This window comes from Anas acuta, chromosome 27 (assembly GCF_963932015.1).
Source record: "Anas acuta chromosome 27, bAnaAcu1.1, whole genome shotgun sequence".
In the NCBI taxonomy this organism is placed as follows: Eukaryota; Metazoa; Chordata; class Aves; order Anseriformes; family Anatidae; genus Anas; species Anas acuta.
The window spans coordinates 2,090,716-2,197,533 of record NC_089005.1 but is presented as its reverse complement, the minus strand read 5'-3'; the positions used below and the strand labels follow the sequence as shown (position 1 = coordinate 2,197,533).

The 106,818-nt window shown below is 51.5% G+C and overlaps 7 protein-coding genes across 14 annotated transcripts in view; 3 read left to right on the top strand and 4 right to left on the bottom strand.

Annotated features, from left to right (window-relative positions):
* Nucleotides 1-7,755: 7,755 nt before the first annotated feature.
* LOXL2 (lysyl oxidase like 2) lies at nucleotides 7,756-51,084 on the top strand. Its single transcript, XM_068662036.1, has 14 exons — nucleotides 7,756-7,915; nucleotides 15,504-15,943; nucleotides 17,722-17,897; nucleotides 28,388-28,599; nucleotides 33,566-33,788; nucleotides 35,159-35,342; nucleotides 37,797-37,948; nucleotides 38,478-38,645; nucleotides 40,868-41,033; nucleotides 41,238-41,481; nucleotides 44,281-44,396; nucleotides 44,878-45,014; nucleotides 45,748-45,859; nucleotides 47,307-51,084. The coding sequence occupies exons 2-14, from the start codon at nucleotides 15,583-15,585 to the stop codon at nucleotides 47,384-47,386; spliced, it is 2,331 nt and encodes a 776-aa protein (XP_068518137.1). The 5' UTR covers nucleotides 7,756-7,915; nucleotides 15,504-15,582; the 3' UTR covers nucleotides 47,387-51,084.
* R3HCC1 (R3H domain and coiled-coil containing 1) lies at nucleotides 49,558-58,207 on the bottom strand. The gene is made up of 8 exons (XM_068662037.1): nucleotides 58,063-58,207; nucleotides 56,919-57,048; nucleotides 56,087-56,224; nucleotides 54,626-55,838; nucleotides 53,719-53,891; nucleotides 52,401-52,471; nucleotides 51,501-51,596; nucleotides 49,558-49,736 (listed from the first exon to the last, which is right to left on the bottom strand). Exons 2-8 carry the CDS (start codon nucleotides 57,011-57,013, stop codon nucleotides 49,585-49,587), a joined length of 1,938 nt encoding a protein of 645 aa, XP_068518138.1. The 5' UTR covers nucleotides 57,014-57,048; nucleotides 58,063-58,207; the 3' UTR covers nucleotides 49,558-49,584.
* Nucleotides 58,208-60,320: 2,113 nt separating this feature from the next.
* LOC137845219 (D(1) dopamine receptor-like) lies at nucleotides 60,321-65,955 on the bottom strand. Its single transcript, XM_068662236.1, has 2 exons — nucleotides 60,753-65,955; nucleotides 60,321-60,644 (listed from the first exon to the last, which is right to left on the bottom strand). Exon 1 carries the CDS (start codon nucleotides 65,064-65,066, stop codon nucleotides 63,729-63,731), a length of 1,338 nt encoding a protein of 445 aa, XP_068518337.1. The 5' UTR covers nucleotides 65,067-65,955; the 3' UTR covers nucleotides 60,321-60,644; nucleotides 60,753-63,728.
* Nucleotides 65,956-68,491: 2,536 nt separating this feature from the next.
* Nucleotides 68,492-78,395, bottom strand: CHMP7 (charged multivesicular body protein 7). The gene is made up of 10 exons (XM_068662235.1): nucleotides 78,026-78,395; nucleotides 76,259-76,433; nucleotides 74,685-74,870; nucleotides 73,865-73,998; nucleotides 73,427-73,475; nucleotides 73,001-73,120; nucleotides 72,618-72,716; nucleotides 71,705-71,765; nucleotides 70,939-71,100; nucleotides 68,492-70,190 (listed from the first exon to the last, which is right to left on the bottom strand). The coding sequence occupies exons 1-10, from the start codon at nucleotides 78,313-78,315 to the stop codon at nucleotides 70,126-70,128; spliced, it is 1,341 nt and encodes a 446-aa protein (XP_068518336.1). The 5' UTR covers nucleotides 78,316-78,395; the 3' UTR covers nucleotides 68,492-70,125.
* A 6,903-nt stretch (nucleotides 78,396-85,298) lies between these two features.
* Nucleotides 85,299-92,432, top strand: LOC137845173 (tumor necrosis factor receptor superfamily member 10A-like). Of its 3 annotated transcripts, none has more exons than XM_068662105.1 (10): nucleotides 85,299-85,583; nucleotides 88,728-88,848; nucleotides 88,990-89,118; nucleotides 89,562-89,676; nucleotides 89,762-89,853; nucleotides 89,935-90,027; nucleotides 90,129-90,169; nucleotides 90,361-90,501; nucleotides 90,874-90,952; nucleotides 91,068-92,432. In XM_068662105.1, exons 1-10 carry the CDS (start codon nucleotides 85,473-85,475, stop codon nucleotides 91,358-91,360), a joined length of 1,215 nt encoding a protein of 404 aa, XP_068518206.1. In that variant the 5' UTR covers nucleotides 85,299-85,472; the 3' UTR covers nucleotides 91,361-92,432. The 3 variants fall into 3 exon arrangements, with proteins under 3 accessions (XP_068518206.1, XP_068518205.1, XP_068518204.1); XM_068662104.1 differs by having other exon boundaries at nucleotides 85,300-85,583; nucleotides 90,129-90,166; nucleotides 90,871-90,952; XM_068662103.1 differs by having other exon boundaries at nucleotides 85,301-85,583; nucleotides 90,871-90,952.
* Nucleotides 92,433-93,648: 1,216 nt separating this feature from the next.
* Nucleotides 93,649-105,923, bottom strand: RHOBTB2 (Rho related BTB domain containing 2). 5 transcript variants are annotated; one of them, XM_068662100.1, is made up of 11 exons: nucleotides 105,847-105,922; nucleotides 103,776-103,853; nucleotides 97,988-98,189; nucleotides 97,728-97,831; nucleotides 97,442-97,627; nucleotides 96,316-97,340; nucleotides 95,389-95,507; nucleotides 95,155-95,305; nucleotides 94,973-95,061; nucleotides 94,728-94,833; nucleotides 93,649-94,640 (listed from the first exon to the last, which is right to left on the bottom strand). In XM_068662100.1, exons 2-11 carry the CDS (start codon nucleotides 103,832-103,834, stop codon nucleotides 94,402-94,404), a joined length of 2,280 nt encoding a protein of 759 aa, XP_068518201.1. In that variant the 5' UTR covers nucleotides 103,835-103,853; nucleotides 105,847-105,922; the 3' UTR covers nucleotides 93,649-94,401. The 5 variants fall into 5 exon arrangements, with proteins under 5 accessions (XP_068518201.1, XP_068518199.1, XP_068518200.1 ...); XM_068662098.1 differs by having other exon boundaries at nucleotides 94,973-95,305; nucleotides 105,847-105,923; XM_068662099.1 differs by lacking the exon at nucleotides 105,847-105,922 and adding an exon at nucleotides 104,104-104,237 and having other exon boundaries at nucleotides 94,973-95,305.
* Nucleotides 105,924-106,564: 641 nt separating this feature from the next.
* The window catches only part of PEBP4 (phosphatidylethanolamine binding protein 4), a 61,440-nt gene continuing 61,186 nt past the window's right edge, over nucleotides 106,565-106,818 (top strand). Inside the window, exon 1 of one of the 2 annotated variants that reach the window (XM_068662109.1) lies at nucleotides 106,565-106,687. In XM_068662109.1, coding sequence (XP_068518210.1) covers nucleotides 106,607-106,687 — 81 coding nt within the window. In that variant the 5' untranslated portion in view covers nucleotides 106,565-106,606. The remainder of the gene's footprint in view (nucleotides 106,688-106,818) is intronic. The other variant, XM_068662106.1, reaches the window with a different exon arrangement.

Here is a 106,818-nt window from a genome sequence, read left to right as displayed (position 1 = left end):
GCGTGCAGGTTTTCTGCTGCATTACATCTCTACGGCTGTAATGTTAACTAAAAAATTGCTGGGGAATTGGCTGAGTTTCTTTAAACCCTGAATCCCAGCAGTTACAACAGTGACCATCCCCAGTTTTATGGACTGACGGGAGTTCAGAGAGCATCAGGTGTAGCACGGAGGCTCTATTTACTCCCAGCAAGCCTGCAGTTAATCCATTGATCTCCCACAGGTGCAGGGGGCATAGTGAGAGGCAGCTGAGTTAATGAGTTAATCAATTTTCCTAAGAGCACCCAGGGGAAAGCCGTTTTGCTCATCAGAAGCAAGAGCATATAAGGACTGGGAGAAGATAGGGCTAAAGGAAAACAGATTTTGCTGTGCTTTGGTGCTCTTCAGCAGTGCTACTGCTTATTTGAGGCATTCTAGCCTCAAAATGAAAGGTTTTGAGTACCAGCCTGGCCATCAGGGCGTGTGTAGGGGATCAAAATGGTGCCAAGTGCTGGGCAGATTCTACATGCACAAGCTCCTGGTGTGGTCAGGGAGCTGTGTCAGTGCAGGAGGTGATGAGAGCACCCTGCAGGTCACCCTGCTCCCGTAGCTGCTGCTGTGTCCCCGAGGCGATGGGACGGGCTGTGGGGTAGGACTGGCGAGCGGTCTGCTCCTCAGGGGCATTGCCTCGGAGGTGCTCCTTGCTGATTAATGGCTAACGAGGATTTGGCAGCCCGGTATATGACATAAAGGGACGGGACACCTAGATCTGCTGTCTGTGCATCATCCTCCTGCAGAAAACAGCAAGATCCCAGCACGCGGGCAGCGTGAGGCCCTTCCCACCAGCGCTCTCCGTGAGTTTGCTGCATCTTAGCGTTTGCTATATCGAGGCTGACAGATATGCGGGTGCCTTTAATTGCTTTAAGAGCTTAAAGCCCAACGGGCACGGGGAGGAGGCACAGATTTTCCAAAGCAATCAGCGAAGTGCCAAGCCTAAACGCCTGGATCTACCGGGCTGCTGTGCTTTTTGGATTATCCTGGGACAAGGGGCTGCAGATTCAGCTCTTACCTTCTTAGGAAATCTGGCCGTCTTGTCCCAGTGCTTAGAATTAATGTGTGATTTATATTTGGTTTTGTTGTTGTGTTTTTTCTTTTTTCCTGTTCATCTGTGGGGATTTGATGGGGCAGGGGCTCTGGAAGAGGATGAAGTTTGCCATGTATTTGTGACATTTCCTGAGATGGAGACTAAAACCACTTTATTCTTGCATCTCTTTTTGCAGCTTCAGATTATTTAGGAGAGAAAAAAAAAGTTTTTCCATCCCACCCCGCCCCCTGGACGAGCCTTCTCCCAAGGGAATACACTAAACAACAACACGAGGGGAAACAAGATTCCTTTGAGACACTTAGGTACTGAGTGAAAACAGGTATTGCTGTCCCTGGGCTCGGATTTCTGAGTCCCAATGGCAATGTTTATCTGTTTGTGTCCCTTTCTGCATTAACATGCTTTGTTTTCTTTCTCCTGCTTCTTCTCTTCACCTTGTCCTTTCTCCAGGTCCATTAAGGACAGGTAAGGCACGCAGAAAAGCACAAAGGAGAGGCGAGGGCGCTGCTCTCTGACCTTCCCCGGTGACCTGGAACGGACAGGAGAGCGATATTGAAGCTTTTGGCTTCACGGCCTCTTAAACGTATCACTCATCTTCTTGTTGCTTTGTTTTTGTGTATGGGAATGTCCAAACACAGGGCCGAGCGTGGCCCCTAATGGAAGAAATGCTTGGGAGACATCGGTGCTGGTGGAGATGGAGAGCCTGGGGAAGGGGAGAGGCACGCAGCTCCTCCGGGAACGCCAACCCTACAACAGGTGAAAACAAAAGGGTTTTCTGCCTCTCCACAGCACCCTGCGAAGGGGACAGTCAACAGCAGTGAGTGGGTGGCGTGCCTGACCGGGGGCACCTTGTTCTTTCTTGTCCCATTGTTTCTGCCATTGTTGCTACTAAATAACGCATGAAGCTCTTTGTAAGCTGGAACGAGCCTCGTGAGGGCTTGCTGTGTCCCTCTCCCCGGGTGCTAGCTGCTGTGGGCGTAGTTTTCGGGGAGCTGGTCCTGGTGGTTGTTTTTCAGGTCACCCTCCCTCTCGTTAAAGGCTGGGAGGATGACAGTGACTTTCTCACCTGCTCGTTTTTGGAGATCTTTGGATGGGTGGGAAGTGCTAGGAGATTGCTAACCCGCTCCCAAGTAATGTTTTCATAGGTGATGAGCGATTTGTGGTGCTGGAGATGCTTTTTAGGGCACTGACCTTTGAAAGGGAGCACTCAGCACACTTGTACCAGGCAACTTACAAATGCGATGCCCTGATTTTCCTAAAATCTAAATGCTTTCCAGGGTCCCATAAATTACCATCTCTATTCTCTGCTACAATTAATGTGTAGAGCAGGATTTGAACCCCCAAATCAAAGACGTTCTCTAATCCTAGGTCTCATGTATGGCATTTTACCAGCATTTCTCTTTGCTGATAATCCCAGTGGTGCCTTGCAAACGGGATTCCAACAGTACCATTTTTTTTTTTCTCATTAAGTGGGCTCTTTTAGGTTGTCGTGGCCAAAACTGGCAGGCAGCAATACACAGAGGTAACTCCTAGTGCATCACCTGCTGTGAAAGCTGGCAGGGCTCAGCTCCTTGCTGATCCACAGGGATGTGAAGGACGTTAAGGAAATGGTGAGATCAGACTCGGGGGTGTGTAACGCATCTCCTGCCTGGATGTTCCCATCTGCAGCCCCTGCAGTGAGCCCTCGTGCAAATTCAGCAGCTGGAGCCTCTGAACTAATTGTTCAGGTTTTCTGCATGAGAGCAGAACTGCTGGTAGAGGCTGACCTTGTTAAGACACGCTCTTTGGCTCGTCAGAGTGAATCAGCACAAAAGACAGTAAACCAGATGTTTCCATAATGGCTTTGAAGGATGTGGAGGGATTTGCTGCGGTTGCCCGGGTGTAATGGAGAGCAGTACATTGTGTTCTTGGTTATCCTCCCCCTCTGACACTCAGAGGGCCTTATTCCGCTCACTTCAGTTCCTCTTCTCTTCTCCTTTTCTCCTGGACACAGCTTTCTCAATCACAACGAAATAAATCTTGCGACAGGCTGCGCTGGAGACTGGCTCTGACTGCTCGGGGCTCTTCAGGGCCAGAAGTCACTTCTCCTCCTCTTGACCCCTGGACACACATCTCTGTGCTGGCAGATGCTCTGCTGTTTGAGGGGGACTCTTGCCATCTAGTGGGAGGGGATGGTAAGCCTCTAGCACCTCTGCCATCCCCCAGGGTAGGGTGACAAAATGCAGTCATCCTTCCTGGGTTTTATTGTGCAAGTCGTTTCACTGCACGCATGGGATTAGCTCACATCACTTTCCCACAGTGTTATCGGTGAAGCTGGATTTCTCATAAACTGCTTTTCTTTCTAGAAATCACTCTATTATTATTTTTTTTTTATCACTTACATTTTTGGGGGCAACGCTCTGCTTATACTCTCCTATGCTTATCTCCTCCTCTATGGCCAAGTTGCACAGAGGGAATCTGACCAGAACCTGTATCAAGGGGAAGGATGTTGGCGTGTGCTGCTCAGATTCTGCATGCCACCTGTGTTTTGCTGGGGATTGCTTGTGGGAAGCTGGCTTTCAGCAGCTGACTCCTTAAATCATTGTTAAAAGGCAGCCAGGATCACCAAGTTTTATCTTGTACGGATAGAGAATGAAAAGTGCTTGCGAAGTGCCTTGTGCTTGAGTCTTCCTTGGCCTAGGAAGACCAGAAACTCATGTTCAGGTTGAGAAATTTCAGTACTAATTGGCCTCAATCCTACACCTTTCTTGACAGGGTTAAGGTTAGAAATGCAAGGAAGATGGACGTGCTTTCTCCATGATGTGCTGCTCTTGTTCAAGCTGCCTGGGACCGAGAAGGAACAGCTGCTGCCTTGTAAGCATCCTCATACAGGAACAGCCTTCATCTCACAGCTCTTCTGAGTATTTCACGGGGCTTCAGGTTTTCACCCTCCTTAGGGTCTAGGAGTCTTTCCTTTGCATGGAAATGGGGGTAGAAAGTGGATGTAGAAGGTGTGTTAATCTCTGGATTGTGCATCGCAGAGGTGAAAAATGTGTCTATAAGAGATCTTGCGTGAGGCTGACCCGTGCTTCTGCTCTGATGTGCTATTTGTTACGAGGCTGGACTTCAGCAGAGCTCTCATTTTGGAGTTTTTGTAGAGCACTGAGGTCATCAGTGGCTTCAGTGAGCTGATCTGAAGAGCAGCACTGAGGAGTTGCGAGGGGTGACTCTGCAAAGCAGGGAAAATCACGTGGAGGAGGGACAGTAAGTGCAATGTGCTCGTTGTCTGCCTTGCACTGACATGTGAACTAGAACACATGCAGAGCGGAAAAAAAAAAAGAGAGATCTCAAAGGATTAAAGCTGCTTCTTACCAAAAATGAATTTCATTTTTTCCAGCTTTGGTGGCTGCAAAAGAGCTCTGTCATGCAAGGGCCCCTCCCAGAATGGCAGCAGCTCTGGCTGACGGTGCTTTGGGTTCCAGTTGCCACATGGCCGTGGGACTGTGCAAACCTTGCCATGGTTCGGGTGGAGCAGCAACCAAATAAAAAGGGTGAGAGGATGAGGTCTGGGAAATCAGTTCAGCCACCACCAAGCTCCTAATGTGCAAGTCATAGAAATTCCGGTAGGGATTAAGCAATTTACATCAATTACATTGGTTTATCCCTCTGTTGAGGGATGCATTAACCTACTTTTCTAGAACCACTGGTGTTTTTTGGCCATCCTGTGAGCCCAAAAGCAGGGATCTAACCCCAATTGCACGTTGCAGGGATATTCCACTGGGGCCAATTGGTGTGAAAGTTGCCACGTGTCGCTAACACCTCGCCGAACAGCCAGGTCCTTCGGTTCTTCAGATATCGCCTGGACCATCTCTGAGCAGAGCAACCTTTACGGAGCTCAGCGTATCCGCTGTGTGTATTCGAGAGGTCAAGGCGACCTGGGTGAGATTTGGACCTGCGGCTCCAGAGAGTCTACAGCGTGAAAGCATAAGGCTCAGCGAGGCAAATTAGCCTTCCCTTTTAAAAAGAACTGAAGATTAGAGGAGATTATAGAACCTAATAGCGCATGGCTAATTTTTGGGAGCACAGACCATGACTGTGGCTGCTTGGTCAAATCCAGTCTTGACTTGTCCATACGGCAAGGTGTGTGCTTCGGGCAGATACAGAAGGAAACACCTCGGGTGCTGGCGTGGGGCTCTTCAGGAGGGTGCTCGGGCACTGGAATGGGCTCCCCAGGGCAGTGGTCACAGCACTGGGCCTGACGGAGTTCAAGAAGCATTTTCAGATGTATGGTTTGATTTTGGGGTGGTCCTGTGTGGAGGCAGACTTGATGATCCTTGTGGGCCCCTTCCAACTCAGGATATCCTAAGTGGTTTCCCTGTTCTCCTCTTTACATGATCAAATGATGCAAACCCAGTCGAAGTAGCATTTTTTTTTCCTGTAGACGGTGTGATTTTGAGAGCCTTTTTCTTATTTATTTGTTAATTTATTTTGCTGGGTGCTTGTCTTTTAGTCCTAACCAGCTGCAATACGAAGGGGGCAGCAAATTGCCCTGAACCCAGCGTGTTACCCTGAAGAACTTTCCTGAATCCTCGCCGAATATTTCTCTTTATGCAACCAGCAAACCCTTCCATCAGCTGGAAGCCTGCATGGCATTTGCTGCTCGTATCCTTACCCGACCCAGGCACTCGGCAAACATTCCTCCAGCAGGCTGTCATGTTTCTCCGTGCCCCGATCGAGCAGACGCTCACACATTCCTCTGGCCAAAACTGCCTTCAGCTTCCTGCTGCTCCGAAATAGTTCCCTGCTCCGTGGAGCTTCTGCTCTGATTCGTTTTTTCCCCTGGTGTCCCCGAGGCTGAGCAAGGCGAATCCAGCCCGGCTGATGACCCACCAGGTGGTGCTCTGCTGGTAGCTGTGCTGCTCATCACAATTTGCAGCTTTTCAATAATTTTATGGGTGTTTGATGCAGGAGAATTAGGGCACTGTGTGTACTGCTGTTGACCACTGCTGCTGATTTCTTGGGAGAAAAAGCAAAGCTTTGTTTCAATGACTTTGTGGGCTCAAGCTCTGACGTCTTGCTATCTCCAGGAATTGCACCAAGAAGCAATTCACTTATTTCTAATGTTTCTTTCCACCTTTAGCATGATTGATGTTTGGGGATTGTCCTGTAGAAGGCTTTGCCAGCCCATGGGAATGTGGTCATCATCTCCCTGCCAATATTTTCCCCTGGCAGAGTCTCCTCGGGGTGGGAGCATCTCATAAACCAGCAAGAAATGGCACCTTTCTCCTGTTGGGCCAAACCCTTGGTTCTGGGAAGTGATGGGAAACCTGGGAAGGGAGAGAAGTCTGGTGGGAGATGTGTTCTTGTAGTTCTGGAAATGTATCCAGAGGTATAGATAAAGCACTTTAATTTTTCAAGATAATTTGGTAATTTTTATGCAAGCAGGCAGGACTGACATGGACAAGTGTGCTACAGCCTTGTGCTAGGGAAGGGTTTGCTAGAAAGCCCTTTACAAATTCAACATTTCATCTATGAATATACTGAAGTAAATGGGGATATTCCTTCTAAAATCAGCCTTTGTGACTACCTGCTCTTCTTTCTGTGCCTATCAATTTTCTGCTAATGTGTTTGAAAATCCCATTAAACATAGATTTCAGTACCCATGGCCAAAGCTGGTGAGAAGATAAATTTCCATTCTTTGGGAAATGCTGACACTTCTGAGTGTGTTGGTGTCCAAAATTGGGTCAGAAATCAAAATTTGAAGGTGTTCTCTGGAACAGAGATTTGAAAACCATTGTGTGTTTTTTGTTTCTTTGTTTTCACTGTTATAAAACTGTTTACTTCTATTTTTTTCTTATGATGCATTAAAAGCATAAAGGGAGGGGAAAAAAAATAAGTTTTAAAACCAAAACCTACTCCATCTGAAAAGATTGCAGAAGTTTACAGTCCTCAGAATAACATCTAATTTAGCTGCTTTTTCTTGATGGAAGAGTTTTTTCAACCATCTCAGTCCAGTGTTTCTGTTTCACTGCTAGCTGCTCGCATCACAGATGCTCTGAATTTTCTGGCCCAGCTGAGGTCAGGATTTTTGGTCTGCTATTGTTTTAAGAATTGTTTTTAGCATCTAGGTAGTCCTCAGGACTGAGGACTACGGAGTAACTCTTGCTGCAGATCTGGATGGTTTTTTAAGTCTGTGCAGCTCGAGCTGCTGTATTTAAGGGTTTTAATATTGAGCAGCTGGAAAAAATCGAGTTGCTGGATGCAGAAGGGTTAAGGCTGGTGATACCCAAGTAGCTGTGGAGATGGCATGCGGTAAAGTCTGTGAAAGGGATCTAAATTTGAAGATGCTGAGCTGTAAGACCACGCAGCCCTTTGTATGGGGAGGGTGCTTGGCACTGAGGCTCTGAACCAACTTGGGCTGCTTAAAAAGTGCTGTGATCAATCACATAGCATTATTTAACATTGATAACAATGTGATTCCAACTATTAGTTCCCTAGGAACTTCCTGAAAAAGCATTCCCATTCCTAACCCACCTCCTTCCTCGCGATCCTGGCGAGGTTTTCCCCCCCGTTTCTGTTCTGTTCGCGGCGCTTCTGCTCAGATTACAAGACAAGCCCATGATATCACCCGCTATGAGCCGAGGCTAAAGGGGCTGGGTCTTGGGAGGGGTTTGCTTGGCTAACTCTAGTGAAATTTGCCAGGAAGCAGCAGCTTCTTGCAGCATATTTCTCTGGCTGCAGGATATTTTCCAGCGCAGAGGGGACCACTCCGGCGGCGCGCGTAGCCCAGAAGAAAAAGCTTCATGAAGCACGCCGGGACAGGGGGCTCCTCCAGCACAGCCTACCACTAACCCCAAGGTAAATGCAAACCCCACAGACTGCAAGCCGGGACGGTGGCATTACTGCTAGGGAATGCAGGGGCTGATGGATTGGGTTAAACATTGCTAACCCTCTCTTGCTTCGGGGCTGAAAGTTTGATCTTGCTTCTTCTGTTTTTCTCTTTGAACTTGTTTTCCTTCTCTCCCGTCAGTTATTAAGCATGATGGTTAGACGTTACAGGGATGAGATGTTTCTTCTAATTCCTGTCTCCTGAGACTTGCTTTGGCAAGGGTGGGATGGCACAGATACTCAGTGTCACTTTGCAAAGATGTTGTGACCAAGTTAAGGATTTTCTCCCCTTGCTTGCTCACAGGCACGCACTAATGAAGTAAAAAAAGACATGTTGCAGGCTGTCTACAAGTTGAGGCAACACGTATTCAGTAAGATGATTAAAATATGTTTGATTTAGACCAGAAAGCTACGTTACATGCCATCAACATTGTGTAAATGTCACCGGCTAAACTTCAGAAGCAGTTTAAGTTCTCCTCTCTGAATAACTGCACTCTTCCAGAGGGAAAGGCTTCAGTGCAGCTGGGCAGAAGGTGTAAAGCAGATAAGTCCTGAGCTGAGAAACTTTTCTGCTGGCATGCTCGGGATTCCCACCCTTTGCAAAGCAGCCTTCAGCCTACCGACAACTTGTATTAATTAGGCTGGTTTATCATGAAGCAATCACAGCAGTTTTCAGGATGCCTGCAGGATAGGCAGTGGCATTCACCTGAAAAGTGAAACGTGGGACTGTGCCTGTCTGCAATGAACACAGCTGGGGCTGGCTGAGTTCTGATTCTTCAGCATGCACACCGGTAACTGCCTTCTTTTCAATTAGTTTTTTGTTGCCTAATTAAAAAAGGTGTTACTGTATGTGGGTAAAAAAAGATCAGTAAGGACCAATGCAGTTTAGTACTTATTATTTTATTTTTATTTATTATTCAGTATTTATTAGTATTATTTATTAGTATTAGTAAGGACCAATACAGTTTAGAAGACCATATACAAAGCTCCTGGTGTAGTTATTTGGGAGCAATAGCAGGAATAGCAGTTAGCAGGTCTATAATTGGCTCGTAATGACAACATTGCTTTCAAATTTGTACTGAATAGGGGCTGAAACTAATTGGCTTTAGGGTTCCTACTTGCCAGTTTCATTTCATCTGTATTGAGCCACCCACAGTGGTGGAATTTTCTTGGTTGGAAGCTAGAGAGCAGTTAGGAAACATGAAATATTAGCATGACCTAATATTTGATGGACCCCAAAACGCATGCTTAGTAATGTTCTCTCGTTATTTCTTCCCTCCTATTTTTATATATATTTATGTATTTTCTCACCTATTTTTTCAATAGGTTGACTCCCAAGGTTATTGTCTTCACCTTACTGCACCACTGACTTTCCTTCTGTGTTTTTTTCTTTTTCTTTCTGTTTCTTGCTTTTTTTGTGTGTTTTTTGTAACCTTTTATCTTTTCTCCTCCTGAATTGTTTCATAACATCAACTCACGGAATGGTTTGGGGTGGAAGGGACCTTAAAGATCACCTAATTCCCATGGGGAGGGGACACCTTCCTCTAGACCAGGTTGCTCAAACCCCCATCCAACCTGGCCTGAACATCTTCGGTGCTGTTTAAAAACCCAGCGATGTCCTTTCTAAGAGATGGCAGCTTCAGTGGAAGGAACTGTTCAGCACATCACCGGTCAGTTGGGCTTGCAAAACATTTTTTTGGGAAAGCTTTTGGAGCGTGTGTGCAGGTACATGTTTACTATGAGTGTCTGCAAATACATTGAGAAAGATCCCACTCCTAATCTGTAGTAATGTTGATGGAAATTTATTATTCAAGGTATAAGAAAATTGGAATGCAGACAGAGATAAGAACATGATGTTCTGAACTCAACCTGTGGTACTAATGGGTTAGGCTCTATTAATTAAGGCAATGTTACACAGGAGCGTGAGGGGAACCTTATTTTCAGAGAATTTGCTGATGCTCTTCAGCCTTAGGGACTACACAAATATGTTCTGGCTCTGTGAATGTGTGTCAGCTGTATTTTAATGCAGTACCTTTTTGTAAGGTCTCTATTCATGTACTAATCATGTACTCCTAACACAAAAAGTTCAATCCTATAGCTCTAGTTGCCACTGCTGCTTTTGCTGAGAGAGATCAGATCACTTGTTCATGGTAATAGCATACACTAGCTGCGAATTAAAGAACTTATACTACTTGTTTTTTTAAAAAAAATGCTTTATTTAACTGTTTTGGAAGTGTCTTTGGGAATAAGTTCTGTTTCCTATTAAGAGCAGAGCACAAGGTCTGTGGAACAGCCAGCTGGTGCTGGCCAGGAGCCTGAGGGTTGTCATGATTCACATCTCTGTTCATCTGTGTTCTTCGACACCAGGCAAAGGGAAGAGATAAGGAAAATAAAGATCTTTTTCCCGAAATGAAGTGTATTTGAATTGCAGCTGTGGCATGGAGAGAAGATGCTGCGTGTGTCCATCAGATCCCTGGGCAAGGCTGTTTGGTTGGTTGTTTGTTTCCTTTTGAGGTAAATGAATGCGTCAAGGGGCTAAAACAAAGCAAATGTGAATTGCTTCAGTTGAAGGAACAGATCTGAGAAGAGCTTGCAGCCTCGCACACAACTTTGGAGAGCGGTTATTTCTAAAGGTTTGGATCTCATGGATCCAACCCAATGATGGTACAGGGGATTAGACAAACACACTAATTTTTTTATTTTATTTTTTTAGTTAGACCTGTAGCAGTCCTTCAAATGAAAACAGCAGCCAAGTGCCTTTTCTGTCCCTATTCTCATAACTTGTGTGTTTGTCTATCAGGACTTCTTTTTTGTGTCTAGCCTCAATACCAAGTGATGGCAAACAAGTCTATGGGTTTGAATTGTGCCAGCTTTACCTCTGGTCCCACAGAATATACTGGGACTTTCTCTCTTTCCCTGCAGCATCCCACCAGGCTGGAAGAAGCAGGTTGCATTTGTTACCTTCCCTGATGTGACTGTTGAATTTGCTCCTGGTTGCACTTGGCCGGTGTGCATTAATGTGAAATTTGCTGTCTTAAGGTAACTTAACGGAGCATTGCTGGATCTACAGTCCCAAATCAACCACTTGAGACTTTCCTTTTGTTGCCTGGAGAAGGAGGGGAGCAGGAAAGCTGGTGTTTCTGTCTCAGTCCGAGCTGATCTATTGTTTTGATGATTTGGCGAAATTAAAAAGGGATTCGTGCTGCTTGGACAGGCTTTAGGTTTGGGGAGATGAATAGCCTATTAGTTTCACCTGGTGGATTCTCTGAAGAAGTAAAAGCTCAACATTTTGAAATGAAATTGCTGCTCTCTTCCCTGTGTGCCTATCTGTTCCTTTTCAGACGGGAGCCCTGAAAAGAGTTGAGTCAGCAGCTTGCAGGAGCATGCCTTAAAGCCTTAAATTACAAGTTAACACAGTGATGGAGAATCATCGTATGGCCTGAAGTACGGGATGGGGAGCCAGGAGACCTGGAGTATTTTCCTGGCTTTTCCACTGCCTTTATTCAAGAAATTTTTTAATGCTCCGTCTTGGATTCTTTTGAATGGGGAGACCAAAATATATGCTTTTAGGATTACATCATTACGAAGTCTGGAGGCTATTAAAGAGAGGATTTGAGGGGAGGAATGAGCCCTAAAGTAGAGGGAATAGCCAGCACAAAGCAAACATCTTGTGGATCTAAGCCTAGGTTTCTTTTTGGGTAGTTCTGCATATGCAGCTCTCTTCGAGACTTGATGAAAAAAAGTGTCCAGATTTTGGTCATAGCAGATGACCAGATTTATCTAAATACTTATTAAATGTTGTTGTTGTGGCTTATGATGCTATGATAAATGCAGGTGCAGTTGGCTCCTATTTAATGCTGTCCTTGTTTTTGTATCTTTTACTGCTCTTAATTGAGTCTATCACCGTGTCATCAGTGTTCTCGTTGAAGAGTGGTGAAAAAATCATTGTGAAATCTTCTGTGCTGCCAAAAATTGCTTTATCAAATCTCTAGACCAGTTTTTACTGCTTGTCTTGCCTCCTGATGAAAGCAGCACGGACATCTCACCCTGATAGATGGATAGACGAATGCCTCCACCAGAAGATGCCCAAACACCCATGGAGATGCCTCCACCAGAAGATGCCCAAATATTTCCTCTCCATAATCCCTATTGTCTTGATGGGAAGCAGGCAGGTTTCTTGTGGAAATACTGCAATATTCCTGTGCTCAGCCTCCCCGGGACTCAGCTTTTCCTGACGTCGTGACTTGGTCTGAATAGTTTCTCTTAAGCGCCTCAATAAACAAGACCGCTGGGTATGCACGGTTTTATTTCTGGGGTGATGCAAGCACTGTGGAAGCTTTGTCTTTTCGTGTTTGAATGTGTGACTGTTTCGAAGCGGACGGTAATATGACCTGAAGGAAAAGCAGGCTGTGGTTGCTAGTACACACTGCAGGGTTGTCTCCCGAAGCGTGTGGAGCTGCTGCTGGGCTGGGCTTACCGAGAATCCCTCTGAGATTCACCTCCACAGGTACAATGGGACTAAAAGGGGGATTTCTGATTTTTTTTATTATTTTTTTTTCCCAATACCTCCTCCTGTAGGAGCCTCAACTGCTCCTCGAGGTATCCCGGTGATGATGGGACACAAAGCTGTACAACCCGAGCACAAAACCTGTGTGCCCTGAGTCATTTTCCTTGGCGAAGGTTCAGGATTAAATTCATACGGGGTTTTTAAAATACCTTTTTGGTAGTCAGACCCCCCTCTGTGGAGCTAGGGGCTCTCAGGCAACCTTATCCTTCCTCCCCAGGCTTTCTCGAGTTCTGTGGTTAATGTTTTTTTCATCGTCTTGCACGACTCTGAAAACCTGTAAGCTTCGAGGGAGCAAAATCAAATTACCCTGCCTTATGGCATCTTAGGGCTCCTGGGGTGCTGAGCCACCAAGATTTGAAAATCGCACCTGCAAGATTTGCTGTAATCTAAGTCGGTACCTCCCTGGGTGATCTTGGTACCCATTAAAATAACCTGGAAGTCTCTTGTGCCATCCCAGCCCCACCAAGCTGCTCGGGGGCCGCGAGGTCTCCTGGCTCTGTGATGTTTTTAAAAGGCTCTGGCACCGTGCAGGGTTCTGTCTGCTTTATTAATTAACGCTTCGGGGAGCGCCGCTCTCAGCTGGTAGCTATTACATCCTGCCTCTTGAATGGCTTCCCCAAATTGTTGTGTCTTTTGGCTGAAATCCTTCAGCAAGACGACCCAGGAGCTTTGGTTTGAATGGGAGGCAGTCCTGGAAAGTGGAGTTGCAGAGTTTTGGGCTATTCCCTGGCCTCCGATCACGAAAGACCCCTATTAGCCGGAGCACGGAGCTGACCGCTGGTCAGTGTTTGCCTTGGCATGAGGAGGGATAAAGCGAAACAAGCTGACCTGCTGGCTACACATCGTTTGTTGGTCCTTTTCTCCTGCAAAATATTCTTCGTTGGGTTACTATTGAGCTTTCTGGTGTGCCATAAACCATGAACTGTAAGCTAGAGGGGAATTTGGCGTCTTGTGTTGATGACGATGACGTGCCTTATCTCCCGAGAGCTTTCTTCAGGACGTGACTCTAAGGCTACACACCACAATTTATTTGCTTTTTCCTTCTCAGATATCCTTCGTGTGGCTGCCTGCTGCACAAAGACCGTGCAGATGCTTCACCAGGTCCCAGCAATATGCAGAGACCCTTCAGTCCCACTTAGTTTCCTCTCAATATTTTCTGAGGCTTCTCAAATCTGATTTATGCAGTAGCAAGAAACAACAGCTACGTCAAATGAAGTATGTCAAAACAGATGTTTAAAGAAGATTAGGAGCAAAAAACAGATTTTCTGAAGACCATCAGGCTTGCAGCTCTGCTGGGCTCGATGTTACCCCCCTCTCCAGTATTTCCACTTATAACTAACATATGTTATTCTTCTCTGTTATGATCTAAGGGGCTTTCTTGATTATTATTTTTATCCTCTTCACAACAATCACGCTGCCCATGTGTTTATCCTCTAGGCTGCAAACCATCTTGTATCCTTGAAAAACATTGCACGAGGTTTCTTTTGAAATCCATACGAGAAGGTATTGAAGTCAGGCGTGTCTGACAAGTACTAATGTGCCTGGACTCGGGAGCCTTTTATTTTTACAGAATATATCTCCTGCCCTGTGACTGCGTTTGCTTTGGGAAATCCCCTTTGTTTGCAGCTGGTGAAGAGCAGCCTTGTGAAAGCAGTTGTGTTTCCTTCCTCTCTGCCCCTTTAGCTCTGATGTGGGGCAGGAATTCATTTTATTCCTCTCTCAGCCCTCCCAACCTGCAAAAATTGGAGAAACACCTTGTTTCCATGCCAGTTTTTCTTCGAATGCCTGGTGAAAATGTACAGGTCTCAGTCTGGTCTCAAAGCTGAGATTTGAACTGAGGTGTCCTGAATTTCGGGCTGTTTCTCTGCTATTACTGATATTCCTCCCTAGCTTGAAATGCTGCTTAAAGAGTTTTGTTGTGTCTTCATGCACGTGTGATCGTCTGGTCATTTTTTGGGGGGGATAGTTGAGACCCAGCAAAAACACCGAAGGATTTTTGCTTCTTGACATCTGGTTTGGGAGCCCAGTCTTTCCCCCTCTCCCTCCCCTTTGCTGGCTGCCAGGAAATAATGGAGCTTTAAAGGGCTGGGGAGCTTTTTCCCACTGCTCTCTGGCATTGCTTCACTTGGAAACTATTCAACCATCAGCCTCCATGTGTGCTACTCGGCCGCTCCGTGTGCCGGGTGGGGAGTACGTGAGTGGGAAGCGGGCAGAAAAATCACCAGCCTTTAAACTTCGCATAGTATCCGGATGAAATTCCTCCAATGAGTCAAAAAAAAATAATTGCTGGTTCATACCATGGCTAGCTTATGCAAGGATTTAGCGGTTGTGGGACCCAATCCAGGCTTAGCAACCAAAAACTGGAGATTATTAATGCCAGTTAGGGCTAGGTGAGATTGCTTTTTCATTGTCTGCCTACGTGAATGAGTGCTGATCCTCTGCAGAGGAAACTGGAGGTATGGCAGCAGAAATAAACCTTCTGTCATCATATTAGGAAAACAGATTTCGGTATAAATACCTCACTTCTGACCACGTTGTATTATATTTCATTACCCTTCTAGTTTTCCATTGTTTAAGTGATGGTTTGAGTTTCTTTTATTTAAAGGTGGTATGGGGAAAAAAATGGTTCAGTTCTGTCCCGGTCTGATTTGCCACCAAAGTTGGCCATCGCTTGCTAGAGGCACTAAACTACTGGATTTGCAGAGGAATAGGAAAATCCTATTTCTAGCATTTGTGACCTGTAGAATTTTGCCTTGGAAAAAAATATTTTCCAGCCAAAATGATTTGGCAATTTAACCTAAACTTGCAAATGCTTTTCGTGGGTTACTTTTAATTTTCTTCTCCCACCTCACAAGAAATAATTTACTTGACTTTGGTTTTGACAGGCAGCGCTGGACGTGGTCTCTCCCATAGGTTTATCCCCTGCTGAAGCAGGAGGTACAAATCCCAACGTCATTCCCGAGCCTTACTCAAACTTTCCTTTTGTTTCAGGACAGCCACACAGCACCTACCTGCACTGATCGGCAGCTGCTAGCAGAGGATTTGGCTCTGAGAACTGTGAGCACTGAAAATGGAAAGATTCCTGGGTTTTAACCATAACCACTGTTTCTTCATGCTGTTCTTCATCTCCCTGAGCCCGCTGGGCCTTGCCCAGTACGAATACTGGCCCTACCTCCCCGGTTACCCCGAGCCACCCCCCCAAGTCTACCAGCCCCCCCAAAGGCCAGCAAACGTCCCCAAAATCCAGCTGCGGCTGGCGGGGCAGAAGAGGAAGCACAACGAAGGCCGAGTGGAGGTGTTTTACAGCGGCGAGTGGGGCACGGTGTGCGACGATGACTTCTCCATCCACGCTGCGCATGTGATCTGCAGGGAGCTGGGCTACGTGGAGGCTGTGTCTTGGCTACCGAGCTCAAAATATGGGAAAGGAGAAGGTAAGGTAACTCAGGAGCAATAGCGGTGTCTCTCCAACCCCGATAACTCTTGACCTGAATTCAAGATGTGGTGATGTTGCCTACAAATGTAACGAGAAACACTTCCTGGTGAAGCAAGGCCTCACCCCCAACCCAAACTGCACATCCTTCCTTTTTTGCTCTGTTAGTTAAATGTTGGCCTACGGAGATTTTTTTCTCAAAATACGAAAGCTTGGCACGCTGTCGATGTAACCCACAGACAGGTTATTTCCACTGCAGCAGGGATAAACGTGCTGTATGGCTGTTACTTAGCGCCACTCGTTAGTGCTCACACCTATAAAATTGCCCATTAAAGAGCCAGCAGGCCTCAACGTTGACTTGAGTGAAACGCGAAACCTTGAATGTTGTCCCAGGCTGTGGATTTTGGCTCTTGGGGTAGAGCAGGAGATTTCTGAGAGAGAAAGAGGCCATGACATCTGAAAACAAACCAGAAATTTGTCGCCACGTGACTTGATGGGAGCGAGCATCCTCTGTGTGGGTTCAATCCTGATGGGGAGCCCGTGCAGAGGGGGTTGTAGCAGATCCTTCATCAACACCCAAACGTGTTAGGGCTGCTGGAAAGCAGCTGGGACAGCCAAGGGAAACAGCTCTGACTGCTCCTGCAGAATCTCCTCCTGGCTCTGGAGGTCAGGCAGTCCTTTCTACCCAAAGGATGTATTATTATTCTTCAGACAGACAAAGTCTTGGGGACCGTAAAATAGGGGAGTATCTTGTTGGCTGTTGCTCCTTGCAATTTAGGGGATAAATTGCAGGGAGCAACGTGTGCCCAGCACGTTTCCAAAGGAAAAGCAAGCACATCATAAAGGTAAATCCCAGAGAAGCTCTTGGTTCTCTGCTCTCAGCTGCTCCTTAGAAAACATGACCTAAAGTTCTCCGAGTGACACCTATTGATTTTTTGTCTGCTTGTTAGTCAATTCTAAAGAATCTGATTTGTTTTAATATAATATACATATGTGCACGTTTTTTGTTGGAGGAGAAGTGGTGATGATAGTCTGGAAACTGGATCTGGCAATGGGTTTTCAAAGAGCACCCAAATAACAGGAGGTTGCAATCAGCAGTGGGCTGTTAAATCTTCTGCCAAAAAAACGCCTTTAAAAAGTGGGGGCATTTAATGAAAACTTGGAGCTCTCTCATAGAAGAGGTTTAACGAGGATTTAGCAAACAAGAAATGATGTACAGAGAAGCCTTAAATACAGAAGGGATGATTTAGTGAGAGTGATTAGAGGGCAGGATCTAAGCAGGCAAACCGAGGGGACCCGATGACAACGCCTGCTCCAAAGTGGCTTATTAGGAGATCGGTTTTCAACATGAGCAAGTTTCCAGCAGTGATCTCCTTCAGGCTGATGACCCTTTGCATGCTAACACAACAGCAAGCAGTGGTGGCATGAGGAGCTTCTGGCTGGGATGTCCCTGGCTAAGCAATCCTTTGGCCACGCTGGTTGCTGTTGGACTGTGGAGGTCCAGAGCCTCCGTGGTCAAGGCTTCACTTGCATCATTCAAGCCTATAGCCTTAAATATTGTATTATATTTACTTATTATATTACATTGAGGGATTAATTTTCTTTTTTTAATACAATGCAGATAAGTGAGAGCAATGGGGAGGAGAAGTTTCCATTTTTGGTGTTCCTTAGCGTTTTTATTCAAGGTTATTTTTAGCAGTAATCTCTTCCCCTGATATATTAAGAACAATTTACCCTCTTTCTGAGTCTCATTTCTGTGTTGTTTTTTTTCCCCTTCAGGGAAAATTTGGATGGACAACGTCCACTGTAATGGCAAGGAAACCACCCTGGCAGCGTGCACGTCAAATGGCTGGGGAGTAACCGACTGCAAACACACCGAGGACGTGGGAGTGGTGTGCAGCGAGAAGAGAATCCCTGGCTTCAAGTTTGACAACTCGCTGCTTAACCAAATAGAGGTAAATGTACTTCAAAATCCCTAGCAGCTAATCAGGAGGTTTCTGTCGACAGGGACCTGTACGTTGTAGGTTATCCCAGCTGTGCCCCATGGTTAAAGCACACTTTTTGTAGTACTTCTAGGTGCTGGCTTCAGGTGCAACTTTCAGAGCTGAATTTCAGCTGTTCAAAGCTTTACATATTTAAGAAGAATTCAAAAGGATTTTTTAATAGCATAATAAGTAAGGAGACACTATTATTCCTCCTGTTTTGCAATCGTTTAATGGAATGGATGGATTTACAGGGAAAGATCTGAAGAGATTTTTGGAGTGCTTAGCTAAGCAATGATGACACGAGTGTGATAATTCTATGGAAATATTTGTGGGAATGGGGAGCCAGCACTAGAAGCGATGAAATGAAAGTGAACAGAGGAAAACGTGGGCTGGTCACTAGGGGAAAGGTTCTGGGTTGTGACTGGATTTGTCTGCTGAGCCGAGGTTGAGACTCCTGGGGAAATGACAGAAGCAAATCTGCTGAAACGCAGCTGAACCAGAATTGATAGATTTCTGCAGAATAGTGGTCTAGGGGGGAATAATCCAGGAGGGAATGCTGAGCTGGAAAGAAGCTGGGCTGAGCTCTTCAAAGGAAAAAAAAACGTATGCTTCTTCAGAATTTCAGGTTGGAAAATATTTGTGGCCACTCAGCTAACATCTCCCTTGTTTCGGATGCTCTGGTGCTGCAGCATGCAGATTCGCTGGTTGCCCTTGGTTAAAATACATCAAAATAAACCCTCCAGTAACCACAGGCAAACCTTATTTTAAGCAGACAGGGAACCCAGGGTGTATCACATACCACAGCGTGGTTTCCATGGCTGAATCTTGGCTCTGTTCGTGGTCTGAAACAAAGGGTACAGCGTTTTTTCTCGCTTTAAAACAAAATTATTCTAGCAGTTCCTTCGCAGCCCCTGATTGAGAGAGCAGGCAGCGTTCAGCACTGATGCAAGGCTCCCACGCAGGGGGCAGATGCAGGATACGAGAAGGGGAACTCTCTTTGTGCCTTGACCTGGCTTTTTTTGGCTAAGGAGAGGAAGGAGGCCTTCCAAAGGGATCCCAAATTGCCTCAGCCGATGGCACGGCTGCTGCTCAGGGAGCGGGGCGAGATCATGGAACATCGGCGATGGCTTTGGCAGGCGCCCACATCCCCAAAGCCACAGCGAATCCTCAAAACGGAGGCCTGGAAGAAAAGAAAGATGCCTTAGTCTAGACGGAGGTCGCATCACTCCGAGATGCTTCAGGTATTAATCATGAAAGCTTTGGAGGGCTCTGCTTTTCCATGAGCTAAGCGCTGCCGTTTGGCTAACGAGCGGAGCACGCTGGGGTGACTGAGGGAGGCTTGAGCTAATGTGTGGGTGTTTGGGCTTCATGCAGGATAAGTAGAATGAATCATGAAACAGTTCTTGTGGTGGAAGACGGGGTCACCAGCAGGAGAAATCAATGCAGGATAAGTGAAATATATGCGGAATAAGTCATATTCCCCACGTCCTGGCAGCTCTTGGGGTCTAGGTATGGGTGAAGGCGTTCACCACGATGACAAGTAGCAGCACTGGTGACTAAAGGCACTGAAATGATGGGAGTGGGGAAAAAAAAAATAAAGGAAAAGCTTTGGTTTTAAGCTCCTGTGCGAAGCTGAGAGCTGTCAGCCTGCCTCCCTGCTGGTGGCAGGGAATAGCGGTGTATTTTCTCACCCCCAGCTCTGCGTGCTGGGTTCCTAATGCTGCTGTTAACCTGTAGCTTGACGTCTGTCAACGGGACAAATTCAAGGATCCAGAACGATTTGTGTGCCCACTTCTCCCTTACACATCACTGCTCGAGTCTTCTGAACAACTCGGGGCCACGCTGTTACTTCTACTCTGCAAAACCAGGCTGATTTTTCTCATACCCCTTTAAAGTCACTGGGAGCCAAGGAGCTCTTTTTTCTGCTTTAATGCAGCAGGAGCAAGGCTAAAGGTGATGTGCTGTAAATTTTCTAAATGCCGTTGTGGAAGTACGTTTCAGTCGCAGCTAGCTGTCAAATGTTTCAACTCCTCTCCCCCCTCTTTTTTTTCAGCTCTCCTTCTCTCAATCTTTGCTTTATCTCGTTAGCAGCTGGCGTGCCACAGTTTGAGTCAGAGCTGCTGAGAAGGGTTACTCATAGGGTCATAAACTCCAAAACGGGGAGGTCAAAAGGCTCGTGTGAATGCACATCCAACGTCTCTGCCCTGCCTAACGTGCATGGGAATTCTGCATGTCATACCTTGCATTCACCAGGGGGAACATCATCGTTTGGTTAGCTGCTGGGTTTTCAGGCTGTCCCACTGATGTCTCCCCGTTGGAATGAGATGGAGGGGATTGAGGAATTTTTTACAGAGCAGCGATGCTGTGCTCGGGTCTCCCCACCAGTCCCACTGGCTGCACCACGATGAAGCTGTTCCTTAACGCATGTGCTCCGTGCATCACCTTGAATTGCACCTTTCCATCCCATTTTCCCACAGTAGTTAGGAACGACTGTAAGAATTCCCAAATTGACCTGGATGTTTGTAAATGGATGATTTTACATCCAGCAGATTAACAGGAGCAGGCTCTGACTGCGGTGTGCATTCATGTGTCAGGGTGTAAGCTGCAGTGAGCAGTGATTTTGTTCTGCCTTCCTGGGGAAATTCGCGCTCTGGGAGCCCATCCCCAAATATTTGCCATCACATTCAGGTTTCTCTCCCCTGCAAAAGGGAGCCCTGTGTGTTCCTGCAGCCGGGGGACGGACAGACTGCCTTAAATTCATCATTTAGAAAGTGTCTTAAAGACCTTCAGTGCTGAGTTCTCCGGGGCTGCCAAGCGCCGCTGAGATTTAACGCGGAAAGCCAGCAGGTATCAGACAACATCTGACTTCATCTTGACGGGGCTCCAGCTCCGAGGGGCTCCGCAAATTGACATTTGCTCAAATCTGGCCTCGCTTCCTAAAATCTGACAGGCAGAGAGTTCACACTCTTTTAAAAGCAACACGATAGCCCTTGAGCTGAGTTTATTTTTATTGGGCAATGTACATACCTCCGTTTCCCAGTTTGGAAATGCTGCAGATAAATAGGATAGGATGAAATTTTCCATCACCATAAACCACTTGGCTTATATATATACGCTCAGCCAGATCTTTTCCCGTCACAGCTCATATTTTGAGGCTTACATCACATCTCTTCCTGTCCCTGAGCCTTTCCATGCCTGCCCCGTGGGGCAGGGGCAGTGCCTGACCCTTGCTTCTATGAGACAAGTTGTCGGTCGCAGGCTGAAGTGTGGGGTGAGGGATGGAAGATCTGAGATAAGCAGATAGGAGACAGGCAGCAAGAGGTTAACTCTTCCACCAGGACCAAGGTTAGGGCAAATCTGAAATCCAATCTTTAAGTTCCATCGTTTTTGCCTGGTATTTTCTGCAGCCACTGCAGCTTTTAGCCTTGGGACTTGTCCGAAGGATTATTCTCCCCTCCTACAGACCCCAGCCCTGCAGCCATGCACCATGAAAGTGTTAAAAAATAAAAAAAAATGCATGGAAGTGCCAAGCTGAGCACCTTTACTGAGCAGTCGTACACAAATTAGGCTGCCCACTGCCTTGGGGATGGTCGGGGACATGGGGAGGAGGATGCTGAACCTGCTTGCTGTGATCCTCTGTGGACACCTCCAAAGTCATTGTTAAAAATCACCGATGTTTGACTCTGGATTTGTCTTAGCTTGCATTTCTTCTTTCTTTTTAGCCAAAGCAGAGCTTGGAGTAAAAGTTCCCAGTTTTGCAGAAGGGGCAGGGGGAGTTCTGGGAGCTGCACACCTCGACAAAAGGTAGAGGGCAGGATAAAAGCAGTGCAGAAGCGCAGTGCTTTGTTGCTTGTTGGGCGTTTTGCAGTTTGCCAGCGTCTGAAAGTGGTCCTGGGACCTGCTGTAGGGTTCCTTTGTAGGGCGCCAGCAGTTTAAGCTTGTACGTGGCACTGCCCAAACACAGCACGAGCCCACCTGTGACTGCCTGGCTGGGTGGAACAGCAATTTTAAGGCCACAGGAATTGCCTCCTAGCCTCAATATATTCCTTTAATAAATGCACGGTAGGAATTTATTATTATTTTTTGGAACCTAGCCCCCAAAACATCCTTAACAAAATATTTGTTGTCCACCTCCTTCCTCTCCATGCACACACGCGGGCTTCAAATAGGACTTGGGCTCTAAATATATCAAATTGCTGCAGCCCTTGGGGTTCACAAATAGCTCTGGTACCTGAGAGCAGACCGAAGCCTTGGCCAGACGGTGGGCAGACAAAGTCTAGTTAAACAGCCCAGGCTGTGCTGCTATTTCTGTCCTCCTTTTCCTATCTGGGCATGTGTGAGGCTGAAAAAAATCTCACTTCAAAGCCTGGTGGCTCAAAGGGTCTGGTTAAAAGCGGGTTGGGTTATATTGTCCGGGTTCCTTCACCAGAGGGAAGGGGCATTGCTGTGTCCCTTTGGGGAGCTTTTGGTTAAATTGGGCTCTGGAGGCTGCACAAAATGCTGCTGTGTGCTGAGCTGGTTTTAAATGGAAGGAGCAAGGAGAGGAGGAGGCCAGGAGCAGTGCCTGGGTCTGGCACTGATATAAATCTTTCTGTTGCCTTTCCCCTCGGTGCAAATATTTATTTCTCTAAACGTAAGCCAACGTGAAACGGGTGCTGATGTTTTGTGAGCCTGGAGGGGTTCAGCATCCCTTCTGGAGCTGCCTCCAGGCAAATAATTAATTAAGCTGCTGTCGTGGCAAGCCACCGTGTCTCTTTATTGCTATAATTTTAAAGGTTTTTTGGGGGTTTCTTACTGCCACAGCTGGCATGGGCTTGCTGCTGCTCCCTGGGGGACAGAGTTAACCCATCTGCATCCTCATCCCGGCTGTGTTCAGGGCCTGAGTAGCTGTCAGGCAGTATTTTGGATGCAGCTAACCATTCCTGCATTACGCAAGACAATAAACTATTTATCTAAGCCTGAGAACAGAGTAAGATCTTGTTCTGTCCTGCGGGGCGAAGGTCAGGTAATAAATTTGACTGGCTTACAGTGCCTGATCCAGATTGTCTTTAAAATAGCTCAGCAGAAAGGAAGCGGAGAATGTAAGAGCTTTGCCCGTTGTGGAAACCTCAGACCGTGATGCTCACAGACCTGAGCATCATCTGTCCTGAGCTGAGCCCTCACCTGTGCCAAAATTCCTCCAGGGTTCAGTGCTCCTGCCTTCTCTTTTGTCGTTTCTAACCTGCCCTGTAATTGCTCCTGGACCTCAATCCCGAGCTGCACTCTGGTCCCTTACCCTTTTGTGCTGCACAAACCCAGAACAAAAAGCGTTTGCAGTCCAATGCAGCGTCACGTTCCCAGGGGACCGCCGTCCCCCCCCCATAGGCAGCCCGTCTCTGTCTTGCAGCATCCCCTCGCCGTGTTTATTTAACAGCTGGGACCTCGGTAGTGACTCAGAGGCACAGCTCCAGATGTTTAAGTCAAAACAGATTCCGCCTGTTCCCATGTATGCGGAGAGACCTTTCCAAAAAGTCATCTCGGGGGGAACAGATTTGGTAGCTGGGAATTCGCTGGAAGTAGGGGCAGGGCTCAGGCAGAGGAGAGGAGACACTTTTAGGGTGAGCGGGGTCTGTACGGAGAGATTTTGTCATGCTCTGAATTGAAAGAAAACACACAGAAGCCAAACTTCATCCCAGTTCTCTTCCGTGCAGCTCGCCCGCTGGTTTCTTAGCGGTGTCGCCGAGCGCGTGGGTGTGTGCTTGAAGTGAGCGTTGCGATGCTCTCCTCCAAATCCCCTCCAAAATCCCAGCTGCTGTGGCTCGCTGTCAGCCAGGAGCCAGCGATGCGAGAAGGAGCAGTCGGGTTTCTAGGAACAGGAGCTCTCCCCTGGCCCAATGCTGTGAATCCCAATGAGAGAGGGGTTATCACCGAGCTCGGGCAGTGCAGGAGCGTGCGTGATATTGTTCTGTCCACGCAAAAGAGACGACAAAATGGGGAAGAAAATGTTATGAAAGCTGCGTCCGTTTTTGCAATCGGATCCGAAGCCGTGGGGATGTGTTTGGTGCAGAGGGTGGAAACAAAAGCAGCCGAGCCTCTTGTGAAAACTTTCTGAGCCAGGAATCCTTTTGTGAAAGCTCAAAACCAAACCCCTTTTCTTTTCCCTGACTCTGGGCAGGCCTCGGAGGCTGAGATTTGCTGGTTTTATAGCAGAGCACAGCTGGCTTGAGGTGGGCTTTGTGTCCAGGACAGCAATTTTAGTTTGGGTCTGATTTTTATATTCTATACGCAGCCAAGTGGCTCCGGTGTAAATCAGGTTGATGTGCAAGCCGCGGTGCTGGATCTAGGAATAAATGCACTATGTGTCTTCCCCCAGCTTTATCTTCTGTTTCTTCACGCCTTTCAAAGCTAAGGAGGCTTAACTCAAGCAGGAGCAAAATGTCTTAGGATTTCCTGCTGCACGTGTGCTTAATCTGTATTGGGGCTCAGCTGTGGGTGTATTGAGCTAGCAGCTGAATCCCAAGTCATGGAGGTTGTGTTTTTGGTTTTTGTGTGTTTTTTTGTTAGTTTGTTTGATAAAAGGGATAAGGGCTGGCACCTACATCTCCATAACTGTTGGCTTAAATAGGTGGAAGCTGGGGAAGGATTGCTGGAGGACCGTCATGCATGAGCCATGGGTGTTCAGAGCATTTTCTAGATCTACCTTGTCTTCAGTGTACGGCTGCAGCATCATAAATAAAGCTTTCAGAGGCAGTTTTCCTTGTTGACATGACAGCTTGTTGCAGGCGTTTGTCTCCACGTGTACAGAAAGTATGGAGAGAGCTATTTAAAAACATCTGCTCCGGCTATTAAATGCTGTTTGCTCCCGATTTTGATGCCGAGTCTGTTTTCACCATTACCCCAGCTGCTCTGTGCGTTGGTGCTGGGAGATAAAATATAGGTCTGGCTGTGCTGGCATTTCTGGATACTCCCAGTGTAACAAAAACTGTGCAGAGAAAGGAAACCGTTCAATATATTTAGTACATATTCTATAATATAAATATATTTAGTTTATTTAATTTGTTCCTTTGTTCTTTAATCTCGCAGCACAAAGCTGAGGTCAGCAGCACGTGGATCTCTTCCCGTGGATGTTTTGCTGTTTGTTCAGGCTCGGTGCAGCCCCACGAGTTGCTGTATCAGGAGTTCTCTGCTCTCAACCCATTTTCTGTGAGCAGAAAGGGGGTTGGATGTAGGTTGGCTTTGCTCTCAGACAGATCATGAAAATGTCACTGTGTGCCGGTCTGCCCTAACTATCTGAAAATCAAAATACCCTGGAGGGAATGAAACGATGGCTTATTTCTTGCTAATGTGCTCACTTTTGTGGTTTTTATTTTCTTCCTTGGCAAATACAGGCAAAAAGGCAGGACAAAAAGGGTTGGATTTGCTAAAAGAGAGTGCCAAGGGGTTTTTTTTGTGTCTATGTCAGCATCTCCTGGGTAAGAGAGATGTGTTTGGGGACCTTGGTATCGGAGCCTGCCGTGCCTGAGGTATCACGCTGGCTCTGACCGTGTTTTTTCAAGCCCATGAGCAAGCCTTTTGAGCTTTGCCCCTTATTTTTCTACTGTAAACTGACCAGCAAGGACAGCCTGGTCTGTTTTTGTTTTTTTTTTTTTTTTTTATTATTCTTTAAACTTTGTGGCTTCCCTCTCCTCCTCTGACAGAGGGAGATGATTTCTTTCTTTGCCCGTTGCTCCAATAGCCTAAACCTCAGCGCATCGCAGCAAGGGATGCTCAAATCCATTCCTGGCCTTTGAACATTTAAAATACACCTTCTGGACACAGATGCTTGGGAGCTGCAGGGGACACAACGGGGAAATATTGCTGCACGTTGCCCTGTTTGGATGCTTCTTCCCCAGCATCTGTCAGAGGCAGGCTGGATGTCTCTGCCCTTGTGCACCACAGCTCCAGCGAAGGTGGCGGAGTGGGAAGGATTAAAAAAGGTAAAATAAAACACAAATATGAGTGCTAGAGGTTTTTCCAATGTTCCCTGGTGCAGGAGGGATCTTTGCGTGGAGGTTGGGGTCGGGACCTCAGGATACTTGGATGCAATTCCTGCCCTTAAGGTCTTTGGAGAAGCAGTTTGATCTCCCTGGGTTTTATTTCTCAATCTGCAAAACGAGGCTGAGAATTTTTTTTTCTCCCACCCTCTGAGCACCCTGCGTATCTTGGAGGCTTTTCAGATGTGTCACCACCCGGACTAAGGGAGCTTCCATCACACCAAATAGGCTCATAACCCCATCCTGCATCTTCCTGGGAAACACAGGCGTCCTTGAGCATCATTCCTGAAGGAGGAATCCCACTTTGGTCTGAATTCTCCTCCTCTCCATCATGCTGGGGACAGGCTGCTGCCTCTGGCCTGCTTAAATCCAGGCAAAATGGAAGTGCCAGACAACTGCAAGCCACAAGTGGATGGTAGCACCTTGCTGTGCCAGCTCTAGGCAAGGAAAATGCCCCCTTTCAATTACTTTATTATGCAGTGAGGCTGATACCAACGTACCCACGTGCAGCAAACATACTGAGGATTTTATATAGGGTGGATATATCCTGCAGTCGCAGACAGAAAAAAAAATCACCCAGGCTGTCTCACCCACTTTCTCAGCTGTCAATGCAAATTTCCTCCGTCGTTACTACCTTTTTCGTGTGCTCGAGTGCAATTTTAAGCTTTGGCATTCTGTCTTTTGGGTTAATCCTCTCCCATAGGCTTCTTACTCCAGGCATTTTTAGATCTTCAGCTGTCAGAGCTATTTCCAAGTGGATTTAAGGCTTTTCTTGCTGCTTGTTTCCTGGTGAAGAGAGCAGGGCGTGATGGAGGGAGCAGGGAAACAAGGTGCTCTCTCAGGCAGCGCTGGCCTCCAGCTGCAGGTAAACACTTTCCCCCTCCACCGAAGGGCTGGAAACATTTTATAATCTGCACCAGGGGAAAAGCGAGTCGCAGGTTTGGAAACCAGCCTGGGGAGGCCTTCAATGCACAGAGGCTCTGCTACTTCCCTGACAGCACGTAGTCAGAAGCTGTGCAGCATTACGGGAGAAAAACTCTTTGTATTGCAAATGGAAATGGACTTTCCAGATTGCACAAGAGGTGCATGAGTTTGCTCTTGCATCAGGCCCTTTGTCTGAACACCTTAAAGTCTCAGATGTAACAAACTTGGATATTATTGTGGGTGTTTCTGTTGGTTTATTGTGTTTTTTTTCTTTTTTTCTTTTTTTTTTTTTTATTTTTTTTTCCCTAAGGGCTATAGGTGTTTTTAAGATCCAAGCCCAAGCTGTCATCCCCATTGCGTTGATTTTCCTGGGTAAAACTCAAGGTCCTGCTGGCCCGGGTCACGGGGGGTGCCTCGTGGATGCTCCAGCTGAAGGTGAACGGAGGAATCAGTCACCCAGTTTGCTGTAAAATCGAGTGTTAAATGTAAAATAAAAGCCTGGAGTGACTTGCCCAGGGCTGTGAACGAGGAGCAGATTTTCCCTGCCCTTGGTTTCCGTGTGCCCTGTGATTTCCATCAGTGCTGGGGCAGTTTCTGGAGGGGGATGCGCCACGTGTAACTCGCAGGACTCTGCGAGTCCCGCTGTGATCTCCCTGACTCGAATACCTCTGTGTGTGCCACTGGTCCGTGTCCCGGAGAAGCCGGCGTCTCTTTAAAGCTCTGGGCACTTTTCTTTTCCAAGCGATTGAATTTGAGCGAGGGGAGGGAAGGATTCCTCAGCTCTGATGTAACCGCGAGCACAACCACGTGGTTTTGTACATTTTTGCGAAGAAAAAAAAAAAAAAAAAAAAAAAAACTCTCCTGGAAGCAAGCTATAAAATTTTCAGTAGCTCTTTTGTAATTGCTTGCCACAGCAGATATTTTCCAGTCGGCCTTTGCTTTTGGTCCCTGCAAGGTTTGTTTGCGCAGCCTTCTCACGTAGGCTCCAAATGTGAAATCCGCGCAACCTCTGAGCCATCTGCTTCAGCCGGGGGGACAAATCCAGCCCATGGACACTGGGGGTGCCCGTGCCAGCAGGTGGGGGTCCTGGCTCCCACAGGCCGGGCCAGGTGGGGAAGGGGTGCCCAGAGAGACCCCCCCCATTTCGGTTCCTCGCCAGGGCTCCCACCTCCCTGATTTCTGCTGGTAAATTGGCCCTACTGAAGTTATGAGGTTAATTCCCATAGTAGCTGAGACCTAATTAAGGTCACCACGCTTCTGAAATGAGCACTTTCAATGAATTCAAATAAAAAATGAGATGATTTTTTTATTTAACATGAGAAAAAGCATCCTCTTTCCCAGGGCCAAGGAAGGACTTGCGCAAGGTTTGTTGCTTCCCTGGTGAGACTTTTCCTAATCCCTCTTATTTTCTGCCTCCCTCTGTCCAGTTGTGATTCCCCTGAGCAGAATCGATTTCTGTTCCCCACCTGGAAGCCAAACAGCAGGTTTCCTTGCATCATTCGTGTATTTTTTTTATATTCACAGAACATGAACATCCAGGTGGAAGACATAAGGATCCGCGCCATCCTCGCCACCTACCGCAAGCGGGTGCCCGTCACGGAGGGTTACGTGGAGGTGAAGGACGAGGGGACCTGGAAGCAGATCTGTGACAAGCACTGGACCATGAAAAACTCACGAGTCGTCTGCGGCATGTTTGGATTTCCGAGCGAGAGGAAATACAACGCCAAGGTCTACAAGTAAGAGCTGAACCTTGTGTGAGTCGCGTGGCCCTGCGAACACTCGGGGCCTTGTTCGGAAATGCAAATGGTCCGACGATGCTGGGGACCTCGAGGGAGGAAAAACCTCCAACTGCTTCATTCCTTCAGATCAGGTTTTCCTTCTGTGCAAATATGTGAAATGTCAAGCATTTCCTTGTGCGGCCAGGGGAATGGTTTGATCCTCACCGTGCTGGCTGGAGGCCTAGGGCCGTATCAGCTTTAGTGTCTGATAGGTCCTGTAGTAGGAGATGTGGATAATCAGCCCAAAACCTTTATTTTTTAATTGTTTCTGGCTATGGGATGATCATTTCCTTCACTAGCAATGGGTTTAGGTCCTGTGTTTCATGCAGGATGGGTGGATGCGAGCGAAGTGATGATACTGTACTGGGAGTAAACCTATTAGCTGCAAGCACACCTAAGCATCCCGAAATAAAACAGGGCTTTTTTTGTGCTTTATTGGCCACGTTCCTCCTTCCTGCTCCTTCCTGCAGCCCTGGTCTCACACCTCTGATGTGTCAACCCGTGTCAACCAGCTGCTTTCACGTTTGGCTTTCTCAGAGGCTCACCATCCATGCCTCGTGGGTGTCCGGCTGCCAAATCCCCCGCAGAGCAGCCGCCTGCCCTGGGGACCATTTCCCATTAATTTCTCGCTGCTGTTAGCCCCGGTTCAGCTCTTTTTGGCACCGGCAGTGGCTCGGGGCTTGGGGTTGGAAGAGCTGCCAGCCGCTTCCAGCTGCGCGCCTTGCTCTGTGCATCGCAGCCTGCTCCGAGCTGCAGGCATGGGTCGTGCGTCCTGCTGCTGCTCCCTGCCTTGCTTCTTTCTGCCTCTGCACCTCCGGTGGTGCTGGTAGGAGGATGCAGTTGTGATTGCAGAGCTGTTTTGAGCTCCTCTGTTTGTAGATGGCTTTAAAAAGAGGGAAGAAAATGGGAGAGCATCGTGTCTTTGAGGGGCTGATCGGTTCAGGATGCCTTCCTCTTGCCTTGAAAGCTGGGAGCTCTGGTCTTTTTTTTGTTGTCGTTGCTTTTTGTCACCAGCCTTCATCGCAGACATGGCTCTTCCTACGCCATTCCCTCGAAATAACACCCCGAAGCAGATGCAAAACAGTTTAAGCTAAATCCTGTCTCGCTTCTTTCCTATCATATGTGACCTGTGGAGTGGGAAAGCCTCGGTCGGTGGGGGAAGAGCTGATTTCTGCAGCAGGAGCTGTGGTTTTCCTGCCTGCTCCTTTCGGCCTGTGCAGTTGGTGTTTCTGAAGGCTCCCTCTGGGGCCAGCTGGCCACGTTTCATTTCTCTCGGTAGTAAGATCGTGATCAATCGAAGAGGTCCTTGGGCTGGAAGAGCGAAAAGCTGCACGGCAGCGCAAAGAATATAAAATAAATAACCCAAGTGGAAATCTTTTTGGGCTTCCCAGGGAGACGAGCAGTGACTTAATAATTGCTACCAGGCGGTTTCGTGTTCTGCTCCTGTTAAAGGCACTTTTCCTCCCATCAGTGCAGGGTTTCTCCCCCAAACTCAGCCCTGAGATTCCCACTGCCTGCATCAGAGCAGGAGGGCAGGATGCTTCTAGTAAGACAAAGCAGATTTTTTTCCTTTTTTTTTTTTTTTTTTTTTTTTTTTTGCTTGTGGCATTTCCAAGAAAAGCATTAACCTTAGCAGCTGGAACCATCTGCCTTAAATAAAAGGGCGCTCGGTAATTGTTCTGCCTCTTGCAACAGCGCCTGTAAGGATGGAAAAACCGAGGCACGGCTGTTCAGCAATGTTGAAAATCCCATTCACTGGAGGAGTTATGAATATGCAGTGCTTACAAATACCAGGCATGTGCATCTCTGCTACTGAACCAGACAAATTGCTTGGGTAGTGCCCTAATTCCTCCCTCACCTCTGCTCGCTCTCAGCAGGCGGTGATGGTTTGCTTGCTCCTGCACCCACGGAAAGATGTTTTGGAAAATATGATGAATATTATGTTGGGTTAGAAGAAGATGGCATGCTGTTTCATTAGAGGAAGACTTGTAAAACTTTGTCAGAAAGGCAGTTTTGTTTGGTTAGCATAGTTTAAAAGCTGTTTTCTTTCCTGGGGCATCTGCCCTTTATGCTTCGTGTTACCAGAGACCCGAACCACACGTTAGCAGGGCAGCGTGTGTCTGCTGGCTCTCTGAGCAAAGGGCTGGCTGATGCATTGCTGGTAAGGGAAACGTCCCAGGTCTGGGCTGAGGATTTCAATTAAGAGGTCCTCGCCTCTTAATTGAGATACCGGAGTGAAAACTGTTGAGATCTGCTCTGTGCGCTGCCCCCCACGCCTTCTGGTCATATCCTGTTTTTTGGGTTCATCTCCTGATCACTCCAACTAAACCCTAATCTCCACATGAGTGTGAAGCCTCAGAAATATTTTTCCTTGTTTCTCAGGCTCTGCTCTGCCTCGTTTGTAAACACCCTTCTCCCAGGATCCTTTCCCAATGGGGTTGGGTTTCAGAGGGGCTGGGGGCAGCGTCCACGCCGGTCCCAGTGCCCACAAAGTGCAGCTTTGCAGGCTGAGCGAATGGGTCCTGGGCTCTTCTGCACAGTGGTGGGAGGTGAAATGATTTGCAGATGGATCTTGCTTGAAAGAAAACAACTTAGTTCATCGCTGTCCCCGTGCCAGGGTTTTATTCCTGAATGTAACTTAGGCTCTGCAGCTGACAGCGCGATTTATGGTAGGAAACGAAACAAATCTCAGCGTTGTTTCCATGTTCTTGTTCGTGCTTCAAAGTGGTTTTATATAAGTGCTGCTTAACTCCTCCTCCGAGCCTTGCTGGGGCTGAGGGAGGAGGATTAAATGCTTTTTGTTGATGGGGACAGCAAGAGCTTATGACCCAAAATGCAGAGAGATGGACCTGATGCCTTCTTACAGCTTCATGATTTGTCAAGGAGAGGATGCTCAGCACCTATAGGACATGGTTTTTTCTGCATTCAGTGCACCAGGGGTGAATTTTCCCAGCACGTGTGAATTTTCCCAGCACTTTTTGCTCTCCTCAAGGTCTCTCAGACACACTCTTCCAAAGCAGGGTTGCTTTGGCTACACCCTGAGATGCTTCCTGCAGCCCTTGGGCTTAACCTATGCCTTTTTTTAAAGCTTAAGTGATGAAGACCAACCTCTCCTGACCGGTAGAAATCCTTTGGGTTCCAGCTTTGGCTGAACTCACAGCACAACTGTTCACTCACCATGATCCAAGCTGCATTGCCCTTGGCTTACAGCAAGGCCAGGGAGAGGTGGGCTGCACCCTCTGTGTGCTAAATAACAGGAATGCCCCGAGTTTCTGTCTGCAGACATCATCACTATTCCACTTTTTAATATATATCCACATCTATTTGGTCTGGGGAAGTGAGGTGGGGCTTTCTCTGGCTGTTTCTCCCCAGCTTGCTAATATCCACCAGATGTTAATGCCTCATCGAGTTTCCAGGCTGAGGTCATTGTTTGCTATTATAAGGCATCCCCGTAATTACTTCCCTAAGACAGGCTGGGTTTCTGCTGCGTCTGCTCTGGAGCTCGTGGAACTCTCTGCACGTGTGTGTGTCAGGATTTTGGTGTAAACTCTCCTTCAGGTTCTCACTTCCCAAATGAGAGCCCAGAATGGAAGGGGGATGAATGAAGCAGAGCTGGCTCCTGCTAGGGGAGTATGGAGTAAAATCACTCGAGAAGGCTTCCAGATGCTTCCCAGGGGTAACGTGTAATTAAGCTGTAGCACAGCTTAATTAGAAGTAAGAAAAGTCTTCAAGGCCTGGTCCAAAATTGATTGAGATATTCTAGCTGTGATGTGACTGGCACTTTCTTCTTGCCCACATCCCCTCTGTTCTTATGTTTCTTATTTTTAATTTTTCCTCTTCCTATCCCCATTCATTTTGTTGATTCAGGGCCCCTCACAGCCCTGTTTTGATGGGTTTTACCCCCAGGATGGGCAGGTTGCCTGTGCTGCTCCATCCTCAGCCCTTTCCAGCAGAGCATTTACTCCCCGTCGTGTGATTCATTTGCATCTCCATCTCGGCTGTATTTCACCCTAGCATCAACCTGGAGAAATCTGGTTTCAGAAAAAGCTGAGCTGGTGGCTGTGAGCCATGTGAGCTTGGACGAGCTTGTCAGCAAATCTTAGCGAGCGGAAGGGGAGAAGATCCTCTCCAGCATCCAGGACAGAACAAACCAGCCCACACAGGACCACTGAAGGGTAGCACCTGGGAAAAAACCTTGCAGTCACCACCTGCCTGGTTGAATTTCAACCCAACACCCTCTACAGGTTCCTTTGTTCCTCCACCAGGTCCTGTTCAGGTGCTGTGGTTGATCAGAATTGGTGCTCCCCTTAGCAGCCCCTGGAGCGGCTCCAAGCGAGCACAAAGGTTTGGGAGCAAGAAGCAGAAGCTGCTGCCAACCTCCTCTGCCGTGAACATGTCATCAAGGGAATTGCTTCTGCTGGTGGAAATTGCTTTCAGGCTTGCAGTTGTTAACGCCGCAGCTGGGAGAGAAGCTGGAGGGCCGTAGCTCTCTGCCATCTCCTCGCAGCTGAGAGGTGATGGCAAGCAAAGAGAGCAGCTCGGTTACAGGAGAGGTCTTTTTGGGGCCCTTTTGGCCTTTTTGGTTAACTGCCTTGGCTCTGCTCTCTGACCCCTGCAGCGTGGGATCTCTGTTAAGTGTCTCTCCTTAAGTGCGTAGTTGTTGCTCCAGCCACGCCGTTGATTCACACTCTGCTCTTTAGCTTAAATAGACACTTAAATTAATTTAATACTAATTTCAGCTATTAATTTAGTAGCTTAAATTTATTCCTAAGCACCTGAACGGAGGGGTATTGTGAGTATGAATGGGTCACCCTTCAAATAACGCTGGTCATTCCTCATTTAATCCCAAGGTGTTCTTGTCTCAGTGACATCGGCGCGGCTCTTTTGGGTTCCAAATTCTCATTTTCCTCTTTCTTCCTGCCAGGATGTTTGCCAGCAGAAGGAAGCAGCATTACTGGGCTTACTCGATGGACTGCAGCGGGAACGAGGCTCACATCTCCAGCTGCAAGCTGGGCAACCACCTCAACGTGGACGCGGAGAAGAACGCGACGTGCGAGAACGGGATGCCGGCGGTGGTCAGCTGCGTCCCGGGACGTGCCTTTGCCCCTAGCAGCCACAGCGGCTTCCGAAAAGCCTTCAGGCAGGAGGTGAGCAAGGGACAAGGCACAACTTTGAGTGGAAGAAGCCAACGGAGTGTAATTAGTCATGTTAATGAGGCCGTGGTACCAGGCTTGGAAGGGTGGGAGCCTCGCTCACCGCCGCAGCTGGCAAGGCTGAGAGCGAGTAGTAAGAAAGCTCAGCCCTCACGTTCCTGTTTGAGCTTTTCCGTGCAAGCCAGTTGAATCCGTGCCCGGTTGCTGCTGGGCTTTGCTGTTTCGCAGTCACTTAAATCCTGCCGGGTTCTCTCTCCCGTAGAGATGGGATGGAAATAAGCTGGTATTTCCGCCGCCCCGGGGTCCTCTGCAGAGAAATGCCCCGAGAGGCAGGGAAAACACGGCCCGCAGGAAAGGTTGGGAGGGCTGTGTTTGTTTAGTCTAGCGAAGAGCGGGCTGAGCGTAGCACAAAGGTCCTCAGATATGCAGAAGGCTGCTAGGAAACGTGCCTGGAGTCGGCTGCTCGCAGCATCAGCGGGGCGGCCAGATGGGAAGGGATGCAGCAAACGTGGTTTAGGCTGATGCTGGGGGAATGCAAGGTCACTTCCCACCTTTAAAGGATGTGCAGCCTTAGGATATGGGGGTGATTGAAGGGTCTGGGGGTTTTTAACCTGGGGTTCGAGTTCTTTTGCAGGGTGCATTAGGTGTTGTAGGCTTTGGCTGTAGCCTGCCCTCCGCAGCCCTATATCTCTGTGGCTATAGCAGTGGGCTTTTTCTTGGCACCTCAGCAGACCCCAAACAATCCCGCCCCATATTGCTGTAGTAGAAACTCTAAGTAATGGGAATAACGGAGCTGAACCTGCCTCTCAGCTGTGTGTGTAGGACTGCTGTCTGACTTCAAGGGGAGTCATACAAGGGGATGCGTTTGTTCTGTTCCTAATAGCTCCCTAATCTGTAATATTTGGATAGGGAAGATTTCTGCAGCTGTCAGTGATGGTGAGCACAGTGTAGTCTTAGGCCACATTGTGTGTGTTTTAAAATACTTCTTATAGATCTTAGAAAAACCGATGTTCCTACTGGAATTTGGGCTGCTGCACATCCAGCTGTGCCATCCCTCTGCTGCAGAACGGCTCTGTGAAACAGGCTCCTTGATCCAAGCACCAAAACGGCCGAGAATTAAGATGTCTCTTTACATTTCACACATAGGGGTGTAAAAAAAGAAAAAGTCTCTGAATACCCTAAGCCTTGTTAAACAAAGATCTCCTTTCTCCCAGCACTTCCAGCCTCTTGTACTATGTGATGGGGGTTTTTAGGTGCCTGGGGGTGGCACATTTTGAGCACACAACCCCCGTAAATCAGAGCCATAGAGGAAGGATGCTCTGCTCGCGGGCAGTGGTGACCCTGCTCCTGTCTGTGTCTTGCAGCAGCCCCTGGTGAGGCTGAAAGGGGGAGCCAACACTGGCGAAGGACGAGTGGAAGTGCTGAAAAACGGGGAGTGGGGGACGGTTTGCGACGATAACTGGAACCTGGTGTCAGCCAGCGTGGTGTGCCGCGAGCTGGGCTTCGGCAGCGCCAAGGAAGCGATAACAGGCGCGAGGCTGGGGCAAGGTAAGGGCAAAAAGAGCTCCAGGGACCGTTCCTCTCATCCACCTCTGAGAAACCCTTTCACAATCCAGGGCAGCGAGTGTTTTTACTGGGATGTTTGCTTTGGGGACCAAGAATTTCTTCGCTGCTCTTAATAAGTCCCTCGAGGCTGTGCCTTAGAGGGATATTCAGGATTCCTTGAAAGACGCCTGGTGATGATGAGTTTAACCTTCCCCTCCAGCAGCTGCTCCAGTAATTATTTCTTCGTTATCACACCCGTTGCTCTCCAATTCTCTTTGCAAGCTCTCTAGATGCACGTGGTGCAAGGCATTACTAGAAGGTTCCTGGCAAAAATGGGCCCTGGGTCTAGACTTCAAACGCTCTCCAATTTAAGCCCAGAATATTAATTTAGCCCGTTATAAATAGAAGGGCTATTTGTACAGCTCAGAGCCAGCTTTGGGTTTGGATTTCCTGTATTTGGGAGCTGGTTTAAATTCCGAAGCCTGGTAAACGGCAACTCAGAGCCTCACATTTGCCCTCGCAAACCACTTTCTGATTCACTTCCATAGCGTTAACCCTCAAGAAAATGACACCAAACCCTGTATCGTGAGACTAAATGAAAGGGTGGCGTTTCTTCAGCCTGGAAGCTCCCAGCAATGCCTGGAATTTCCACATATTTTCCTTTTTTTTTTCCATGTTAAACACTGGCAATCAGTCAATGCGCCCTGCTGGAGCTGTCCTCTGGGACACCGAGCGCTCGGTTCAACAACTCGGTTGTTGAACTCTGCGTCCCTTTATTTGTTTAGGCTTTGCTTTGTCACATCTCCATCTTGGTGAATTTGTGTTTTCAAATATAAATTGGAGTGACCATTCTTTTCGTCACCGTGTTGGAGATGTAGTTTCACAAGGTAAAAACCACTCACTTTCTAGAGCCACGAGTGATGTGCAGTGATTGTCTAGGAATCCTAATTAAGATAAAAGGGACCTGTGGGAGAAAACCGTCTCCCACAAAGATTTCAGGATCTGTAGATAATGATTTATTCCCCCCTTTTCTAGATAAATGAGACCCAGAATAAACAGCTTACCCTTATTCAGATAGAGTTTGTTGAAAGGAAGGTCTGAGTCTGAGTCTCCTGAACATGTTGTGTCCCTGCAGTGCCCTTGGAGGGAAAATATAAAAATAAACCCCCAAGCAGCAGGTGAATGTGTGTTGGACATACAGCCCTAATCCTATTCTTCTGCTAAAGGGAATGGCATAGGAGGAAATACAAATTTTATCATCCCTACAGCAATGACATTTGGCTGCGTTTCAGTGCCCAGGGCTGCAGATACCTCATTTCCAGAGGCAGCTACAAAGAGGATCTGAGTCACAGGTGTGCTGGTTGTCCCGGGGAGTCAGACAGGCTCCAGATGGCAGCAGAAAAAGGTTTTTAAGCAAAAAGAGCCCCCTACCATTAACAAACCCATCACCTTTTCCCACCTTCCAGTCAGCCCTTTGCTTTGAGGTGCAGCCTCGAAGTTGGGTAACATTTTCCTTTCCAGAGAGGTAAGCACAAAAATGGCTCAAAATTCAGATATATATTTTTTTTTCCCAAGATTTCTCCATCTCCAAAATCTTCCTAAAACTACTGGAGAGCAGAGGTTCTCCAGCTGCTGCTTGCAGGGATCTCCTGACCGCGCTGTCTGCTGTGAGCCCAGCAGCAGTGATGGATGGGGTCGCATGGGCTCTGGTTGTTCTTCTGTGGTGAAGAAAATCTGCCAAAATCTCGGGTACTTTCCCAAAAATCTTCTTGCTAAACAGTTTGGAGCTCAGTTTGGAAACAGGACGTGGGAGCTTTATGGGATTATGGCCTTCTCTTATGTAGGTCTCTGGTGGAAATGACAATTGTGTGTTGTCCGGGGAAGGAACCAAATTTCTCAATTCTTCTCCCAGTTCCTTGGGACCTTTCTGTGCCGTGACAAAAGACGTTTGCTCTCTTGCTGCCTTGCTTTTATCAGCGGTGTTGGAGTCTGTGCCACGCACCTGCCCCACAATTTTTGGCTGATTTCTTGCACCTCCCTGCGTTGCTCTGCTCTGCTGTCCCAGTGAGCGTGTAGATGTTTGCATTTAAATGTCAGCCCTTGACTGAGACCAGATTCCTGTCGTATGGATGCAGCCAAAAGGTCAAAATTTGTGAATTCCTCCAGCTGAAGTTTGTAAATTATGTAACAGCGGAAACTTGGCCTCTGCTGCGGCGCTTGACTCCCAGAGACTACTGGAAAGAATGTAATGGTAAAATTAATAATAATAATAATAATCTTGCAGATTTTTGGTTTATTTTTTTTTTTACAAGAAATCGCTGGAGTTATTTCAGGATTGTGTTTTGAATGCTAGAGTCCAACGCGACGTCTGCAAAGTATTAATAAAGTGTTATTGGATATTTCTTCACAGTAGCACGGGCAGGAGATAAGACTTTTTCTTTCTCGCCCCTCTCAAAGGCATGGGTCCAATTCATCTCAACGAAATCGACTGCACGGGCTTTGAGAAATCCATCACGGACTGCAAGTTCAACATGGAGTCGCAGGGCTGCAACCACGAGGAGGATGCTGCTGTGAGGTGCAACGTTCCTGCCATGGGTTTCCAGAACCAGGTGAGAAGCCAAAGGGCTGGGATATGGGTGATGTGGCGAGGTGTTTTCATCCCAGAGCATCGTCTGCCCTCTTTGTGATGCATTTTGGGGCATCTGAGTAGGAATTGTTTCACCAAGCCCTGCCTAAAAATTCAGATTTTTAACATCTGCCATGTGACGGGACCCGGTCGGTTTCTCCCCACGGTGGCACCCAGGTCTTGGTGCTGCTGTCCCGTTTGCCACGTGGAGCTTAAAATCTCCAACTGGATGAACCAGACACGGCTTTCTACGAGCAAATCCTCTTGCCAAAGGCCATAAACAGCCTCTAACACAGAGAAAGGCGGAGCGTGTTGCTCTCTTGCAGCTGGCACGGGCTGCTTTCAGATGCTGGGCTTGGGTACCCACAGTGGGAGACGAAGAACCAAACTGCACCAACTGCTCTGCAAGGAGCAGAACCGAAATCTCCAGCCTCCAAATCACCCCGAGCACTGCTTGGCCAACCATTGCCTCTTCCATGCTTGACATTTATTGACTTTTTTCTGCCTTGCAGCTGCGCCTGAGCGGCGGCCGCAACCCTTACGAGGGCCGGGTGGAGGTGCTGGCGGAGCGCAACGGCACGCTGCGGTGGGGCACCGTCTGCAGCGAGAACTGGGGCACCGTGGAGGCCATGGTGGTGTGTCGGCAACTGGGCTTGGGTTTTGCCAGCCATGCCTTCCAGGTAGGTCCCCTGCGCCCTCCCGTGCCCGCCGTGGCCACGGTGGCACCCCTGCGATGGGTAGGGGGTGGTGGAGGATGAGGTGGGGTTATAAAAAAATCAGATTTTGGCATCGAGGTGTTGTCCGGAGAGACCCTGAAGGTTAAATGTTGACGCACAGCAGATATTTGGGGGATATTCGGAGCAGAAAGTGCTGCTCTGGGCAAACCTCGTGTTTTCGTGCTGCTCAGGGATCGGATTTCCCAGTCTGGCCCCGTTGGGCTGGTGGTTTTGTGCGGTTTCTTGTCCCTCCCTCGGTCAGGCTGGGGACTTGAACTCCTCAGGCTGGGTGAAGCTCGAAGCCAAGTTTAACGTGGTGTCAGATGGCTTGAAAAGGGATAAAGGAATAAAGTGTTCATCCCTCCAGGATCACAGAGAGGGACAGGCAGATCTGGGCATGTAACAGCAGCTTTTGTAGGGAAATATTTAACTTCTGGGCCTTTATTGCAGTTTTGGGCACAAAATGGGTATTGGGGCTCCCCAAAAAAATACAAAACAGCTCTCCGTGCAAGCTGGTTCCTCCAGCTGACTGGACAGCCACGTCCCTTGAACACTGCTGGCCTTTCCAGCTGCCCTGCTCTGTTGACACAGCTCCGAGAGTCCAGCGAGCAACAAGCCATTTTTTCCTTTAGCTGAGGCTGCTGGTATTTAGAACAGAAAAGGCCCTTATGCACCTCCCGGCTGCACCAGCACGGCGAGGATAAAGCCACACTGTGTGGAACAGGGCAGCCCTGTGTGCACAGAGCATTGCTAGCAGGGCTAACACACAGCCTGCTGCAAGGGAGCCGTGCTGGGGTCTCTTCTCCTGGAAACGTGCTCCTGGTTTTGATGCTCACGCATGGAAATCAGGATTTTTGGTCTTCTTCTTTCCCCTCCCTCCCTTCTCCCAGCAGCTGGCAACTTTCTATTGCTCCTACAAATTCTGTAAGCCTGGGTGATGAAGACGGGGAGCAGGCAGGGTTTGAATATCCGAAAATCCCCCTCTGAGCCAGGAGATGCAGACCCTGGGTTAGCATCCCAGTTAGTCCCAGTCCCCTCGAGGGCTGTGTGTCCCCTGGCCATTAATTTCGCCTCCTCTTGTTGCCCTCCCCCTTGGGCATCACAAGGCAGGTGTGGTTTAATTGCTGGGCATCCCTCCCAGAGGCACAGCCTGTGTGAGCTAAAACGGTCCAGGGATGAATTCATCAGCTGGACGGGCACAACAGGGTGGAAAACTGAGCTTACAGCTGGACTGAAAACAAGGAGAGACTTAAAGCAGCTCAGAAACAGGGGCAGAGATGTGCTTACACAGGTCAGATGTATGTGGAACCTGGTTGAGCTGGGTTTTAATCCCAGTCCAAGCCTTCAGCTTAGGCTGGGTCTGATTCCCCAGGTTACTCTTCTCTGTTCCCAGTCCGTTCTGTCCCTGCAGAATTTAGCAGGTAACTTTTTTCGTCTCTTCCCCAGTATTTCCTCATTTCTTCCCCACTATTTAGAGTGAGAAGGGAGCGGAGTGGGCCAGGAGTTAAGGAGGGTGGGTGGCACATTCATGCACGCAGACCTCTGCAAGACAGTTTCACGCTGTTCTGTTTCAGCATCTCATCTTTTAATTTTAATCTTTATTTTTTAATCAAGGGCTAAGCATAGTTCAGGTGCAGAGAGCTTTAAAAGAAGGCCAAATGGTCCTTATCAGAGGCCAGTGCAGCTCCCTGGCCTCCCTCCCTCCTAGCAGAGAGACCAAAATTGTGTTTTTCTTTCCCACATCAGAGCTAAGATGTATGGAGTGAAGCGAGGTGAGAGATGGGGGATGCTGCCTGGAGCAGGGGCAGCGCACTGCTGATCAGCAGCCTCCTGCCTCTGTTCCTCTGCTTGGACAAATACCAAGCACGGCGCTCCATCTGGAACCCTAATCCCCAAAAAAGTAGGCAACAAACGAATCCTTCCTCTCTTTTTGAAACTCTGGAAGTGTTAGTTTATAGGAGTAGCTCGCTCCATGACTAGATTCACTCCAGTGGGAGTTTTATGGCTGGTTTTATGGCTCAGATACCAGCACCATTTGGCAAGATTTGTCTCCATGATGGTGTGGGCTCGTGCGTTGGTGACCCTGGAGGGAGAACACAAGTTAGGTAGGGACAAATATTCCCCCAGCAGTCCCCCAAAAATGACTGAACAGTGTGCAAAATGCCTCTTTGTGTCTTTTTACCAAGGAAACCTGGTACTGGCACGGAGACGTCAGCGCTGACAGCGTGGTCATGAGCGGGGTCAAGTGCTCGGGGACGGAGATGTCCCTGGCCCACTGCCGGCACGACGGGGCCGACGTCTCCTGCCCCAGAGGAGGTGGTCGCTTTGGTGCTGGTGTGTCCTGCTCAGAGAGTGAGTAACTCAAGACTTTATTTCCTTTTAGCACATTGCCCTGGGATATACAGGAGGAACGAGCGGCCTGTGCCATGCGTCGGGTGTGCCAAATGGCTGCTGGTGGTGCTGAGCGCGGTGCGAGGAGCCGGGCCTACCTCTCCCAGATCTCCACGGGTGTTTTTAGTTAGGCCGTGAGTTCAAATCTTCCTTCCTTCCTTCCAGCTGCCCCTGACCTGGTGCTGAACGCCGAGCTGGTGGAGCAGACAGCCTACCTGGAGGACCGCCCCATGTTCATGCTGCAGTGCGCCCTGGAGGAGAACTGCCTGGCCAGCTCGGCCGCCAACACCTCCATCACCTCCGGCTACCGGCGCCTGCTGCGCTTCTCCTCGCAGATCCACAACAACGGGCAGTCCGACTTCAGGCCCAAAAACGGCCGCCACGCCTGGGTCTGGCACGACTGCCACCGGTGAGTGCTGTGGGGATGGGGCCTCCTTCGTGCCCTGATCCTACGGAAAGGAGGCAGAGCGCAGCCGGGGACTGGGCCGGACTGGTTTTACTGGGGGAGGTTGAGGTGCTTGGGGCTGGAGAACTCTGCTAGGTGTTAGGGCAGCTGGGATAATCTCACAGCAGCACGATTTATAAATGGTGGTATGAGAACAAGACGGATGCAGAGCTCTCATCAGGAGAGATGCGTGTGCAAGGGCAGCATCCGTGTGTTGTGCAAGGAAAGCGTGTGCTGCTGGACCCACTTTATCTAGAAAGATGCAGCCGTCTGATCGCCTCAGGAAGGGACTCAAAACCACGCTCATTCTGCATTTTATTTTATTTACGATTCCCGACTCCGCTTAGATGGCGCACAGCTGGGAGATTGTTTGGTTTTGGCACTTTTTGGTAAACAGTAAACTTTCCCCCCCCAAAGTGCATCGTTTTTCAGGGGGACGCTGACAGCTTCAGCCAAAAAAAAAACAGGGAGAGGAAAGGGAGCTGGAACCGAGCCGTGCAGCTGCTTTGGTTCTGGAATGATGGCTTGTTATAAGGTTGATTAGTCTATAATTTGGGATAAAAGGGAAAGCTTGTGCCTTCCGAAAACACGTAGAGCAATAAATTCCCAACTAATACAGTCCTGAATAGCCTTTGCTAAGTCTGAGCGAGGTGAAGCTGTGGTATGGGGCAGGTGCTGGCTGCTTTTACCTTGCAGACAGGTTGGTTTTGTGACGGCTGCATTCAGAGGCACGAGCAGAGCTAAAACCTCAGCGGCACAGAACCGGAGGTAAATAGGAAAGGGGAGGCGCAGGGGAGGAGGAAGCCTGGACCAGAGCAGCGTCTGCCTGCCCTTCTGGATGGGAAGGGGCTGGAGGAATTTGTGGGTGCCACAGGGATTCGAGCACGTCGCAGGCTGGGTAAAAAGGAGGCACTTGGAGCTCTTGGGGAGAGGCTGCCCAAGTGAGGTGAGACTGGGAAAGGCTCGGGAAGAGGCCAAGAGCCATCTGTGCGCTCAGAACTGGATTCTGTTTACACGGAGGAGGGATGAACTCAATCCCTCTTCAATCTTTCCAGCCTGTAAACACCAGAATGTAAACACCTCTCTGAATGATTCAGACATATTTCAGAAACTGAGTCAGACTCGAGACCTCAAACTTATCCAGGAGGCAGCCAAATGAGACAGCTTCAAAGTCAACAGCTTGGCCGCTGCAGAAGGTCTCTCCTTTCCTCCTTGCCTCCCTCCATCACTGGGAGCTTCTGTTCAGTAGCCTCTCGATGTGGAAGCAGAACAAAAATGGGAAAAATCCTAGCAGGGGACTCAGAAGTGATTAATTTCTGGCATGTTGTGATTTATTTGTTTGGTTTTGGTTAGAGGGGAGGTGGGAGAAAGTGAAGAGAGAGCCAATCTCTAGAGGGAAGATTTCTTCCCTTCCCTCCTTGACCCCTTTTTTCTGTAAAAACTTGAGCAGAGCGGGGCTGCAATACTTGTGGCTGTAAGTTTTTATGCTGTGATTATTTTTACAGCTGGAAAGGAGACGAGCTGTGCCTTGTGCTTTTTATTTATTTATGTATTTAACTCATAAGCATCAGGTTTTGAATCGGGGGTCCGTGTCGTTGCCTCAGTCCCGGGTCAGGCTGGTGCCTGAGGATTTGGGGACCAGCTCTGCTCTCAGCACCCGTGGCTGCACTCCTGTTCCCAACATCGTGCTTGTGCTGTGGGTTTTTTTTCCCCGATTCCAAGGCTGGGATCAAATTCAGCGTGTTACATCAGCATGACCACGTTTGTGCTCCCAGCCCTGGCCACGTGGAGCTCTACTTGGGCACTTCCACCTCCTCCCTGGCCCGAGGAACTGACTGCACTTAGGCACAGGTTGATTTTTTTTTGTGCCGAAGCAGCATTTTAGAATAAAAGAGGACAAAGTTACGAGGTCAGCACCACCCAAACCCTGCAGTGGCCTCGCTTTGCTGGTTGCAGGTTTACAGCACAGCTTCCGTGCTCTCTCCTGAGCCTTGCTGTGTTCGACAGCAGCTTGGGACAGCAGCACAGCCCCGGCTGAGTTGACACCAACACTTCCCCGTTTAAAAATGATGAAACGCGGCGTGCGCGAAGCCAGCTGTCACCTTGTTTAGATCAGAGCGAAGCGAGTGCTGGGAGAAGCTGGTTCCATCTGTTGTTCGTTTTCTGCCAATAAATTTACATTCCGGTTCCTTTTTAAAAATAAAAAAAGGGGAAAAATAAGAAAGAGAAAAAAAGAAATAGCCAGGTTGCTAGTTTGGGTATGTCCTGCTCTGTTTGCAGCCTGTTAGGGACAGGTGAAATAGGTTTTTTTTGGTCAACAGGGCACTAGAAATGATAACCTGGTGCTGCTGGCTTTGATTTTTCCCACCCTATAAACCACTGGGGCAAGGCTCTCCCCTGGCACAGCTTTAGCACTTGATATATAAACAAATCCCCGGGCTGGGAGCCAGGCTGGAGGCAGCCCGAGTGCTGGTGCCACGTAGGAGCGTGCCGAGGGGAACGTCTCCTGCCTGGGGTTCCTCTCTCCCTCTCCTCCTGTTGCACCTTTTGGTTCCCAGCACTTTGTGCATCGTCATTTATTTCCTCCCCCGCCGCTGTGGGAGGAGAAATTCCTGCCCGAGGGATGGAGCAGCACTAAGGTTGGGCTCTTCCCATCCACGTTGTCCCGCTGCTGGGGGCACGGCGCAGCCTTCGGAGGTGGTAATTAAATTAAAGGGGTGTCTGCTCGCCCTAACGATGGCTCTCCCCGTCTGTGTCTTGCAGGCACTACCACAGCATGGAGGTTTTCACCCACTACGACCTCCTGAACCTCAACGGGACCAAGGTAGCTGAGGGACACAAGGCCAGTTTCTGTCTGGAAGACACGGAGTGTGAAGCAGGTGTGTTTGCCAGCGCCCCTCGTGCTCTCTGCTGTCCCCGTACACGTTACAGGACTCAAAGATGCTAGGAAATTCCTGAGCTGGGCTTGACAGGACCTGGAAACCAGTCCTGAGGATGTGTTTGGGTGGAATAATGGTCTCTATGGGTTTAAGAGCATCCCAACAGACCCCTGTATGTCGAGGTTTCCAGACCTCAGCTTCTTACATATTTATTCTGAGCTGCTCTGATTCCCAAAAAGCACGAAACTCCGAGACTTGCCCCTGGGTGATAACACAGGAAAGGTGGCAACTCCTCCCAGGCATTTAATTAGTACATGTATTTCCGTAGAGGACTTTAAGCGAGGTAATACTGCGTTGTCTCATCCAAAATATCGTGCCCAAAGCTTATCGCTGGCTATGGGAGCTGGAGAGCAACCAGCCCTTCATCGAACACGGTCTGTGAATCCAACACTGCATGGTTTTAACTCCTCTCCTCCTTTAGATGTGCAAAAACAGTACGAATGTGCCAATTTTGGTGAACAAGGGATCACGGTCGGATGCTGGGACGTGTACCGACATGACATCGACTGCCAGTGGATCGATATCACCGACGTCCCGCCGGGTGACTACCTCTTCCAGGTACATGGAGGGGAAAAAGGGTTGGAGACACTGCCATTGCCCTTACCTTATCCATTGGGGATGTCAGGAATGTACCTACCTGGTTGGTTTACACATCTACAACACTATGAACGACTGGTTATAGTGATTTTATTCCCAGAATAGCTAAAAAATTAGCTAACAGAACAGCAAATTTACCAGCTCCCATATTAAACCCGATTAAAAAGTCAGGGATGATAACCACAGCTTCGAGATAAGCCCTAATGAATCCAGGTGCAGCTCATGTTGATATCCTACACAACCCACGTGCTACCACCACATTTCATCCCACTCTTGTCTCGTACCAAGCCTCTGAGCTGTTTGTAAGCAACGCTTGCTTCGCTTGGGGAATTAAATCGCGGTGTTTGCATGAGAAGTTGCGGCTGCCTACAGTCGGTTTTGTGCAATTGGGGGAATTCTTCGGCTCTAAAAACAGCCACTTAAACTGTAGAGGAGCGAAGGGAATTATTTTTGTCTCCCCTGCTCTCGTGTGAAATGTGGAGAAGGTGTTTTGAGGGTGTATTTTGGTGCACGGGGGAAGGTGTGAGCTTGATCTGGGTTTAATCAAGCATTTTCTGGCTGCTTTGGAAAAGTGAGTTACTTTTTTTTCCTAAAACAAAATTAAAAAAAATGATGCTGTAGTGAAAAAGCTGACTCCACCTCGAGTCCAGCCCCTCCTCAGGTAGCTTCATGCTGTTTCTCCCTTGCTCCCCAGGTTGTCATCAACCCAAACTACGAAGTGGCCGAGTCGGATTACTCCAACAACGTGATGAAATGCCGGAGCCGCTACGATGGGCAGCGCATCTGGATGTACAACTGCCACATAGGTGAGAGGAGCTGACCCCTCTGCGCTTCCTCTGTGTTGTGTGCTTACTTACGTGCTCGATGAGATGAGCTGTCGAGTCCAGGCTGGACCCTGGTACCACTTCCATGGTCGGTTGAGCAGGGGAATGGTTTGTTTCGTGCTCATTACCGGGGCAGCGAGCACAATACGGGTCAGAGAGCTTCCTGACCGAGATCCAGGAGAAATCCCTCTTTTTTGTGCTCGGTGGAGCATCGATAGCAGATGTTCCAGCTGCGCCTCTTCTGCAGGGGAAGGAGCATTTCCCGCTCCCCCCTAGAGGCTGTCAGGCAGGAGGAGTGCAATCTGAGGAGTTGTTCAGAGTGCTCGAGTGGGTCCGGGCAAATACCTACAAATTCCTTCCTAAACTGAATTATTACCAGCCTGGGACTGACCTCTTAAGACCCCAAAGCTGCTCTTTTCTTGAAAAGCAAACGAGGAGGGTGATGTGTGAAACAGGGCACTGAGAGCCATCCACTCGAGCCAGAAATGAAAACGCTCTGCTGTCACGTTGGTCCGAGGGAGAACAGCTGCATTATTAATTTATTTTTTTTTTTGAATGCACATAAAATATCATCTGGAATTTTTAAGGCTTGGAAATATCAAAGCCAAGTGAGCTTAAATTTGTTTTTGCTTCAACAGTCAATTGTCAGGTCCATTTAAAAAGGGAATCAAGTTGCAGGGTAAGACAGAACTCTGTCTTTTAACACAGAAAGCAAATTAATAGCAACTGCCTGTCAACTTCCAAGTAAAGCCTACGGTGAAGACAATATCCAGAGCTGGCTGAAGTTCTTGAAGGAATATTTTTCCTGATTTTTTTTTCCCTCATTAGTTTGTTGCTTTTCTGAAGAAAATACTCATCTCATGTGTCATACTACAGCTTGTGACCTAGTTCAGAAAAGCCAAACCCACTTCAGTCGGATGAACAGGCACTTAAGTGTTAGATGAGCTCTCCAGCTGAGCTTGAAAATATTTCTGCTTAAAAATAAATGCGTTTAGGCTTTTATTGTCTCTCAGCTAGCAAAAGTAAGGGCACGGCCCTATTTAAGAACAGAGTAAACAGAACCCACTCACCATCAGCCTCGAGGAAGAGACCATCCCACAGGTCCTGCTAGTCATCACGTAAGTAACGTCGTTAAACAACCAAGGTTAGCAGTAAAATTGAGGATGGTTTGTAGTCTGGTCTCCTCAAGGTGTTAAAGATTAGACCCAGCACTCCTGGGGACTCCTGGTTGTTCCAATTAGGGCAATATTTAATTAATGCTTAAATTAATGAAAATCCTCCTCTTCTAGAACTTGTTTAGCCCTTCAATTTTACAGCATCTTACATGGATTACGCGCAACCCCGATGTTGTTCTCTGCCTTGTGCTGGTTGTAAGCTTCCTTTGCTACCTCCTGCTTCACCCCGTGTTCTTTCTGTCACCCCCCCCCAGGTGGCTCCTTCAGTGACGAAACGGAACAGAAGTTTGATCACTTCAGCGGACTCACAAATAACAAGGTGTCCACCCGATAAACCAGCATCGCCTCCCCCCCCACTATTTAAAGAAGCGAGGCTTCCTGCTTCGGTGATTTCCCTAACCACTGCACACACCAAAAAAGAGAATCAAGCAAACAATCAAACTCTAAATTAGCAAGGTAAATTATTTCCTAAAGATGCCTTCCTTCCCAATTTAGGTGCTTGGACCACCGTGTGTCTCTTGTAATTCCAATCCCTACGACTTGAGGTAGTTAGGAGCAGGCTTTTGAACTCTACGGGGCTCCCTATCTTCACCATCCCAACCTACTCCATCAAGACTTCTCCCTCCACTTTGCAGCGCCACCTTTATTCATAGACGTAGGTCCAGGCTGCAGCGAGCACAGTTTGCCTTTGTTTGGGTTCCAACAGCCTAAATCTGTCTTTACCGATCGTTTTCTTGGTATTTTTAAGCTCTTTGACTCAAGCTTGAACGCACCGTTGATGCAAACGCCTCCGTTTGTGACGCTGCTTCTCGAACGCAGCTAATCCTCAGCACCACCGTGTGTTTACTCCATTTTAGCAAGGAAATGCAGGAAAGAAAAAAAAATGAAGCTTTTTTCTGAGCAGAACAGTCTAAAGCGTAATTTAATACTGCAGTCAAAACTCTTTTGTGTTCAACAATCAACTCCCAGCACAATCTCTTGAACGGAGCAGCTAATGCAGAACTGTTTTCTACAAATGCATCAGAGCTCCACGAAGCTACACCGCCACTGAAACACCTCGAAGACTTGGCAGATCTCCTGATGATGAGTCCACTGGATTGTGAATTTCCATTACACAGTAAGCTATTCACCCCACCGCTTCTACGTACACCTAAGTAGTACCTTTTAAGCTGGATATTCACTCCATCTCTTCTTTAAAAGATGAGTTTAGTTAAGGCATTTTTATCATCACTGTACGTTACAGAGGTAACTTCATGGCTTTTCATCATCAGGGATCTGGACCTATGCTGTCACAGACCGCCTGTGTAAGTTGTCTTTAAAAGGATTTTTACACTTGGTAAATTCATAATGGTGCTAAGAGTGTTCCTCTGTTTGTTTGAGGACACGTTGCTACAGCTTTTCAGACACAGCTACTTGAATAAAAACGTTTTACCCAGAAAAAAAATGTTTTATTTTTTCCTAAATCCTATTTGTGTATTTCTACTCCAGGAAAGTTTAGGGCCTTGGTCACAATTCCTAGTACTGAAGTTTGTTTTTTTTTTATCCCTCTGTGTTTGTACAGAAGACTTCTACAAGCAGCTAAAATTAACTCAATAATTGTAACTGACCATTTTGGTCCATGGGGGGGTTGAAAACATCTGTACCTGTCTCGCGCTCTCCACAGCCTACCTCACAGGGATGTTGTGAGGCTTAAAGAATGCAGAAGTCTTTTGCTAATGCCTGTCAGAATATTTCTGTCCTTTATCCAGTGACCCAGATGGTGACATCTAGCAAAGGTTTTTAGCCTACTGTAAGTTGGAAAGCTCTAATTTGTTCTCAAGATCCAGGACTGTGTAGCTAAAGCAGAGTCTGAGCTGTGTTGGATGCTCTGTTGCTGCTGCTGCTATCACAACAAGGTGTCTCACGTTATCCCTCAACACCAGGCTCTGTGCAAATCAAGCAACTGTCAAGTTCTGGTTTTCTTTTCCTCATCAGTGGATAACAACTTTGCTTGCTAACAGTGCAACAAAGCAAGTCAGGCTCTTTTAAACAATATAAGTAAGAAGAAAAAAACCCGAAACTCACTTGCATTCAATGCTTGTCAGTATTGTGGGATATTTTAACAATAACATTACAACAAGGTAAACATTGAACAGATTTTTTTTTGACTCCTGCAGATGCTCTGCTCTGTTACAGCTCAATTTTGGCCAACAAGATACAATTTGCTCACCCTGGTGCACTCTAAAAATGAATAAGGTAGGCTTTTCTGTCAGCAGCCTTACTTTTTTCTGCAAGTGCCCCCAGTGAGCGACAGATGCTTTGAAACAGAGCAGGGCAGGATGTGAAGAGCTAACTGCAAAGCCCACTGGGCCTGGCTCTTGAGCTCAACATCTCATTAAGAGTAAACTTTTTCCCTTCCCAACTTCATAAAGACAAAACCGGTGCTAAATCCATAAGAGAACATCCCTGTGGTAACTCACTGTTCTGCATGCAGTTTAATATCACAGCTGTGCTCATCTACACATCTTTTTTTTTTTTTTTAGCTGAGATGGTTTATTCCTCCTGGTCCAAGCTTTCTGGCAGGAGCCCTTCGGTGCCTGAGCTGCACTGTTGCTGCTTGTGCTTCAGTCCCAAAGCCCGGGTCACCAGCCTCCTCGCCACCGCTGTGTCAGTTTGGGGTCTCTCTTTTGCAGCCTGAAGGAGTTCTAGGTAAAAAGGGGTGAAAAGGATTCAGTTGGAGCTTATTCAGTCTCGTGGCTACACCGCAGGACTGTGAGACGGAAGGGCTGAGTTCTATTTTCTTAGATCTTTTACAGAATTAGCCCAGGAGTATAAGCAAATCATCGTACCCCTGCAGAGTATTTTGCCTTTTCTTTTAGAAAGCTGTGCCTCCAGATTTTGCACTTAAGATTTTTCAGGTAAGGTGCAATAATGCCAATTCAAAAGATATTTGGATATGATGAAACCCCAGGCCACTTCTGCAGTGGTAGAGAGATTTGTTCCCCATGAGCTTTCAGGAACAGCTTCATAACTCCTGGCAAAATTCAGCCAGTCCCATCTCTGAGAACAAAATGAAGGCACACAGTCCGACCAATTTATCCACAGAGAGAAAAGTCTGATCGCAATTTCAACTAATCAAAGACAACAGCCTAAATCCTCAAAAAGCAGCAACAGAAAAAAATATCTGCATTTAAAAAAAAATAATAGCTAAATGTATCAGATGCTTTTGGAAAGCCCTTTGGCCAGGAGTGACCAAGAACCTCCAGTTTCTGGTAAGCATCTGGCTTGCTACAGTTTCATCTTACAAGAAAGCAATATACCAAAACTCTACCAAGTCCAAAATAGTCTGCATTTGGCAATTATCTAATCATTTATCAGCAAGTGTTTGCAAATTTATTATCCAGTTAGCAATGTGGGCTTTGCTTGCTTTTTCAGATTTTTTATTAATAAAGGCAGCCCATCAGCAGCTTAAAGGAAAAGGGTCAGGCTCAGAGCATCCACAGCTTGGAAAATAAGCTCTTTTTTTAAAAAAAAAAAGAGACACTGTCAGCTAATTAAGAAAATTTGGAAGAAATTGCTATTGAAACTGAATACAAAGTTCCCCAGAAGGAGTTTATAACCTGATTCAGAAGCGTGGCAATAGGCTACAGCAAAGAGAATCAGGCAGTGAGCGTGAATGAAAGCAGATGAAGCGGAGAGTGTGAAAGCAAACCTAATTCTTTGGCATTTCATTCAAATCTAGCAGTCTTAAAAACTACAAAATCTAGCAGTCTTAAAAACTCAGGAACTTCTAACTGTGACAGTGTCCCTTTCAATCATTCATACTGAAATCTGTTTCAACTGCAATGTACTGGAGCACTAACAGCATAGTTGTATGTTCAGCAACGTCTCTACTGCTACAAGATTCATGGCATTTCTTTACTGTGGCAAGTATAACTGATTACAATATGATTTTAAAAGGCAATAAAACAAATAAAACAATGTTAATGGCTAAGCTTAACAATTTTGTCTTCACCTGATACCGAATAAAACTATGCCAACCACAAAACGTAACCGCTATCAGTTTTGTCTATTTATTGTCTTTAATTGTGCAGAGTAAGAGGGCAGAAAAACTTACTGGGCAAGCCTATGGCATTTGACATGTTCACATTCACCTGTGCCTCCATTCATGCCTGCTGCAGTTATTTTGGCTGTCAGAGCAAAAACCAGCATTACTGACGCAGTAAGTTTTAACATCCCAGTGATAACAGGTTGGATGAAAATAGTGTAAGAATGCAGCAGCAGGCTGTTACTGAGAACTCTACGCAACAGCTTGCTGGCCTGCCATTGCCAATAAAGCTATTAAAAAAATTTAAAAGGAATATTGGTACTTAATAGGTATTTCCCCATTTAACTTGTCATCATGACACCACCCAGGATACAGAAGACAGGCAAAGAGAGAAAAAAAAGTTAAAAATAGATCGTCTTACTTGGTCGCTGAAGTGCCTTAATTTTAGACTGCCTTGTTGCGTGGATCAGTGGTCGGATCTTTAAAGAAGGATAACGCCGCCCCAGGGCTTGAGATGCTTAAAAGAACAAAGATTAAAAGAACAAAGATTGCTCAGCTTAGCAGGCTAAATTGCAGTGGCTTTAATCATAACATAAAAATCAATACATGTTGTAACAACACTCCATATGTTGAGCTTCACCAGCTAGTGAATTATCTCAAGACTCACACTAAAACAACTGAATTCAGCCTGATCACCTCAGGCTTACACCACACGTTCCTTGCACAGGAAGAGTCCCAAGAAAATAGAAACAAATTTTAACGACACCTCTGATGATTAGAATACAGCCCAAGAGCACGAGTGTTCAGACTACATGTGCTGCTGGATGGAAACTTCTCTTGGCATAGGCATGATCTGAGCTTGGAGCTTTTGCACCCCAAAAAAGTCACTTTACTAGGAGGCTTGGTGGCCAACCCCATGCCATTGTGCTCACAGGGTCCCCAAAAGGACACGAGCACCCTTTGCTGCACACGTGCAGGAATTTTGCCTAGCTTTGGCAGAAAAACTGACGTGGCAGAACAGAGTAAGCTCTAGCAATGTACCATACAAAAGGTGTCCTGCCTATTACCCAAGCCAATTAAAAACCTGCTGATCTTGCCAAGCAGAGTTTCCACACAGCACACAGTGATGCCAAGGATTAAAAGCGTTTCAAGTTTGAGGTGTGCAGGAAGAGAGACACGATGAACCATCACTAATTCTGGCCCGAGCATGTGAAGCACCGCTGCAAACTGCTGTGTCAGGACAGGCCCTGGTGCAAGAGCTGTGAAAACCCAGGGGCTCTGCAGGATCCTCAGCTACAGCCAGGAGTGAGGGCACCCTTACCTGCAGACAGACTGGAGAAGATTCCCAGGGCATGCGTATCGTCAACCCACTGAATTTTGAAGCCACTCTCGCTAAAATGAAAAGACAACAGAAGAATGTTCACTAATAGGGAAAAAAAAGCCACAGTAAAACTCATCATCTTCCTCAAGTTATGAAGAGTACTTAGTATTGTCACCCATAGCCAGCTGGTGCTTGTCAAAAGCATTATATTCATTTTACAAGAAGGGAAAGGAAGGAACAGATAAAAATTAAATGTGTCCCTGTCAAGGCCACAGTCAGCTGCCCCCAAAAATGCTCTTCTTCCACCTAAAGAAGCTCTTGGCCAAAAATCAACCTCCATTTCAGGGAGCGTCTTGCAACACATAAATATTGTCATTTGCACAATGCTTTACAAACACTACCTGGTTGCTCAGTCACTTACAAGGAACAGCAAGTGATTTATAAACGTGGTTTACAAAGCTTAGGAGCAAGAGACCAAAGCAAAAAAAATCTAATAACGTGTCAGGGGAAAATGTGAGCTGGGGAGCAGGGACTTCAAAGATGTTTCCCGCAGCACAGGAAATACAAATACAATTGACTGCTCAAATTAGATCTGTCAATTTTCAGCTCAGTTTCACTGTCAGAGCAAGTGGAAAAAAATATACGAGAGAAAACACACGCAGCAGACAGCAGCTTATTAAGAATGTAAATAACGCTGTTCGATTTAGAGGGACGGGTGGAGGTGAAGCGCTCACAGCTAATCCATCAGGTGTATCAGGAGGGAAGGTGGCAGACAGGGAGATGTGCCTGCACACACCACGCCTGAGCTCCCCAGCAGAAGCAACACTAATTCAGAGCTGCACCGAGCACCATTTACCACAAAGACAGGGCTGAACTTTGCCCTGATCCTGCTGCTAATCCAATGTCACCCTCTCAGGCACAATGCTGTTTGTTCCCTGTATTGACATAATAAATCTTATCTCCACCAGCAGGATTGGGCCCTTTTTTTTTTTCCAAACACTTATGTAAGCATGCAATTTCAACTTAGGCACTGGGATGCAATAGCAGAGAGGCTCCTACGAAGCACATGAAGGCTCCTCGCTGAAGCTGGAGCAGAAGGAATAAGCCTGCACGTAGGCAACAACATGCCTGACAGAGCCCCGAAGAACCAGGCGTGTTTTAAATCATGCATAAACTGCAGGAAAATGTCCTTTAAAGGACAGAGAGTGTAAGACGTGGCAGCATGAAGGCAAAACTAAAATTCAGTGTAGCATTAGCACTCTGCTGTGCATTCAAGTCTGGATACTGCTCACCTTACACCCCTCAGATGGGTACTTACTGGAAATCTGAGAAGACCTCTAAGATGTGCTCCGTTTTCAGCGATGGGGAGAAGTCGTAGATTTCAGTTACGTGTCCAAAATCCCCCTCGTTGAGCTGTGCATCTCCATAGCTGGAATAATCAAACCTGATCTTCTCGATGCTTATGTCCTTCACGGTTAAATGGCCCACAATCTGGGAATAAAAATACATGAATAAATAAAAACGAAGTGGTTTATAAAAGCTGCATTTCTAAAAAGCTCCCTAAGTGTAGGAACAGGCACAGGTAGCTGATCCTTTGAAGGCACATTATGGAAAACAAAGATCAGACCAGCACGGGACAAAGCTGCTTCTGCTACTACCACTCCTGCACTGCCTCAAGAAAGCAATTTGGTTCCCAATTTGGGCTAACCACTTCCCTGTGTTACGGGGAGAAGGTGGGAAATTATCACAACAAAGACATGAAAGACCAAGAGGCGTGTGGTGAAAGCAGGGAGGACTGCACAACCACCAGGGCAGCTGCGGCCGCTCCATCACCTTTTGCACATCGCCTTCGGTGCTTCTCAGCTCTGCCCTGGCTTAGTCCTGGTCCAGAAACACCCAAATGGTTCAAATCTGGGTGAAACGCTGCAAAAAAATGGACCAAGAGCTCATTTCTAAGAGCAGTCGGGCATCCACCAGACAAGATTTCATTTCAAAGAGCAACCCTGCTGGGTCTTGCCTTGGTGCCTCCAAACCATCTCACAGACTGGCTGGGGTTGAAAAGGGACCCTAAAAATAATCTAATTCCACCCCAAAGGCCACGCTCCTGCCGACAGCTTCAGCAAACACCTGCGAAGCCCCGGCACGAGCTCTGGCCTCCTGTTGTTGAGGGACAACTCCTGAGCCACCCTTCTTTCCTCAAAACAATTCCCTGGGGCAAACGCTACCTCTTTCAGGAGCTCTGCAGAACAGTCGTCCTCGAGGCTGCTCTCCCGCCCCGGGGTGGCCGCGCTCTCCTCTTTATCACCTGCAGGCAGCCGCAGCTCGCGCCACAACGCGTTGGCCAAGCCCGAAGACTCCTTGTCATGCTCTGGCACCTCCACCCAGCGCTTCTGGTCGTCGTGGCCCGATGGCTTGGCACCACCCATGGGCTCAGGTGCAGCCAAGGGCTCATCTTGGGCTCTGGGGGGGCTCTGGTGCTGGCTCTGCTCCCCCTGAGCACCACCGGGGCACTCCTGAGGCTCAGAGGAACTTTTATCCAGCTCCGACGCGCCGGCACTCGCAAAGTCCCTGCCCTGTTCTTCCAGTGGTGGCACGTTTCCGCCGCTCTCCAGGCTCTTGGCATCAGCACAGCTCTTATCTCGGTCGTTCAGCACCAGCGACGTTGCAGCAGGCTCTGCTGCAGGCAGGTCTGTGCAGGAGTCAGTGCCACGGCTTCCCGACAGGGAGGAGTTTGTGCTGCTCTCCACCACTCCGGCACCCTGGCCCTTTTGGTCTGGAGCGTGGCACAGGGTCTTGCTACCTTCTGCTACGACAGCGTCGTCACGGCTCTGCTCTTGCTCTTCTGCTTCAGCTCGGTTTTCGTTGTGTATGGAAGGAAGGGAATCGGAACAGTCTTTATCCTGACTTTCCTGCCCAGAGAAATTATTATTTTCTAACAAGGGGACATCCGTACGGCACGGAGGATGGTCATCGCTTGCATCGTCGTTACTTTTTCCTGAAACACTCTCTTCTCCAGGGTCTTGTTGCTTTTCAAGGGCCAAGGAGACACCACTGGCTGCTGTGCTCGATTCAGGGCCACCTTCAGGCTTACCCAGCCCATCCTGGGCATCCCCAGCTGCAGCCTCAGGGCAGATCTCCCCTTCTCGTGCCGCATCCACACCCGACTCGGTGCCAGCCGCCCCCGGGCTCTCGTGCTCCCCCCATTCTGTCTTCTTGCGCATCGCTTTGGGGACGTACAGGGCTTTATCCGGCTTCTTTCGGGGCGGCCTTTTAATCCTGCCAGACCCCACGCAAGCTCGAGACGTGTCATCGTGCCTGTCCCCACCGTGCCGAAGCCTGGCACCCCCCCGGCCACCGCCGCGGCCCCAGGGCTGGGGAGGTCGGTGAGGTCTTGGTGCGTTGGCGCTGGGGTTTTGGTCGCCGGTTTCACCGGGCAGCCTACGAGCAAGAGAAGAGGCATGAGGAGCCCGAGGAAAAAAGAGAGAAAGCAGGAAAATGATCGGATCTGCACATAAAAGTCTGCAGACGGGGGAAAAAAAAGAGCTTCCACTTCCCTAGTGACCAAAAGATGCTATTAATAGGACACCCTCCTCTTTGCTGAGAAGCACCGCGCAAGTTTCAGGCGTCGAAGCTGGAATAAAAACCTCACGGCCAGAGAAATCGCTGTCACATCCACCGCCCAGTACCTTATGGCTGAGTGGCAGATGACCGTCCTCCTCCTCCATCCTTCTCCAACCGAAAAGCTGCTCAGCAAATCCACGTTCTCCACGGTCCTGTGGATCAGGTACCGGAGGCGACTGGACAGAGGGGGGAACAGGAGCACCCTGGAAAAGACAGAGGGGTCGAGGGCATCAGCAGCTTGCAGGAAGAAAAAGGACAGGGATACAGCAATGAATTTACTTAACTGTAATTTGTTTTATAATTGCACTCTCTAACAAACATTTAAAAGTTATAAAATAAGTATTTAAGGTCATTACAAGCCAGTGGGATAGCTGAACTAAGAATTCCCTCCCCTGCTCCTTCCTGAACCCCTTTTTTTGGGGGACTTCTCAAGGGTTTCACAGGTCACTGGATCAGGAAGGACACCCAGTTTAAAGCCAGCCTGGACAAAGAAAAATGACGCAGCAAGCGCAAGGCGACGAGGTTGCTGCCAGGGGAGGATCCGCTGCACAGGAAGCCCTCAGCAGAGCGGGGAACTGAACTATTTGATTACAAAACTATTAATTATAACTCCGCCAGGCCGACTACAGCGAGCCCAGCCAGACTGGAGCTGGTGTAAAAGCCACCAGCGTCCAAAATAATTCTGCTCGAAGGCACCTTAAAGGCAAAGCAGGCAAGGCAGAAACTCCAAGCTGGCTCTTGTCCCGTGGGGAAGCCCCGAGCTCCGCGTCCAGGCAGATCTTGCAGCTCCCAAAGGCTGCCACGCAAACCCAGCTGCTGCTTTCACACCCCGGAGGACTGATTCAAAGCAGAAAGGTCTCGCAGCAAGTGAGACCCCAAGACGCCAAGCGCCCCTACCTGTGGTGCTGCCCCTGGAGCATGAAGTGCTCCAGCTCCTCCGCGATCCTGCCCACGAAGTCATCCTCGTTGGGCGAGAGGAAAACGCCATCCATGCAGCGCAGCGCCAGGGTGGCAGCGGATGGGAGGCCTGGGGAGGGACGGGGACGCATGGGGACCCCCTGCACCCACTGCCATTTCTGCGCACCCCCATACCATGTGCACCCCACCGCACCCCAAACCTTCCCTCTGCACCCCCAGTACCCCAAACCTTCCCTGCACACCCCCAGCACCCCACTGCACCTCGTCCCTTCCCTGTGCACCCCCAGCACCCCAAACCTTCCCTCTAGAGCCCCAGCATCCTGCTATACCCCAAACCTTCCTTCCACATCCACAGCACCCCAAACTTTCCCTCCACACCCCCAGCACCCCAAAGCTTCCCCATGCACCCCCAGCACCCCACTATACCCAACCCCTTCCCTCCACACCCCCAGTGCCCCAAACCTTCCCTCCAGACCCCCAGCACCCAGTTACACCCCAAACCTTCCCTCCAGACCCCCAGCACCCAGCTAAACCCCAAACCTTCCCCCTGCACCCTCAGCACCCTAAACCTTCCCTCCACACCCCCAGTGCCCCAAACCTTCCCTCCATAGCCCCAGAGCCCCACTGCACCCCAAACCTTCCCTGTGGACCCCCAGCACCCCAAACTTTCCCTCTAGAGCCCCAGCACCCAGTTACACCCCAAACCTTCCCCGTGCACCCCCAGCTCCCCACTACTTCCCAAACCTTCCCTCTAGACCCCTAGCACCCAATTATACCCTAAACCTTTCCTCCACACCCCCAATGCCCCAAACCTTCCCTGCACACCCCCAGCACCCAGTTACACCCCAAACCTTCCCTGCACACCCCCAGCACCCCAAACCTTCCCCCTGCACCCCCAGCACCCCAAACCTTCCCTCCACAGCCCCAGTGCCCTACTATACCCCAAACCTTCCCTCTGGACCCCCAGCGCCCCAAACCTTCCCCGCACGCCCCCGGCCACCCCCCTACCCCTTTCCCTTCACCCCCAGGCACCCCCATTCCCTCCCCACACCCCTTTATCCCCTCACACAGCCCAAAGGGGGCTCCCCGGACCTCCGGCCGGGCCTCCCCGCGCCTCCCCTACCTCCAGGCCCGGCCGAGCGCCGCTTCCCGGTGCGGCGCCTGCGCCCGGCCCCGGCCCCGGCTCCTCCCGCCGGGCAGCACCGCCCCCGGGCCCGGGGGGAGCGGGGCGGGGGTTCCGTGAGGGGAAAGGGGGGCCAAGGAAGCCCTTTAAGGCCCTAAATGGGTTTAGGGGTCCAGTGTCCCGCTCCTGGGTGGGGAAACGGTGGAAATATGAGGGAATTGTGGAATATCCTGAGGTGGGAGGGGCTCGCAAAGGTCGCCAAGTCCTGGTTCCACGCGGTTTTACCCCAAAGTTCAGAGCATACGGCTAAAGGCACAGCCCAAATGCTTCTTAAAGTCCCACAGGCTTGGTGCTGTGACTACATCCCCAGGGAGCCTGTCCCAGTGTGTGACCACCCTCTCAGTGAAAGACCTCTTCCAGCCTGAACCTCCCCGTCCCAGCCCCATGATGTTCCCTCAGGTCCTGTCACTGTCCCCTTGGTCCTGTCACAGTCCCCAGAGAGAAAAGTTCAGCACCTGCCCCTCCGTTCCCCCTCGTGAGGAGGCTGTAGGTTGCCATGAGGCCTCTCCTCAGCCTCCTCTTTTCCAGGCTGAACAAAGTCACCTCAGCTGCTCCTCATATGTCCTCCCCTCTAGGTCCTTCGCCATCCTTGGAGCCCTAAACCCAAACCCAGGCTCTACGTAGGACTAGGGGATGAAAGGCTGGAGAGCAGCCCCGCAGAGAGGGACCTGAGGGTTGTGGTTGACAACAAGCTGAAGATGAGCCAGAAAAGATGTGAAATTATTGGCCAGAGAAGGGCTACAAAGATGGCGAAGATGCGTAAATGCTAGGGAAAACATTTTCCGCAGGCAGCAGGAGGAAAGGTTTCAAGAACTGCTGCACAGAAGAGCAGCAAGGCTCTCCTTGGCCAGCTCAGGGCAGCATTTGGTGTCTCCCTGGGGTGTCATCGGCCCCCCAGGTCACTGAAAGCATCCCTGCTGCTCCAGGCAGGAGCAGAGAGGGGCACTGCCTGCTCCCTGCTGGGAAATCGCTGCTGGTCAGCATGGGAGAGAGGTGGATGAAAACGAAACACACAATTCATTAGTGATGTGCTCAAAGTAACTGATGACCCTCATTTCTTTTGGGGGGAGCAGTAAAGAGCCACACCAGAGCTCCTGTAGATGCTCCACACCCTGTAACAGGCTTGCCTTGGCATCACAAAATCCTCCTCTCAGGGTTAATGTCTCCTGCTCTCCCCCTCAGCTGATTGCCCAGAATTACCATATAGATTGGCAAAGCCAGGCCTGTGATTGCACAAGAGGCTTCTGCCAGGCTCCTTCAAACACCCTGAGCCCCTCGTCCTGCCTCTCACCTGCAGCCTGCTCTGGCCTCTGCCTGATGAGGAGCAGCTGATGTTTGGAAACAAAGCCAAGCAAGGCAGCAACATAAACCACCATCCTCCCGTTCCCCATCCCTGCACTATCATCCCCTTCCCTGCTAAATCCGTTCCTCCTAAACCTGAAAAAAATCACTTTGAGGGCAGCAGCACCCCCTGCCCCACGTTATCCACCCAGACAGGCTCCTGCAGCAACCACAGCCACCACCTGCACGCTTAATTCCTGCCTGCCCCAGGCCTTTGTAATAAAATGTGCTTGATTTTGTGACTGCACAGGGCAGGACAGTGCCCTTTTCCCAGCCTCAGAGCATCCTTTCTAGCCCAGATGGATACAAGCAGGGTGGCACAATTCCTAGCCTGGGTTTGAGAGGTGAGAGCCAGCCTGGGATGCCGAGCCCTCGATGCAGGGTGAGGTTTCCCCTTGCACCCCTCTGGTATTTACCCCTGAGCAGAGATGGACAACAGACCTTTCCTCCCCAAAAACATGCTGGTCCATCTGCCCTGCACTTGCCTGAGCTCTCAGAGAAGGCTGCCAGCTGCTGTGCGTGCCTTCTCTCTGGGGTGCAGCCCCCAATTTCCATTTAAATTGAGATTTTTACATTCCTTTTCCCTTAGTCCCAATGTGCCCAGGTTTACTGAGTGCCTTTGGACACTTGAATTGCGTCTGATGGGACCTGGACACCTCTCCCTGGTTAATGATGTCTCTTTGCACATAATCAGGCACCAAATGAGATAATGTTGGGGCCCTGGTACCTCCACAGCAGCTGCTGCGGCAGCAAATTGGGGCACTCAGAGTACTGAAGTCACCAGTTTGTTATCTTATCCCACAATCCAGCTTGCATTAGACTAGAGCACCTATTTATTCATTTTACTCCTACCTAGACTGCTCAGCAGTGACAGCCACGCTCATCCTGACAGCCCCACAAGCACCCATTTCCCAACCTGTCTGCAGGGCAAGCCAGCTCTGCTGCTCTCATCTCACCCATGGCAAAACCAGAGCTCCAAAAACCCAAATGACTTACCTGGGATTACAGGGCAGGACGGGAGCAGTGCTTACAACAGCACGCAGAAGTCCTGACCCCCAGTTTCTGCTCCGGGACCAGCCCCGGGTAGGAATTCATTTCACTCACCTCTGAAATACAGCCAGGGACGTAGCAGCACGCTGCACAACCTCAGGGTGGAAGGAGGAGGATGCTTCCCAGCAGGACTGTGGGGCAAAATTCAGAGAAGCAGAAAGCAATCAGTGGAAAACCAAACAGGTCTGGGCTTCCAAGGACTGTCGGAGACACTAAATAAGAAGAGCTTCCCACCTCACCTCAAAGGGCTGTGTTCCAGGCCAGCAGATGACGTGAGAACAAGCAAGGTGATGACACATGGGAATAATTCAGGCTAGTGGTCTGGCTTTCTTCTCTGAGAAATGAGCCTTAGCTCACGTTCTGCCTCGGTGCCTCCTGTCCCTGTGTCACTGGACCCTGGTGCTTTTTCTCTTTTTCCCCTCGACCTGCAGCATCTCCTCTATCCTCACTCCTGTCCCTCACAGCACTGTGCTTCGTTCCTGGTGCTAGCAAACCTCAGGAGCCAGAAAAGCACCGCAAGGCACAGCCCTGGTGGTGTGCAGCTATGAAAGGCTGAGTGATTGCAGAGGGAGAGGAGTTTCTGGATCAGGAGATGCCCAATTTGCCCTCACCCAGGTGCGAGGCAGCACCAAAAACTGTGTTATCCCAGCTGACCTGAGACTTGCACAAGTCAGGTTTCCTAAGGCTGTGGTTGAGGTGTCAGAGGATGAGAAGCATCTGCTCTCTGCCCCATCTCCGTGGCAGCAAAATAAAGAAAAATAAAAGAAAAAAAAAATAAAATAAAAATAAAGAAAAATAAAGAAGCCCCTTCTGAAGCAAAGTTAGACAAGGCATGTTTTTTTGCCAAACAAAGCCCAAGTCACACACCTTTTTGGAGCTGTTACCCATTTCCCCGATGTGCAGAGGCCTGCTCCACAGCCTGGAAGCTTTTGGTTTAGCTCAGTGTCACCACCTTGGATCTTCTGGTGCAGATGCCAGGAAGGAAACAGCCCTGGCACGTAGCAGGTGGAGTCAGAGGGAGCTGGGGCACTGCACCCTCGGTAGGAGAGAGCCCCAGCCGGCTGGAGCAGGGGATTGAGAGGAACAAGGGATCTCCTGCAGCACTCCCAAACTCCACACAAGTTAAAAGCAGACAGTAACCTTACAAAAAAGAAGCCCCACCTCTATCAGAGGTTCACATCATTGTCTCTGTTTTGTTTCTTTTGCAGGTTTACCCTGCAGCTCAACGTAGATACCCGAGGTACACTGAAGCACTAGATTTTTTCCAATCTCTTTATATAAAGTCATGGATTAAAGCCCAGCACCTCACGACAAGATGATCTTATTAAATTGTTCCAAAGCAGGGAGACCAGGACAGTACCTTCACAGGCTGGGTATTATATATAGTCCCAAATAAAGCACAACACACGTGCTACAACCCAGTTTTTAGTGGAGAAATCACTGTGTGTCCTGCAGTAACGTCCACATGAAGTCATTCGTGTTGGGCCTCCTAAAAAACGCTAGGAAATATCATCTGAGAACAATTCCTTCTGTAAGTTAGGCTGCCCTGTCCTCTCAGAGCTGAAAAGCCCCGAGACTGTCTCAGGTTTAGACCTTTGCTGCTGTGCAGGGAACCAGCTACAAATGAAGCTGAGGTTTATCAGCACTTCCACAGAGAAATCCGAGCATCGACCTTGGAAGTACGGCAAGCTCTGCTCCCCTCCCACACCGATTATGCTGAAACTTGACGATAATTGGGCTCTATTTAATAATTACCGTTCCTCTATAATTATCACTTGCTGATTTTTCTCTTTGTTAATGTTTGCAGGGAGCGGGGGGGAGGCTCTTCTGCTGTGCCAGAGAGCTAAAGATGTCTCGGAGTCGAGGCGACACGGGTGTGCTGCTCGCTGCCGCAGTGTTTAAGCGAGCACCGATCAAAACACGCTCCCAAAATCACTCGTGTCACAGTCGACAGCGAAATGCTGGGGCTGCTCGCTTGCCATTTCTACCCCGAGCAAGCCAGACACAAGCTCCAAGGTGCACAGGAGAGGCTAATTAAAGAGTACAGGTGAGCAAGGAGCGCTTCTGAAGAAGCCATTATTATTGAAATGAGACAGCAAGGCAGGAAGGATCCTTAATGAAATGGGGGAGGAAGGGAATTAGAGGGAGAACAAAGTGAAAGGGGGAAGAGGCAGACTGTAAAAAGGAAGGGGGCATGACTGATGGAAGATGTGGCACAGGGATGAAGCCAAATCTGCAATGTTCTTGCTCCCAATTTGTCCTCTCGAGGCTGAAGGGCTCAGGCACCCTCGTTACCAAAGGCCCCCAGCAAAAGGTTCAGTGTCCTGGGGCTAAAACGTGCTCCTTGTTCATCCCAGACTGCCCTCAGCTGTGCATGTCCCAGCTTAGAGAGAGCCTGGCCCTGCTTCAGGGGCCAGGGCAGACCTTTAGCAGGCAGAATCCTTTGCTAATGAGCAAATGCCCTGCAGGATGCTCCAAACGAGCTGCTGCCAAGCACAGCCCCAGGGCTCCAGGAAAGGTGGCTGCTCGCTTGTCTGGCCTGCAGGATAACCTGCCTGAACAACAGGGAGGCAGTCAGAGGTGAGCCTAATCATCTCCCAGACAAATTTATCCCCGCAAGGACACTGCCACCTTCCTGCACAGCCCCCCAGAAAAGTGTTTTTCCCCATCTATGCAGCTCAGCGCTGTTCCACCAAGCACAAGGCAGCACTACGGAGTGCTGAATTCAGCTTGTGCCCATGGAGCAGCCTCGGGCTGATGGCTTTTTGGACACAGCCCCTCTCCCTACAAGCACAGCTGCAATTTTACTTCGTGGACTAAGTAGGAGAGGCTCAGCAGACCACATCAGCCCCTGCTTTGTCAGCTGAAGTCACAACGAAGGTGGAATTCAAGCCCTTGCATTTCTGTCTTTTGCAGAAAGCATTTTCCCTTGGGTCAGCTGGAGAGAGCAGCCACACAGATTTCTCCTGGCCACCTGGGCTGGGCCTGAAACTGCAAGTTACAAAAAAAAAAATTAAAATAAACAAATAATATATATATATATATGAATCCCTTAAGCCATCTGGAAAATCACTCTGGCTATTCCAAACTTTTTAATGCAAACTCCTGCCCAGGATCCACGTTATCTTCAAAAATCCATAAAATAGGCAATAGCTGATCCATCTGAGACCCTGTTCCACCTGAGACCATTGCACCACCCTGCTCCCAAGCCTGTCTCAATCCATGGCATTGCTGGTGAAAGGTGTAATCTTCTCCAGCGAGACGGCCACTTCGTGCTCCACGTGCATCGCTGCAGGGCAGGTGCTGTGAGAGGAGAGCTGAGAAACCTTGTCGAAGGACACCTCATTGTTTTCCAGCTGCGGAGCAGTGTTGGGGAGAAGCTGGGGGGAGCTAAGGGTCACCATTTCCTTCTGATAGGTGCTGTCGTGGTGGTAGGAGACCAGCTCGTTGCTGAAGTTCACCGTCTCCACCGTGTTGCTGGGGCAAAGGTAGGCACAGCCCAGGAGGGTTGCGAAGGCTCGCCGAAAATCTGCATTGAAGGCGTAGATGATGGGATTGAGGGAAGAGTTGGCCCAGCCAAACCAGGCAAAGATGCTGAAGACGGTCTCACTGACGCAAGGCAGCTCTCCTGGCTCGTGGAGGTCGAGATCACAAAAGGGCACCATGCAGTTGAGCACGAAAAAAGGCAGCCAGCAGAAGACAAAGACACCCATGATGATGGAGAGGGTCTTGAGGACCTTGGTCTCCTTCTTGAAGGAGTTCTTCAGGGAGGCTCCGTGAGGGCAGTCGCTGCTGCGGCAGCTTTGGGCATGTTCCACCGCTCTCTCCAGGGAGGAGATCCTGCGGATCTGCCGCCGGGCAATGCAGAAGATGCGGGTGTACGTCACGATCATGATGGCAACGGGGATGTAGAAGCTAACGAGAGAAGACGAGATGGCATAAGTCCTGCTGAGGCTGGAATCACAGCTCTCCTCCTCCCCGGTGCTGTTCACACCCAGCTCCTGCTCCCCATGGAGCTCACGGTCCTTGTGCCACTTCAGCTGCACGGGGATGAAGGAAATCAAGAGGGAGAGCAGCCAAGCCACCGCGATCATGACGAAAGCCACGCGCTGTGTCATCCTCCTCTCGTAACGAAAGGGGCTGGAGATGGCCCAGTAGCGATCCACGCTGATGATGCACAAATGAAGGATGGAGGCCGTGGAGCACATGATATCAAAAGCCACCCAAACATCACAGAAAGCCCCGAAGGGCCAGAACCCCACCACCTCGGTGGCGGCCTTCCAAGGCATCACCAGGACAGCCACGAAGAGGTCGGACACCGCCAAGGAGATCACAAAGAAGTTGGTGACCTTAGAGCGCAAGTGGCTGAACCTGACGATGGCCACGCACACCAGGGTGTTGCCCAGGAGCGTGGAGAGGATGAGAAGGAGAAGCAAGGCAGCTGTCACCCCGCGGAAGGACAACGTGCAGTTGCCTTCCTCTGCCCAGCTCTTCTTACTCCTGGTGTCGTTGTTCACAGCCTCCCTTTCCACGGAGGAATAAAAACCATCCATGGGCTTCCTGTTCCAGTCCTTTGAGGGATTTCACAGCTGTTTGAGTCCCCGTCAGCATCCCAAACGCTGTTTCTCCTGCTCTGCTGATGGCTCAGAAGCACCAACTGCAATCCTCCCAGCTCTCACAGCCAGCCAGATGACCCAGCACAAGGAAAAGCACTTGAAGTCCTCACTCTTTTCCAAGCCTCCTGCTGACAGCGCGGTATTTAATTTTTAATCTTGCCTCCCACCCCACTTCTCTTCCTTTGCAGCCCGCCGTTCACAAAGAGCTGGCACTCACCTCTGGCGGTTGAGCAAGCTGGGAGGGCTTTGCTGCAAAACCCTTCTCCCTCTCCTCTCTCAGAAGCTCTTCAGCTGTTGATGAGCTCTTGCCTGCTGCAGAATCCCAGTCAATCCCTTTTTGTACTGGCCAGGCTGGGACTTGCTGCCAGGCACAAGAGGGAGTTGGGCTCTCGCTGCTCTTGCGGACGGATGCTCTCTGCTCTAAACCAGGCTGCTCTGCTCTCTGCTCTTCCCTCTCCTGCTGATTGCCTCTGGATTCCACACAGGTGAGAGCTGGCTCTGCCCACGCTGGGTCCCCTGCTCACCAGTTCAGCCCTCTGCAAGCTAAGAATTTGGGCATTGGGGTCCCTCAGCAGGCAGGGTAAATTGCTTGGGAATTGGGGGTAAAAGAAACATTCAAGTGGGATTTGAGCTACAAAAAATCCTTCAGGAGAAAAAGAAAACAACAAATAAAACAGAACAAAACAAAACGTCTGTATAAAACTAACTTTTTTTTTTCCTTCTGAAAGTATCAGACAAAGCAGTTTTTGGACAGTCTTCTGGTAGAGGTTCCTTATAGGATCAAAGAGGGTATTGAACATTACTTTTTTTGAAAATCCTGAATAAATGAGAATACTTTCAGAAAAAGCAATATAAGGTAGTTTCCCCTCCAAGCTCAGCATTCTTTCTTTAAATTTGATTCCTAAATAGCTCCATGTTAGCTACCACCTCAGCAATCAACTGTCAGCTGAAAACATTACCCTGAAAATCACGATGCCTTTCCAGCAGAGCCACTAACCCCGTCAGTTAATAGTGCTCATCCCCAAGAGGTCTGCTCGCCAACATTGAGGGGAGAAATGTTGTGGTATTCCGACCTACTAATAAATAATTTAGTCTTGGAAGCAAGCAGACCCCATCCCTCGCTTTATAACTGAAACCACTTTAAGCTAAAGGGCTCCCCTGATAAAGAAACCTCAGAAAACTCCTTCAAGGAGGCAGGTTTCCTCGAGAGCCAGCTCTGGAAGTTGCTTAAATGGGGCCTGCTTTTGAGAAACACTTTGCTAGTAAGCTGGCCAAGATACAAAAGGGCAGCAAAAGCTCTCCAAATCAAACTGGAAAAAAAAAGAAAAAAAAAAAAACGCAACTGAGGCAGCTCAGCGTTGATTCATTCATTGCATCGATAGCTGTGGTCGTGTATCACAAGGACCTCTGCCACTGCTGCCACTTCAGAAGAAAGCAGCAGCCAATCCATACAGCTTCAGCTCAGCTTCACCGAGATTTAATTACCCTGACCCCATAACCCAGACTTTGCATAATCCCTGGCAGAGCAGGAACTGCCCAAGAACAACTTCGCAACAAGAGCGCAATTATCCTCTGGAAGATGCAGCACCGAGCAGCTTACTCCTAAAATAAACAGCACGCTTGCTCCGTGACAGGTTAAAGCAACTCGCTGCCTGCATGCCACAGAGTTTACTTCTGAAGGCTTTGTTTAATTAAGCCTCATTAGTTCCGCAGGCTTCCAGCGGGCTCCTGCCAAGTGCCTATGCCGAGCAAGGCAGCTAGATGGCACCAAGAGCCGGCTCACGGCTCAGCCTCGCTCGGCTCTTTTGTGGCAGGCCAGCTCCCTGCCTCCTGCCCAAAATTTCATCATTCAGAGGAAAAGGAGAGCCCTCGAATTGCCCAGACACCCCAGGGCTCTGGCCGGGTCCCTGTCAGATTTAATTCATGCATGGAGATGTGCCCCACCTGTGCCCCAAAGGGCGTTTATTTTTCTCACATTCCCTACACAGGGCATGAAGATTTTGGAGATGTAGGGTACAAGGTGCAGGCAGTGGGATGCTTTCACTGCTCCCCAAGGCAGGGGATCTGTCGTGCAGCGTTTGGTCACAGCAGAGGCTGGGCTGGGAGCTCACAGCTCTTCGGTCACACGTGCTAAGCCAGACGGCGTTCCAGGAAACTATTCCTTGAGGTACAAGGAAGGCTTCCTCCTCCTCTTCCTCCTCCTCCTCAGGAGCTGAAAACCATTGAAAGAAAGTGCAAGTTGTGTGCAAGGGTGAAATTCTCAAACAGGCTGAGCTGGCAAGGGGAAGATGGGATGGGAAGGGATCCAAAACATTACCCAATTTCCGCCCATCTCAGCACATACCTACGGGGGAAAGGACTGTTAACTCCTCTGTCAGAGGCAAACAAAACACAAGCAGTTCGTCTGCTTCACAGCTCTCCTCCTCCTGCCTGCTCGATGCAATCTTCTCTACAAGGAAAACTCTTCTGCTGTGCTATATCCCTCAACAGCGACTACGTTTCCTCGCATAAGCAGCTGCTATTTTTTTTTTTCTGAGAATCAAGTTAAGCACTATTTTATACAGCACTCCAGGATGACAAGATCCCAGCTCAGTGGCAATTCAGCTTTTAGGTTTTTATATTTAATTTCCTCACCCAGCAAGAAGTTGCCCTCTATTTCCCTCCCCTGCCGTCTCACCAAGATATATTTCCAATTTGCTATTCAGCCATCTTGATTACATCCCCCACTTTGCATCAAAGGGAGAAAATTACAAGCCACTTCAAATAAAGCAGCAGCTGCTCGGGTGTTAACTCTTCAACGCCTCTTCCAGCACGGCTGGCTCGGAATTACAGGAGGCTGCCTTATGCCTGCAGGAGTCTCTGCACTTTCTTTCACAAGGTGCAAGTTTTGAAAGGAGAGATCTGAGCCTTCCCGGAGCTGCGCTGTAGGCAGCACACAAGAAGCACAGGAGAAAGAAGCTTCCTTCCTGCAAAAAAAAAGTGTGGCCCTCCAGGGTTGAGCATGCCAGCTTGGAGCAGACCTCTTGCTAGAGTAAACAGGCTTCACTGCCTGCGAATTCAAAGTTTATTTCACGTCTTAGTGTCAGGAAAAAGTTGTTTTGAGTAGTGCTTATGTGCCAGGTGACTTCGTTGATTCATTGTCTTATGACAAAAGGGAAAAAATAGTATTGACGTGCTCAACCGTGCTGCTTAATTGTGATCAGAACAAGGAGTTGGACAAACAACTTCCCCCTCACACAAAAACAAGGGGGCAACCAAACTGACTCAGCAGTTTCTTACACGGCCACAGCAAGGCAGCTTTATGGACGCAGAAGGACGGCGATCGGTGGCACAGGGAAACAGAAGGAGGCACCACAAGAGACTCTGGTTCCTCCTCTCCCCTTTATTACATCTAGGCAGAAAACACAGTGGTTTTTCTCCTGTTTGTTTTACAAAGGAAAGGAATACAGAGCTTCAAGTCATTTCACATCATTCCATGTGCAGCCGGGGTAAACTGCTCGCTGGCCACAGCACACGATCTCTGGCAGCAGTCTGTACTCCCCCACAGAAGTGACAAAGCACCCTAGCTGACACCAGTTAACTCCTTCCGTGGCGCTCTGGGGCTCAAGCTGGTTTGTCAGTAATAAACAGGGCACGGAAACTCCAGCCCCAGTTTTCTGTTCCCCCAAGCTGCCACGCACATGGCTCTAGGAGTAGAGTTTGGCACAGGATGAAGCCAGGAGATGAACGGTGACAGGAATACATTCTGAGGCAGGGAGAGGTGCAGAGAAGACTGGTTACAGATCAACACGTTGCTGCACAGACTCTGCGTGCAGAAAGCCCGTGCCCATTTCCCTTCCTAAAGGAATTCATTTATTTGTGTTAGGTACCAGGCTTTCTGCTTTTTTTTTTTTTTAAGTGCATACACATAATAAAAAAGTGACCTGCAAAAGATGACGGTTTCACTTCCACTGGGTAAAGACAACCTCTAAAAACATCTTCAGTTGCTGTGCTTGGTGGCTTTTTGCTTTGTTTTTGCGTTAGAAACACGCACAGGGTTTTGTTTGGGGGCTTTCTGGTAACCCACAATCTTGTGGGATTGCAACATCAAGACTGAAGGCGAAGATGAGACTGTTACATGAAACCGTCCACTCAGAAAGGGGAAAAAAAATATTTATCCCTTCCCCACCCACCCCAAATCACTCCACGTGAGACCTCAAAGCAGATCATCCTGATGCTGTTTTGCGAACAGGGAAGGTACAAAAATAGCAAACAGCTCAAACTCCAAGTAAGAGCAAGCAGAAAAATTTTTCTCCTAGTGACTGCAAACCTTTGTCACCAAGGGCAGCATAAGGAACTCCTTCATTGAAAAATCTTTTGCAGGTCTCCCTTTTAAGGCCTTAGTGTCATTACAGAAAGAGGAATTATTTTTGTCTTGTGCTTGCGATTGCTGCCCCCTAGTGCAGCAACAAAATCTCCTACAATGTAACAGTTACAGTGTCTAGTTGTCCACAACCGTGCAAAATACAGACAGGGAGGGATAGAACTACCAACAGGTGCTTAAGCTCGTTGCAGATAAGTACCGTCCTTGACGTAAGGTATGTGCCAAGTGTTTTAAACAACCACACAAACAGCCAAATGTTGAGCAACTGCAATACCGCTGCAACTCAGATTCTCAACATCAGCCACAGCAAAGAAAAAAAAAAAAAAAAACAGCACTGTTATGGACATTGAAGAGTTTATCTTCACTGCGTTCCCAGAAGGGAAGACTCGATGTCACGGGTGACTTGGGATAACAAGTCAAATTGAAACCAGTGCAGATGTTGGCACAGAGATGACAAACACCAGCTGGGGCCAGTTCCAGAGTGGATTGTCATGGCAGGAGATCCTGTTGCTTAGCGAAGTGATATTCACGAAGAAGAGGGGACTACTACCCTTCCGTCCCAAAGTTTTAGTCATTAGTTAAGGAACCTTAAGACAACTTCTCAAACTGCGGCAACAGGATGCTGTTGGGTCTTTAGAGATTCAGTCCCAGAGCTGTTTTGGGTTCAGAGGAAGCAGAGGGAGTCTTTTGTGCCAAATCTATAAAGAAAATCGCAAGAGAAAGACGTCAGTTTTCATCAGTATGAGGGACTGGATCAGTCAAGTCCACAACTAACAAACCATTTTGGAGGTTCTCAGTACTGCCAGTATTGCACTGCACTCCCTTGGAAACCCATGATTATATTTCACAGAGGATGCTGAGCTGCCTTGTGCTCTGAAATTTGAGAATATCAGCTGCCCAAAGAGGAAGAAAACTGTATGGACAGTGCTGCGTAATTGCTCTTTAACAGACTGCTGAAAGGAAAACTAAAGTTTCGTTACCCCACCCTGTTAAAGACAGGAGTAGGGAAAACTCCATAAATTCTGATCACTCACTAAATCAATAAAAAGTAGTTTAGTGCTCAGTACAAGCAGACGTAACACCTATCACACAAGACACAGTAAACATTCCAGATACAGAAGAGCACCAACAAGAAGAAACTAACACAAGTTTAGTTAAACAAAGTCCAAGGACGAGATTCCTGATAGGGCCTTCAACTTTCCCTGTGACTCATGGCGGAATGTCCAGGTGCAATCTCTAGCAATGAGGGCAACTCTTTCAAGACTGAACCTGGAAGTCAAAGGCAATGTCACTGAGCTCCTGGCAGGAAAAGCAGGAGAGCTTGCCTCCGATTGCATAACTGGAAGTGGGAAAGATTCTGGCTCAGACTTCAGTTCTGCTTTCATTTTGCAAGGCTGTCATCGATCCTAGTAACAGCTAGCTAACATAGCCGGCTGACATCCATACCTCCATCACAAAGAGAGAGCTTTTCCAATTCAGCTTCGAGCTCAGCATCCGAAATGGCTGGATTCAGCACCTTCTGGGGAACAGGAGGCAGGTCTACGGGCTCCCTAGTCGAGTCCTGGAGGAGACTGTCCAGCTCCTTCTCAAGTTCCTCGGTATCCATCTCTGCCAAGTAAAGAAAACAGTCAGTTGCTAGCAAAAGTATGTACCATCTTCACAGACAGACTGAAGTCTGAGTTTAACAGAGTTATTACTGCCCCCCCCCCCCCCCTTTGTTACTCATAGTAATAATAAGGAACTCCCTGGACTTCTTCCAAAGGTGAAAATTCAGTCTTTATCTCAGAGAAAAGCTATTCCTCTAGACGCCTTTGTGCTGAGACCTCTAAGGGTAAGAAAACATTTCAGCAGAGACAAACAAGCTGCAGCACCACACAGGCCAGAAGAAAAAGAACACCGCTTAGGAAAAAAAAAAAAAAAAGGAAAAACAAAGCAGCAGCCACTCTAAAAATAAATTTACATCAACACTACACAACTCTGAGGTGAAATCCTCCAAGACTGCAGGGATTTGGAGGTGCACAAATGCTGATTCTCCCACAACCCACTGTCAGAGACTGTAACTCCTTGTCAGTCACCATTCCCTCTGAATGCACCGGTAGCAACATCCTTGGTATTTTAGTAACAGCCTGTCCTCCCAAGACATATACAGGGAGGCAGCAGAGAAGGGATGGCAGCAAGACCATGAGCAGAGAATGAAAGCCCCCAAACATACCTAGACCATTGATTCCTGCTCCAGCCAGAGTCTGGGCTACTTCGTCTTGAGTATCACAAAGCTGAGGGGAAGAAAACAACAACACAGTTTGATATAAATACAAGCTCTTCTGTCTTACTGTAGCCAAAAGCAGAACTGGCAACCAATAAATAAATCAGAAGTTGCCTTAAAGGCAGCAGGCACTACACGACCGGTTGTAAAAGCAGTAACAGAGAGGATGATTTAGTAAGTGCTGCAAGACCAAGTGACATGCCTGAGGAAACAAACTTGAAACAGAAAAAAATCCTCCCAATTCTAACTGCTTCATGTAAGCAACATGCTTACATTGAGGCTTACGCTAGCAAAGGAAGGAAGCTATAGATCAGCATCTCAGCTATGGAATGCTTAAGTACATGGAGCTCAAGTTGCTAAAGAAGTAACCCTTTCCTGTCTTCTACACCAGCTTACGCAGACCGATTGCTCTCTTCATCGCCATTAATACAGAAAATTTCCATTTTCCTTCCTCAATTGCAGATGATTACAGGTTAGGCAGTTTAAGACCCTGTTTTATGCACGTAGGTGCATTCCAGCTTCCAAAAGCTGGACTTGTATTTCTTTTTAATACATCTCACTAAGTGTCTTCTAGGAAAGCTGTGTGCTTGCACAACATTGGTTACCAAAGAGCACAAAGTGCGCAAGTTTAACGTAAGTTGTGACTATTAGCCAGCAGTAAATGCAATTATGTAAAACCAGACCCAGCTGGTTATTTGAATACTTCTGCTCGCTGACCTAAAAAAGATCGACTCTGTTTGCTCTGCTGACATACAGAACAGAAAGCAAGCAGCACCAGATGCCTCAGCATTAATATCGGGGCAAATCTGCTGCGCACATCTATGCACTGCTCGCTTATTTTTATGTGCTCTTATCTCAGTACCTCTTGTATTCGATCCACCAGGTTCTCCGCCTTCTCCACAGTAACATCCTTCATAGACAGTTTCAGAGCTCCCACGCCGGCCTGATAGGCATTAAACACCTTGAGGGGAGAGAAAGAAGCACACATTAACTAAAACAAAATAGGCAGCATAAACTCCTCTCAAGACCCACTATCCAAGCAGGATTTGCAGGGAAACATCAGCGCACACAAAGCAGAGCCACAGGCAGGTTTATTCGGAGCAATACCCAAATATCAGACTTGCTGTTTCCTCGAGCAGAGAACAGAATCTCACCAGCCCTCAGACATGAGCTCTGAGGAGCAGGGAAAGCACAAAGGAGAAGCACAAGGCTAAGGTGAGAGGCACAAGACAATATTAACACTACCATCTGGTCAGTCTGGGAGGCGTATATGCGATCCAAGATCCCTTGCACTGCATCCAGCTTGGAATGAAGCTCTTCAATGCGCCTCTCTGTCCTCCGTTTCGACTTCAGACACCTCAGCGCCTGGAGACATTAGATACACAGACCTGGATCACAAACCAGGCAGCAGTCAAAGGAAGCATAAAAGAACAATCCCCACACTAGAAGGCAAGTGCACAGCTGGTTTTACACACTAGATGTTCCCATTTCTCTTCACCACATCACTCTGGTCAAATATATCCATACTTTCACCTTAAGGAGACCTTTGGCCTCAGAAAATAAACACATCTAAGTTTAACTAGACAATACCAGACCTGGTCGTTACCTGTAGTTACAGACCAGCTCTAAGACACTTAACTTGTAGTTCCTCCCCAGTAGTACAACACTTACCAATTGCTTTTTGCCAGCTCTACAAGCACTCCGGGCATCTTCTTTACACCTGTACAGATGCAACAAGGAAAGAAAGATCATTTCTTTGCAAGCAGTAGTGTTTTTACAAACCGGCAGCCACCCTCACTACCTTGCTCTGATGACCCAGTACCACTGCCTTTCAGATCCAGCCACCCTCAAGCCACTTTTGCTTTTCACAAGTAGCCCTTGAAGGCACGCCAGATCTTTGCAAAGCTTGCAACACCCACTCACTACATGTTGTTTTCAAGGAACAAAGACTAGGAAATCTGCCCTAGGGCATCACTGGAAATACCACGTTTACTAAGTGGGAAAGAATGACTTGCACTTGGAGGAGGCAGCTTCATCCTTAACTACCTCACAGGAGCACAAAGTTTTGTATCATACGGAAGTTCTGCCCGCCACCCGTCCCCAAATTACTTTTCTGCTTCCTGGGAAAGGGACTCCACCTTCTGTGACAGCAGCTGTTCGCTCTGCATCAACTGATACACCCCAATGTCCACATCATTCATCGGGGACACTTTGGCATGAAGACCTCGGGCAAACTTCACGATCTAAAGAAAAAAACAAACAATACATGCTCAAGTTGCTTTGTCTGCAGAATTTGTGCCTGCACTAGAAATATTTTCATCCTAATAAAAGGAAAAGATGCTTTTATATCTGGTTGTGTTCAAGCCTTGTAACAGAGTTAAGGAGTCATGCCAGTCACCATTTAATTCGATATTAAACCAGACAGGATCAAGCGATGTTAGCACAGAAACAGAAGGCCTCAGAGGAACACCCTGAAGATTCCAAGCTGTCCTAGTGCTTTGAACAGCATGCGGCAACGTCACACTTTCAAATACTTCAGTACTAAACCGTACAGTGCAGAATATTACAGGCAAACATGCCACCTCAGAGGAAAGAAAGCCTGTGTAGTTACTGGCAGCTGGGAAAACCCTTGCACCACCAATTCCAGTGGTGTGGAACAATTTCAGTTTGGGTACCTGGGAACAGTCAACCTGAGAGGAGACAACTCCAATATCTGCCAAGTTGTTAGCTCTCAGATTACATGGGTAATATTACAAATGTTTGGTGGTGGAAAGCAAAAACCCATCACACATTTATGGTGTCAGAGTCCACAGAATTGACTCCTCCAAACAAAGAATGCCCACGTTTAGCCAATGAAGTATTCCTTCCAGCCAGGTGAAATGCAAGACAGGGATTATACCACCCAAAAGCAGTCACCTTTACCCTGTACCTTCTCTCCATTCTGTTCCAGGATTGTGACCCTCTTTTCCTTTTGCAGCTGGAGCAGCAACAAGTAGAACGTCCTTTCATCTGGACAAACACTGGCACAGAGGGAACGCAGCTCTGAGAGGGCAACAACAGGGTGAGAAGAAAGCGCAGAGTTCTGGTACAGGCGATAGACTTCCTCTGCCTTCTCCTGAAAGGAAAAAACAGGACTGTCTGTGAGCCTACGCAGGACTTTTCCTTTTCTCATGGCCACTGCCAAGTCCACACCTGCTTCCGCCCACACACTGAAGTTGAAAAGTTGGACGCATCGTGTTTTGGGGCAGACGGACTTTCAGAATGAGTTGTAAGTAATATTCAGAAGCAATCACAGCACTCCTAAAACATCACAGCTAGTGCAATACAAAATAAAGAGTTTTCCACCACAACCGAAGCTACACTGCACAAGTTGTCTGTGCAAATACTACAGAACAACCTAACAACCACGCAGTAAGCAAGTCGGCCTCCTCACTTCTTGAAACTCCCCTCCCACCCAGTTAAAACCCCAAACTAACTTTTTAATCCACACTGTAACTGTACTCAGTGCCATTTTGCATCACTTGCAGAGGAAAGACAAAAGCTTTCCCCGTTCCAAGTGTGAGTTACAGTTCACAGAAGACTAGAGAACAACTCTTCCCATCAATTCCCAAATTCCACATCAAGGCCTGTGATTTTTCAGACACCTTTTTAAAAGGTGTTTAAAAGGAGTTTTTCTCCTCTCCCATGCACACACCCTCTGAAAAGACTGTGGAATCCCCGCTGCAGAGGACAAGCACTGTATGCTGCCAGAGTAACTACAAATAAAGGAACACATCTAAGGAGTTCTCACATTTCTTCCAGTCTCTAAAGAGGCCACTTGCAGGCAACAGCAGCAAGTCCTGGTGCTAATTTTACCAGGCAATGAGTAGCACTGAAAAAGGGTCCCAAGGTCTCGGCTGGTCAGCACAGCAGCGCCCTGTTTAGACAGCCACAATGAGCTGCCTGAGTTCACAATGCAACCCATAGGTCTACCACCAACAATGTGCCAAAAAAAAAAAAAAAGGGGGGGTTGAGGGAATTTAACAGCAGCTCTAATCACGTCTGAAAAGGGAAATTGAAAGCAAACACTGAGAAGTGAAAGCAGCCTTTAATAAGGCCAGTTCAGCAGAGATGTGACACGTTGGACTGACAGCCAGTGCCTTCTGCCACCCCTCTGCCTACTACAGAAGGGGCTCAGGCTGCAGGTTTCTCTCACGCTACACTTGCACTAACTCCAACCTGAGGTGTGCAGCGGCCTCACAGCGTGCTGCTTGGTTTCCTGGACTGCCCAGCAAGCCTGTGCTCACTGCTTGGAAGCCAGCAACAAGTCTTCACATTCAACAAACAGAAACTATTTCTTATCCACACGTTATCACAGCCATCTCTCTACCTTTGTAGTCCTTAGGTGTATAAAAGCCTGATGGTAACTTTCTATTCAGTCTTGATCCCTCTTTGCTAGCGCAAAATTCCTCATGGATTTTTCTGGAGATGCATAATCTCAAGGAAACACTCAGCAACGCTCACCTGAAGCAGCTCCACGTAAATCAGGACCTCCTCTTCCTCAGGTACCTTACTGTCGCCCAGCACGCTCGAGAGAGTCCACTTCAGGGGCTTCAGGATGAAGACTCCCACGCCCCAGGAGATCCAGCTGCTGTCCACGCTGGCCATGAAGTCTGCCTCCCTCTGCATCTTGCCGCGCCTAGAGAAAAGGCATGGGCAGAACTGAGTACGGTCAACCTTAATCCCTTCCGCTGGCAGCAGGGAAAAGTGGCAGCATGGAGAACTACGAATCAAAACATTGTTCTATGTGCTGTAGATCCAAAACTCTACTAGAGTTTTCTAACAGCTTCTAGCTAAAATTCGACACGTTACTGATGTGTCCAGAACTGATGAGGTGTGGAAGGCCACTTTCAAGTTTCAAAACTACTTCATCTGTGCATTAAATCGCAAACAAAGAGGTGAAACCTCTAGATGTGACAGCAGTTACAGTCCACACGTGCAGATTCAGCTAAACCGTGCTGGTTTTGAACATTTTCAGGGGACGGCACACACCATTTGCTGCCGGCTCTCCACAAGCACCGTTTCAGGGAACGTAACCCAATTTAACACAGAACTCCTTCCTGCACCCACGTCTTCTCAGCACAGCTTTTCCCTCGCAGCTCCTGCTCTCCCCTACCTCCTGCGAGCCCCAAGTCACATCCCTTGTGGGGCACAGCCCCGAGCTCCTGACCCCTGGCCCTGCTTTACCTCGCTCAGAGCTCCCTCCTCCCCCCACAACAACACAACCCCACGTTCCCTCGCAACCTCTCTGCGCTTCCCTCTGCTTTGCAAAGCCGTGGCACGGCACAAAGCTTCTTTGTGCTCTCCTGACACCCAGTGCTAAGCACCTGTGGGCACAAGCAGCACCAAACCTCGCCTCACATCTCCCTGTGCCCCGTCATTTACCCAGCACCTTGCTGCACTCTCCCTGCCACGGATACAGCCGGCAGCTTTCAAGCTCCTCTCCTTCCAACACCAACCTCCTGAAGCAGCCCCAGCACCCCCCCAAACATCCCCAACACCCCTCTTCCTACACACTCCACTACAGGCTCCCCACCACAGTGCTAAGTGCACCTCCAGGAGTGAGGCCCCATTTCTGTGCACCCCCATCACGCAGGGCTCCCCTCAAAATTATACACAGAGCCCCCCCAGGCTGCCCTCTAGCCCCTCACTATTCCCTTGAACCCCATAACAGGGACAGTCAGGCTGTCCTACAGCCCCCCACTGTTCCCTTAAGCCCCATAACACTGGGGCTGGCTGTCCTACAGTTCCCCAATACTCTCTTAAGCCCCATAATGAAGGGAGCAGGTTGCCACGCAGCCCCCCACTATCCCCTTGAACCCTAAAAAAAGGGGGGCAGGCTGTCCTACAACCCCCCCACTGTTCCCTAGTGCCATATAACAGGTGGACAGGCTGCCCTACAGCCCCCCACTGTTTCCTACTGCCCCATAACAGAGGGGCAGGCTGTCCTACAGCTCTACAAGCCCATAATGGGAGGAGCAAGCTGTCCTACAGCTCCCCCACTACTCCCTACTGCCCCATAACAGAGGGACAGACTGCCCTACAGCCCCCCACCGTTCCCTTAAGCCCTATAATGGGGGACTGGCTACCCTCCAGCCCCCCACTTCTCCCCTAAACCCCATAACAGCCGCGTGCATGCCTCAGATCCCCCCCCCACCCCCTCACAACCCACCTACGCCCCCTCCCCACGCTCTCTGCCCCCCATCTCCCCCCCCTTACTCCCCCCGGTACCTGAGCAGCTCCCTCAGCACCGTGCCGAGGCCCAGCGGGACGCTGCCCCTCCTCTCGAAGCCGTTCTGCAGCTCCCTCAGGCAGGTGCGCACCGCGCCGCGGCGCCGGCCGCGGGCCAGCACCAGGCCGACCCAGAAGGCCATCTTGCTGTCCCACTCGGTGCTGTTCACCTCGCGGCTCTGCTTGAAGGCCGAAAAGAGGAAAGCCATACGCTCGTCGTCCGTCTCCCACTCCGGGGGCAGGTCCCCGGCCGGGGCCGGCCCAGGGGGGGCCCTCCCCGGGCTGCACATCTACGCGAGCCCCCGGCTCCGCCGCGGCCTCCGCCCGGCCGGGACCCGCCTGGTTGCTAAGGAAACGCCGCGCGCATGCGCGCTGCCGCTCCGCCCCCCTCCCTCCCCGCGCACGGCTACGGGTGTGCGCATGCGCGGTTGTCCCCCCCCGTCAGTCCCCTCACAGGGCATGGCGGCCATGTTGTTGGGGGTGGGGGGAGAATTGGAGTTATGGAATTGTTAAGGTTGGAAAGTTCCAAAATTGTCTGGTCTAACTGTCGCTCTGTTGTCGCTGTCGCCCGCTAAATCGTGTTCCTAAAGCACCACGTGCGTTTCCTTGAATGCCACCAGGGGCGCCGATGCCATCGCTTCACTCCCTGTGTATCCCATTTAGTGTGTGGCTGATTTTTGGGGGATTCGCCTCAGCTCCTCCAAATGGCACCTTTGGGGGCTATCACCCACTAAACCATGTCCCTAAAGCACTACATACATCTCCTTGAACACTCCCATTGACAGTGATTCCACCACTTCCCTGTGCATCCCATTTAATGTCTGACTGCTTTTGGTGGGATTTGCCTCAGCTCCTCCAAATGGCACCTTTTTGGGACTATCACCTACTAAACCATGTCCCTAAAGCACCACATACATCTCCTTGAACACCCCCAAAAACAGTTACACCACCACCTCCCTACGCAACCCGTTCCAATGCCTGACCACTCTTTGGGGGATTCGCCTGAATCATTTTGGGGATTCATCTCCTCCAAACAGCACCCTTGGGGGGCTTGGTGTTGTTTTGGGGGTCGCCAGCACGTCCCAAGCCCTCGGTAATAGCCATAAAGGGTTGTGCTGAGGCAGCTGAGGGTTTGGTGCGTGGTGGCTGAGCCAGCACCTCACAGCATCACCCCTAAACCAAGCTGGAACCCGCAGGGCGCTGCGTTGTTGTCAGCAGCCAGTTGTGTGGTCACTTCTGGAAAATTGTGCTGTACGCGTTTAAACCCCCAAAACCGTGCCGGGCTGTGTCAGTGACGTAGCACGCCGCTGCGGTGAGCGCAGCCATCCCAGCACCTGGCCCCTCTGAACACACATCTGGTGCTTGGTGGTGGTTCCTGTGGGGTTTAAATGTACAAACAGCACGCACAAAGTGCTCCCAGCACAGCCCTGGCGGATGCTTGTAGCACACCACAGCTACCCCAGCCTGACCTTGCTGGGGCTGGTGAGAGGTTTGGTGGTGGCAGCACCGCTTTGCAGGTTCTCGGCTTGCATCTAGCATCAACAGAAGTTAGCTTTCCTGTCCTTTCACCTGATTTTTTTTTTCCTCCCTCCTGCTTCTCATGCATGATTTCCATTTTTCCTGGTTGCCCAGGAGCAGTAGCCTTGCATCATGCAAATATCAGGATGCAGGAGAAGGGAGGCATGGCTCTCAGGGATTTCTTCATGCAAAGTCTGACGTTTTCAGAGCAAAGCTCAATGTTGCTAAAAGAAGGGGAGGCAAGCGCTGTTGCTTAAGCAGCGCTGCCAAGTTCTGGGTATTTCTATAGCTTCGCGTTCACCATATGTGCTATTTCTTGCCCACAGAAGAAGGCAACAGATCTGTTTTTTGGCAGAAGGCTGCTGCTCCCCTTCCTGCACTGAGCCCGGGTTTCTCAGGCTACAGAGGCTGCTGCTGCCATGGGGTGTCACAACAGGGACCCAGAGCTCCCTCCTGGTGTCCAGGGGCTGCAGAGGATGGGAGCAAGTGGGCTTTGGTGCCTGCAGGGCAGGGGAAAAACCAGGCAGTATCTGGGAGCTTGGCATTAGGGTGCCCTGTCCCTTGTGGGTGCTGAGTAGCTGAGGGTATAACCAGCCATGGCACGACGGAGACAGAACCAAAACCACCTCCAGTGTGTGCACTTTACAGACATCCCAGGTGTGTTTGGTGTCCTTGGGAGGCACAGAGGGAAGGATTGTTTTGGTTTGTGTGCGTGTAATTCCTTCCTCACCAGCTCTGAGTCAGCCCTGGTGGCATGTATGCCTGCAGTCGTCAGCTTAACCCTGTAGCCCCTGGGCTGCAGGAGCCACCCCGTGCCCACAGGGATTATCCAGAAATCAGAGAGAAGTCAGTGCAGGGCTTTGCTCTGCCCTCGGAGATGCAGGATATGACTCTTGCTTTTCCTCACGTCACTGTTGGGAGGCCTCTGGAGCTGGGCAAAAGTCGTCCGGGCTCACAACCTCTCCTGGTTTCGTTTTTGCTGAGGTTGTTCCAAATTCATTAATGCAGCTCTCATTAACGCTGCAGTGAGCAAAGGGTACTGACATCGGTAAATAAAAGCCAGCGACGGCCTTTTTGGAGGGTTCACTTTGCTTTCTCCCCCTGGCCAGACCTAGATGCTGCAGGGGCAGCAGCAGGTCCCAGAGCAGCCTTTAAACACAGCCCGATCCATGTTTTAAACCAGGAGATGACTCAGCAGAGGCAAGCGCCTATTTTTATCTTCTTTCAAGCTTTCTGTGTCAAGCTGAAATTCCACATTAATCCTTTCAGTGCTGGCCGCAAAATAGCGTTGCCTTGTAAGCGCGAAGCCATTCATACCCAAGAACCCACGATCGCTGCAAACCTTTCTGCCAAAACCCAGCCTGGCTGTTCCCTGCAAAAGCCAATTTGGCTCATTTTGGCCACCAGCCACATCCAGGAAGCTATACCACGGGATGTGACCACGAGTCCTCTTCACAGGAACCGCACTGGGCTGAGCTTAAACACCTGGGAAAATCAGCCTTGAACCCGTGGTGCCAGCGACTGTTAGACTGGGGCATCATCACGTGTTTGGCTGTAAAAAGAGCCAAGTGATGGTCCTGATCCTGTGGGATCCTGCCAGAAAATCCCTCCTGACCTGCAAATTCAGCTGTGAAAAAAAAAAAAAAAAAAAAAAAAAAAAAAAAAAGAACTAGAAATTATATATATATAACATATATATTTACTGGAGAATATTTATATGGTTACTGGAGAATGTGCCTGGGTACTGTGAGATATTTGGGAAAGAGATTCAAGGCATCATCAGTTAAAAATTTGCTTTTTAATGGTGCAAAGAGATGTAACCACTGCTGCTTGGTCCCTTTGTGGGGTCTTGGGCTTATGGGGTGAGCCTGAGGGCTGAGCCTGGCCCCCTGAAGCGGGTGGCCACAGGTTTCTGTGGGGCACAGGCACGGTCTGGGGTTTGTGCCACCCTGCCTCCTCCCCATGGAGGTTTGCCCTGGGATGGGACTCGCTGGGGCTGAGCCGAAAGCTGGATTTTTTGCAGGATGGATCACTTCAAACCCCAAACTACCGAGCTCTGTGACATTTTTGAAGCAGGCAGATGCCTCGGTTGGGATGAGGAGCCTGAGCTGTTGCTCCTCGGGCTTTGAGCCCACAGCACTGCAACCACTCTGTCCCTGGCCCCCACCCCGCTGGGGCTTTCCCACATCCCAAAGCTCCTTTTAAGTCCCGTTCTGAGAAAAGGAAAGGGAGGAGAGATGGGGAGGGCAGGGAAGGGGTAGATCTGAGTTCAGACCACAACTGCTGCATAAAATCTCCCTTTGCTTTCAGCCAAAGCTCGGCCGGGAAGGCAAAGTGTTTAACTCTTTCCCCTGCCCTACAGCTGCATGCTCAAAGGCTGGGAAAGATGAGAGGAGAGAGGATGATGAAATCGCCCTGCTCATGGAGCATCTCCAAAACCCCGAAGATAAAGCAGGCAAAGGGAGTGGAAGCTGCTGCCACAGAGGGGAAATGAGGCACTGGGGGTCTCAGTGGCTTGTCCAGGGTTTGAAACGTAAAACTTAATGCTGATGAATATATAAAATATATATATAATAAAAGAAAGTGAGGTTAACCACTAACCGTGGCCGATAAGACCAGGCTTCCCCAGAGGGCTGTTTATTACACGGCATCCTCTGTGGGCAATGAATTCCTGCTTCGGCCTCGCGCCTTCCCGCTCCCTGGCGGCGAGCCGAGATCCCTCCCCAAATTCTTGCGCTCGTTATGTTTTCCCCTTGCAACAGAGCTGAGGAAGTGTGTGTGTGTGTGGGGGGGGGAAATTTGGTAACCCAAAACCCTGCGGGGTGCCCCCACCTCAATGCATTTAACGTTCACCAGTTGCGGTGTGGCCTCCCCGGTTTCTGGAGGGGTTCGGAGGGAGCTGGTCAGGCTGGTGGCGATAAGGAGCGGGTGCACACCAGGAGGCCTGGTCCTGGGTGATAAATGCACACCCCTTTTGGCCCCTGCCTTGCAAATCAGCCTTAAATAGAAAAAGTCCGTGTGCCCGCTCCGTGCGCTGCAGTGGAAATTCTTGCTGGGCGGGCGGGTGACGTGTGTGCCGCGGCATCCTGCCTCCAGGAACATACAAATCCACACGCCAAGCATAAAGCCGCCTTTGTTCAGAGCTGTGCAAACTTTATTTTATAGAGAGGGAGGCTGAGACGGATGGACAAGAGCTGTGGCTGCCTGACAAGTGGTGGAGAGGGAGGCGTTGGGGTCTCGGTGCTGGGGGCTGCCCCCGCTGCAGGACGGGTCTGGGAGCAAGGGGAAAGGGATGGAGCAAGAGGGGAAGCAGCAGCAGCACCTGATTGTGCTCTGAGTCTCCACGAGGCAGTCCCATAAACATCATCAGGATGGATTTTTGGTCCTTTCCCATCCCACTGAACATGCAAAATATTGCAAGATTGTGAACCCGCATTTATTCCGACCTAACAGAAAAAAATCAGCTGTCTGCTAAAGCCCCGCGCGACTTGAGCTGATGTCAGTGGTATCCAGGGCAAAGAACACATGGATTTGGTTAAACAAAAGGCCCTGCATACTTTTGGGGCTTGTAATGCAAGTACCCACCCAGGAAACAACCAGGAATTCATCTCCTTTAAATGACACTTCAGCTTAATTACTTTCGGCACGGACAGGTCCCGACTTCTGCTGGAGCAAAGCAGATTTACACTGTGTAGCGCAGCTGCTCGCTGTGCCGTGAGGGTGACTGCCAAAGGGGGATGCTTCCCAAATACCCACAACCTGAGCAGGTCACCTCCAGCCCTACTGATCCATCGGGACCTGCTGAGCATCACTGCCTTCCTCCAGGTCCCATCCGATGCCCCGCTCTCATCCAGTTTTCCCAATTCCTGGAGCTGCTTCCCCACCAAGCAGCCTTATTCACACCCTGCCGTCTTCTTCCAAGCTCTCACCTGCACTTGTTGTGCCTTGGGCAATGCTTAAAAAAAGGATCAGCCACTCAAGAGTTACTCATCCACAGCCTGGATGAGTCAATTCCTAAGGAGAGAGCCTGCCCCGAGCCCCGAGCCCTCAACGCACGCTCACGGTATGGGTTAGACAAGAGTTCAAGGCTGGCAAAAAATTAACAAGTCACGATGTTGCCATCTCAACCTGGTTTTGTTGGGGCAACTTTTCTCTCGCCCCATCCACACAGCTGCAGAAGAACCGATTGTGTAAAGGCAGAAAGTCCAAAGGTTTTCCCTATATTTGTTTGTTCCCTCCCCGCGGTGACGAGCTGGGATTTCCACGCTTAAATGGAGGGGGCCGCAGGATGGGAGCAGGCGCACTGAAAGTTCATGCAGACTTTTTTTTTTCCCCCTGGGAGATAAAACCTGTGCCTTTGCTCACTTGAGGCTGGCGCTGTGTGATGGGGGAAATGCAAACCGAAGGAGCACCACTCATCCCATCACCTCCATGTCATGCCCAGCACCAAATCCTGCTGTGCCTGGGGCCAAACTGTGCCGTGCCCGGGGTCTGAGCCCAGCCCAGCCCACTTAACAGGAAAAGGAGGACCAGAGCAAATATCAGTCCAATATTTGACAAGGATGGTCACCTAACAAATATAGACAAAGTGGAGACATTTAATGTGTTTTTTTCCCTTTGTTTTCAATACCAGAGATGGGCTCTGGGACCCCAAATGCCCTAAATTGGAGGACCATGATTTCAGGAACGATAAACTCGCAGTTAATCCCAAACTTGTGCACATTTGCTACTCCACCTAGATCCATACAAGTCCATGGGGCCTGATGGGATTCATCCCAGGGTACTCAGAGGGATGTCTAATGTCATTGTGGGACCTCTCTTGATTATTTTTCATATGATCCTGGGAATCCGGAGAGGTCCCAGCTGACTGGAAGCTGGCAAAAGTGCTCCCAGTTTGCAAGAAGGGCAAGAAGGAAGATCCTGGCAATTCCAGGCCGGTCAGTCTCACTTTGGTAAAATTAAAGAGAAAATATAAAAATTTAAAAAGTTTGACACCTCGCCAGCTGGGGTGTCCCCAAAGTGGCACCGAGTGGGGCTGCAGGAGCTGCTACCCCACGCTGGGAGCTCTCCGTGCTGCTGCTTTCACTTCTTCTCACCCAGAGCTCACGCAGGCGCAGTTTTTTTTCCGTGCTCTGATCCTCTCCATGCTTCTTTCATCTCTGTGCCAAAGCAGGGGGCTCAAACGCACCCCAAGCCCACCAAACACCTCGGTTATCTACACACAGATGTGCTGCTTGTCGAGCAGGCAGCACAAGCAGCAGCAGGCGTGCTTTATATCTCTTTTTACATTTTATTTTTCTCTCTTTTTTTTTTTTTTTTTACAACTCCCCTGGCTCGATGCAGTCCCAGCTGCAAGGTCACTTGAGCGTGTTCGCGGTGCTCCTCGCCAGCTTCCCATCCCCACCCCGTCCTCCTCCTCGCCAATATTCTGCTTTTACCATTCCTCCCAGCTGGGCACTGTGATATAACAGATATAAAACCCTCCCAGCTGGGCGCCGTGGTATAACAAAATATAAAACTGCCGGTGCCCAAAGGATGGAGAAGGGGCTGGAGGAGGGGGACACGAGTGGGGGGCGCCTGGGGTCCCTGCCTCTCTTCATCCCAGAGAGGAGGAGGAGGCTGAGGGGAGACCTCTACACCTTCCTCCCGAGGGCAGAGGTGCTGAGCCTCGCGGTGAGCAAGCGATAGGAGCCGAGGGAAGGGGGTGGATAGCAAAAAAAAAAAAAAAAAGGGGCCGGCCCCGAGGGCGGGGGCAGCAAAGCAGCCGCGCCGAGCCGCGGCGCGCCAGAAGCGCTCGGGTCCCTCTGCGGGACACATGCTCTGATTTAATTATTTTATTATTATTTTTTTTTTTAGGGTGGTCCTTTGGGGCCCCGGGAGTCGTCTTCGAGGATTTTTTTTTATATATGTGTTTTTTTTTTTTGGAGGGATGGTTGGCGAAGCCGCCCGCCGATCGTTCCCAAACCGCTCCGCTCCGCGCAGGATGCGCCCGGCGCTGCGCCCCCCGTGCCACCGGGGCTGCCTCCCCCTGCTGCTGGCGGTGTGTGGGGGTCTAGGGGGGGATCGGGGGGATTTAAGGGGATTTTTGGGGTGGTCCTGAGACCCTCGGATCTGTCTCCGTGGCATGCCCGGGCTTGCCGTGCCGTCGAGGGGCACGATCCTATAGCGCTTGGGTATAGGGGAAAATAGGGGGAGGTGGGAGATGGGAGGCGATTGGGGTGGTTTTGGGGGCTGCTCGGGGATGGTTTGTATGGGGGGGGGGGGTGTGAGTGGGGGGTGTCGGGTGGAGGGGCTGGGGGCTCACCTGGGGGTGGGGGTGATGGGGGAAGAGTTCCTTTAGGATCGGGGGCTACCAGGGGTATCGGGGGGTTAGGGGTAGGGGTTCAGCCAAGGCAGAGGCTATGGGGGGAGATGGGTTTAGGGGGGGTTACCCGGTCTGGGGGCTATGGGGGGAGATGGGGTTACAGGGGGGTTACCCGGCCACTGCTGCTTTTGGGGTTTGCGGGGAACGGGGGCGCGTGGGGCTGAGACTACGGGGTACGGAGCTGGGATGGGAAATGTCTGGGCTGGGGGGCTGCGGGCTGGGGGGCGACTTGGGGCTGGAGGCTCATCCTATGGGGGCAGGGATCCCTATGGCGAGCGCTGCCGGCGCTGGAGGGGATTTCCACGAGCGTCACTCCCAAGCCCTGTGTGCCATTGGCCTCGGGATCTGGCGATCACCGGGGACGTTTGGGTAGCATCGGGGTCCCGGGGACGCTCGGGGCCAACACAAAGCGGGTCCGAGCCCTCCTTTAGGGCAGAAAGGCCCAGTCATATTTCTGGGTGACCCGGGGTGTTGCTTCGAGCTCTGAAATTCCTAAGGGCTTGCCTCACGTGGTGGCTGTTGGCGTGCCGTCGGTGCAGCCGTGACGGCATCCAGGAGCTCCGATCCCTTTTATAAATCATTTATGGGAACGAGGTGGGGCAGGTGAACTTCCTCTGCGTCTCCCAGCACTCACACTTGCCTGGGAAAGTCGAGCCTTACCGAACCCGGCACCTCAGGGCCAGGTTTTAACAGCGTTTTTTTATTCTTTTACCTAAAACTAAGTTTAAAAAAAAAAAAAAGAGGAGGGGGGACCGATGGGGATGGGAGCCTCACGTGATAATCACCCGATCCGGTGGCTGTGGTTCCTTCCTCTGTTCACCAATGCCTCTTGCATCATGCCTGGACCTGGGCCACGCTGCACGAGGAGGAGCGCTCAGGATTTCCAGGAGCTCAAACTCCTCTTGCGTAAAGCCCGGAGGGAAAAACCCCCGACCACGACCATGGGGACTTTAGGGCCTCCCTTTCCCTTCCCGAGGGCTGGCACAGCTGTAATGCTCTTTGGAGGTCTGCTGAGGGTCGGGAGTTCATCTTGGGGTCTGTTTTGTGCCGTGATGGTTCGTTTTCCTTCCTTGGGATCACTTTTGGGGGAAAAACAGAACCCAAGGAAGGGTCAAGGACCCGGGGCTTCCCAGCACTTTGCTCCCGACCTCCCCTTTTAGTGGGTATTAGGATTCCTGCCCGGCAATTCCTCTGCCCTGGGGCAACTTTGCTTTCCTTGGATGTTTACTGGGGGTGAGAACAACCCCTGAGCACCGTTACCTCTGGCCCCAGGGGCTTTGTGGGGCCGATAGTTTAGAGACCTACCCAGGGCCCTGCAGCAGGGCAGCGCTAGGGGAAGGTGCTGGGGGCTGATAGCCTTATCGTGCCTGCGGGCAAGCTCTGGTTCATGAAAAGTGATGAAATCCTGCAGCTAAGGGGCCTTTCCCAACGGCAGACAGCGTTACGGTGCAGCCCGGCAGAGTTTGAGTGGGGAAAGAAGGTTTTTTTTCCCCCACGAGGCTGGGCTGTGCAGTCCCCGTCCCTAAAAACTTCCAAGGCTGGGCTGGGTGAAGCCCTGCGGATTGCAGAGGGTGACTCGCTCGTGGCTGGAAGGTAGAAGCAAACTTTTTCGGGATAGAAAAATACTCCATAAACTTCCAAACCTTCCCAGCTCGAGCAGGCAGCAGCGGGAGATGGGGACCTGCACACGAAGCGTGCTGGAGCCTGTGCTCCTGCTCCCCGTAGGGACATTTCATTTATCCCTGGGTGCATTTTGCATTTATCCAATTTCCCATTTTTACCAGTGGGATCCCGGCGTGCCCACTGTGGGATCCCAGCCCTTTTTCTTTTCTCCCCTCTGATATTTTTTTTTTTAAACCCTCCTCGAGCAGCCCGGTGAGGCGGCAAGCTGGAAAGCTCGAGGGCCGGTTCCCCGAAGCCGGGCGGCGCTCAGCCTTCGGAGCAGCACCTTTTGGGGCACCGGGGCTTGGTTCCTGTGGGGCCAGGCGTGGAGGTGACGTGGGGACCTGTCCTCTCAGCCTAGCTGAGCTGTGTCACCCCACGCTGAGCGCAGCCGGGCTCTGGGACCTCACACAATGCTCACGCCCTTCCTTGCGCCCGAGCGAGGAATGCGAGGAGGAAGAGGAGGGGAGAAAGGGGGGGGGGGACCGGCTCTTTCGGTGGCAGCAGTGACTCATCGCCGTATTGTTTTAGCCTTTCAAGGCTGCTTCTGGCTCCTGGAAGAAATATGTGCTTAACAGGCAGGTTTCCAGCTCTGAGGATAGCAGGGGAAGGGCAAGGGGCCTCTGGGGCCACCGTGCGCGCCCCTGTGCCACCAGGGTGCATGGTGCCGAGGGGCACCGACCCCCCTGGGGACCTCAAAACCCTGCTGGGGTGGGCGCTGCCCCGCTGAGCATCATCCCACGGGGCTCTGCAGGCACAGAAGGAGCTGAGCCAGTGGAAAAGTGGTGGTGAGCAGGCAGTGATAGGGCTGCCAGCTTCCCGACCCACCCCGTGGTGCGGTAACGGTGGAACCGAGCAACCCGGGCGCACGGGTGCCTTCCTCCCCGCCTCTGCTCTCCCTCTTCTTCTTCTTCTTCCTCCCCCCCCCGTGTGGCACCCTGCTGTTTTCTCTCGTCCCGTTGGCTCACGTGCTGAGAAATTGGGGAAGGAAAGGAGGCGTGATGTGATCCTAAGCAAATACCCACTCGAAGTACCTGCACCAAGGGGCTCAGCCGCCGGGTCCAGCAGCTCCGGGCCGTCCCAGCGCCCTGCTCCTGCTTTGCACCATGGCCTTGGGGTGCGTTTTAACCTTTTTTTTATTTTTTTTTCCTTTAACAGGAGGCTGTTTTGTCAGTGGCTGCCTCAGTGGAGGTTAGGTGGGACAGGGACCTAACCAGGAAAGGGGAAGACTTCTACCAGGTCCAGGACAGTGATTTGTATTGCAGGATGTGCCCCGCAGGTGAGACGGCCTCAAACATCCCAAAACAACTCTGCCAGCAGAACCAGCTCTTGCTGCAAGGACATCCCCTCCCCGTGCTGTACAACCACTGATAAACCCTTTCTTCCTCCTCCTCTCCCCGCGTCCACCCCTTTTTTGCAGGCACCTACGTGGCGGAGCACTGTAAGGAGCAAAACGGCTCCAGCACGTGCTTGCCGTGTGATGAAGACGGGTACATCGAATACCCCAATCGCTTCGACAAGTGCCTGCGCTGCTGGACGTGCAGGGAAGGTAGGAGCTGGTGTGCAGGAGGGCGATGCAGGTCCAGAGCGTGGCTTTGGCTGAGCACCGAGCTCTCCGCGTGTAGAGCGCAGCCGCGGCATCGCGCTGCGGGTGCTGCAGGAGCAGGCTGCATCCCGAGCTGGTGTGGAGGCTCGTGCCAGCCCTGTGGCTCCGTTCGGGGCAGCATCCCCTCGGTGCAAGGCTGGGATGCGAGGACCATGAGGATCTGGGCTCGTGGCAGCGCCCGTAGGCTGCCGGCGGGGCTTTTAAAGCGCTGCTTTTAAAGCGCTGCTTTGGATCGTGGGCACGGCGCGGTGTGGGGTGGGGATGGGTAAAGCAGCGTCTGGTCTTCCACCCTGGTCTTCCCCGGGTCTGTGCGTGTTTTGTTGGGTTAGGGAACGGGGCAGAGAGCCCCAGCAGCAGGGTAGAGCCCGTTGGATTCTCACCCACAGACCAGGTGGAGCTGAGTCCCTGCAGTGCCACCAGGAACACGCAGTGCGCCTGCAGGAACGGCACCTTCTGCTCCCCGGACCACCCCTGCGAGATGTGCCAGAAGTGCCGCACCCGGTGAGCTGGGGGGCCTTGGGGAGGGGGTCTCGGGGTGCTGCGAGGAGCCCCAGCCCCTGAGCCTGCTCCCTCTCCCCTTTTCCAGGTGCCCCAGTGGGCAAGTGAAGATAGCTCCGTGCACACCACACAGTGACCTCCAGTGTGGCCCCCCCACGGGCTCCATCTCCAGCTCCTCCAGTAAGTTTGGGGTGGCTGGAGGAATTGGGGGGAGGGCTGGAGGTGTGGGAGCTGCTGCCTCAACGTGCCCTGTGTCCCCAGCGATCACCATCATCATCATCCTCATCGTGGCACTGGTTGTGGGTCTGCTGCTGGTCTTGGTGTGGAAGTGCTGCTGCAGGCACCCCGCTGCAGGTGAGGGGGGGGACGGACCCAGGGTGCTGCCCCCAAATGAGGGGGCTCTGGGTGGGAAGGGGGACATCCCTCGGGGCTGACGGCTCTGTTTTTCCTTCCAGGGGACAGCAGAGACCTGGGCAGAAAGTCAGGCCAAGTGGTGGTGAGTCGTGCTGGGGGCTCTGCTCGGTCCCTGCTTCGCTTGCAGCCCCCCCGGGAAGGCTGGGGGAGCGTGCAGGGGGCTGTGGCCGAGCAAAGCGGGGGTCTCCCGCGGCTCCCCCCACCCGGGGGCTGGTATCACCACCCCGGCTGGGAGTCTCCAGCTTGGCAGCTTTGTGTTTCTCTCCCCCCCAGCACTACCTGGTGCTGCAGCTGACCCGGATGCTTGCGGGGAGGGCTGGGGACGCGGACAACATCCGCAACGAGCACCTCTCCCAGGACCAGGAGCGGGGGCTGCTCCCTGCCGTGGGGGCTCCCGACGCCCCAGGGCTGGAGGTAGGGCACTGTGCCCCCCCCCTGCTTGGCCGAGCTCTGAGCCTTTCCTTTACCTCCACCACGCTCATCAGCTCCAAGGCTTCCAGGGCAGGAAGGTTTCCATCCGAGGTGTCCGTCTCATCCTCATTCCGGGCCCCCAAAATCTCCTGTTTTAACACCCAACTCTGAGCAAACTTTTTCTTTTCCTGCCCTGGACCCGTGAGCTTGCTCTCCCCTGCTTTGGGCAATGCTGTGAAGTGGTGGGTGTCCTGAGGGTGGGTGGCCATCTCCTGCCCCAAAAACCCCCCAAAAAAAGGGAGAGGGTCCCCAAACCCCCTGTTAACAGCACCTGGGGACGCTTGCTGGGTGCTGTAGGATTTCTCTTTTCAGGAGGTGGCAGCAAGGACCTCGGATCCCGCTGTGAAACCCCAAAAGATTTTGGTTCCAGTGCCAGGAGAAGACCCCGTTATCCGTAAGTGCTGGGGCCTGGGGGTGTGCCGAGCCCGTGGGCTCTCTGGGATGATCCCTGCCGCCCCCATATCCGTGCCCTTCCACGTCCCCTGAGCTTTTTCCCTGCCTGCTTCCAGTTCTGCGCCGCTCTTTCCACGTCTTCGCCCGCGACGTGCCCTTCAAGGACTGGAAGAGGTACGGCCGAGCCCTCGACCTGCTGGAAAACGACCTGGCTTTGGCGGAGATGAACGACAAATACTCGCAGGAGCCCTTCTTCCAGATGCTCAACACCTGGCAGAACAGGCAGGGGATGAGCGCCTCCGTCAACACGCTGCTGGAGGCCCTGCACCGCATCGACCTGGGGGGCATAGCGGAGGACATCTCCTGCAAGCTGGTGCAGCAGGGCTCCTTCCAGTACCAAGTGAGCTGAGCAGCACCTTGGGACACGAATACCTCGAAGAACAGTTCCTTTTTTTTATTATTATTATTACTTTTTTATCGGGGCTCACAGCTCCTGAAGCCCCCCTGTACAGCTGAGCCTGCAGGAGCCGATCCTCTTGGGAATCCTCTCGGGATCCTCTTGGGAATCCTCTTGGGATCCTCTTGGGAATCCTCTCGGGATCCTCTTCGTGGCCTCCTCTGTCAGACCTCGGTGCCTTCCTCATGAAACCCAAGCTGGTGCCTTCGTTTCACACTCACTCAACACAAATGAGCCAAAAACTACTGCCAGCTGCCTTCAGGATTGTCTCACGGGGGAGCACTGCTTTTCTACGGACCTCACGAGGCTCGGTGCCAAGCAGCATCTTTGCACAGTGCAGGCATCCCCTGGATTTTAACTGGATTGTCCTTTCCTGGGCTTTTTTTTTCCTCATTTTGGTGGGATTCCTGGCATCTGTAATGACTTCTGCTGGCAGAATATCTCCGAGGTGGCCAGCCTGCCTAACACTGCTCGGTGGGCTGGCAGCAGTTGGGTTCTTGGGTTATTCATTAAAAGCTTTTTTTTTTTTTTTTTTTTTTTTTTTACATTTTTTAGGCTGTAGCAGTTCTGCTTGTTGTTAGTAAACCCCAGACTGGACTCGAGGGGAGGGCTGGCTCTGTGATCACCAAGGAAAATTAAAAATAAAAGGGTTGATGGAAGGAGCAGGAGGGAAAACAGCAAATTATCATCCTGAGAAACCCTCCTCTGTGCTCCGTGACCGTGGTTGGGGGGCTTGGATCCCCTTCCCCTGGCTCTGGGGGCTTGGTGACCCCATCCACCTCGAGAGGTGACCACATTGAGCATCCTCCACCCCTCCTCCAGCTGGCTGGATCCCTCCCCAGGGACAAACACAGCTCAGGGACAACGTGGCTGGAAACCTGCAGGGTTTGAGCTGGCTTAAACGTGCAGCAGCCCAGCCCCTGGGGATCTGCCCGGGCGCAGGGGCAGCTCCAGCTCCTCTGCACCCCCCGACTCCGTCCTCCCCCCTCCCCAAAATTTGACAACTTTTTTAAAAACAAAAGAATTCTCACCTCAAAAACACAAGCAGAACGTTTGTATTTATGTATTTATTACAATTATTAGTAATTGTAAACGTGTTCATATATTAACTTAAAAGCTAATATAAAAATAGTATTGATTTTTTTTTTTTTTAACTATGCATGATTGGGTGTTTTTGTACAGAGCTCTGGCCCAGCCAGCTCATCGCATCCAGATTTGTACAGGTTTATTTTATGAAGTAGGAATAAAATGTTTTTTTTAAAAAAATCCTCCTTTTTCCTCGTCTCTTGTTGCTGCTGCTCCGTTCGGGGTTTCAGCAGGCACCAAAGGAGCAGAGATGCCCTGCGTGGGGCCAGGACATCTCGGGGCTCTGCCACACTGGGCACGGTCCCCGTGTCCCCACCAGCGATGCTGGTGCCACTGGAAGTCCTCAGCAGCAAACCCAGGCTCTGAATTTCCACCCTGGCCGCCGGCAGGAGCAGGAGGCTGAAATTTGGGTCCCCGGCGCAGGCAGGGGGGGCGCGCTGCCGTAGCCGCGGTGCACATCCATGCGGTGCTGGGTGAGGAAGGGGCTCTGCTCACCCCAAAAATCAACCCCGAGCTGCCCGCCAGCCTCCACCTTCCCCCCGGAGGCTTTATCCACGTGCAGGTGGCTTCTCGAGGCAAGCGGCTGAAAGCAGGAGCTGCCGGGATGGGGAAGGGGACGGCAGCGGGGGCGCTTTGCTCCGGGGGTCCCAGCAAGGCAGCTCCAGGCTGGGCACCTCCCGCAGGACCCCAGGTGAAGGATTGGTGTTGGACGGGCGAGCACCCGCTTTAAAAAGGGAAGAAAACTCATCCTACCTGCTGCAAAGCGCAATAGCGCGGAGCGTGCGCCCGCTGCATCCGCTCCCGTGCTCCTACACCCGGGGCTGGGGACGAGCATCCAAAAGGAGCAGCTCCAAAAAGGGCAGCGGGGACGAGAGCAGCACCCAGGGGTGTCACTGCGTCCTCCCTGCTGTCCCCTGCCAGGATGGGGACGGGAGCAGAGGTTTGGGGCCACCCAAGGGTGGCACCGGGCACCCACCGTGCGATTTTGGGCACCTACAAGCGACACGGGTGGAGCAGGCGAGGTCAGTCCGATGCGAAGCCCCCGCTCCTCCTGCTTTTGGGGTGTTTGGGGTTGGTTGTTTTTTTTTTGGATGCTGGATCCTGCGATGCTCCTGCGCCAGCTGCTTCCTCCCAAACACACAGGGACCACGCCGGGCTTTTAAAATACCATTTATTACAATGGAGCCGCCCAGGCTCCGAGCCCAAGCCGTAGGGCCCGGGGGTGGTTTCTGGGGGTGAGTTTTGGTGTGTGTGTTTGTTTGTTTTTTTTTTCGTGGTATTTTTTTGCTTTAGATTTTCTTTAAAAAATAAAATAGAAGTCTGCTCTCTGCGCTCATGGGGAGGTGCGGGGAGGAGAGGGCTCCTTTTTTCCCCAAAGCTCCCCGCACGGGGACAGCCCCCGCAGGGGAACGGAGGGGGACACCTTGTGGGATCAGCCCTGGTGCAGCCCAGAGGGGTTTGAGGATCCTGTGGGATCAGCCCAGAGGGGTTTGGGGCCGGGATCCCACCTCGCCCCGCTGCAAGTCCAAGGGGCGTCGAGGCGGCGTCCCCCAAAACCACCCCGAGCCCGCAGCTTCTGCTTCGGAACTAAAAGTGGAACGGGGACGGGTTTCTTCTTCTTCCTCATGCGGTCGATGTTGGAAAGAAAGGAAAAAAAAAAAAGAAAAAAGGAAAACCCAAGACAACCCTTGTGCTCCTGTAAACGTGGGTTTCTCCTGCTGCTCCGGGCCAGTCCTGGGGCGCTGGCGCTGCGGCGTGGGGGCTCCCCGCTCCGTCTCCCCGGGGTGCCAGCTGGGGGCACCCGCCTGGCGCTGGGGCAGCTCATCCCACCCTTCATCCTCCTCCTCCTCCTCCTCCTTCTCCTCTTCCCCATCCGTCTCCTGGAGCCAGGGCAAGGACGGGCGCTCTCAAACCACAGCCGAGGAGGAGGAGGAGGAGGAGGAAGAGGAGGCCGTGGCTGCCGACGACGAAGGAGAGGAGGAAGGGGAGGAGGAGGCGTTCCAGAAGAGCCACCGCCTCTTGGGCTGCCGTTTGAGGTGGAGGTAGTCTTCCTTCTCCCGCTCCTTCCTCGCCCGCTGGTAGTGATCCTCCTCCTTCAGGTACCACACCGGCGGCCAGCGGTGCTTCTCGAAGTACTCCTGGTTCTCTGCGGGGACACGGGGGTCAGCCCCGTGCCCCGAGGAGGGGGACAGGGACGGGATGGGGACCCCACCAACCCCTCCCCAACGCTCACCTCCCGACATGGCCTTCATGTCGCGGGGGAATTTGCGGCAGACGTTGTTGTAGTTGGTGCAGATGTGGTGCAGGCACCAGTCGGCGAGCTGGTAGGCGCAGTGGAACTGGAGACGGGAGCAGGCGTCACCAAAACGCACGGATTTACCCCGTTTCCCCCCCAAACCTCGGCATTCAGGGATCGTCCCCTCTCTTCCACAGCAGTGCCACCTCTCCCACCACCAGGTCCCCTCCGTGCCACCCTACCTGTGCCAGCTCCAGGAACACCAGCACGTCCCCATCGATGTCCACCATCATCTGCGCCGCCTCCATCAGGCCAGTGACGGTGTACTGCTCTGTGGGGCGCACGGCGGGGTCAGGGCATGGCCCTAAAGCACCCGGGATGTCCCCCAGCTTTTTTTTTTTTTGGGAAAGGGACAGCGACTCACCGGTGAGAGCCACCAGGTGGGGCAGGCAGAGGCGGTTGGCCAGGATGATGAGCTTCATGTCGTCGAGGTCGGGGCTGGAGCTGAATTGCCCGGTGTAGAGGTACTCCAGCACGGCCCGCATGCAGCTCTTGCTGGTGTAAGGAAGCGCCACCTGCGAGGTGCCCACCCAAATGTCACCCCACGGCCGTCCCCAAGCCCTCCCCACAAGGGGAAAATCCTCGGGGTCTTCCTCACCTCGTTGGTGGAGCTCTCCACGAAGGGGCCGCCGAACATCGCGGCCATCCAGTCGCAGCTGGAGATGAGCAGGGGCTTGTGGGCACTGATAGCACCGTCATCCAGCACGAAGGTGACATCTGGAGCAAGGAGAAGGAAAAAAAAAAACCCGGTCACCACCCCCGGCTTGGTCATCTCCACACAGCAAAAAACACCTCTCCCCAGAGGGAACGGGAGGAAAAAATAACAAAATTAATCTTGAGGGCAAGGGACAGGATGTGCCAGACCGGGCTTGTTTGTTTTTCAGCATCCTCCGCCAGCTCGGGGGAACTCAGGAAGGGCTCCGGCAGCCAGGGCACCGTGCACGGCTCTGGCCCAGGGGTTTTCCCGTGACACGTTTAAAAGCAAAGGGCAAAAATCCTGGCGTTGAATGCTTCGCCCGATTTCTGCAGATTGAGCTCTTGGGAATATCAGGAAGGACAATGGGGACAGCTGTCCCCTCCTCTAATCTCTCCTGGACAAGGGTTTCTCCCCGGGGAAACAGAGCCCCTCGCCGTGATGCCTTGACCTCAGCAAGGTCCCTCTGCATGAACCCAACCCAGCCGGAGAGAGGTTGGGATGTTTGCACCCCCGGGATGTTGTTTGCACCCCCGGGATGTTGTTTGCACCCCCGGGATGTCACCTGGAAGCCACCAACCCCACCCTGCAGCATCACGGCACAGCCTGGTGCCACCACGCTGGGTGGAAAACTGTGGCCGGGGAAACCCTACAAGAATCCAGTGACCCTACCAAAAATCTGGGCCAAGGAGGAGAGGAAATCCCCAAAAACACCAAGCCTGTAGTTGAACATATCCCAAAACCCTGGGGAAGGCGAGCGCTGGGTGCTCCACAGCACGGGCACGGGGCAGAACCCCCCACGAGGGCGATGGGGTGCGGATGGAGGCGTACCCGAAAAAGTCCCCTTGGCCAGGCATTCCTTCACCCGGTTGGTCCTCCGGACGTGGAAGGCTTTGGTGATCTCCTGGTTCATGAACGCCTCGTTGTTGAGGATGTTGGCCACCATCATGCGGAGGTCGAAGACCTCGAGGAGCTCGGCGATGTGCGCGATGTGCATCAGGTCGCGCTCCTTCTCGTCCAGCTCCCCGGTGTACAGGTACTTCAGCACGGCCCGGAAAGGTCCCGGCTGGATGGAAGCGTCCATCTTCACCACCACCATCAGCTTGGATTTGTAGGTCAGCGGATCCTCCGCCATCTCCTCCTGGATGCTGATGAAGGCCCGGCTCCACGAGGAGAGGTCCCGGCCCCGCTTCAACCCGCGCTCCCCGGTCTCGTAGCGTTTCCCCCGCAGGATCCCGTCACTGGTGGAGGCTCTAAGGCACGGTTTGCGCTGGCTGGACCCAGCCTCCTCGGCGCTCTCGCAGATATCAAAGCTGGCGGCCCGGAGGAGGAAATCTCGCCCGTGGTGCCTCTCCTCTTGGTGCAGCATCCGCTCGGCCGCCGCGGTGACGGCCACCCCGAAGCCGTGCCCCGCGGCGCTCTGCTGGTCCTCCTCGCTCAGGTCCATGAGGAACAGGTCGTAGAACTTGGAGGAGGAGGTGGAGAGGTAGATCTTGTGTGCGTAGATTTTGATCTTCTCTTGCAGCACCAGGATGACGTCCGCGCACAGGGGGTCCTCCAGGAGGTGAGCCGGGCGCTCCTCGTTGTTGGACGGGGGGTCCGGCACCACAATGATGGGCGGAGGGGGTTTGGGGGGCAAGAAGGGGGCTTGGAGCAGCGGGCGCTGGACGTTGCGGAGGTGGGACTTCCAGAACTGCAGGTGGCGGCGGGAGATGAGGGCGGCGCGGATGGCGTTGTCGAAGACGTCCTTGATGCCAAACTGCGCCACCACGCTCGTCTCGTAGTAGGGGATCCCCAGCTCCTTGGCCACCTCCCTCCCCTTCTCCGGGGGAAGGATCTCGTTGGGTTTGATGGGCCTGGAGAAAGAGAGAACCAAGAGATCTCTCTCCAGTTGCGTGGTCATGGAGAAAGGGGCTTGGGGAGGGGGCACGGGCACCGCCGGGGGTGGTGGTCCCACCTGGCCAAGGGGCGCCGTGCCCGGTTGACGGCCTCCAGGTCGGCGTAGCGCAGGTCGAGCTGGCAGCCCACCAGGATGACGGGGGCGCGGGGGCAGAAGTGCTTGATCTCCGGGTACCACATGGTCTTCACGTGGTGCAGGGAGTTGGGGTTGGCGATGGAGAAGCACAAAACCACCACGTCGGACCTGCGAGGAAGAGGAGGAGGAGGAAGAGGAGGAGAGGGTCACGGCGGAGCCAACCCCGGCGCCTTTCTCCCTCCTCGCCACGGCTCTGCCCGTGCCCTACCTGCCATAGGCGAAGCGCCTGTCCTTGTGGTGGTCACCGAAGGTGTCCCAGAGCCGCAAGGACACGCTAACATCATCTACCACATCCCGCGAGCGCTCCAGCACCTGCGGGAAGAAAAACCCCGTGAGCCCCGCGGCGAGGCCAAAGCGCTCCGCCGAGAGGACGCCCACCAAAATCCCACCAAATAAAACCAAACCAAACCAAACCAAAAAAAAAAAAACCTTCCCAAGGGGGTCCCCACGCCCTGGGGCAGCCCTCACCTCCTGGCACACGCGGTACTGGTCGATGGCCCACACCGTGGGCACGTGGGTGGCGAGGAGCTGGTACTGGGTGAGCGTGGCGTTGCAGGCGCGGGCACAGATGAGCCGGGTCTTGCCCACGGCGTTGTCCCCGACCACGACGCACTTGATAGTTTCTACGTTTGGCCTCTCATAATCCATGTCAGAATCCATTAATTGGGACCTTGAGGGGGGAAAAACGGGCTCAGCTAACGCAGCCGGGATAACGAAGGGGACGAAACACCAACGATGCTCGCGGCCACCAGCCCCGAGGAGCTTGGTGAGCGAGCGGAGCCGCGGCGAGCACCAGCAGGCAGCTGCCCTCCCCTCCCTGCACACGCTCCTGCCCTTCCCCTTTAAAATTTAATGTTCCCGTGGCAGCGTGCGTTGCTGTGCCGCGCGTCAGACACATGCCCTGCGTTGCGTTCGGCCCCCCCTCTCCCTCCTCTCCGTCTCTCCGGCCCTGGCTCATGCTTGTTCATGTGAGATGAGGATTTTTTTTTTATTTTTTTTTTTCCTCCTCTCCCTTCTTCCCTTTTCTCCCTCTCCGGCGTTCGCAAGCGAAGCTTCCAGATGGGAGCACGCACAGCAGCACCGCCAGCCTCTCCCGCTGCCTCCCAGCACCGGGCTCTGCCCCCAGCACCATCCTGCACCCCCCTCCCTTTTTTTTTTTTCCTCCCTGCTCCCAGGGGAGCTCTTTGGTCCTGAGCAGCAAAGCACAAGAGGCTCCTGACGTCTGCAGGAGCCGGGCAGGCTCCCAGCATCGCTGCCCTCCCAGGACCAGGTGCAATCCGAAACCTCCCCGGAGGGAGCTTGGAGCTCTGGGTGCTGCAAAGGTGATTCCAAGCGCCCTTATCCTGTGGGCACGCACATCCAGGAGCAGCACCCTTTGCCTGCTCCAAGCCCCAGGGCAGCCCAGGGTCTAAATCAACCAAAATTAACTCAGCGCTGCATCAAAGCTTGGAATCGAGGAGATTTCCAGGTGGGAGGTCGAGGGATGGGGAGAAAAAATTAAAAACCAACACCAAATTGCTCTGGACTTTGCAAGGCAGCAGCTCTCTCCCCCCTGATCACCCCCTCCTGGCACGGGCCTCCCGAGCTGCTATAATAAACCACGGGCGCACAGGCTCAGCGAGCGAAAATACCCGGTAACGATGGCAACCCAGCCCCGCGCGCGGGGACCACGGACGCAGCTCCCCGGGGGGAGAGCAGCGTGGCAAGGACTTTCCAATGTTAGCACCTCCCTCCCGTGCGCAAGCTCGGGAGCACACCTGGATGCACGAGCCCCCCGGGACGCGGCACGGCGCAGGATCGGGTCCCCGAGCCCCGCGGGCGAGCGGTGGCGATGGCACGGTGGCACCGAGCCACCTTGCTTTGGGTGCCAGTGCTTAGCCCCAAGGCAAAAACTTCTCCAAACGCTCCTCGCCCGCAAGCCACATCCTTTCCGCCCTCTGGGGAAGGGTGCTGAGTTGCTTGGGGTCTGCACGGCACGGCAAAAAGGTGCAAGGGCAGCTCGCCTGCTGCCCCAAAAGCCCCAGGAGATGCGTTCCCATCTCCTGCACCACCAATCCCAGGTCCCCAGCTCCTCCTGAGCATCGGTTTTGGCTCCTCTGTAGGTTGAGGAGGTCCCCAGGGGGTTGTTGGTGCTCGGGGAGCTTTGCGGTGCTTATTTTTAGGGCTCCTAATTCAGCCCAGCTCATTCAAGCAGTGCGGGGAGGGGAGAAGGCACGTGGGGATGACAACTGCGGCCTCGGAGCTCCGGCTTTTTGGATCCCTGCCCCCTGCGGTGGGCTCAAACCAGGGGGATTCGGGACCCTGCTCGGAAAGCCCGGTGCCCCCGAGGGAATTCAGGGCTAAATCCTGCCCAGATCAGTGCCTGCAGCGAGGAGAAGGGAGGGAGGGAGAGGGGGAAGGCAGCGGGCACGAGATGCGGGCTCCGAATAAAGCAGAAGCACGCTGGGGAACTCAGGCAGCCCTGCGGGGGTGGCACACAGCCCCCCACCCCCGGGACATCACCCCAGGGGGGTGCTGAGCCTCTCTGCAGGGCCAATGGCAGCAGCAGGATGCCACCACCTCGGTGCCCCCCCCAAAAAACCCTGCTCGGCCTCTCCAGAGAGCAAAAAGGGAGGCTGGATGCCGACACATCGGGGCTGCCCCTTGCAAAATCCCTTCCCTAGAGGGCAGGGATGCTCCGGCCGGGCCCCCCACCCCAAAACGCATCCCCCCCACCCCTCCCAAAAGGGGAACCCAAAATTGCTTTTTGCAGCCCGCGGTTGCCACGGCAACTGCACCATCACCCCGGGAGCCGTCGCTTAGCAACTCCCAGGCTAAAAATCCTCCATCCCGGCCTCGCCAGGGGAGGAGAGCCCCTGGAACTGGGGGGGGGACGCGCCCCGGAACGGTGGCAGTGCACGAAAATACCCTGGGACCCCCCCGGGCATGGGGGGCAAGCAGGGCCCAGGGGGCTGCACAGGCCACGGCTGGGAGCGGGGGCACCGGGGGCGGTTTTGGGGTGTTGTAAAAGGGCTGGGGGCGCCTGGAGCACCCAGGAAGGGGCTGGGGGGCACGGCAAAAGGGGTCGGGGGGGGGCTCGGAGCTGCAGGATGGGGGTGGGGGGTGTTGCAAAAGGGGACGGGGAGCAGCGAGGCTGGGGAGCAAAGGGGTCGGGGGGCACCGGGGGTGGTTTGGGGGCGGCGTAAAGGGGCTGGGGGCGCTGGGAGCAGCCGGGAGGGGGCGCGGGGGGCATGGCAAAGGGGTCGTACCCCCCCCTACTGTCCGAGGAGGGATGGGGGGGGGGGGCTGGGTACTTACACCAACACAGACGAAGCGGCGGCTCCCAGGGGCCGGGGCCGGGCTCGCCCCTCCGGACATGGTCAGGGCGCAAATTGCGCGCTCGGCTTGCGCGCGCCCCCGCGCTGCGCTGCGCGTTTTAGGGCCCATGGCGGCGCGGGGGCCGCCCGGCTCTCCGCATCCGCGGCCCCCCGCACGAAAAGCCCCCAGGCAGCCCCCTTCCTGAGCGCAAAACCCCTGCGCGCAACCCCCCCTGCGCGCACCGGCCCTGCGCGCAAAATCGCCTGCGCTGCGCTGCGCCGGGCGTTGCGCGCTGCGCTCGGGGCCGCGCCGCCGTTCATTCACAAAAACAAGCCGCCCCCCCGAGGCCACGCCCCCCTGCCCCCCCCCGCAGCCTGCCATTGGCTGAGAGGGAGCCCGGGGGGGGGGCGTGAAAATGAATGGGGGGGGCTCCGAGTGGGGTTCCAGGCTGCGGCTGAGCGCCCCCCCCCGGGAAAGGGTGTGTAGGGATCTCGGCTGGCAGGCGCCGTGTGCCTGCGGGGGGGTCTGTCCTGACCCTAAATCCCCCCCCACAGGGCCCCATCCTGTCCCTAAGCATTCCCCCATTTGGCCCCATCCTGCCCCAAACCCCTCCATGGGGCCCCATTCTGGCCCTAAGCACCCCCCCATTTGGCCCCATCCTGCCCCAAACCCCCCCATGAGGTCCCACCCTACCCATAACCCCTCTATGGGGCCCCATCCTACCCCTAATCCCTCTTTGGGACCCCATCCTGTTCCTAAGCCCCCTTCCATGGGGTCCCATCCTGCCCCTAACATCTCCATGGACACTATCCTGACCCTAAGCCCCCCTCCATGGGGCCTCATCCTGCCCCAACCCCCCCCATGAGGTCCCATCCTGCCCCTAACCCCTCTATGTGACCCCATACTGCCCCAGCCCTCTCCATGGGACCCCATCCTGTCCCTAAACCCCTTTCCATGGGGTCCCATCCTCCCCCCATCATCTCTTGCACCCTCCCCCTGCACCCCACCTCCATCCTCCCCCCTGTTCCTTGTGGCCCCCCCAGCACCTCTCCCTGCCCCCCGGGCACACGAGCACCCCTTCCTCTGACCCCCTTTCCCCCTCCCCTTGCTGCACCGGGATCGGGACACCAAAATTTGGGGAACACTCGGGGTCTGCAGAGGGGACCCCTCGGCGGCGCAGGGGCAGAAGCGCGGTGCCGTGGCACCCCCTTAGAGCCCCCCTAAAAATCCCCTGCTCCCCGATCCCAGGCCTCACCCCGCACCACTGCCTTCCTACCACCCCCTCCTTCACCCCCAGCCCCAAAATCTGCGGGGCGGAATAAAACCAAAACCCCAGAGTCATCTTTGCAGCGGGGCTGCCGGGAAGGCTGGCGGTGCCCTGACCCCGTATATCCGCATCATGTGATGCCTCGCCATCCTCCCCGGAGCCTTTTGGCTGCCTTTTTTTCCCCCCCCTCGCCTTCACAGAACCGTTCTGTGTCCCCCCACGGCCCTGTTATTCCCCCTTGCCTTGGGCCAAGGCCAAAAATCCCAAATCCAACCAAAATCCCTGCGCCCACCCCGCACCTTCGCCGCCATCCCCCCCCCTCCCTCCCCAAACGGCGTCGCCTCACCCAACTCGCAGCACGGCGGGGATCTCCCTCTCCATAGCAGAAAGGAGACGGGGTGGCTTTTTGGGGGAAGGGGGGGCCCTTCGCCGCCTTTTTTTGGGGGCATGGGCGAGCCGAGCTCCTTGTATCCCCCCCCCCCAAAGCTTTTCGCCTCCCTTCTCCTGGCTCACGGGGAAGGCGCCCGGCGAGCTCGTTTTGGTTTATTTGCTCTCTCGGAGCAGGTGCTTTAATTGTGGCAGGAAAAAAAAAAATAATAAATTCCTGGCTTTCCGGGCAGCCCCGTTCCCAAAGGAACCCCCCCTCTTTTTTTTTTTTTTTTTCCCTCCCTCCTTCCCTTTTATGCAAAACAAAAGCACGATTGTGGCTGCCGGGCGAAACACCCACAGCCTCCCAGGTCCTGGCCTCTCTCCTGGCAGGAGGCTGCGCTGGGAGGCACTGGGGAGGGGATGGGGATGGGGGCCTGGAGCCCCCCCTCTTTGCTGCGGACCCCCAAGGAAGGCAGGGAGCAGGACCCCATGGCTCGGGGACATTTCCCGTGGTGGCTTGGGGATGTTTCCTGTGGCTAGGGGATGTTTTTTTATGGCTAGGGGGTGTTTTTTTTATGGCTAGGGGGTGGTTTTTGTGGCTCAGGGATGGTTTTCGTGGCTCACACCATTCCCAGGTGGGGTCAAAGGACCCCAACTCGCTGCTCTCTGCACCCCATCGCTGCCCCCATCTGCTCTCCCCCCCTTGCTGTTGCTGTAATTAAAACTTCTCCCATTTCAGCCCCTGGCTTCCTAATCACCCCCTGCTCCCAAACAGCTCCAAACCCTCATGCTGTGGGCTCCGAGGAGCTCAGCCCCCCGGTACAAGCACCCATTTCCCCATTTCCACCCCAAAACATCCTCTTTCTTCTTCCCCCACCCCAGCAGGGAAGGGAGAAGCTCTCAGGGTGCCGGAGACCCCAGCAGATGTTTCTCCAGCCTGCAAGCTCTCCCTGGCTGTGGGGTTCACCAACGGGACCCTTCCCCTGGGCACCCCAGCTTGCACCATCGCTCCCTGGTCTTGCAGGGACCCCAAATCCTCTGCCCTTTGCTCCTCGGAGCAGCCAGGGGATGCTCTGCAACCTCTGCAGCCTCCCCGTGCCCTTCCCCAGCTCCCCACCGCTGGCGTGAGGGACACCCGGAGCCATGGGGACATGGAGGGGACCCCCAGCCCCGTTTGGAGCCATGCTGTGGGTTATCCACCCGCTGTGCCCAAGGCACGGGGACGTCACGGTGCCAAGGGAGCAAGGAGCAAAGTTCCCCAAGGACGTGCCCGGAGGAAGGGAGCGGGCAGAGCGCGGCGCTGGAGAGGCCGCGGGTACTTACAGGCTGCGAGCCACGGCGCTCATCTTCCCGGCGGGGCTGCCTTTCCCTTGGGTGGCCATCTCTTCCTCTTGGCAGCCTCTGAAAAGAAGGGGACGGGCTGTGAGGATGCCCCAAAGGTGCCTTCACCCCCTAAAACCACCCACGTCCTCCTGCACGCTGCCACCCTTTACCCCGAGGATGGCAACCCGGTGGCGAGCTGGAAAGGAGGAGGATGCCACAGGGGGACCTGGTCTCATCCAGAGCAGCCGTGCCCAGTGTCCCTTTATCCCCGTGCTGCCACCTTCACCACGCACCCCACTGTAGGGGATTTCCCCCCCGGCTGCCCTACCCAGCTCAGCAGTGCCCATGCCCTCCAGGCTGGAGCAGGATGCGGCCGCTGAGCGGTGCCGTGCCGGCCCCGCGGTGCTGGAGGTTGGGGCTGAGCCTCCCGGGGAGCCCGGGCAGAGTCCGGGGCAGAGGCGGGGTGAGAAAAGGCAGGGGACAAGCGAGGATCAGGAAATGTTGCTCCGGGGCTCCCCGTGCTGCTGGCTCCTTCCCAGCAAGAACCCAATTGTGGGCACCCCGAGCATTCACGTGGAGCCCCCCAGTGCCTCCAGCACCCAGCTGAGCCCCTCAGTGGACAAGGGGAGGACTAAAATAAGCAAAAAGAGTGGTTTTTCTCCTTTTTTCCCCTGTCCCACCAGCTCAACGGGGCTTATCTCCAAGCCAGGAGACTGGGGGGGCTTGGAAAGCTCGGGGTTCCCTGGAAATTCCCTGCGCACACCCTTCTGGATCCCATCTACCAGCCCCACGGGTGGTAGCTCATCCTGCCCCAACGCTGCTGTGGGATTTCAGGGCTTTATCACTCAGTTTATAAATATTTAAACCCAGGAGGAGCCACGCGCTCCAGGAAAACACAAAGTGACATACACAAAAAATATCCCCCCCTTGCATCTGGGGCTCTCCAGGCACGTTTTTTGCAACCAGAAACCAAAACCGGGGCAAAATCCAAGATCCCGTGTGGGATTTTTCCATCCTGCAGCCATGAGGATTCCCATCCTGCCCGCCCTGCTGCCTCCCCCCACGAATTTCTGGGTTCTGGGGGCATTTTTGGGCCCGGCTCCTCCCGCAGCGTTCGCAGCTTCACCCAGCATTAAGCGCTGCTGACGCCTCGTGCAAAAAGCTGTGAAGAGCTTCTATTTGGGGAAAGTTCCCCTTGGAACGGCGCATCCTGTGGCTGCTGCTTCCCTTTCCTCCCCGTGCTCTTGCAAAAATAGGCTGGTGACATTGCCAGCGACTCTGGGCTCTTCCTCGGAACAGGGAAATGACCCCCCCAGCAAGCAGCCCCCAGGAATTAATTCTCCAGGCCCATCTGGGGGTGCTGCTGCAGTTTTGGGGGCTGGAGGACAGCATAAATGGGGATGTTTTTTTGTGGTTAGGGGATGTTTTTCGTGGCTCACCCCATTCCCAGGTGGGGTCAAAGGACCCCAGCTCGCTGCTCTCCGCGCCCCATCGCCGCATGACTCAGGGTCGGCCTCTCGTGGGGAGGGGGCTGCGTAACCCCACGTTAAAAACCACCACAAAATCAAAGAGGAAGGAGCCTGTTTCTAAGCAACTGTCTCCAGTAGGGATGGAGCCCATCGGAAGAGGAAAAAGCAACGGGTAGGAAGCGTTGGGGAAAACTTCTGGGGTCCCAGAGACCCCCAGCGGGAGGTGGTGGCACCTAACCCTAACCCTACTCCTACCCCTAACCCTATTCCTAACCCTAATCTTAACCCTAATCCTAACCTTAACCCTAAACCCAACCTCAACCCCAAACCCGACCCTAAACTGAACCCTAACCCTAACCTTAACCCTAAACCTAAGCCTAAAACCTTGACCCTAACCCTAACCTTGACCCAAACCCACCCCCACGGCGCACACCACCCCGCTCCCCGCAGCCCTCTCCAACCCTTTTACATCCTCCCCAAGAAAAAAAAAACCCTCGGCCTGGCCAAACCCCATTGCTGCTACGGGATCAGGCCCTGGCAAAAGCTTAGGGAAGGCAGGACGGACGGACAGAGGGGTGGACAGACGCACGGACGGCGGTTACCTGCGGGCGGGCGGGCGCTGGTGGCTGTGCCCCGGCTCTCCCGGCTGCTAGCTGGCCCGGTGCAGGTAGGGACCATTTTTATACGCTCGCCCATGTGATCCGAACAAATGCCCTAGGGATGAGTTTTTGCACTGACACAACTGCGAGGGGCCGGGACTCAGAAACCTGTTGAGCCACAATCCCGCTCCGCCAAAAGGAATTTTCCACTCCGAGGCCGCCGCTCCGGGCGTGCCCGGCGCACGGCACACGCCGGGACCTGTGCTCACCCCGCTGCCTGAGAGCAAACCAGAGAGAAAAGTGCAACGTTTCCCGTTTTCCCCCACATTTTCCAGAGAGAAAAAGTGCAATTTTTCCAATTTTTCCCATTTTCCCCAACATTTTTCCATAATCTTTTAGGCTCCTTCCTATATTTCCACATTGGAGCCGGAGCACGCAGTTGGAGAGGTGCACGGAGGGATGTTAAAATCGATTGATTAGACCTAAATTCTGCAAACCACATGCTAATTCCCCAAAGAAAACCCACCCAGGGGGAGAAAGGTGGGGAAATCCCCCTAAAATCTCCCCGCAGCCTTAGGAATAACACTCAAGTGGACATTTGGGATCATTGGGGGCTGCACCGGGATGCTCTCCGAGCACATCAGCGGTGCTGGGGGCACGGTGCTGGCCAGAAGGAAGGTGGATACGGGGCTGGGATGAGGCCGAGGGACTGGGATGGGAATGGAAAGGAGAGGATGAGCTCTGGAGAAGTGCCCGTGAGTCAATGGGAACCCAGGGGCCAGGGAAACGGCCACGGGCCACGGAAAGGAGAGGCGGCGGAGAGGTGACTCAGTGCGCCCAGGCGGTGAGTCAATGGGAAAGCAGGGAGCTGCTGGGCAGCAGGAGGGCTCCAAAAAGGGGCAGGAGGCACCGGGGGGGCTTGGGAGAGACCCAGAAGCACTCAGCTTGGTCCCCCGCATGGGATCGGAGCTCCTT

Coding starts and splice junctions, on each gene's coding strand:
- LOXL2 (XM_068662036.1), top strand. CDS start 15,583: ATGGAAAGATTCCTGGGTTTTAACCATAACCACTGTTTCTTCATGCTG. Junction 15,944..17,721: donor AAAATATGGGAAAGGAGAAG/GTAAGGTAACTC, acceptor TTTCCCCTTCAG/GGAAAATTTGGATGGACAAC. Junction 38,646..40,867: donor TTGCCAGCCATGCCTTCCAG/GTAGGTCCCCTG, acceptor CTTTTTACCAAG/GAAACCTGGTACTGGCACGG.
- R3HCC1 (XM_068662037.1), bottom strand. CDS start 57,013: ATGGATGGCGTTTTCCTCTCGCCCAACGAGGATGACTTCGTGGGCAGG. Junction 52,472..53,718: donor GAGGTCTTCTCAGATTTCCA/GTAAGTACCCAT, acceptor TTTTCATTTTAG/CGAGAGTGGCTTCAAAATTC. Junction 49,737..51,500: donor TAAGGCACTTCAGCGACCAA/GTAAGACGATCT, acceptor CTTTTTACCTAG/AACTCCTTCAGGCTGCAAAA.
- LOC137845219 (XM_068662236.1), bottom strand. CDS start 65,066: ATGGATGGTTTTTATTCCTCCGTGGAAAGGGAGGCTGTGAACAACGAC.
- CHMP7 (XM_068662235.1), bottom strand. CDS start 78,315: ATGTGCAGCCCGGGGAGGGCCCCCCCTGGGCCGGCCCCGGCCGGGGAC. Junction 71,101..71,704: donor AGCAGGAATCAATGGTCTAG/GTATGTTTGGGG, acceptor TTTACTTGGCAG/AGATGGATACCGAGGAACTT. Junction 70,191..70,938: donor GCTCTCTCTTTGTGATGGAG/GTATGGATGTCA, acceptor TTTTCTTTATAG/ATTTGGCACAAAAGACTCCC.
- LOC137845173 (XM_068662103.1), top strand. CDS start 85,473: ATGGTTGGCGAAGCCGCCCGCCGATCGTTCCCAAACCGCTCCGCTCCG. Junction 85,584..88,727: donor GCCTCCCCCTGCTGCTGGCG/GTGTGTGGGGGT, acceptor TTCCTTTAACAG/GAGGCTGTTTTGTCAGTGGC. Junction 90,170..90,360: donor GAAAGTCAGGCCAAGTGGTG/GTGAGTCGTGCT, acceptor TCTCCCCCCCAG/CACTACCTGGTGCTGCAGCT.
- RHOBTB2 (XM_068662098.1), bottom strand. CDS start 103,834: ATGGCCACCCAAGGGAAAGGCAGCCCCGCCGGGAAGATGAGCGCCGTG. Junction 98,190..103,775: donor AGCGCCGTGGCTCGCAGCCT/GTAAGTACCCGC, acceptor TCCCCCCTCAAG/GTCCCAATTAATGGATTCTG. Junction 97,832..97,987: donor AGTACCGCGTGTGCCAGGAG/GTGAGGGCTGCC, acceptor TTCTTCCCGCAG/GTGCTGGAGCGCTCGCGGGA.